Consider the following 117,070-nt stretch of genomic DNA (forward strand, 5'->3'; position numbering starts at 1 on the left):
GCCTCTTGGAAATATTGCTTTCATCAGATTTGTGGGTGTTTTTTAAAAAAAAGTTTTTTTCTGTGAACACTGACCAAGTTTTATGGAAATCTTCTGCTGACACAGATTTCCTCTGGTTTGTGCTCTTATTTACTTCCCAGTGTAATTATCAGTCTATATATCAAAGAAAATAAACTATAAAATATAAAGTATGAAAATGGTCCAAGTACCACATTTAGACATTTTTTCTATTAGTTTATTGCATACTGTTATGTGTAGGACAACTGCAGTGGCGTGTCTAGAACATTTTTGTTGGGGGGGCAGGTAGGGGCACAGATTTGGAGAAGGGTGGCAGATGTAATTGGCAGATAATGTTAAAAAAAAATTCTACCAACCGTTAACCATCATTCAATAACCCTGTAAACCTAATAACTGAATTAGCTTTTGACCCTTATTAGAATGAGATTTTAACCACTACGGTGCAAAGTTTTTAGATACTGCGTTGATGAAGTACAAGAGATACAATCAGTGCTTTGTCAGTGTTTACGCAGCATTGAAGGACAGCAATATTTGCATAGTAGTTTTACTGACATATAGTGCACATATGTTTTGGGCTAAAACATTTTTGGATATTAAAATACGAACATTTTTAACATACAGTTGGCAAATTAGCCAATGCAAAACTTTATCTGCCTATTAAAAAAGAAGATAATCTTCTTACAAACTGGTGTTTGATTTTGAAACAGGGAAAAAGTGGAGAAACAAATGAAAAGATTAACATTTGAATGAAACCTGAAAGCAAGTAAATACTTTCTATGCTGCCTTATGGTAAACTTTGGTAATATTGATGTATAAAGAACAACACTGGCTGATGACGAAATACAGTCAGCTGACACAGTGACACTGCCAGTATTAACCTGCAGGGTTGGACTGGGACAAAAAATTGGGCATTTTGACTACAGACCGGCCCACCAGGTATTAAAGCCATAAAGCCTTTGAATGAAAACAAACGCTGTTGTGACAGTGATGTACACGGTCTTGTTGGTATATGTATGATTTCTATAAATTTTACGTCAGATAAAAACTTTGTTCGCAAGATTCAGATAATTGTTTAATAAAAGCGAGATATTTTAAATGAGAATAAGTAAGAAAAGTATTTCTTTGTGCCCCCCTTTTCCTGTTAATGCCCTACCTGGCCCCCTGGCAAAACTTTGCTAGACCCGCCCCTGCACAGTTACCAGCTGTCAGCTACACAGAAACAGATCCTGGTGTTATTTGTCTCTCAGAAACAGCTCATAATTTCCCTTCAACTCATTCATGTCACCTAAAAGGTAAACCTGTTTCTCCATCACCTGTTCAGCTCTGATGATTCAGTAAGGACATCTCCTGGTTTCATCTTCATGTTTCCCTCTCACCAGATATACAAACCGACATCATGACCAGCAGCTTTACAGCTGTGGCTCCAGCAAACATCAGCTGATACTAGAAATTAATATTAAATAAATTCTAAGAACAGCTGATCAAGCTTAAAGGTGCTGCTGTTGTTTAGCGCGACATCCGCTGGTTTCCTCTTTCTGGTGCAAAGTGGGCGATAAATAAACAAGAGAGAAAAGCCGATCAGCTGATCATTGATCAGTTTCACGATTGAAGTAGCAACAGGAGAGAGAGGGGAGAGAATGAGAGGAGAAGAGGCAGCTGTGCAGCAAAGACAGAATAACTCCAGCTGTGTCTTTTTCATTCTAGCTTAAGTACGGGACAAACTGCATCTCTTCTCAGCTCAATACGAAACCTGTAATATTGTCTCTGAATGAGGGACCATTCCATTTTTAAGGAGCCGTTGGCAACTCTACTAACTAACCTTATGAACAAAATAAAGTTCAACATCAGTAACATCACAGCACCCACCCAGCTGTATAGAAACTCCGTCATGCTAGCTAGTACACAGTACGAGTTATTGTAACTGACGGTAAAAAGTCAGCACAACGAAAATAAACTCCACCTAAACTTGGTTTATATCTGACCCAGATAGACTGCAGGTCATAACTTCTTACCTGAAGTTCAGTTCACCTGACACTCGGACGGGCGGCCGCCTCGGGTCTCTCCTCCTCCTGCTGGCCTCTGTGGAAGCTCCGCCATAGCCACCACCAAACAACTGAGTTATTCTTACACATTGGCCAGCATATGGCCAATCCACCACCTTTCATTGTTCATGCCGTTACAAAAAAAAAAAAAGAAGTCATCAGCCGACCGGGCAAATGCCCGGTATGCTCGATGGCCAGTCCAGCAATGTTAAACTGTTAATCTTTCACCGAAAAAGGTGCTGTCTTCGTGCTTGGCTCTCCTTCCTTTGCTTACGTGATGCTCATAGCTCAGAAGCCGATGCTGCATTCACTTACACTCGGATTTCTGAGGTTCACTGTGAAGCTTCGTGGTGGCACCTGGGGTGGCCAGTCTGGTTGGGGGGGGGCCTGTGCCCCCCCAGGCCACCCCGCTGGACACGCCACAGGACAACTGTGGCTACACAAGCACAGAGGACTAGCAACAGCTTGTTTTTTATTAGATTCTGTCAAGGCTGACTGAACGGACTCAAGCACAGACTCTGCGATTAAATTAAACAGTCCTTTATTTACAACACCAGGTGAGCTATATACAAAGTGAGGGGAATGGTCAGGGGCTCCAGGGATCCACGGACAGGAAGGGGAATGGTGCTCCACACTTGCTTGCTGATCCACGTGCCACTTGTTCCAGTCTCTGCACACTCGCTCTGCTCTTGTGATCCAGTTCGCTCCACACTGCCAAACACTCATTCTCAGCAATCAGGGAAAAAGGGGTTACAGGACGGGTCCAGGAAATCTATGTAGAAATAAACGAAGGATGATCAGAACCAGGAAACCACTAGGAGAACCAGGAGGGATGATGAGAGCCGGGGTTACACCAACGTGTGTCTAAACAATGGTTCAGCGACGAGAAGCTTTGAGCCACTGCTTTTGCCAGGGAAGGCAGGATAATGAGCCACAGGTGCAGCCGGCCGGGCCCAGTGAGGCTAGGAAGTTCAGAATGAAGTACTTGGTCAAAAGTTACTTAATTTATTTAAAAACTGTCAATGTATAAACGCGATATAAGAAGTCCCATCAAAGAAATCCAATTTAAAACAGGTTAAAACTGTTAAAAGAGTTAATAACTTTGTTCAAGAATGCGGGCTCTGACTACAACCTGTTTAAAATTTAATCAATGATCTACTTGTTAATCCTGGGGAGTAATCCCTGTGGTTATGCCTGCAGTTGCCGGGAGGGGGAGCTCTGGCCACGGTGCCTCATGGCTGAGCATCTTTGATGATTTATCCCCTTTTTAGGACTTTTTAGGACACAAGAACAGCGTCCTCTGTCTGCTGGAAACTTTGGTATGCTTAAAATGAGTTATGGTAGATAAGTTTGAAAAATCTTCATGTTTGAAACTGATGAGACCAATGTGCTGTCAGAGTGAGAAGTCTCATAGCTTTGAAGCTGAGCTGAGTCTGAAAGGTATTCACCATTACACAAACTCCTCTGGTGAGATGGTTTTGATGCACTTTCAATCTATATGTTGCTCAACAGTTGCCTCAAGGCATTCTCCCTTATTTTTTTGGTCAGTCTCTAAGTTAAAGAATAAAGAATCTCATCTGACTTTCATGACACAGAATCAGGTTTTCACCAAAGTTGAAGTATTTTTTACAGTGTAAATTTGCATTATTTCATATCTTTGCATATGTATCCCAGCATATATATCACTATATAAATACTGTACAATCACAGAATTTAAAAAAAAAGATATTTATTTTACATGTCAGACCATCTTGTCTTATTCCATGTTTGTCTTTGTGAGAAATGATAGCCGTTGCATTTGTAGTAAACGGCAGGGTATACATACGTTTACAACAAAGGAACGTGTGTAACAATGTGGCTTGTTTTGAAGAAATAACATCACGCCTCAATATACACAAAATACAGAGTATTAAGAAACATGTAATGTAGCATCACATCCTATCAGCTACACAAATATACACAAATATTTGATAGACACCACTCCTAGCTGTCATTTAATAGGACTGTGCTATTTGGCTGTTCTTGCCCACATTGTGACACTCATGGCAGAAAGCATCATTGCAACTCGCTCAAGACTGGTGACCTGAGAACGAGTACAAATCGATAGCCACACACATTCCCTGAAAGACACTCAATACACATAAACAAACATACACACAGAAGAAGTCAGACTGAGTGTCAGAGGGAAACTGAAGAAACCGTTTGAGCAGAATCAGGTGGGGATTTGGGGATTATCGGGGATTGAACTCTTTTAGGAGGAATGGAAAACTCGAAATGTGTGACCCCTGCACACACTAGAAACTAGTAAACCGTACCTCGAGATTCAGCGTGATTGGCAGGAGTTCCCACGATATCTACAGAACAGTAATTGTTGAGGGGGAGTGTGTCTATGTTTGACTGACTGTGATATTAACGAACAGTGTGCTGGATGTAGTCATTATGAAACTCCAGTGTGACCTTAATCCACCATTGCTAAAGGCACTTTGAAGCTTTTAGACTAACATTTGGCCCTCTATGCTTACTCTGTTAAGGTTTCTCTCTCTCTCTCTTCCTGTCCATCTGTTGCCCACTTTTCAGTGGACAGTTTCATGGCCTGCTCAGCAATTCAGAGGCTTTAAACAACTGTATTGTAACTTTGAAAGCTAGATTTAGACACAAAATAAAAAAGAAAGTAAGGGGGAGCAAGAACACTTGAAAGTGTATGAGAGACGGAGTGAGACACATCATCCACATAATGCTTCATCACTATTGTGGAAAAAAAAGCTTCTGCAGCTTTCCAGGGTATTAAAATGACACAAAAAGACAAAAAAGGAAACAGATTAAGATAAAGGAAAATGCTTTAAACTTTTAAATGACATACCCGGATGTAGAAAAGTGAAATGGCAGAAAGATCAGCCATTCTGCAAATTAAAATCTCTTCAGGTGGGATTAAATTTTGAAGTGCCTTGTTCTGTTAATGCATTGCTGCCTGGACTGCCATGTAGGACAATGTTACTAATTCCACAAGCCTGCTTTGTCTTTCTCAGTAGAACTTGGAGAACTATGCAGCTTAATGCCAGTACAGTATATTTCATCTGTCTTCACAGAGGGACACCAAAATATCTGGAACTTTGCCCATAAACTTGGGGGTTCAACAGTATATAAACTACAATGGAAACCTAACGTATTTGTAACCTGGAGGACGCACCAGTGATTCACATGGGATATGGGGGAAAATTCCCTCTCATCAATCCAAAACCCCTCATCAACTCTTCCATGAGCGAAGGAAAGTAACATTCACACTGCTGTAGGATAGTGAGCCCAAACCCACCTCTGAGAAACTTGAATAACAAGGACTGCTGAGTGTTGTGGCCTTCGACATTACTGATCTTTGAAACACAGCTGCATCAAGCTGGTATAATAACGTTAGGTCTGAAAAGATCTGTGGACTAAAGTGTATTTTAGGTATTATACTAAAATTGTTGCTATCATTTGAAAAGAAACATTTTGTACGAAATCAAAACATCAGCAAGCAAAGTAGAAATATCTTCATTTTTCTCTTAGCCTAGCTGGTTATTTGCTGGTTTAAGTGTTTTGAGACAACAGTTGCCATTATTTGGCGCTATAAATAAAATTAAATTGAAATCTGATCCAAGTCCAAAAATTAATAACAAAGGCATTTTAACCAGTACCAGTTCCACAGGTGGGAGTGACTGGTGTGTGACGAGTCCCTGAACCCCTTCTGGTTCCCAGCTATAGTGTGGTCAGGCTTCCTCTTCAGCCTCTTTGCCAGTGGAGGCAGCTGATAGCCCCTCCAGGTGCATCTAGAGCAGGCTGAGCACCCTGCGTCAGGCCCTGCTCCATCTCAAGCCCTGCTCTGTCTTCGTTGCCTGGCCTCCTATCAAGCTGCCCACGGGTCTCCATCCCCATTGCCAGCTGCCTGCTATGTCACCCAAAGTGCTGCATTGCCTCAACTGGTCCCCAGTGGAGCATTGTTGGCCATTTCGTTGTCATTTAAAACTCACATTCAAAGGCGTCTAAGTTAAAACTAAAACTAAGTGACTTTTTTAGAAATCAATCCTGTTTCTCCTTCCAAGCGAGAAAACACTTGATTCATGCAACTTTTTTACCTTTATTGGATTAAGGTGACCTGCTTTTTATGAATGCACCTGCCCATCTTTGTATAGTCACAGACTTTCACAGCAAAAAAATTCTGGCACAACTTCACCTGCTTCCAAGGTGCATAGAGAGGATGAAAGAATTCACAAAGCAGGAACTCCAGCGACACTTGAGGGAAGATGAACAACTTTAATAATTGACCAACGCGTTTCGGCTTGTGGCCTTCATCAGGGTCATAGTAAAACATTCTAAAAAATTGCTTAAATACAAGACAGGAAACAGAAAAAAATTAAAATTAACCAGTCAAAACTTCATAGATAGGTCAGCTGACATATAATAAGTAGGTATTGGTTAATTGGCTAAGTCACGCCCAAGTAAATACCAGACTAGATCATTACTGATGAGGAGGGGGGGTTACATAACCCCCATATGTCTGAAAAACAACACATGCATGAAATGCATAAGAAGAATGTTATAAATATACACACAGGTTAAAAAAAAGAAGAAAGGGCAGTCTTTAATGGTAAAAGCACGTTTGAATTAGAAAACAAGATTACACCATCACATAGGAACACATTTGTTAAAAGATCCTTATTTATGTCTCTAAAATGTGAAATCTCTCAAATTTAGACTTAAAATGAGATGTCTAGAACGTTACTTCTTCTTTGGCTAAAATAAGATTAATTGATCTGTTATTGTATATTTTTCACACGTTTGTATGGGATATTGTATTTTTCTTAAATGTTATGTACTTATGTGGGACATGTATTTTGGACTTTTGTTGGAAATGAGATTTTTAATCTCAATGAGATTTTTACCTGGATAAATAAAGGACATGCGGCTTACCTCCAGGACTTTCTGTGCTTTGTTCTTTCTTTGGAGTCGTGGGCTCCTGATTCTTTTTCGATTCCTTCGCTTCCCTTTCTCTGTGTCTTAGTCATGTCTTTGCGTTTTGTCTGTCTTAACTGTTCCCATTTTTCTTCAGTTCCACTTCCCCTGTCTCTGTATGGCTATGTCCCATGTGTCCCACGTGTTACCCCTCAGTTTATACATTGTCTCTGTTTTCCTCAGTCCTGGCTCAGACTGTCTGTTCACCTACCCATGTCTCCATGTTCCTACTGTTCTAGTTTACCCAGTGTTGTCCCAGTTTACGTATTAGTTTCTCATTCAGTTTAGTTTTCTTATTTCTATACTGTTTGCCAATCAGCCAACAGCTGCCTTTTATTGAACTTCATTCATGTTGTAGGCATTTGGGTCGGTCCTCACTCTCCACTCCACCAACGCGTTCTCACTCCCTAAGCGTAATATTTTACGCTATGTGACAAATCGTCAACATTTTACGCTTTCGGGTACCCAACACGTTCCTACATGACGAGATCGGAAAAATGAGAAAACATGAGAACCGTTGGGACTCTATCTACACATGTTCGTTCATTTTCTTCAAATCGCTTTACAAAACACTATTTCATGCCATTTCTGTGCTGGTTAAGGTTAGGAATAGGGTTAGGGTTAGGGTTAGGGATAAGGTTAGGTTTAGGGCTGGAATACATGGCTGGAACGTATATTACCACGGAACCGTCATACCACTGGAATTCAGCCATAACCCGGGGTGTACCATCAGAACGCAGAAGGTCACCTTTGGCGTTCCTCACGAACGCCGCGGGACGTGACAAAACGTCGCCATGCTACGCCCCGGGAGTGAGAACGCTCTGACTCCACACAGTCTGCCGCCCGCAGATCGTGACAAGCTAAATGAGCTAAATGAGACCTCCTGGGATCTCCACCCTCTACAGGACCAACCTAAAAGAATCAAGCACCGGCAAGTGCTTGATCGGCAGAATCATCTGGCAAGTGCTTCCTCCTATTACAGGCTGGAGGTGAGGGTAGGCCATCATGTAGTCCCGCAGCCTTGCCGGTTCTCCTTTGATTCTCCAGAACTGGTAGTGTCTCCAGCCTACTCTGAAACACAGAAAAATAAGATAAGATAAGATAAGATAAGATAAGATAAGATAACCTTTATTAATCCCACACGTGGGAAATGCTTTCATATCTTCCACAGTTTGATCATTTTTTATTTTTTCATCCTGTGGACAACAATGTGCATGAATGCAGATTTATTGCTAAATAAATCAACTTTTGTAAGGTTAATTTATTGAATACATCCAGCTCCAGCCCCCTATGATCCTGAACTGGATAAGCAGTTAAGAAAAAGTGCATGCCCCAAACAGCATGAAGTGTACTTGTAAGATGGGGAAATATTGCTTGTTAATTACACTGTAGTTTCAAATAATATCCATTGAAATTCCACATAATTACACAAAAATTATACCCTCAGTTCCAAACCATGTTATAAAGCGTTACCTTTTTTTAAATAGCCATTTGTTTTTTGAATGTGTTTTCTTACAGGTGCAACGGGTGGTGATCCATTATGTTTTTCATTTTGTGCTCTTTGATTCTTATCTTTTTATCTTACACAGTACACTGTAGCAAACATCGCCCTCTTCCAACATTTTTCAGATGTATTACTGCCATCAATTTTAAAATATAACAATAAGAAAAATACATATATTGTTTTCTTGAATTGACGCATTTTCGCAATTCAAGCATTTGATATGTTGTACATGTTCTATTGTGAATAAAATATTGGCTTGTGAGATTTGAAATCATTTGCAATGTCTTAGGCAGCACCCCATGTTTATTGGAATTAGCTTTAGCCCTGCAACAGACTGGCGACCTGTCCAGGTTCCAGGTTCTACCCTGTCTCTTGGCCTGTGGCAGCTGGGATAGGCTCCAGCTCCCTCTGACCCTGATTAGGATGGATGGGTGGTTGTCATGGTCTAGGTGACAATCAGCAAGGCAGTATTTAAGACCAGCGTCGATATCCCCTCTTCGCCAGTCCATCTGCTAAGCTCTCGTTAGTAACAAGCTGCCTATGTCTCATGCTCTTGTTTCTATGTCATACTTACCCTGTTCTCCTTCATAAACTAAGCAACTTAGGACTCAGCAGCTCACTGTGCAGCTGGATACTGGACTTCCTGAGCAACAGACCCCAGAACGTAAGAATGGGAGAGCACACCTCCTCCACCCTCATTCTGAATGTGGGTGTCCCACAGGGGTGTGTCCTCAGTCCCTTCTTATACTCACTTTTCACCCATGACTGTTCACCAATCCACACCAGTAACACCATTATAAAATTTGCTGATGACACCACTGTCATAGGACTGATCGACAACAACAATGATTCAGCCTACAGAGAGGAGGTTCAGCATCTGAAGCAATGGTGTGACGACAACAACCTGCATCTGAACACAGCCAAGACCAAGGAGATGGTAATCGACTTCAGAAGAACAAAGCGATCCGAGCACTCTACCCTCTACATTGATGGGGAGGAGGTAGAAAGGGTAGAAAGCTTTAAGTTCCTCGGAGTCCACATCTCGGCCGACCTTACCTGGTCCACAAACATCTCCCACCAGGTAGGGAAAGCACAACAAAGGCTGTACTTCCTCAGGAAACTACGTCAGGCCCAATTACCCCAAAGACTGCTAGTAAAACTTCTACCGCTCCACCATTGAGAGCCTTCTGACTTACTGCTGCACACTCTGGTTCAACTGCTGCACTGCGGAGGACAAGAGGAAACTGCAGCGGGTGGTGAGGGCAGCAGAGCAGGCAATCGGCACCTCACTAACTCCCCTCAGAGACATCTAAACTGGCAGACTTCAGCAGAAAGCCAGCATCATCATCAAAGACCCCTCACACCCTGGACACTCACTTTCCCCCCCCTTCCCTCTGGTAAACTCTACAGGTCCATCAGGTCAAAGACAAACAGACTCAACAGAAGTTTTTACCCACAGGCTGTCAAACATGCCCTACCTCCACCCTGATTGGAGGATAACTGCACTGCCAACACTCATGGACATTACACCTTATTTATAAATCGTATTTCTGTTCATACTTCAATGCAACCAACACCCTTACCACTTTAAACTGTATTTATTATAACCTTATTCAGTATAGTTCCAAGGAACACGTTATTCATGTCACAATGAGGCCATTGTGACATGCTTCCTCTTGTCTCAGTCCTCTGTTGTTCCTCTGGTGTTAATTATATGTGGATTTGGGTCCTCCACATCAGCGGTCCCCAACCTTTTTTGCGCCACGGCCACAGTACCAGTCCATGGCCCAGGGGTTGGGGACCGCTGCTCCACATTACACTCGGTCTGCTCATCCCACAGACCTTGACAGGTTATCATATTCAGCCTAAGCCAGAGGTTCCCAAAGTGTGGGGCCCGCCCCCTAGGGGGGGCAAAGAGCCATTGCAGGGGGGGCACGGTATGAAAAGAAAAAGAAAAAAAAAGAAAGCTTGAACACTGCTAGCATCATGGACAGGTTTTTGACGGGGCTCCCACACAAACGCAAAGCAGGAGATGAAGCATCGCCAAATATGTTTCCAAACCAACTTCCTTCCAAGCCAAAGACTAGAAAATATGGTGAAGCATATCTTCCCTTTGGCTTCACCTGCACAAGTGCCGAGGTAGGTCTGCCCTGCAGAATTAGTTTTCCCCGCATCCGGAGCACGCGCTGGGCTCTCCAAATCACGGACAAACAGGATCCCACATTCTTGATTTTTAGTTCACAAACACTTCTTGTAATAACTAACTACTCCTGACATTTTGGACATGTTAGCTCTTTATGCAGTAAAGTTACAGCGGGATACAAATAATATCAGGCTGATCCTGCCGTAATTTGTTCCCCCGGTTCAAATCACGGACAAACAGTATCCCACAGCTGTTTTTGTTTTTGAACCCATTTTGCACAGAGAGACATTTTTTTTTAAATGTATAACAATGTTGAATATTATTACACAGGAAAAAAAAACAACTATATGTAAAATAATTACACCGTGACGCCTCTGCCTTTCTAAATGCAGGGACAGTAACTGCGTGTGTGTATGTAAGCGTGTAAAACCTGCAGAGTCAGATTAACAGTATTTTGTCTCTATCTGCCATTCTGCAATTCATCTCATGTAAACAATAACGTGGCGCACAGCGTGACGTGAAAAGAGGCACATACCTTTGACGTTGCGTGACGAACTCTGTAATCCTCGTCCACACGTAAACGCAAAAAAGGAGTTTTAAATAATCTCCGTTTTTGGTGAATCGCAACGCCGTTTACGTGTTGAGGAAAAGCCCAAACGCATAGAAACAGCTGAGTTTTCAAAAATACCCGTGTAATCAAATCAAATCAAATCAAATCAAATCACTTTTATTGTCACGTCACATGTGCAGGTACACTGGTACAGTACATGCGAGTGAAATTCTTGTGTGCGAGCTTCTCAAACAACAGAGTTGTGCAAAAATACAATAACGTAAAACAAGCAAAAATATAAGAATGGCTAAATCTGAAAGTAATAAATATATGTACAATATAATAGTATATGCATTACTGGATGTGTATACTATGTTTTTCTACGTGTGTGTGTGTGTGTGTGTGAGTGTGTATATACATATTTTACAAATTAAATAGAGTAAACAATAAAATAAGATATATAAAATATACAGAGGTTGGTATGTGCAAAACAGTGGCATTAATGTACAGTATGGAGTGCATAATGTTGAAGTTCAAGTAGTGAGGGTGAGGTGTCTATGACGTGTTCAGCAGTCTGATGGCCTGGTGGAAAAAGCTGTCTCTCAGTCTGCTGGTTCGGGACCGGATGCTGCAGAACCTCCTTCCTGATGGAAGTAGTCTGAAGAGTTTATGGCTGGGGTGACTGGAGTCCTTGATGATCCTCCCCGCTTTCCTCAGGCACCGCTTCCTGCAGATGTCTTGGAGGGAGGGAAGCTCACCTCCAATTATCCGTTCAGCACACCGCACTACTCTCTGGAGAGCTTTGCGGTTGTAAGCGGTGCTGTTGCCGTACCAGGTGGTGATGCATCCAGTGAGGATGCTCTCAATGGCACAGCGATAGAAGGTCCTGAGGATGCGGGGGCTCATGCCGAATCTTTTCAGTCTCCTGAGAAAGAAGAGGCGCTGCTGCGCCTTCTTCACTGTCTTGTTTATGTGTACTGACCACGTAAGATCCTCAGCCAGATGTACACCAAGGAAGCGGAAGCTGCTCACTCTCTCCACAGCGGCGCCGTTGATGGTGATGGGGGTGTGTACTTCCCTGCACCTCCGGAAGTCCACTATCAACTCCTTTGTCTTTGCGACGTTGAGGGTGAGATGGTTGTCTTGACACCAGTGGGTCAGGGCGCTGACCTCCTCCCTGTAGGCCGTCTCATCACCGTTGGTGATAAGACCCACCACTGTAGTGTCGTCCGCAAACTTCACAATGATGTTGGAGTTGCTCGTGGCCGTGCAGTCGTAGGTGTAGAGTGAGTACAGGAGAGGGCTCAGTACACACCCCTGTGGAGCACCAGTGTTCAGTGTGATGGGGGATGAGGTGGTGCTGCCCAGTCTGACCACTTGGCGTCTGTCAGACAGGAAGTTAAGGATCCAGCTGCAGAGGGTGCTGCTCAGTCCTAGATCCTGCAGTTTCCTGTCCAGCTTCGAGGGAACGATGGTATTGAATGCTGAGCTGTAATCTACAAACAGCATTCTCACATACCTGTCTCTCTTCTCCAGGTGTGACAGGGCAGTATGTAGTGTCAGGGCTATGGCATCATCAGTGGACCTGTTGTGGCGGTATGCGAACTGTAGAGGGTCCAGTGAGTCGGGTAGTGCAGAGCAGATGAAGTCCCTGACCAGCTTCTCGAAGCATTTGCTCACGATGGGGGTCAGGGCTACAGGTCGCCAGTCGTTCAATGAGGAGATGGTGGAGGATTTGGGTACAGGGACGATGGTGGCCATTTTGAAGCAGGCTGGGACTACAGTCAGAGAGAGGGAAAGGTTGAAGATGTGTGTAAACACTCCAGCCAGCTGAGCCGCGCATGACTTGAGGACGCGGCCGGGAATCCCGTCCGGACCAGTAGCTTTGCGTGTGTTCACCCTCCTGAAGCACTTCCGCACATCCTCCTCAGACACAGTGTGCGCGCTGACGTCATCCGCGGTGCGCACACTGTCCGGTCTCATGGTGTTCGCTGTGTCGAATCTAGCGTAGAATACGTTTAGATCCTCACACAGAGAGGCCGTGGTCTGCGGTGTGCTGCCTGATGTAGGTGTGGACGCAGCGTAAAAGAGTTAGTAGTTTATTTTATTACTACCTGTAATTTATTGCTGTTTACTTGTATTTGCTTAGTTGTTTACTAAATGTTTGAGGTGTGAAATAAACCGCAATGGAGCAAAATGGGGGGGGGGGGAACATTTTTCTTGTAAAACAAAGGGGGCCTGGCAAAAAAAGTTTGGGAACCACTGGCCTAAGCTAAGCTAAAGACAATGAAAAAACCCCACAAAGACTACCAGAGGTACAGAAAAACCAAGAGACCTTGAAAGGGTTAAGGACATTGTAATAATGTCACTGAGTGTACAATAGATTCAAGGGTGTGTGTGTGTGTGTGTGTGTGTGTGTGTGTGTGTGTTCATGAATGAGAAAATCTGTTCCACAGTAAATCTGTTATCCCCACAGATGGTTCCTGATGAGCTACAGACAACAGCCCAAAAAAAGCCAAGGACAGTACACCTCAATCTGAACTTCATGACACACACACACACACACACACACACACACACACACATTGTCTTTATTAGAATTATTAGAGCTGTAACACTGTTAAATGTGACAAATGTTTTACTTAAATTATTAGTTTTGTTAATTTTAAATACCTTACATCAAATTCATGTTCATTTTGACAATATTTGGACCGGAGAATTGTAGAAAATATGCACTCAACATCATCCTAGAAAAGATCAGAGTTACAGTGTTCCAAAAACTGTCCATCACCACTGACGGCACTGCTGTTGTACAACCTGGAGACAACCCTTGTTAAGCTGATGTTATTAGCAGTTTTCTATTGAAAGATTTCTCAATTCTTCTTGGGTGTCAGCCAGCTACTCTACTGCAAATCTACTACTTTAAAGTTAGTCCAGACTTCTGGTGTTTGTCCAGTCACCTGGTATCATGAAATTTTCCATTAAAGGCATGACAATTTATTTGTTTGAACATAGAAGAACAAAGTTTTTGCTTAAAGCATGGCATTTTGCACCCTGAACAATGCCCTAACCTCTACCTTCACCTTATCCTTAACCGTTTTTTAACACACAAAGATCTTGCATGCGTTGACATGACACAGAATGTGTTATGTCAATGATGTGTTATCTTGTTTTCACTACACTGGCTCCTTTACACAACTCATATCCAGAACCTTTGATTTCCTTTAAAAAGAATAGGATCATTTCCGAACTGGGCAAAACAGTAAATTCTACTGCAAACATGGCACTCTGGTTGTCACTCAATCTGTTCTTTAAGCGATGATGTATGAACCCTGCTTCCAGGTCCAAACTAATCTTCATTTATTAAGGCTGTTGTGTTTTTAATGTGTTTTAATGCTCAGCCCAGCCCATGCAGCAGTATATTAATGACTAACTTCGTATTGTGGATGGATTTTCTCAGTTGTTCTCCTGACTGAAGTTTGGTCCGTTTACAGCATCCTGCTATGCGATTGCATTTGTCCCTAACCATCGGGAACCCTCACGTTAACTTTTATCGAGTGGAAAAAAGTTAGCGTTCATCCTCCAGCTTCACTGTGTTTATGTAACCCAGTGTTAATTTAGTTATTTGATATTGTGTGATATTCATTATATATGTATGTATCTATATTGGGTGTTCTGTTATAAAATGTTGTGCAATGATTTTGAGTTTTTTTATTGCTATTGATTTGCAGCTGCTTTACGACAGTCGACTTGGGTAGTACACTCTAGCGGGAGGGGCTACGAGCTCACGTGGCTTGTAGCTGTGCCGGAGAGCAATCTCGGGTGAGCTACCAGGGAATATTTACATCTGCAGTAGCCTTAAAAGACTATTGGTCGTTCTCCTGCCAGTGGAGGAGGAGACTATTTTTCTTCCGGTTGCAGAAGAGGCCTCATTGTTGTGTTGACTCGCTGGTACTTAAGGGATTGGCAGCTGCCATCTTTCCTCCGGACCTCGAGTATTGTTTTCTCATTAACAAAGACTATACAAAGACATTTTCTTTATTGCCACATAGACCCTGATCACGGACTGAGGAGGTTGAAGTTTTACAACCCCAGGACTGAGAAAATACTGTCTCAGTAATATATTCACATATATTGATGCAATTTTTTTTTCTCTTTTCTTCTTCTCTTTGTTTACATTGCATTCCAAGGGACTGTAAGTTGTTCAGGTTGTAAACATTTGCACCTAGAGTTAGTTAAGTTTCTATTGATGTATCAGTGTCAAGCTGATGTCTAAGAGGATATGTCAGGAAGTGTTAAGGATGTATGCACTCCAGTCCATCAATTCTTTAAAGTATTGGACACCGATGGTAAACTGCCATCAGACCCTAAATAAATTGTCCTCTGTTGTTATCAACATTGTTCCGATCATTCTTTGGTGAGTGGACATATTGGTTACATTTATGTTATGTTAGCATACCTGTGTCGCTAGCCATCACGTAGCACATCATTATATAGCAGCTAGCCCAACTTCAGTAACCCTACAAACCTCACTGCTGTTTAGTTTTCTGTCTTCATTTATGTTGGAAGTGATAGCAGAGCTGTACGTTTGAATGTTTCAGAAATCTCTCAGTCAGAACATGCTATATCATGTTTAGCTGGAAGCTAGCGAGCTAACTTCCTGCTAACTTCTAACTCTGTTAAATTTAATAAATTCTGTTTTCATGGATGCCTGGATGTTAAACTTAATAGTTACACCTGGTAAAGCAGCAACACTGGTCATTTTATTAAAGATAAAAGAATTTACACAGTTTTAACTCTCAGTGATGCTGCAGTGTTCGCTTGACTTTGGGCCCAGAAACAGCTAATGACATCAGACTTAAAGACCAGTTAGGGCAGTAGACTTCCTGGCTAATAATAATACTACAGACCAATACAGCAAGAAAAAGAGTAGGACTCATTACAGAAAGAAAAGACCATAAATACCAATCCTTAAACAATTAACATTATATTACAAATCAAATATAATAACATTTGCAGTGGCCACTGCAAATAGGCAGATTGTGGATTTAAACCCAGGACCTTGTTGCTGTGAGGCAACAGCACCACGCTACTGAGCTGTCAAGCCAGGATTCACAAAAGTAGGAAAGTTATGTTTTCAAGGTTTGATGCAGAATTTTTGTCCTTGACATGTTAAACCACAGTAAATAGCGATAGCATACATGTGGTGTGTGTGTGTGGTTGTCTGCCTCTTATAACTCCAGTGATTTTCCTGCAGTTTGAAATCCTGTGTGATCTTGTGAATTTTGTAAATCCAGCAACTAACCACTCTTTCTAGATTGTATCATGTCATCTCAACAAGAACAAATAAAGTTGCTGAATTTCATACAGATCCTACATGATTTAATTATGTTCACCATAGAAACATGAAATTATTTTGTTCAAATTACAAGTTAGACTTTTGTAAATGTAACAACCACCTAACTTCTTTTTTGGAATGTACAGCTGTGAGTCAAAGCAGGCACATGAGTCATTTTAAGTCTTAACAGTATCCAAATTGAGTTATTTGAGTCATCATTGAGTATCATGAGCTGATTTGCTGCCATTGTTTGAGCCAAACATGCCACAATCTGAGGAAACGCACATTTAACAGCCGTTTCTTTCGACATGGTGAATGCTAAATGGACAGATTCTTATACTCTACCTGAGCACTCAGAGCACCTCATTCATCCATTCACGAGCACATATTCTAACATACACACGCATTCATAGTCCGATGTATGGATCAAGGAGTAACTTGGGGTTGGTATCATGCCCGAGGATATTTGGCATGCAGACTGGAGCAGCCAGGGATCGAACCACTGACCTCCGGATTTAGATAGGACCTGCTCCACCATTGTTGTTGTTATCATTACTATTGCTACACAGTTGTTTTAGACAAACAGCTACAAGATAAAGTTTGAACTCTTAATGATGGATATGTTGACTTGCAGTTGAACTTGGTGTTGGCCAAGTAATCCCATCCCACACCCACAGCAGTGAGAGAGAGAGCCAATGAACAAACAGGACAGAGGGTGAACATTTGCTGATTTTAAGGAACTCTAACCTTTTGGTTTGTTTCTTCTTCTCCACTTATTGTTTTGTTCAATTTATTTCAATCATGTAAATGATGGTTGAAATAAAAGAAGGTCATTTCAGAAAAAGAAAAAAGAAACCATGCAGAATGAGGATATTAATGTTGTCATTCATGCAGTTGTCATCTTTCAGCTTAGAATCACATGGACACAATGCCAAACCACTGTTTTCTGATTCAGTCAGATTACTTTGGTTAGGTGATGTATGACCATGGTCTCTGTATGATTCACTTTAACACAATTACCTGTTGGTGCCATTTACTTGGTGCTCAGAGGGGGGACCGAAAAAATGACCTGAATCCAGTGCACATGACGCTGCTTTGTACGAACACAGAGCACACTGAGGAAGGATGAGCAACAGGGTGTTGTTATAAAGACAGACAGGATGTGACCTGCAGGAAGAGGAAGTGGTCAAGGTGACTGGGGATAGAGGCTCATCCAGATGTTCTGAACTGATAGGAGAGCTTCATTATGATACAAATAAGCAGCCGCACAACTGCGAGTAACTGTACAAGTGTAAATACATCTAACAACAAATTAGACCAAATAGCTGAGGTGGGATTTGTACTGGCCGTTGAGCGTGTCAGAGATCATTTCACTATAGTGGAAGTCAATACTTCTGTCTAAGAATTACTATGGCATATTATTTAGTTCTGGTACTATGAATATTTTAAAAATATTTTAATTAGTTTAGTTGTAATGCAAATCCAATGCTTTTGGTCAACTGCTTATTTTTTGTTTTCTGCGCTCAAGGCTTACATTACTTTAAATACTTTTAGCAGTACTTTACTCCTGCTAATACTTTAATACTTAAAGCACCAAGCCTCACACTGAATTGGTATAACCTTGTGTCAAAAGAGAAAGTTGTATATGATAGTATAGCACAATTACAGGAAAAGATTAGAGTTGGTTATGAGAGGGGAACTTACATAAGGATGTTTCATAAGCTATGGATATAAAAAATCAAATGGACGTTCAGGTGCGTGGACGGTGTTGAGTCTTTGGTTGGATTTAGAATAATTCATATGTTGTCTCTGTGACCAGAAGAATATGCCACGTCAGAATACTTATCGTATTCATAAAAATATTATGACCATTTCCTGAATTCTTTGGCAAATAAATTTCTAGTATATCTGACTCCAGCTATAAAATGTTTACTGGCTCCTTTATTGTTTTGATGTTTTCTGCATTGTGTCTTAATTGTAACTTCTATATTACAAAGCTTAAAAACAGAGTTAGGAAAAGCATCCTTCAGATGCTGTTAGTGTGGTAACTTTGGCCACACGTCTGTCTCTCTGTGTCTGTCTGTCATGCTGCAAATGTCTATATGAGTACACATCATACAGCTAGTAATAATAATAACAAAAGTAGCATTATTATTATTATTATTGTTGTTATTACTACTATTGATAGTAAAAATCACACAGTTAAGGAAATGTTTGTTTACTTTTTTCTACTATGTAAACATGGTTACACAGCACAATCACGTTGCTTGGTGTTGAGTTTTAGGAGCTTAATAAAAAAAAAGGCATTATTCTGGAAATGCCCAGGCCCAAGGACTGGACTGAAAATGAGTTAAAAAGCACCGAACATCCAAGGAAGATGTTGGAAAACCTTTAGAGAGCCAGTAGAACTATTGTCCAAGACTGCTTTAAAAGAATACAAGAAAGTCTGGTTTAAGTCTAAGGGCTGTCTCAAAGCCTTTGCACAGTACTGTACACAGTCCAAAATAAGGCTGAATGATACGTTTCAAGTTTATCAGCATGGGAACCACCAATCCAGAGGCAACAACAAAGGCATGTCAACTAGGACAGCCCTACAAACTCCAGGGCAACAAGAAACTCAGGGTAGATTTTATCCACCCCAGGGCCCCTGAGAAGTTGCTTAACCACCTTAGTGACCTTGGCATGATGATGGACGAGTCATCCTCCTCATCCTCTACAGAGGACTTGTCCATGGGATTGAGGAGGTCCTCAAAATATTCCTCCTGACTATAGCACCCCACCCACACTGGATTGAACAGCAAGGGGATCCCTCCTCAGATGAAACAATGTAAGATGCTTTATATCCTGAATCTGAAGATACAGACAGAAAGTTAAAATTTGGGTTTCAGGTCAAACACAGTGAATACAGATCACCACTGTTCACCCATGTGTTTAAATAAAGGGAAGAGGGTTTCCGTTATATATATATATTTATATATATAAAATATATTTTTAAGTGCATCACTGGTATCATACTGGACTCCTGACTTGCTTGCTTTATTTCAGAGACAGAGATGATAAATATGAACACGTTTCTGTTTCTGTGTCTGACTTTATGGACCAACAACAAATATTTCTGTATTCAGTAATCAATGCAATTTATGAGTTTATAAACAGAACCAAACTGGACAAGGAGAAGAGCTGAGAAGGACCTGCTGCAACATCTCCATGACAGCTGACATTCACAGCTACATGGCTCACACAACACGATTACAATCATACGCACAGTTTGTCAGAACACCACAAAAAGGACAGGACAAGCTGTACTTTACCAGACAGTATAGTCAAAGGAGTTTGCAAAGAAAAGCGTCTGGACTTCTTTAAGTTGCTTGAAGACGTTTCACCTCTCATCCGAGAAGCTTCTTCAGTTCTAAGGTCAAATGGCCGAGAGTCCCAGATTTAAACCCAGTGGGAGTATCCCCCCAAAGAGGGACAAAGAACCCCCTGGTGATCCTCTAATCACATGAGCCAAGGTGTGAAAACGGGTGTGGGTCACAATCAGCCAGGGTTTCGGGTGAGCTCATTGTGAAACCTGGCCCCACCTTGTCATGTGATTTCCTGAGGTCAGATGGCCCAGGATGTGAGTGGGCGTTAAGGCGTCTGGGGAGGGAACTCAAAACTGGATTATAGATGGCAGACAGTTGGTGTCGTAAACCACCGCCTCTGTTCAAAGATGGTCGCTCACAGTGGACGTAAATGGCTTCTTACCAGACAGTATAGTTTTACCAGACAGCACTTTAACTTTTATAGGCTGGCATTGTGTGGTTTTAAATCCATTTTTCCATCGTATTCTGCCCATCATCGGGGGGCTAGAGCCGATCCCATCTACCATAGGGCGAGGCAGAGTACGCCGTAGCCAGCTCACCAGTCTGTTGCAGGACTAACACAGAGAGACAGACCATTCACACTTAGGGCAATTTAGAATCACCAATGAACCCAACCCTACTAACTGTCTTCGTCCCACAGTCCAAAGACATGCAGTACCCAGAGAGACACTAAGAGAACATGCAAACTTTACAGAGAAAGGCCCCGACCAGATGGTGGAGTCAAATTCAGGACCTAGTTGTTAGCACTGCGCTGCCGTGGGTATAAAAGCAAAAGTTAAACAATTAAAGCAGCCACGACTAAATTGACTCTAGCTAAGCCTGTCGGGTAAATAACAAAATTAAATGTGAAACAGTTAAACTGAAAAAGAACTCCAGTTTTAGACCTACAGTTTCACAGCTGAGCCACAGCGTCTCCAGTGCCTACATGAGCTGTGGCCTGAGCTGCCAGTCTGTTCCCGATTTCACAACCTCCTGTTCAGTCTTGACAATCACACTCTTTTCAGTCCACAGCACGAAGTCTTTAAGAATCCTGATTTAGTGACAAACAGAGTCAAAGATGAGTTCTTTACAACAGCCCCACTCTTGATGCCATTTCAATGTGAACTTTAATGATGAAAGAAAGACGAACTCAACAAACTGCAGCTTCTCCTTTATATAGTAACAAAAATGTGCATATATATACATATGTGTATATTGTCTTTGATAACTCGGTGGCCACATATTCATTGTTAATACAAATAACATGGTAGCTGCTAGCTGCTGCTGACAAACAGGTTGGGAGTGGGAGGGATACTTCCTGTTTCTCATGAAAACGTGAAAAAATGTGAACCCTTGGGAGGAAGAGAAGACCAGACATGTGGACACATTTCACATGTTTTTACTGGGGAAAGTTACTCCACACAGTTTACAAACAGTCATTAGATTATCGTAGACTAACTGTAAAGTTGATTCAGCTGACTAAAATATAGTCGAGTTAAACTAAAATAACGCCTAAATTATGACTAAAACAAAATGATCTTTAGTCAAAAGCTGAGGCTGAAACTAAATCAGAATTTGTCCAAATGAACACTGGCACCTATCGTCTCAATGATTACTCCATATCTGTTTAGCTGTTATCTGTATCCATTCGGGGCAAGCATAAAGCTTTCTTTGAGGTGTGTGTGTTGTTTTTCCAACTACTACTACTGGAATGAAGTATCAGTCCTGTGTGTGTGTGTGTGTGTGTTTGTGAACATGAACAGGGAACTTCTTCAGTGGCTGGTGTTAACTAAACCAAAGCATGAGCAGCAGGATGTCAGTGACTGATGCTCACAGACAAAAGTCTCAGCCCCACAGTTTCTGAAAGTCTCTTTGGTGCCCGAAGCAGGATTCACTTCCCCCACCTCCACACATCCATGAATTCATATCAGCTTTCATAACCTTCTGAATCCTTTTCTAGTTGTGCTCACCATCAAAACTCTTCCTTCTGTATTTTCTGTGCTTTCAACAGACCAGTAATACCAAAAACAGTCAAACCCCTAACATTCAACATAAAATCAGTCTTTATGTTTGTCAGCATCTGTCTGTCAACGGGCTTTTGAAATGTATGCAAGATGACATTAAACTCACTGTGACAGTCTCAGCTCTGAATGAAAAGACTTTTAATACAAGCTAATGAGCAGGCAGATTCACAATAAATCCAAATGCTAAATTGATAAACTGGAAAAGACGCTTCAGTCTTAATCAAATTATTATCTTCACCCTTTTCCAAAATCTAACAGTTGTGCCAGATCTTTTGCTGCACTGGTCCTACAGAGCCAGTTTTACTTACTAAGGAGGGTGAATACATCAGAAAATAGCAATCCATGCATACTAAAGGGTTCTTAAATCTCAGTTTAGTTTTTAAGAAGATTTACTGAGACTACACCATCATGCTGTGGAAAATGAAAATAACACCCAAACAAAAAGCTAATTTTCTTTCTTCTGTCGTCGCATCCTTGTTTAGTCAGAACTCCAGATTTTCATTTTTACTTGGCAGGGCGCTGTAAACAGCCAAAGGCAGTCAGTGACAGCGGTGTGAACGATGTTAGGGGGATCTAAGCTTGAGAGAATCAGTAAATTAGAGAAACAACAGGACTTTGGTGTAAAACGTTTGTGCCCTGTGAAAAGTCTCAAGAACGTGGAATGTGATCACTTTTTAAAGCTTTTTCCAGTGATATCTAAGTAAGAACATGGTTTGAAGATAAACATCATAAACTGTGTTTCTCAGGCCTGAAGTAGTTGTTTTAGTTTTCAGTTACTGTAACTGACTAATTTCTGGAAAAATTTTTGGACCAACGGATATGAAAGAGTTCCTTACTTCGTTCCTTATCAGTTTGCAACTCATAGACGTTTTTCACGTGCTGAAAGCACAACACTGTCGTGCCTCTTGATTTTGGTAGTGAAAAAAAAAAGTGGGGCTGAAAGATAAAAGCTGAAACTGAAAAAAACAAATCACTGGGATTTTTTGATACATTTTATTAATACTAGTTTTACTTTTATGTTTACATTTTTTCCCATTTACAGACTGGTCTGTCACAGGGCTTCTGTGGAACCGTCTGTAGAATTTGTATATTTTGCATCCCTCTCCTAGCATCATTCTATCCGTCTGTCTATTTTTCTCCTTATCTGGGGCCAAGTCACAAATAAGGAGAAAAGCCCAGACTTTATTCTCCCAAACTATCTCCTGAAATGTATTTGGAGGAACAAACTCCTCCTTGTGGGGCAGCAGCTTGTTGGCTACCACCTGATGAAGCCAACAAAAGCACTTCCGAGATTCTCAGAGTACAGATGAGATTCTGAGGACACCAGTTTGCCACCTAAATACAATATGCCTAGAAATTCTGGCCCTGAAAACTATGAACAGAATTTATTAATAAGCACAGCCCTGGCAGAGAACAACACCCACTAAGAAGCAGTCCGACTTCTTGCTGAGCAAAGCAGAGCAAATTCCCAAGCAGCCTCAAATGTTCCTTATATTCCTGGCGGGGCCAGGTACAGCACCGTGGAAAACGAGTGCCTGGCCATCCGGTGGGCGGATTTATTAATATATGCAGTATTGTCTGGTTTTTATACTTATTGAGCTACATGCTTATTATATAGGCTGTACAGTACATAAGATTAAAATTCACATTTTTTATGTCACTCAAATGTTTTATTATTTGAGTTAAAGCCAATAAGAACGTTACAGATAATGTTTACATGAAACATGTGTATACTTACTGCATCTGATGTATTTAACCAGGCAATTAACATTTCTTCTTCACAATCAGATTAATATAGATTATGCATTTCTCTTTAATTATTCTTCTGTAATTTTACCAATTTCGGTAATTACCACAGTCACACCTTTTAACTTAATACTTGTAGATGTGATATAATTATAAAAAACATTCATGCCATTTTCCCCATCCAACGTCTATAATTACACAAAATATCCATTAATGAATGAACAAACCCAATTACAGAAACTTATTTTACTGTCATTTTCGTGTCATTTTACACTCAGTGCATCAATTTTATGTATTTACAGCTTAAAACTAGAAGTTAACAGTTTTATCTTTTAAATAAAAATAGCTGTGAAATTATGTTAATCTTGCAACCATATTTTTTAGTATAAAAATAATACATTTTCCATAAAAATGTAAAAATCATGTTTATTCACAGGTACAGTTTTTTCGTGATTTTTTAATTACTTTTTATAATTTTATATTATTTAGGGAAATTCTGTACATTTATATGAGATATTCTGTTAAATTACAGATTTGGGGCCCAATAACATCTTTTAAACCAGCAGATGTATCGCAGCTGTATTTATTTTAGCTGTAATTCTCAGTTCTGCCGTACTTCGGGCTGTGGGTGTCGGCTGGGAGTTGCGGTCTTCTTATTAACACAGGTTTGTTGTAACAGTGCGGTAAACTGGGCCGTGAAATGACGGCTGGGTGAAATGGTTTTCTGCTGCTTGGTTAACTCATGTTCATGTGCACGTGAGCGTACGCACGCGGGCCTGTAATGACCAATCAGCAGATATTTTAAACCCTCGGTTTGCTGATCTGATGAGTAGAGCGAGACTCCACGCAGAGAGATGCTGCACACGCGTGGAACAGCACTCCGTTTCCGCCACAGTCACTGTGGCGTGTCCTTCTGAACGCTCCGCACGCAGCGGTAAGTGTCACCGGGTCTTTTTACAACAGGTTGAGACAACACGGACAGCTGTTTAGGTGTTCGTGTCTATTTGAACACTTTGAGTTTGGTGTTTTTTCCACAGCAGACTGAGCGTGGACCCTTTACAAGCTGGCAGAAGATGCGTGATTTAATTTGGGCTTTAGCCGCGAGCAGCAGGCACGCGCGCGCTCCGTTTGGCTGTTTGGTAACAGTGACGATAAATTATGAGCATAAACATCAGCAGCTGTTATTTCTTCTGTTTGAATAAACAGCTACAAAACGCGTTTGTTTTCATTTATTCTCCGCTTTATTCCTGTGGAATCTGTGTCGAAGCTAGACGACAGATTTAGCCCGTTTTTCAGATCTAATTAAAAAAACCATAAAAAAAAGTAATCTTGAATTGGCAGACTAATAGGATTAAACATGTGTGGGTCACTTCACAGGCTGCGACGGTTAATAACCAGCTCAATGGTAAAACCCGACAGGTACAGTGAAATAAAAGAAGATGCTTCTGACTTTGTTCTTTACGGTTCTGGAAGTTTGTTTAAGAATTGGTTTTCTGTTTTTTCATCTATCAGATATGTTATTATCTATGTTAATGTGTGCTGAACGTTATATTTTGTGACTGTGAACTTAGAAGTATAATATGTATATTATATATTATACTGTATATAATCTCTGAAAGACATTACAACATTAATGATGTAGCGTTAGTCTTTGTTTCGGTCATTGTGGTTTCTCAGGGCAGAAACTCCTACACAGACTGTAGCAGAGTCTCGATCACTACTTCCTCTAATAAAGTTTGGATCTAATTACAGTAGTTAGATTATCCCGCTCACTGAATACAATATTATTCCTTTGCTAATTTGCTGTAGACGTTTGTGTTGGATTTGGGCTGCGTGGTGGCAGCGCAGGTCATCTGCTAGTTGGAAGGTTGGTGGTTTGACCCCTGGCTGCTCCTGTTCCAAATACGGGGCAAGATACTAAGCCCAAGTTTGTCTCAGATTCATCCATCAGAGTATGAATGACGGTGGACGTTATATCAAAAGCACTTAGAAAAAGCACGTGCTTGTATAATTGGGTGAATGAGGCAAATTGTATAGATTAGAAAAGCACTATATAAGATCCAGTCCGTTAGCATTCACCGTTTGGACAGGAGACGGTGCTAAATGTTTTCTCAGACTGAACATGTTGGGCAGATATGTTGCCAGGTTCGGGTCACACAGTGGCAGCAGCAGCTCTCCTCTGGACGGGGCAGCTCAGATGGTGTTTGTATCATCTGGGCAGTTGTGGTAGCAGCAGTGTTCATTAGAAAGTGAATGAAATAAATATTTGAAAGTTTGCATTAAGATTTTGAGGGGAGTTTGTGTCATTAAACTTTTTACATTTTGTCTACATGTTTGTAATTAGATCACAGCCACTTGGTGGGTTGCCTTCTAGCTTTTGTTGAATGTAAAGTTTGCATAGTTGCACGCTCTAAACGAGCTCACCGCTTTATTAAACTGACAGGACGTTTGATGGGGAGTTTCACTCTGATGCACTTGGATGATGTAAGGTTTTGTTTAGTTCTCTTTCTCAGCCAGATTTTATGACCTTTTAAAAACAAAATTTACAGATTTGGAGAGTTATTTTTTTTTTAAATGTTATTTTCTATAGAATGAAAATGAAATAACAATTTACCCCTTGAATCTCAGCAGTGAAACAGTGAAAAGCTGTAACAGCACTGGAATTCAAAGGCCCTGCTGACAATTTAGACCTCTGGTTAAATTTGCACGCACTTATACTCCGCGGGAGTCCCACAGATTACCAGGGCTAATCCATCAGCGCTGTTACGTAGCCTGAGTGAGTCCACATAGTACATATTTCTCAGTGACAACCTAAGAGCATCCTAACCCAACAGCTGAACAACAACTCTCAAAGAGCTGGACCAAAATGGAGGCTGCCGCCTGCTGGGCAAGTTTGTTAGCCCGGGTGAAGTTTAGGAAATGCATTCAAAGGACGGAGCAGTAGGTTCTCTCCAGGTGTCAGTGTTTTAAGGACATTAGATCTTAATAATTAGGTAATACATTAAGTGTAAGGTCAGATGACTTTGGAGCAAGTATGATTCAGCCAAGGTCTCCTCCACAGTGTGATAGATATGTGGAAAAGCAGCAGCTTCTGACAGGCTTCAGAACAGAAGTTTAATGTAAATTACTTTCAGTAGTGATTTAAAAGTGAGCTGCTGTAAATGTGTTAAAACATTTTGGTACTGATAAAAAATGTGTTGTTATCAGGTACCAGTGGGAACTGATTATCAGAGCAGAAAGTGTTGAAAACACCAGAAACTGTGAATGATGTGTAACATGGCAGACTAATGTGCTAGAGATGGACCGATCCGATATTACGTATCGGTATCGGTCCGATACTGACCTAAATTACTGGATCGGATATCGGCGAGAAATAAAAAATATAATCCGATCCACTAAATATCAAACAAGCATCTCACAAAACTTGCGACACGGCGTAACTCGGCTCATAACCGTAGCACGTCGGAGCAGTGTGGTCACGTGATAGAGCGGCTGTGTGTGTTTGTAGCCTCGCTACCAAACCAGCATTTCATCTCCGAGGAAGTTATCCCAGAGAGAAGTAAAGCAAGTGTGTAAGTTCATCTCTGAATGTTTGTAAAGCGTTCCCATGTTAAGCTTAATAACCGATATATGGAGCGACTGCCTCTCTCTCTCTCCCTCTCCTGCTGCTACTTCAATCATGAAACTGATCAATGATCAGCTGATCGGCTTTTCTGTGGCGAGTCCGTCTCTCTTCTTTGTTTTTGGCCCACTTTGCACCAGAAAGAGGAAACCAGCGGCTGAACAACAGCAGCACGTTTAAGCTTGATAAGCTGTTGTTAGAATGTATTTAATATTACTTTCTACACCAGGATCCTTTTCTACGTAGCTATGTATAATGTATATACATATAATGTAAAATGTATAGAAGTCCATTACTGTATATAGTAACTATTAAGTCTAATATACCCTAGTAAGCTATAGTACTTTTTCCTTTGGGAAGGTACCATTTGTGAATTCTGCAATTCTGTAGAAGAAAGATGTTGAATCTATTTAATTATTCTTGAAAAATTATTTATTTCTGTGCATTTTTTTCACCCTGCATCAAATTAAAGTTGATTACGTCGATTAAGCATCATGAGGTGGAGGGTGGGGGGTGGTTCCCTATTTTTTTTTTTTTTGCTGGGGGTTTCAGAACCCTATTAGTTAGGTTGCTTAATATTTAAAATACCAGAATAGGGAGGATGGAGCAGGTTTAAGTTTATTAGATTGATCAGTGTTGCTGAACTATGAAATATTTTGGGTGCAGTGTATTTTTTACATACAGGTATAACAGAATAGCTTTAGTGGGTTTTTTAAAACTTGAGTATGAACTTACAAAATGCAGCAAGATATTAAAAAAAACAGTTTTATTGATAAAAAAACACGCACACTATATCGGATTCATATCGGTATCGGCAGATATCCAAATTTATGATATCGGTATCGGACATAAAAAAGTGGTATCGTGCCATCTCTATAATGTGCCCGTATTAATTCATCTCCATATTATTGTGTGAAGCTGCACTGGGTTGGCAGTGGTTGTGTGTGTGTGTCAAATTTCTGGTGGTGGTGGGTATTTCATGATCGAGTAGATCAAATGTCCTCTTAATCAGCCCTTTTCGATATAAAGTACATGTTTCTATGCTCACTTTTCAAGCTGATTCGCTGACTCAGCGTCTTCAGTGTATTCAGTGTGAATGTGTTTGTTGTACAAGACCTCGAGAACAGTTAGCTCCAGATAACTCTGGAACAGCAGCTTCTAACACTGCAGAGAGCATTCACATCAGAACTGTTTTACTCTGACAGGTTTTCAGCTGCATCTGTCTGGACAAGAGCTGGTAAACTGTTGTTTGAAGACAACATCAGCTTTCTCCTTGGCTTCCTTGATAGCTTTTCCAATTACAGCTCTCTGGGTGTAGTATGTTGTATTTGCAAATGCTGCTGCTCATCAAAGCCAGGTTAGAGAGAATAAAAAAGGATGCTGCTATCTGTCCTTTACAGATGTGAAAATAGCATTTGAATCAGGTACAGCTCCTAAGTGAAATTCTGTGTTGTACTGTCATTTTGTACAACCTCCTGAATTTAACAGCAGAATACCACAACCGCTGTGTAACTAGAAAAGCTTGTCCTCTTGACCTCTGGTTTGGCATCTTGGGCAGATGTGAGCAAGCGGTTCAGCCTACCTCTGTCATATCATGTCGTAATAATGTTAGCAACAGTTCACCGGGAATGGGTGAACCTTGAATAAACCTTCAATGATAAAAAAACAGGTTTCACGTCAGCTCTTTCTATGTTATAACCTTGCTCTTCTCTGCAGTTGGCACAAGCAAGAGTGGCTCATGGACTGGTTGGACCACATTCTTTCTACATTGCCTTGCAACATAGCGATCTGCAGCAGACACCCTGCCTCTGCTGGACCATAAATCCCACGTTGGTACCGGGCCGCGAGAGTTGAAATTTATGGTTTTCAGGGCTTTTATCGTTTACTCGGTTTCCCTGGGTCTTTTCCCGTGTTGCAGTTGTGTGTCTTATTTTGAAAGAAATATTTACGTGTTACCATAGCAACCAGAGAGCATTGAGGGGCAGAGAGGAGGATGTTACTCTCAATGTTGGCGTATTTCAAGAGGACGTTGCTAATGAAGTTACACAATCACACAGTGAATTCGTGTTTATTATTATATTTACAAAATACCACAGTTTTTGTTTTGGTCGTATCATTTTATTTTGTATTTATCCGCCACACCTTAAAGGCCAGTCCGTGAAAATACTGTCTGACATTAAACCGTCCGTGGAGCAACTAAGGTTGGGGACCGCTGGTTTATCTGATAACTGTAACTATAGCCCTAACTATATGCTTTAGCAAAAAGGAAAGTTTGAAGCCTAATCTTGAAAGTAGAGATAGTGTCTGTCTCCTGAATCCAAACTGGAAGCTGGTTCCACAGAAGAGGGGCCTGAAAACTGAAGGCTCTGCCTCCCATTCTACTTTTAAATACTCTAGGAACAACAAGTAAGCCTGCAGTGCAAGAGCGAAGTGCTCTATTAGGGTGATATGGTACTACAAGGTCATTAAGATAAGATGGGGCCTGATTATTCAGGAACACAAGAAGCTCAGGAAGTACCAAGGGGAGCTGGAGAAGATGTGAAGGGTGAAGGCAACAGTGGTCCCAGTCGGGGCAGTGACCCCAGTACTGGGCGAGTGGCTCCAGCAGATCCCAGGAACAATGTCTGAAATCTCTGTCCAGAAGAGTGCAGTCCTAGGAACAGCTAAGCTACTGCGCAGGATGAAGTCTCTGTAGCAGACACTTCTCCTCTTTCCAATAAGCCCTTTATCTTTCACTGTGTAAGTGAGAGAAGATTCAGGGTGTAGGGCCGTTCACGTGGCTTTGCTGGCTGTACTGCGACTTGTCCCTCCTTTTTAATTACACTCGAGTCAATATGGTTCACACTACAGCATCATACACACAGGCCCTTGAGGGCAGGTGGGTGAGGCTGCTGCAGTGGCCCCATTCACCCCTTCACTGCTTAGTACGAAGCAGTGCTGTATGTTTGTTTTGTGCTCTGTGCGTTTATTATCTTTTCTCCCCCATCCCTTTTTTCCTCCTGCCTGTCAGCTCAGACATAGTCATGCAACACATGTAATGTTATAGCTGAAATAACACAAATAGAAATGAATAAATAAACAGATAAAAGAAACACATGAAGAAGAGGAGCCTGCAAAGAATTTATAGACTCATCCTGGAGAAGCAAACAGTCATAATTCTGATTGCAAAAGCTTCCAGACAGGACAGAGAAGATCCTGTAATGTGCTGCAGGTGTTGCTGCTGTGTTACTGCAGGTCTTTTATTGTACTAGTAATATATGCTGCCAGTTATCATCTGTAGAAAGAATTAAGCAAAAATTGTTATTGGCGAGTAACAAAAAAAATTCCAGTTTTTGCTTCTCTAATTAAAAACCAAAGTGTTTATTTGAAGTCTGCTTTTAGCAGGATGTTGGCTGCTTGTTTCTGCAGTATGTGAGTAATAGCGGGCAGGAAGACTCCACTAGCTTCTCCTCTTGTAATCTGAATGCACTTACTTTATTATTTGTCTGCTTTAATAGCGCTCACTTTCTGCACTGGCATTTGTATATTTAAGCCCTGTGCAGTGATGTTTCTCCAGCACTAACCTGTCTGTTTCAAAGCTCCTCTGGATGAAAGAGGAAGCACATCAGAGTCTGGAAACGTTCCAGTGTAACTGTTACTTTGATCATCACACACAGTTAAGCTGCTATTCACTAACAGCCTAACTAACAGTTACTTTAATCACTTAGATGCAGGCTTCTTCATCATCTCTTGATTTGGAATATCCAGATTGAGATGAGATTATATGTGGAGCAACAAAAACATGGTCCCGTGGTGAGCTGTGAATTTATGACTTTTCTCTTTTAGTCAAGAAGCAATGAAGATATTAGAAGAAGAATAAAGTCATAGATGGTTGTTGGTTCGATGTTCGGCACATGCGCCGTACCTCTCGGTGACTGATACACTCTTACATACACTAGAATAGTTAGACAATGGGGAAATCCCTTTGAGCGGTAAAACCCGAGAGCTCCGGGTTTCTTCACTGTGTAATAATGGATCAGCAAGGCTGATGTCCAGTCAGAATCAATGAGTCTGTGTGTGTTCTCCACCAGGCTCACTTCAGGCTTATTCATAAAGCAGCAGCCTAATAGGACAAATGGAGGCTGCATTAGGCAGAGGACGTTAGAGAGAGGGCAACAATGACAGGAGATTTTAAAGTTAATGACTTAATGTGGAATTTGTTCACTTCAGCTGTGTCATCTCGAAGCATTTCAGTGTGCAGGAAAGGAAAACATTTTTACCTGACACGACTCTGCTGGCTTCCAAACACTGATTACTGTATCAACACTGAGTTATTACAATAGCTGATAACTAGTTTTGCTTGTCAGGGCTGCACTCTAGTGTCCAACACATGAACTGATGTGGTTACATTATCATTCAAATTAAGCTCTGCAAGGCCAACACACAATACAAGTGATTCATTGATTAGTCCCATGGTGATGGGTCCGATCGGTTCTGATTTTGATTTTCCGATCTTTTGTTTCAGCCTCTAAAAAGCAAACACTGACTCTTGTCTGTGTGAATACACACTGACATGGAGTGACCACGCTGCTGTCAACCAGTGAAATGTGTTAGAGATTATAAAAAAAGAGATTATTTTAGTTTGAACAGACAGCTCTCTGTGGGATGATACAAGCACGTTTCCTTTCAGTGGAGTAATTGCTGTGTAAGCGTTTCTTCTAGATCCTTCAACATGAGCGTGCACGGCTTTATCAAATCAGGGCAGTTTTTAAGTGTACAAAATACTACAGCCCTGTCAAATATGAAGTAAAATATACTATTATATTAAAACATATATGAGTGTGCAGATTGCTAACATAGATCCACATCAGTGTATTTGCTGTGCATACGGGCAGGTCTGTGTCTGCTGCAGACAAGAAAGACAGACAAATGAACTCATTATGTAACCAAAAACTTGGTCGTTCGAACAGGAGTTTCTTTTTGGACCATTCACTTTGTTTTCAAATATTTAGATCAAGTATCAAAACTACTCAGCTTTTGGGGAAAAAACATGGGATTAAAATATTTCACTGACACATTCATTTCAGGATGAATCAGTGGGATTCAGGAGGTCCTCAAAGAAATCCTTCCACCTCCTGACAACATCCTCAGGTGAAGTCAGCAGCGCTCCACCTGACTATACACAGTGTGGGTAGAGCACCACCTTCCCCTCTTAAGTTGCTTGGCAGTTTACCAGAATCCCTTCACTTCACGCTCTGCTGCTGATCACCCAGGTGCAAGTTAGATGTTATTGTAGTTTTGGTAGCTTCATCAGACATGATGAGATGATTTTGGCTGTACAAATAATGAACAGAGTTGGTGAAATAGGAAAACCTTGGTGAAGTCCCACACCTACCAACAATGAGTCTGACCAAGCTCCTATAATGGTTGTACAAGGAGCAGTGAGCTAAGTATCCCACACTCCCAAGGCAAACCGAATTCTGTCAAATTCAGTTAAATGGGCTGATTTTAGATTGATTCATTCCAGTTTCAGATAGTTAAAGTGTTGTGCAAAGGTCTTGAGCCACCTCTCATTTTAAAATCTTTTTATTGGAAAATGGGAAAGAGGTGTAGTGATATACGGAAATGTGGAAACACACATAGAAACACAGTACACAAGACAAATCAGAGTTTCTCCAGTTCCTATGAACTCAGCACAGCCTTAACTATGAAGAGGTCAGAGGTCCAAAGTAATATTACAATTAGAGTCCTCATTAATCATCCACTATATACATGTTTTCAATACAATGGCAGGAAGAAACAGAGCTTTAAATATGTATCTATGTAGCATTATTATCGTTTTAATCAGTCTGTCAGAGGTCAAATGTAAGGATAAGTTATAAGGCTTTCTGTCAATTTAGACCAATAATTACACCCTGAGCATCGCGTTTACAGACAGGAGTTATTTTCAGATGAAGCACTAATTTCACACTTCTTTGTGTTGTCACGGCACAGATCACCTGCTGGAAGTGAAAGTTTGGACAGACAAAAACAATGTGTGACTAAAAACTGTGTTTTTGCTACAACTAAGGCTTATGGGTGTACAGTCATTGAGCAGAGTACCATGTGACCTCAGCATTTTCACTGTGTAGTGAATGAGAGTGTGGTGCATGCTGGAATAACAGGAACTCTGCTTTCACGCCTATGTTTGAAAATGTTAGCTGTAGACAGCGTTTGTTTCTGTTATTTCTGCTCATTTAACAAAATCCTGCACTCCCACATCAGGCTGTAAAGTGCCAAGAAGTTAATGAGCTGCCCTCAGGATGAATGTTATGAAATGCAGAACTGACATTTTTTATTTATTTATTTTTTTACAGATCCTTTCCACTGTCAGTCAAAACTGGAAGGACTATGACAGATAGACCCATCTGCCAGTTCGGAGTGAGCCAGCTAGGAAGATAGAACATTCGTGACTTCTACATCTCCATCACAAAGATGAGGAATATTATCCTGGGCATTGTTTGTCTCTGTGTTTGCCTGACCCTTGATGATGCACTGGCTTTAAATGGGCGGAGGACACACACAGCAGATGGAGAGGGAATAGAAGCAGCCATCAGAGGAGAGAAGCTGCTGAAACGAGTGAGGCGAGGCTGGATGTGGAACCAGTTTTTCCTGCAGGAGGAGTATACAGGCTCTGACTACCAGTATATTGGCAAGGTAAGATCTGTGCTTCCATTAAGTTACACTCAGGATGACATATTCCCAAATTAAATGGAATTCTCTTAATTAGCAGAAAGCATAATGATTTACCACAGCTGATCACAGAGCAGCAATCAGGGATACTGTACCAACAGCTTTCATTTAAAATGTATTCACAGACTGACGATTATAGAGCTCAGGAATCTGTGCAAGGAATATTTCAAATCAGCGTTGTAAGTTTTAGTGAAGAGGAAATTAATTTTACATATGACAGCTCAGGTCTATTTCCCTAATTAAATCAATTATCATTTAAAAACTACATTTCGTGTTTGCTTGGGTTATCTTCTTCTAATAATAAAATGTGTTTGATATAAAACATGTAACTGTGACAAATATGGGTAAAAAAATAAGAAATCAGAAGCACTTTTATAGCACTTCATATAAAACTGTGCTGACAGTACAGTGTGCATGCACGTCTTTGTTTCCTGCCTAACAGCAGTGCTATCTCGTTCCCTCTCTCTCTGCTAACCTTCTCATTGCTGGACAGTAACGTCAAGCTTTTGTTTTCTTTGTCATAGTTGGACAAAACAGTTCACAGGAGAATATTACAGGTGTTGATATTTTCAGATAAACATGCACATTAAGTGTTTTTTGTTTAATTTTTTGTTAAAATCAGATCAGACTACAAACCTTGTATTTATCATATTTCTACTTACATTAGAAATGACATTTTCAACCTCTTTCCCTGTTTATGGGGCCATAAGGGCTTCAAAATGTATTATATTTTGACATTCAGATCAATCTGTTCACCTTGAAACATGAGTGATATTTTAAACCTTTACAGTACTTTATATGTTGACATGCAAAGTCAAAGTCAAAGTAAACTTTATTGACATCTCTGCTGTATCCACTGCAGCTTACAGAGAGATGAGACGATGAAATAATAAAAAGGAGAAAAAATAAACATATGCTTAAGTCTTAGGGGATCAACAGAAGTTACAATTAGAATTTACAACTTACAGTTTGGAGTGGTCTAAAGTGACCAGTGTAGCAGCTTGTAAACCCGGAGTAAAAAAAATTTGTCCATAGAGCAGCAGTGGTGTTGAAATATTAAACAAAGATAACACGAGTAAACACAAAATAATGTGTGAAAAAGTGATTACCCCCTAAGCCTGAAACTGGTTGGGCCACCCTTAGCAGCAACAACACCAGTCAAGCCTTTGTGATAACTGGCAAAGCGTCTTTTACTGTGGAGGAATTTTGGCCCACTGATCTTTGCAGAATTGTTGTAATTCGGGCACATTCAAGGGTTTTCAAGCACGAACCACCTTTTTAAGGTCGTGCCACAGCATCTCAATCGGATTCATGTCAGGACTTTGACTAGGCCACTCCAAAGTCTTTATTCTGTTTCTCTTCAGCCACTCAGAGGACTTGCATGTGTGTTTTAGATTATTGTCCTCCTGTAGATCCCAGTTGTGCTTCAGGTTGAGGTCATGAACAGATGGCTGTACATTCTCCTTCAGGGTGTTTTGGTGGACAGCAGAGTTCATGGTTTCATTTATCACAGCAAGTCTTCAGGTCCTGGGGCAGCACCAGACCACCACCACTACCAGCACCATATCATATCAGTATGATGTTCCTTTTCTGAAATGTTGTTTAAATTTTATGCCAGATGTAATGGGACACACACCTTCCAAAAAGTTCAACTTTTGTCTAATCAGTCCACAGAGTATTTTCCCAACAGTCTTGGGGATCTTCCAGATGTTTTCTGGCAAACCTGAGACGAGCCTTTATGTTCCTTTTGCTCAGCAGTGTCTTTTGTCTTTGAACTCTGTCATGTAGGCCAGTTTGCCCAGTCTCTTTCTTATGGTGGAGTCATGAACACCGACCTTAACTGAGGCAGTTCTTTGGATGTTGGTCTGGCGTCTTTTGTGAGCTCTTGGATGAACCGTTGCTGCACTTTGGGGGTAACTTTTGGGGTCTGCTGGCCACTCCTTGAAACTGTTCCATGTTTTTTGGATGATGGCTCTCACTGTGGTTCGAGTCCCACAGCTTTAGAAATGGCTTTATAACCTTTTCCAGACAGAGAGAGCTCAGTTACTTTGTTTCTAATTTGTTCCTGAGTTTTCTTGGACTGCAGCGGAATGTCTGAGGATGTGATTTGTTGACCGTTGTATCTTTTTGTTGACATACCACACTTGTAAGAGTCATAGTTATAAGGCCTGTTGCTCCTGACTCAGACAAGGAAAAACTCACATGAATGGACAAAATAGAAATACAAATTAATTTAAAGCTGTGAATATGTAAGTTTGATCTGTTCTACATACAATTTTTGTGAAGAAAACAAAAGAAATAAAAAAAAATCAATGTTTCTGCTTATATAAAAATTTATATAAAAAGTCTAAATCTTTACACTGTTTCACATTTTGTAAAACTTCCCAATGGGCTGGTTTTGAGTCTTCATCAGGCCGACTCTGGTCCCCAGGCCTAATGTTCGACACCATCTCTTCATTTAAAAGTAGCCTCGGTGAGGCTGTGCTTGGAAAATGCACCACAGCACTTTCACAGTTCACTTAGCGTGTACATAGCCAGTAGGGTTATATGGGGATTTGACATCTAACTGGCTGCTGTGTTTAACAGATACAACTCGTAGGCCTCTTAGTGAGGGTAACACACAATGCATGATGACAGTTGGAGCTTTGCTGTTTGATCAGTAGCTCGTAGCCTGCAGGTATTGTGGTGCTGTGTATGAAGCCTGCTGCTGTCTGACGGCACAAAACCAAAATACTTTGGAAATAAACAAGAGTTTGCCAAGACTGAGGTAAACGAGCGAGGACCAAGGCAGCGTCAGTAGACTTTTACTCCCTGCTGTGGCGCTGCCTTCACTGCAGGTGGCCTGCTGGGTGCTTTGGATATGGTTCAGATATAGATGAACAGGGAGGAGAGTAAAACAGCCAAAATATGGTTATGCAGAAATTAAGACTGTGTTTTGTATCTCTGATGTCAAAGAGTGCTGACATTTAACTATTTATTCATTTATTTTAATATGAAGTTACACAGCAGTGGATTTACCTACAGATGTACTCTGATGATGTTTTCATCATCCTGTAAAGCAGCAAACAGCACTTGGCTGCCTTCATCCTATCCTAATCCAGTTCCATGTCCGGAAGCCAAATCCCAATATTCCCCCACTATTCGGAACACCTGGCGCTTTGTGAGTGTTCCATTCATCCAGAGACATCCATGAACCCAAACACATCTATTGCATTCAACAGAGAAAGCAAGCTGGCTACAAGTTTTACTGGGCGCTGTTAGAAATAACAGTGGGCAGAAAATGTTTTGTGACATTTAATAAATATGGTAGCATCGTCACAGCGACGATGATTGTGAAGAAACATGAAAGACAGCAGCATCTTTCATGTCTGTGGGACACCACAGAGTCCATAACACGTACTCTGCTCTGGAAATGTGCTGTGCTGAAGGGTCTGTAGGCTTTATCGGCTTGTGAAAGTATGGAGGTGTTGCAGCCCTGCAGACTGACAGATGGAATCAGACTGAACACTGCTGGACAGAAAAGGTAGCAAGGATCAAAAGGAGAGAGGGAACGACTGGAGGACATACAGTGAGGAAAGAACAGAAGGAACTGAGGAGATGTATATTGTGTGATGTGAACAATTAAGGGCAGGAGGAGAGGTAGAACAAAAGAACCAAGGCAAGGAAACGAGAGAACAAAGGTGAGGGGCAGCACACAGAGCACAGGCAGAGAGCAAAGAAAAGTTAAGCTGCTGTAAGATGAGTTTCATTCACAGCAAAACAATGATGATGTCATCACATTTGTTAAATAATCAATTAGGCCTCTGACAAAAGCATTATAATCTGTTCACTTTTTTATAACAAATCAAATTAATTTTATTTATATAGCACTTTTAAAAACAACAACTATTGACCAAAGTACTGTACAATAAAATAATCAGATAAAATTTAAAAGGAAAGTAAAATAAAAGATAAGAAAATAATAAGAATAAAATAATGACAGACTCATACAGAGTTAAAAGCCAAAGAATAAAAATGGGTCTTTAAATGAGTTTTATCCAGTGTTGGAGAGGTCCTGATATGTAAAGGCCGTTTATTCCACAGTTTCAGAGCAGTTACAACAAAAGTCCGAACTGCTCTGTGTTTTAATCTAGACCTAGGGACAAACTAGATCTCGCCGGAGTATACCAATTTCAAAGATCAGAAAGATGTATAGGAGCTAGTCCATGCAATGTTTTGAAAACAAGTGTCAAGATCTTAAAATCAATTCAAAAACTTACTGGCAGCCAGTGTAGCGAGGCGAGTGTAGGGGATATGTGCTCTCGCTTCCACTTGCCAGTCAGAAGCTTTGCTGCAGCATTTTGAACCAGCTGTAGTCGGCCAATCGATGACGAAGTAACACCAGAGTAGAGGCTGTTGCAGAAGTCGAGGCGAGATGAAATAAAGGCATGGATCGCTTTCTCAAAGTCTCTGAAGCAGAGAAATGGCTTCACCAGCGGAGGTGAAAGAAGCTGATCTTGATCACATTATTTATCGAATGTTAAATTACTATCAAAAATCACACCGAAATTCCTCGCAAACGGTTTTTTATCATTTTCTATAAAATCATCTATCATCTATGAAAAGTGATACTGCAGTCTTTTAAATCTCCATGTTGACATTAGTCTCATCAATGTGTGTAAACCTGAGTCAAGTCAAGGGGATGTCCTGAAACGGGGAATATCCGATGAGTCTCAGCAGGACTTGAGAGTTACCATGCCTGTGTGCAGGTTAAGGCATCAAATGGGTTTCACTCAAACTCAAACAGCACATATCCAGTTCCATTCAGATTCATTCTTTTGTCATTGAAACCGCAGTTTAAATATGCTGATTTGATTTAAAAAAAAAAATCATTTTAAGTGAAATAAATCTGACCAATATTTTCAGACACAATCAAATGCAACAATGCAGATGGTTTACAGAACCAAATCCCCCCTTCCACCTTCCACTATCTGGCCAGCTGTCCAATTTAACCATAACATAGCAATGTATATAGTAATATATCAACAGCACAGTTGCTGTAAATTAAAAACATATTCTGCTGCAGGACTCGTACATATCATACTTAAAGAACAGCCTGTTAGATGATGGAGTTTTTCTACTTTCTACAAATCATCAAATGTGTGTGTGAACAGATCAACTCTAACCACACTGTCATCCACATCTGTGGGTGCTTCTCTGTATTAGCCCCTCACAGCAGCTAAGATGCAGCTAAGAACAAGAGTGTAAGAGACAGGACAGAGACATTGTGACCAGCATCTGGATAAAACTTCCTTCTCAAGGCTCTGAGACTGAAGTCTCCAGCACTCAGAAATGCACATTAAACATGCTTATTTATTCCCTGTGTTGTCAATATGATTTGTTTTCAGGTAATACTGTGAGAATGTGATCTGGACAGTTAGCACCAAGAGCAGCTGGAGCTAACATTATATCGGCCAGTGTTAGGCTTGAGTGTCCAGCTGATAAACAGTTTGTGAATACACTTGATGTGAGAATGTGTCAAAGTGTTGTATCCCTTTTGAGGAAGTTTCAGTAATGCCGGCAAACAGCAGCTAACACGGGCAGAAAGCTGGAAGTCTGGGACGTCAGCAGCTCATTTTTGTGACATTCACTGTCTCAGTCACTGTCATTGTTGGACTCCTTTCACAAACTTTTACAGCCTCCTTGAAAATGGCCTTTTCTTGCTTTGATGCTGCACTTGAAACTCTGGGTAATCAATTCAGTTTTATTCATACAGCGCCAAATCAAAACAACAGGCGCTCAACATTTATGTGCTGGCTTCCCAAATAAAGTAATAGTCACAGCGGCAACAGTCACAGTCATGCCTGTTTACTTTCACCATGACTCTATGGACTCTGCTTGTGATTCATTTTAATACTTCAAAAATGTGTGCTGTGAAAGGGACCCTCCAAATACAACAGGTACAACCTAATACTGCAGTATTCATGTATTCATTAGTTATAAGCAGTGTTGGGACTAACGCGTTATTAAGTAACGCGTTACAGTACGTTATTATTGTGGTAACGGTAACTAGTTATTATGCCAAAACCAGGAACGCGTTACTCGTTACTGGGATTTAGATAGACTCGTTACTCGTTACTTCGTGTGGTGGATATCGCGGAGCTTCCACAGATTCAATAACATTAGCAAGTGGTGGAGGCCAGCAGGTGGATGAAGGAAAAGGGAGGCAAGAGGAGAGACCCGAAGCGGCCGCCGGTCCGCGTGTCAGGTGAACTGAACTTCAGGTAAGAAGTTATGACCTGCAGTCTATCTGAGTCAGATATAAACCAAGTTTAGGTGGAGTTTATTTTTGTTATGCTGACATTTTCGTACTGCGTGCTAGCTAGCATGATGGAGTTTCTATACAGCTGGGTGGGTGCTATGTTACTGATGTTGAACTTTATTTTGTTCATACGTTAATTATTAGAGTTGCCAACCGTCCCGTAAAAAACAGAATCGTCTGGTATTCAGAGAAAATATTACGCGTTTCGTACTGAGGTGAAAAGGAACACAGTTTGTTCCGGACTTCAGCTACAATGAAAAAGACACAAAGCTGAAGCTGCACAGCTGCCTCTTCTCTCATTCTCTCCTGTTTCTACTTCAATCATGAAACTGATCAATGATCAGCTGATCGGCTTTTCTCTCTTGTTTATTTATCGCCCACTTTGCGCCAGAAAGAGGAAACCAGCGGATGTCGCGTTAAACAACAGCAGCACGTTTAAGCTTGATCAGCTGTTGTTAGAATTTATTTAATAATAATTTCTAGTATCAGCTGATGTTTGCTGGAGCCACAGCTGTAAAGCTGCTGGTCATGATGTCGGTTTGGTTATTTGGTGAGAGGGAAACATGCAGATGAAACCAGGAGATGTCCTTACTGAATCATCAGAGCTGAACAGGTGATGGAGAAACAGGTTTACCTGTTAGGTGACATGAATGAGTTGAAGGGAAGTTATGAACTGTTTCTGAGAGACAAATAACACCAGGATCCTTTTCTACGTAGCTGACAGCTGGTAACTGTGCAGGGGCGGGTCTAGCAAAGTGTTGCCAGGGGGCCAGGTAGGGCATTAACAGGGAAAGGGGGGCACAAGGAAATACTTTTCTTTATTATTCTCATCTAAAATGTCTCGCTTTTAAAAAAAATAATTATCTGAGTCTTACAACAAACAATTGATAGATTGATACATATATACCATCAGAACAGTGTACATCACTGTCACAACAGTGTTTATTTTCATTCAAAGGCTTTATGATTTTTCCTATAATGGTGGGCTGGTCTCTAGTTAAAATGCCCGGGACGATTGTTTTGTCCCAGTCCAGCCCTGTATGCAGCTCATCTGCAGTCTGGTGTTACCTACATCTTCCTATTCAGAAGGCAGAATTTCCAAGTTCTGAGTACAATCAAAAGCACCACGACTGCAGTTTTTGTGTTGGATGTAAAAAGCAGGCTAGAATCATGGCGGCGGTCAACGACGGTCCAGGCGTGGGATTTCTCTCATGGAAATGTGCACATTATTTTTTTCCTTTCTATTGGTAGGTGGCACAGTGCACTTGTGGCAAGTAAGCAAGCTAGAAGACTGGCAGTGTGGCTGGGTATCCAGTTACGGAAGCAACACATTAACAAGAGAATTCTGAGTAAAACCAAAGTTACTTTCCCTAGTAACTAGTTACTTTGAAAGTAACGAGTAACTTGAAGTAACTGAGTTACTTTTTTAGAGAAGTAACTAGTAATGTAACTAAGTTACTAATTTAAAGTAACTTACCCAACACTGGTTATAAGTGGAAAAACTTCAGGTGCTGAGACCAAATAGGAGAGAATCAACACATCATTAGCATTAACTCAGTTTTAATGAGTGATCGTGAAACAGCTCTCATGGCTCAGACTATGACTTTTTAAAAATGTAATCAAGAGATAATTAACAACTGATGACCGTTTTATACATTTTCAATATTGTTTCTTGTGCAATCAAAGCATCATCATCATCATCGTCATCGTCATCATCACATCCCAAAAGGCTGAATGTGTTTATCTGGACGTTGATCAGTGGTCATGACAATTTGATTATTAATGATCAATGAACTGACCTGACGGCCCATTGTTCATTCAGTGGGCTGGTTACATTCACTGTGCAAATGTACTGTTTAACACAGTCTGTAAAATGTATTGCAAAGATGTCTTAACAGTAGTTTTACTAATAATGTGTCAATTACATGATTTTAAAGTCCAGTAAATTGAACCACATTGCATTTTTTTAACTCTTCTTCCATGTTCTGAAAGGGGCACTCCAAAAAATGTCCCCACCTTTGGATAAAAAATAGTAATATCACTGCTGAACTCTGGTAGATTGCTGCAGTAATTTTAGGAGCAAAAACCCAAATTTACAGACAAGAGAGTCCAGAGACTCCAGGCATCACAGCTGATTCTTCTGTTACACATTAGTCGAACAGCTCCCCTCACAGAAGGTTAATGAGTTCCAAACTCCAGCCCAAATATCACTATCCGGTCCTCTGACGAGGAATCGTTCAGAGAAAGTATTTACAGGACACTTTTATAAAAACACCCATCTTTTTATTTTTAGGACATTAAAATGAGGGATTTTTGCTTTTCTCTTTGTTGCCATCACAAATCATTTACATTACACTGAAACTATCATCACCTCCTTCCTTCTAAGGACAAGCAACAACCTCATCTCTGCCTGTCTGTAAAACTTCCAGTCTAGGGACTGCCAGACTGCCTGCAAGAGCTCTGTGGCCAGATGGAAGCAGTGTACACAGCATGTGGTACAAGCGATCTGTGGGCCACACTTGCTCATGTCGTTGTTGGTCCATTAGTCAGCCACAAAGCAGTTGAAACATACAAAGAGCTCAAGTAAAACCAAGTGTTAAAAGTTATGAAAAGTGTCCAGTGCAACTGCTGTCTGTAGTCTTCATGCTGTATTCTTTAAACTTTGATGTTTTTGATGTTTTATTTCTATCTGTACATGATAACCAGGGTCACCCCCAAAATGTATGTTTTTACTCAGCCAAAGCACAAAGCAGTGCTGTACGATGATGCGCTTTAACTTGATGGATAAGTTATCATAGTGTTTCAAATTCAATTCAATTCAATTCAGTGTTATTTATACAGCGCCAAATCACAACAACAGTCGCCTCAAGAAGCTTTATATTGTAAGGTCGACCCTACAATAATACATACAGAGAAAAACCCAACAGTCATATGACCCCCTATGAGCAAGCACTTTGGCGACAGTGGGAAGGAAAACCTCCCTTTAAACAGGAAGAAACCTCCGGCAGAACCAGGCTCAGGGAGGGGCGGGGCCATCTGCTGTGACCGGCTAGGGTGAGAGAAGGAAGACAGGATAAAGACATGCTGTGGAAGAGAGACAGAGATTAATAACAAGTATGATTCAATGCAGAGAGGTCTATTAACACATACGCTGTGTCCAAATTCATGGGCTGCATGCTCCTGAGGCCGCATTTGTAGACCGATTACGTCACAGCAACGCGCCGAAGGCTGTCCAAATTTGTAGACTCCTCCGAATGCAGCCGACAAATGCGTCCTCCTTTTCCCCAAATTTGAAGGATGGGTCGGGTGTGTCCTTCGTGGCCCACCATATCCCAGAATTCATAGCGCGGCCCAGCCAAACTCCAGTTTCCGGCAATGGCGGCCGCTACTAAGTTTTAAAATTACTCTTATTAATCTTTCTGAGTCACAAAATAAACTTTTAACATATTTTCAGGCGAGAAAGTAGCTGTGTAAATTTCAAATATCTGCTTGGTTTATCAAGATATCGCATATTTGCAAAAGTGCTTCAACGTTTTCGGAGACGTCTGTTACCCACCAGCTCGATAGCTAGCCGAGAGCTCGAGGGTCACTGAAGCCGCTGAGAATGGCACAACTCCCGGCACATCATTTTCAGATCACCGCGGACTTTTGCTACTCAGGTTAAACGTAATATATAAGTCACTTAGACAACCTAAAATGTAATTGTTTGGCTTTTTTTTCAGTGTTTTATTTGTTCGTGAGTAAATCGGTTTGGCTGAGATTAAAGTTATTAGATTAGATTAGATAAAATAAAACTTTATTAATTCATCAGGTGGGTTCCTCCTTGGTTTTCACACAGCTGAATAAACGTCAAACAGAAAACTGATTAAACAGAAGTGTGAGCTGGTCGAGAGTTTACGCCAGTGTCCTGTTATATTTTAGATAGCAAGGAGCAGACGGCCGAGTTTATTAAACTCCACCAAGACAGCGGTGACGCTAATCAGAAGGCTAGACCGTCCCATTTCACAGCCGTTTACTTCCAGCCTACCCGACCTTCTGAGGACCTGGCCCACGTAGACCGCGAAGGCCGGGTCCTCAGGAGGATGCAGACCATGAATTTGGACACAGCTATAGTGAGTGAAGAAGAAACACCCAGTGCATCATGGGAATCCCCCAGCAGCCTACACCTATTGCAGCATAACTAAGGGAGGATTCAGGGTCACCTGGTCCAGCCCTAACTAAAAGGAAAGTTTGAAGCCTAATCTTGAAAGTAGAGATAGTGTCTGTCTCCTGAATCCAAACTGGAAGCTGGTTCCACAGAAGAGGGGCCTGAAAACTGAAGGCTCTGCCTCCCATTCTACTTTTAAATACTCTAGGAACAACAAGTAGGCCTGCAGAGCGAGAGCGAAGTGCTCTAATAGGGTGATATGGTACTACAAGGTCATTAAGATAAGATGGGGCCTGATTATTTAAGACCTTGTATGTGAGGAGCAGGATTTTGAATTCTGGATTTAACAGGAAGCCAATGAAGGGAAGCCAAAACAGGAGAAATCTGCTCTCTCTTTCTAGTCCCTGTCAGGACTCTTGCTGCAGCATTTTGGATTAACTGAAGGCTTTTCAGGGAGTTTTTAGGACATCCTGATAATAATGAATTACAGTAGTCCAGCCTGGAAGTAATAAATGCATGAACTAGTTTTTCAGCATCACTCTGAGACAGGATATTTCTAATTTTAGAGATGTTGCACAAATGGAAGAAAGCAGTCTTACATATTTGTTTAATATGTGCATTGAAGGACATGTCCTGGTCAAAAATGACTCCAAGGTTCCTCACAGTGTTACTGGAGGCCGAGGTAATGCCATCCAGAGTAAGAATCTGCTTAGATACCATATTTCTAAGATTTTCAGGGCCGAGTACAATAACCTCAGTTTGATCTGAATTAAGAAGCAGAAAGTTAGCGGCCATCCAGGTCTTTATGTCTTTAAGACATTCCTGCAGTTTAACTAATTGGTGTGTGTTACCTGGCTTCATGGACAGATAAAGCTGCGTGTCATCTGCATAGCAGTGAAAATTTATGCTATGTCTTCTAATGATGCTGCCTAAGGGAAGCATGTATAATGTAAATAGAATTGGTCCTAGCACTGAACCCTGTGGAACTCCATAATTGACCTCAGTGTGTGAAGAGGACTCTCCATTTACATGAACAAATTGGAGTCTATTAGATAGATATGATACAAACCACTGCAGTGCAGTACCTGTAATACCTACAGCATGTTCTAATCGCTCTAATAGGATATTATGGTCAACAGTATCGAACGCTGCACTGAGGTCTAGCAGGACAAGCACAGAGATGAGTCCACTGTCAGAGGCCATAAGAAGATCATTTGTAACCTTCACTAAAGCTGTTTCTGTGCTGTGATGAGCTCTGAAACCTGACTGAAACTCTTCAGATAAGCCATTCCTCTGCAGATGATCTGTTAGCTGTTTGACAACTACTCTTTCAAGGATGTTTGATATGAAAGGAAGGTTGGAGATTGGCCTATAATTAGCTAAGACAGCTGGGTCTAGAGATGGCTTTTTAAGTAAAGGTTTAACTACAGCCAGCTTGAAGGCCTGTGGTACATAGCCGATTATTAGAGATAGGTTGATCATATTTAAGATTGAAGCAGTAATTAATGGCAGGACTTCTTTGAGCAGTTTTGTAGGAATGGGGTCTAAAAGACACGTTGATGGTTTGGAGGAAGTAATTATTGAAGTTAACTCAGAAAGATCAATTGGAGAAAAAGAGTCTAACTTAACATCGATGGTACTAAAAGTAGCTGTAGATAATATTACATCTGTGGGATGATTATTGGTAATTTTTTCTCTAATGATAAAAATTTTATTTGTGAAGAAGTTCATGAAGTCATTACTAGTTAACATTAACGGGATGGTTGGCTCAAAAGAGCTCTGACTGTTTGTCAGCCTGGCTACAGTGCTGAAGAGAAACCTGGGGTTGTTCTTATTTTCTTCAATCAGTGACGAATAGTAAGATGTTCTGGCTTTGCGGAGGGCTTTCTTATAAAGCAGCAAACTATTTCTCCAGGCTAAATGATGATCCTCTAAATTTGTGACACGCCATTTCCTCTCCAGCTTACGAGTTATCTGCTTTAGGCTACGTGTTTGAGAATTATACCACGGAGTCAGGGACTTCTGATTTGAGGCCTTAGTTTTCACAGGAGCTACAGTATCCAGAGTCGTACGTAGTGAGGAGGTAAAATTATTAACAAGATAATCGACCTCTGTTGGAGTAGCGTTCAGGTAGCTGCTCTGCTCTATGTTGGTACAGGGCATTGAAGATGATAACAGTGGGTGGATTATATTCTTAAACTTAGTTACAGCACTTTCAGAAAGACATCTACTGTGATAAAGTCTACTCTCCACTGCTGTGTAATCAATTATTGTAAATGTAAATGTTATCAGGAAATGATCAGACAGCAGAGGGTTTTCAGGAAACACTGTTAAATGTTCAGTTTCTATGCCATATGTTAAAACAAGATCTAGAGTGTGATTAAAGTGGTGGGTGGGTTCTTTTACATTTTGAGAGAAGCCAATTGAGTCTAATAACAGATTAAATGCCATGTTGAGGCTGTCATTTTTAGCACCTACATGGATGTTAAAATCACCCACAATAATTATTTTATCTGAGCTGAGCACTAAATCAGATAAAAAGTCTGAGAAATCAGAGAGAAACTCTGTGTAAGGCCCAGGTGGACGATAGATGATAACAAGTAAGACTGGTTTCTGAGTTTTACAGCTGGGGTGGACGAGGCGAAGCATCAGGCTTTCAAATGAATTAAAAGTCTGTCTTGGTTTCCAACTGTGTCTTCTCAGTGGAGTGACAAGTATCATCAAGATATTTAAAGAGAGCCACACAGTACAAACCAAGCCTGACAGATTCCAAAGACTGGACAGAAAAGTAGTGAGAAATGACACTAAGCTGAGTCTTAGCTAAATCAGGAATTGTATTTTCCACGAGAATAATCACCTGAACCCTGCACAGGAATGGACTGGGAGGTTGAGTAACAAGAAAATTCCCAGTTCTGCAAAAAGCATTTAGTAAGCTAAGGACAACCTGGAGAAAATTTATGCATACTGGAAGTGCGTCGTTTGGTCAGATGAGATGAAACTAGAGCTTATTGGTCCTTCTTATGTTTGGAGAAAGAACCCAAAGAACACTGTCCCCACACTGAAACACCGTGATGGGAGTGCTGTGGGGATGCTTCAGTGTGTCTGGAACTGGGAATCTTGTCACAGTGGAAGGATTCATGCAGAAAGAATGACATGTGAAAACAAAGCAAATCACGTTGTCTTCCAACATGACAACAACACGAAACATACATTGCTCCAAAACTCCCTGCAGAAGACCAAGGTGAGCGTTAATGACAAAGCCCTGAAAGTCTGTGGGGTGAACTGTGGACCGAGGTGAATATCAGAAGACCAAAAGGTTCTCATACTTGGAGAGCCTTAAAGGAAATTCACCAGTGGGTGAATGCTTTAAGAAGTGACTTCTTACCACATACAGAATCACAATCCATCATTTAGCTCCGTTCCTCTTCACCATCTACACTGCAGACTTCTCCCACAACTCCATCCAGTGCTTCCTGCAGAAGTTCTCTGATGACTCTGCAATAGTCGGCCTCATCACTGATGGGGACGACAAGGAGTACAGAGGACTGACCCAAGGCTTTGTGTACTGGTGCCAGCAGAACTACCTCCATATGGCGTTATTTTTGTGCCACTATTCTGAGCGCACGTAAAAAAAATTTGAGTGCACGTAAAAAAAGTTTGCAGGTGCAAGTGTTGCATTGTGAGGAAATTTATTTTGAGCGAAGAAAAGCTAAATTTGAGTGAATGAAACTCATTGCTGCGTGCAAAAAATGGATTTCAGTGTTTGCTATTATCCACACGCACACAATAGCAGCACCTCTCGCTCAGTTTTTGCATTTGTGCTTGCTCGCAATGTGTTGCTCGCGCTCTCAACATTTCTGCCCGTGCGCGCTCAACTCTTTCTGTACACCATTATATGTGTGCCACAAAACCAGCCAATCACAGACTGGGATGCAAAAAAATCTGATTGGCTGTTTTGGTCTCCAATCAGCTCGAAATGACGAAATGCAATATCCCAGAATCCATTTCGTCCAAAACTCAAACGAGGCAGTGGCGGAGGAACACAGAGTGGCGGAGTTTGAAATGTTACTCTTTCTGGGTCACAAAATAAACTTTTCAGATATTTTCATGCGAGAATGTTGCTGTGTAAACTTCAAATGTCTGCTCGATTTATCGAGACATCACATATTTGCGTAAGTTCTCTAATGTTCTCGGAGATGCCTGTTACCCACCAGCTGACCGCATAGCTGGACTGGTGATTTTTCATTTTTATGTTTGTTTGTTTGTTTTTGTGACGGTATAAACAATGAAATGTGGTGGATTAGCCAATTGGTCATGATCAACTCTGGGCTGGACCAATTACAATACATCCGTATTGACGGGAAAAGGAACGCTATTCGTCCCGAACTTCAGCTAGAATGGAAAAAAGACACAAAGCTGGAGTTATTCTGTCTTTACGCTGCAGCTGCCTGTTCTTCTCTCATTCTCTCCCCTCCCTCTCCTGTTGCTACTTCAGTTATGAAACTGATCAATGATCAGCTGATCGTCTCTCTTGTTTGTTTATCACCCACTTTGCGCCAGAAAGAGGAAACCAGCGGATGTCGCGCTAAACAACAGCAGCACGTTTAAGCTTGATCAGCTGTTCTAAGAATTTATTTAATATTAATTTCTAGTATCAGCTGATGTTTGCTGGAGCCACAGCTGTAAAGCTGCTGGTCATGATATCGGTTTGGATATGTGGTGAGAGGGAAACATGAAGGTGATACAAATCATACATATATACCAACAAGACAGTGTACATCACTGTCACAACAGCGTTTGTTTCAGTTCAAAGGCTTTATGGTTTTTCCTATAATACCTGGTGGTGCAGTCGGGCGATTTTTTTGTCAGTTCAGCCTCATATATTAGGTTTAACCCGAGTGACCACCCGGTCAGCTGGTGGGTAACAGGCATCTCCGAAAACATTAGAGAACTTATGCAAATATGTGATGTCTCGATAAATCGAGCAGACATTTGAAGTTTACACAGCAACATTCTCGCATGAAAATATCTGAAAAGTTTATTTTGTGACCCAGTAAGAGTAATATTTCAAACTCCGCCACTCTGTGTTCCTCCGCCACTGCCTCGTTTGAGTTTTGGACGAAATGGATTCTGGGATATTGCATTTCGTCATTTCGAGCTGATTGGAGACCAAAACAGCCAATCAGATTTTTTTGCATCCCAGTCTGTGATTGGCTGGTTTTGTGGCACAAATATAACGGTGTACAGAAAGAGTTGAGCGCGCACGGGCAGAAATGTTGAGAGCGCGAGCAACACATTGCGAGCAAGCGCAAATGCAAAAACTGAGCGAGAGGTGCTGCTATTGTGTGTGTGTGTGTGTGTGTGGATAATAGCAAACACTGAAATCCATTTTTTGCACGCAGCAATGAGTTTCGTTCATTCAAATTTAGCTTTTCTTCGCTCAAAATAAATTTCTCCTCAAAATGCAACACTTGCACCTGCAAACTTTTTTTTACATGCGCTCAGAATAGTGGCACAAAAATAACGCCATACCTCCAGATCAACGCCAGTAAAACCAAGGAGCTGGTGGTAGACTTCCGCAGGCACAAGCATCCTCCACTGCAACCACTGAACATCCAAGGTATGGACATCGAGGCTGTGGACAGCTACAGGTACCTTGGTGTTCATCTGAACAACAAACTGGACTGGACTCATAACTCAGACGCCCTCTACAGGAAAGGGCAGAGCAGGCTGTACCTGCTGCGGAGACTCAGGTCGTTTGGAGTGGAGGGCCCACTCCTGAAGACCTTCTATGACTCTGTGGTGGCCTCAGCCATCTTTTACGGCAGTGGTTCCCAAACTTTTTTTGCCAGGCCCCCCTTTGTTTTACAAGAAAAATGTTCGCGCCCCCCACCAAACGGAGATTATTTAAACTCCTTTTTTGCGTTTACGTGTGGACGAGGATTACAGAGTTCGTCACGCAACGTCAAAGGTATGTGCCTCTTTTCACGTCACGCTGTGCGCCACGTTATTGTTTACATGAGATGGATTGCAGAATGGCGGATAGAGACAAAATACTGTTAATCTGACTATCTGCAGGTTTTACACGCAGTTACTGTCCCTCCATTTAGAAAGGCAGAGGCGTCACGGTGTAATTATTTTACATATAGTTGTTTTTTTTTCCTGTGTAATAATATTCAACATTGCTGTCAGTACATTTTTCAAAAAATGTCTCTCTGTGCAAAATGGGTTCAAAAACAAAAACAGCTGTGGGATACTGTTTGTCCGTGATTTGAACCGGGGGAACAAATTACGGCAGGATCAGCCTGATATTATTTGTATCCCGCTGTAACTTTACTGCATAAAGTTACACCCCCCCTAGGGGGCGGCCCCACACTTTGGGAACCTCTGGTTTACGGTGTGGTCTGCTGGGGAGGCAGCATCTCTGCTGGAGACAGGAAGAGACTGAACAGGCTGATCAGAAGGGCCAGCTCTGTTCTAGGATGCCCTCTGGACCCAGTGGAGGTGGTGAGTGACAGGAGAATGGCGGCTAAGCTGTCATCACTGTTGGACAACATCTCCCACCCCATGCATGAGACTGTGAAGGCACTGAGCAGCTCCTTCAGTGGGAGACTGCGGCACCCACGGTGTGGGACGGAGAGACTCTGCAGGTCTTTCCTCCCCACTGCTGTCAGACTCCACAATAAAGACTTTTGCAACTGATCAAACACACATCCATGCAATAAGACTAAGTGCAATACTCTTTATCTGACAAAGTTGTATCTTTACTCAGTTGTGTATAGCATTTGTATTCTATTTTTATCCTTTTGTATATATTATTTTATTTTATTCTATTCTATTCTGTACAGTTGTGTATAGTATCTTATTCTCATTGTATTCCAGTGTTCTCTAATTTTTGCTATATAACTTTGCACTGTCCACTTTCTGCTGTGACAAAACTAATTTCCCACGTGTGGGACTAATAAAGGTTATCTTATCTTATCTTAGCAGGTGGTTAAACCTCACATAAATCTCCCCCCTGTCTGTATGATCACAGCTGCCTCTCTCTAACACACACCCCCACAGTCATATGCTCTTAATCAAAGGCTTCACCCAAACACATGGCCTGAAGCAGTAAAGCAGGAATGGAGGGATGAAATGTAGACAGCGAGCCACTTCAGGTCAAGAGAAACCAATAAAGATGAGAGGCAAGAGAGAGAGAGAGAGGAAGGAAGGAAAGGAGAGATGGGTTATTGCTGTTGGTAAGAGTGCAAAGGTACTCCTTCAGGCACAACACACACTTATTTTCAGCTGACTGTGTGCCTTCAGAAGATTCTTGTTTTGCTTCTCAGTGTGGAGCTCACTCTCAGTCTTTCTGCTTTTGCTCTTTGTTTGCTTTATGCAAACCTGTCCCCATTACCTCCTGGCCTGTAAATATTCTTACTCCATCATCTACAGAAATTATTTTTTTATAGACAGGATTATGAAAGAGACAATGTCGAAAAGCTTCTATTATGAAAAATTAAGCAATAAAAGATTGTAAAAAGCTTTTTACCTTTTATACATTTCCCACCATCTTTGCTTTTGGAGAACTCTCTCTTGTCTCTTACAGTCTCTCCAGTCTCAATGCTGGTCACATGGTGTGGGCTGTTTTCTCACTCTCTGATAGGGTGCTCTATCTAAACTGCTCACAGGTGATGCTGGCTCTGCAAACAGCTTGACATCCCACCTCAACCCCTGCTTACCTTCTTTTTAGCTTCCTACCTGTGCCCATAGGTAGAAAGCTGAAGTCAGGATCTTTTGTCCAGCTGTTACTAAATGTATTAAATGATCTTAATAGAGAGAAAAATCATTCAAAACAAAATGTGCTTTCATTATTTTCATTGTTTTATAGCTTGGGAATGAAACCTCACCTCAGTGTCCTGAAGTGGAAAGAGTTGGCTGTATGAAGAACTAGTATCTATGTCTGGTATGTTAAATAACTAAAACATCAGCTGACGACTTCTTCACTTGGGTATCTCCACCTGCAGCTCCAGTCAGACCAGGACCATGGCGATGGCTCAGTAAAGTACGTTCTTTCTGGTGAGGGGGCTGGCACCATCTTTGTCATTGATGAGAATAACGGCGATCTGCACGCCACGCGCCGCCTTGATCGAGAGGAGAAGGCCTTTTACATCCTCAAAGCCACAGTGGTCAACAAGTGGACGGGTCAAAAACTGGAGCCAGAGACCGAGTTCATCATCAAACTCCACGACATCAATGACAATGAACCAAAGTTCAGCAAAGAGGTGTATACTGCCAGTGTTCCTGAGAGGTCTGATATTGGTAAGGACCTCTCTCACTGCACTTTGCTGCTTTGTGTTTTGGTAATATTAGTCAGTAACAGTCATGGTAATGCAACTCTTTCAGGTACATCGGTCACCCAGGTGACAGCTACAGATGCTGATGACAGAATGTATGGGAACAGTGCCAAACTGGTCTACAGCATCAGTCAAGGACACCCATACTTCTCTGTGGAGCCAAACACTGGTATGTTTGACAGACATCGAGTACTTCAGGGGTGTCCAACTCCAGGCCTCGAGGGCCGGTGTCCTGCAGGTTTTAGATCTCACCCTGGGTCAAAACACCTGAATCAAATGATGAGTTCATTACCAGGCCTCTGGAGAACTTCAGGACATGTTGAGGTCATTTAGCCGTTTGAATCAGCTGTTGGATCAAGGACACATCTAAAAGCTGCAGGACACTGGCCCTCGAGGCCTGGAGCTGGACACCTGTGGAGGACTTGATGATACCGATCGTTAGGGATGGGTACCGGTATCCGGTGCCATGATGGCACCGGTTCTGACATAAACGGTAGTAACCAGACCAAAAAGCAGCGCACATTTCGGTGCTTTTTTTTCGGTGCTTTTTTTTGCGGTGCTTTTTTTTTCCTGAGCCAATTCTAGCCAATCATTTTACATTTCCGAGGATAGTAGGCGGGGCCAGGTACGTACGTTCTTTTAGAGCAGAGCTACAGATTAAAAATGCCCAAGGCGAAGCGATCAAAAGTCTGGCTGTACTTCACAGCAAAAGATGCAAACTCAGCAGCCTGCAACAAGTGCTTTAAGCTGATACTGTGATACTGTCAAAGGAGGTAACACCTCAAATCTGATGAAACACCTGGCGACGCATAGCGGGCTTTTTTAAAGCCGAGAAATGCGCCGTGTTTGATAGCTTGCTGCGAGACCTCACACCGTGCACATCTACTGCGGGTGTGGTGCCTGTTATCGGACCCGGAGTTAGCAACATCCCCCAAAAACCCGAAGAGTAGAGTCCTGGCCCCTAGCCCTGTCAGCGTAGCAGAAATGATGAGGATGATGATGGCAGCAGCAGCCGTTCTCCTCTGCGTGAGTAGCTTCATGTTGTTCGTGTGTAATTAACGTTGAGTACGCTAACCACATTATTACATTAATGCATGTAAGGTGAACTAGCAAACACCGTGGTAGTTACATGCGGCTGTCTTCTTGTTTGATGGCAGATACTCCCTTCACCCTGGCCAAAAAGGCTAAAATGACCAAAGAAAAAGTGGAAAACAGTTAAACATGAGAGGTTTTTGGACAAAGTTTGTGTTTTTTCCATTGTTTAAGCACTGCTTCCAGCCAAGAGTGAGACCATATATGCCCTATAGCTGCAGAAAAGGCTAACATTGTTATCCTTTTACAAAAAAACAGCTGAACATGAGAGGTTTTTGGACAAAGTTTGTGTTCTCCATTCTTTAAGCACCGGTTCGAGCACCGTTTAAGCACTGGCACCGTTTCAAAAGTACCGGTTTGGCACCGGTATCGGATAAAACCTAAACGATACCCATCCCTACCAATCGTGACAAAAGCATAACTTTTTGTAAAACGTGTCTTTATAAAACAAATTATCACAGTATATAGTCAGATTCTCAAAACCTTTTGCTGCCTCGTCATGAATCGGAATGATGACTGTATTTCAAGAATTGACTCAAACTGGAAAAGTCGTTGCTGCCTTCACCTTTTTATAGAGCTGATCAATATGGTCCACATCTGCCTCCACTCACTGGACCTGCTGCTGCCTCAGCCTGCAGCCTCCTTCACCTCCTCATCTCACTCCTTACGCCTGAAACCCATTAACATTAGCTGCTCTCAGCAATCAGCCTAGTTTCATCATACAGTCCTCACCTATGAGACTCGAAACTTAAAGAAGTCCAGTCGCTCCCTGGACTAACATGACCTGGATGACTGAGGACCTACACAGACGTGGAAGGATCATTATCGGTTACCTGTAGCTCCCCTCGTCTCCAGATTGGTGTGAACTACTCGTACAAAGTTAGAACTAAAAGTGCGTAAATGGGTCATTTAAATGGAAAGTAGTAGGAGGAAGTTTGAATTGTCCGTGTGTTCCTTTAAGATAGTCTTTAATGCTAAACTAGGCTAAATGTAGCACATGAAACTGATCTCACGCCTGTGACACGTGAGGGACACATCCCAAAATGTCACACTGCTGACGGTGTGTAACCAAAGCCGTGGACTAATTTCACTGGATTTCACTCTTACATGCACATTTTACTGATGTTCTTGCACGGCACTGTAAAGTTCATGTAAATATCTTTGGTCTGATAGAGCTTCACTAAAATATATTGTTATAGATACAATGAATTGCAAAATATATACCTATTGTGCAATGTTACTGAGAGGAAAGGCAGATCAGATCAACCTGCTAGTTCTTAAAAGGCTCAGAATGAAATATTTGCAGTGACAGGCACAATAAATGGTCTGATTCTTATATAGCGCTTTTTTACTCTCCCGGAGTACTCAAAGTGCTCTATACAACACACCACGTTCACCCAGTCACACAAGCACTACCTCTATACTGAGTACTTTCTAACTACACTCACACATTCACACTCCGATGGATGCATCGGAGAGCAACTTGGGGTTAGTATCTTGCCCAAGGACACTTGGCATGCAGACTGGAGGAGCCTGGGATCGAACCTCCAACCTTCCGATCAGTAGGTGACCTGCTCTACCTCCTGAGCTACAGCCACACAATATTATGTGAGCATGCAGTTAAAGACCTTCTGCAAGTAATTCAGATCATTAGAAGCATTTGTGGTGTATTTCACAATGGGATCAGTAACTTTTGCCTGTCTGTAAGTAAGAACTGATAAATGTGAGAAAGCTGATAAATTTGTGGGGTCTTTACTTTTCAAAGGTATAAAGTGCCAGGAGGCGACTGTTGTGATTCAGTGAGATATAAATAGACTGTGTGAGTCCTGTCATACTTCTATTTAGTCCTGACTGTCAGATGTGGACTGGCCATTAAGACATTTGGGGGTTTGTCTTCTGGGCCTTTTTCACGAGCTCTGACATTATACAACTTTCATACAGACATGCCACATGTTGTCTTAGCTGTGGACACACAAGCTGTGTAAACTGTAGGAAATGAGCTGCCATCACAATTAAAATGAGTGAGTGGGTGGGGGTGTGCGGGTCATGTCCAAATACTGATACTTTATATCCTCATAAATTCAACATAATGGTTGTTCTTTATTACCTAAAATCAGTCTTAATTTACACAAAGTGTAATGTGGGCAATGAAAATATGCGAAATATGAAAAAGTCACTAATGAGCAACATGTTTACAGAAGAATCATTAGAATCATTTTAGTAGAATTATTGGAGCATCAAAACCCACACAACAGGTACACAGATTAATATTTATGGACAGCCTTACATTTCAGGAACAATGACTTCTTACATTACTTATTTAGACCCCAATAACAAATAATTTCTGTAAAGTGTTCAGATATAAATGAATGAAATAAACATTTAAATCTGATCTAAGCTGATCAATTTTCTTCTTTGGGTTCCTCATCGTTATTTTCCATATCATAATATAAACATGTGCTAACACTCAACAACAGGCACAGGAATAAAAAGTGTTTAGGTGATCCAAACATGGAGAGTTGCAGATAACACAAACAATCCAAATGAACACATTGTGTGTTCTGTTAAATTAATAGTACAGCGATCATAGTCTGGATGTGGTGCAGCTGTGGTCGTTGTTTTCTTCTTTTTCTAGGATATTCTTCACAGTGTGAATTAAAAGGTTGTCAGGGAGCTTATGATGAGCTTTTTTGCTGCAGCTTCATATCATAATTTTAAACAATACATCTTTTTTTAAATAAAAAAAAAGAACTACCATTGAAAGCTTACTGCAACTTCCCTTTGCACATTTTTGTGCCTCCCACATAAAGAAAATTAAAGCAGTTATATATACACATATGTTTTTTACATATATATGTTTTTATCCTTTCCATTTAAAGATGAAGAAAGTGCATTCCTCATTCAGTACACTCTGGAACACTGCAGTACCAGTTTAGCTATAATGAGAACGTTGCATCCTTACAGCGTGACATATTAACATAATAAAACTTTAACCAAAGAAGAAGACTCATTTCAGCATTAGTCTAATAAGGTAGTGTTCACAGCTTTAACTTTACAACTTTAACCATCAAACACACTCACTGTACTAGTACAACACTGAGAGACAAACCCTGACAAAAAATCAAAAGATCATGTTTCAAAGTGCCACAGATTAATTTAAAAAACTTTGTCACTAACACATCACCTTAGTGCCAGTTTAAAGTCTTTAAGCTGACCATTTTGTGGGTCCCCATCTTAGCTTTTTGTAGGCAGATGTGAAAAATGTGATGGATATGACTATAAAACCGAGGAATACTGCACACACTGTTATGGTCCCACACTCAAACGTACCCTAATGCACGTGCACATGTGGGTGCAACCACAGTAGTCCCCTGCTGGTCATTAGAAAGAACTGAAGTCTAAAGACCTAAGAGCTAGTGTCAACTTTAAGACTGTTTCTTTTGAGGCTATATGTCTCACTTTTTCCTCACATATAGAACTGGAGACATTTACCTTAAACTTTGCGCATTTCGAGTAAATAACTTCCTGTTTCGACCCGTGTACACTGAAACAGAACCGTGTCCATAATGTTTCTGTAAATCTAGATGCCAGCTTAAAAGATTTAAAGGTGGGTTTAGAGACAGATAATAAGTGCTGTAATATGATTGATTTTGGCTCTAAAACTAATTATGTATTGACTTTAAAAAAAGTGTCAGGTTTCGCTGTGTGGCAGGCAGGGTGGGACCCAAACACACAAATGTAAACTTAAATATAGCTTTATTACTGAACTTAAGGAGTCAATATGCATAAGACAAAATAGCTTAGGTGAGACTCAAAACTGTTAACTCACAGACTAGACTAACAAGTGACCACAGAACACAGGACACAATGCACACGGGAAGACTGAGACAATAAATACACAGGAGAGTGAAGCGGAGACAGCTGTGAACACAGCAGGGTCTAATCAGGAGCAACAAGACAGAGGAAGCAAAACTGAACATAATGCACACAGGACAAGGAAGTATCAAAATAAAACAGGAAATAAACACTGAAATCAAGACTGAGACACACAAACTTCATACCACTAAATAGGGACAATGCTGGGAAGACAGAGAGGTAAATAAAGACGGAGACAGGATTGACTTCCACAGGAGACGTTTCTAAATGGACTGATTCTTACCACTTTTCATACTCTCCCGGAGTACACAAGCACTTCCTTATATGCTTTAAATGCTACCATTCACACTCCGATGGATGCAACTTGGGGTTATTATACTGCCCAAGGATATTTGGCATGCAGACTATGGAGAGCCAGGGATCAAACTACCAACCTTCCAATCAGTAGATGACGTGCTCTACCTCCCCAACTATGGAAAAGTCTGTGTGGAAGCAGGTAAGTATATCCCAAAAAGTTGATTCTGTTCATCTGGACATTTTCAGTGGGAGAAACGTTTTGTCACTCATCCAGGTGACTTCTTCAGTCTCAGCTGACTGCAGGTTTCCAACCTTATAAACAGGACATTTGCACAATGACTGAAACCAGCCCACTGAATGACGCTACGTCCAGTTGAACAGCATCAACTTTGTGGGATAAACAGAAGCCTGTGGAGAACAGGGAACATAGACCTATAATACAAAATCAGTCAAAAAATGAGAAACTCCCCCGAAAATATCCTAAAAACTCAGATCATGACAAAAGGAAAATTGGTGTGCCACAGATGGTTGGTTTGTTTCTCCTCCACCCAGAACAGGAATAAAACTAAAGCCATATTACATCTGAAGACGTGCATATTAATTCACAACAGCAACACGTCAGCATGATGATGAAGGTGCAGCAAAGTAAGAACAAAATGACTGAACATGAATTTAGATTACAGCCTATTTTGTTTTTTGTTCAGGTGTGATCCGGACAGCCCTGGGTCCTGGTGACATGGACCGCGAGCAGAGGGAGCACTACCAGGTGGTGATTGAAGCCAAGGACATGGGCGGACAGAGAGGAGGCCTGACCGGGAGCACTGTGGTTAAAATCACTCTCACTGATGTCAACGACAACCCTCCCCGCTTCACTCAGAGTAAGACAGCAGCACAGACGAAGCACAGAGTATATATGAGGAATGGGAGTCCCCAGCAGCCTACACCTCGTGGAGGATTCAGGGTCACCTGATCCGGCCCTAACTATATGTTTTAGGATGCATTCAGGTTTTTCCTTAATGTTGTCAGCTGTCTGTATCTCGTTTAAAGCCTTTCAAGAATCCTGTAAATCCCTTTATCAGATCTTAATTCTTGCACAGGGTTTGGTACTCTATCTGAAATGTTTTTGTCCTGCACAATTGAGAGAATTATTCTGCAGCCATAATTCTCCTGAAAAACATTCATATCAATTGACAAACTGAATTGAGGTCTGGTGACCTCAGTCACCAGAGTGAGTCCCACCAATGTGATGGAGCTGACTGTTAGTGTTGTTTTCCAGGTATATACCAGTTCAGAGTTCCTGAATCATCCAAGTCCGGCTCTATCGTTGGGAGAATTCAAGCCACCGATAAAGACATTGGAAAGAACAGTGAGATGGACTTCACAATCATCAGCGGTGACGGGATGGAAATGTTTGACATCTCCACTGACAAAGAAACACAAGAGGGACTCATCACTGTCAGAAAGGTGAGAGGAACTAAACAGTAAACATTAAAAGCTGGACTTGAAGCGTTAGGGGTAAAATGATGTTATAATAAAGACCAATAGAGAACGCTCGCTGTGTACTGAAAAGGTAAAGCATGAGTCAAACTGTATTTTTGTAAACAATGTGATATCCATAGCTTTGGCCACTTTTAAATAATACTGGCTTCTTATTTTATATTGATATTTTTCTCACATCATTGGTTCGATTGAAATTAATTGATCAGAGCTCACACTTAGCACTGTATCCTGCTAACTTAGTCTGTTTTACACATTCTGTTAAATATACAAAGCCCATGCTTGACAGATGAACGTAACTACATTATCCTCTTTAGCCTGACAACCCCAAGCTGCAGCCTTTGCAGCAGGAATGCAGCTCTTCATGCTGCCGTGTTGTCTAAATGTGTGTGTTCCTCACAGAGTGTGTGTATCAACATTGATACTTACAAATTCTGTTTTAGTGACAAACCTCTGACCCACTATCACCACAGCAGGGACATGCTGCTGTTGCAGATATATTTGACCATGCCACGCTTGTATACACTGTATCTCTTGGCTGGTATGTTTATGTATCTTTCACGCTGTCGTCTCGTTTATCTGTCTACATATATTTGTTGGCCTCAGTAGACATTGATCATTGCCAACTAATGTTCAGGCTGGTTTTATGTTTCCAAAGACATCATTGCTGAAAGCACTGGCTCTCTCTTTGCCTTTGCAGCCTTTGGATTATGAGAAGAAACCATCATACACGATAGAGCTCCAGGTCCAGAACACCCAGGAATATGTTCGCTTCATGTCTTCAGGCCCAAAAGACATGGCTACGGTTCGGTTGGCCGTGGATGATGTGGATGAGCCGCCTGTGTTTGAAAAAGCCAGCTACCTGTATGAGGTGAAAGAAGATGTTGCGGTGGGCACAGTAGTGGGCTCAGTCAGCGCCATGGACCCCGACAGAGCTCGCAGCATTGTCAAGTAAGGCAAATGTCTTTTTCTACTCCAACCACAGGAGCTAAAAAAAAGGAAATGATATAATGTCAGTTTTAAAATGATTAACGGTTGAAACAGTAACACATGTCACAGCTGGCATTTTTTTACTTACCAAACAAACAAGTACAGGAAAAAAACTGGATCTAATCTAATTAGGAAAAGATGACTCAGTTAATATTTATTTCTAAATATAATGTGTCCAACTTTAGAGAACACAAAGGTTAATTAGGATTAATCTTTGCACGTTTTGTTTCTATGGCAACCAGTATTTGTTATTCATTGTCAGACATTCACAGGCTGCCATTGAAACATTTGTGTAAGTAATACAGCATATAAACAGCATGCTCTGGCTACTGGTATAGTAGCATATTATCACTGCTGTGGGAAGCAAAATAAGCTTTTGCAGCAGTTGGGGCACAGACTAATGCAATGTTTATTGTACCTTTAATAGCTTTAAGACTTTGGATTTTAACATATCTGCACAGTGTGACACTTTTACCTGGTTCCCTCCATAAGAGATTGATCCATTATGCTCCCTACCGCGCTGCACGGATAAAGAGGAGGCTATAGTTCATCCCACTGCCTGACTCAACTTAACGTTTTCTCACCTTCTCTCTGTCTCACTTGTTAGTTACTCCATCGACCGTCGCACTGACAGGGGCCACCTCTTCAACGTATATCCAATGAATGGATCTGTGTTCCTGCTCAAAAGCCTGGACAGAGAGACGACTGCCTGGCATAATATTTCAATTGTTGCCACAGAGCTGAGTAAGTCCAGTAGGGTCTGGGACTCTCTGCACTGCTCATGTGATATATTGATAAAGAGTAAAGCTGTTAGAGGTCAGGGAGTACAGCACAGTCTTGCATGGGGGGAGTTCAATAACAAGAATTAGACCCCTGAGTATAGTGCTCTGAATGGAAGGTTTGCACATTTACAAATAAATGAACATGTTGCTCTCATTTTAATGGAGAGAGACATAATATCTACCAAAGAGCCATAAAAACATATTACGCATTACAAAACACTAAGAGATGAATTGCATGTCATTGGGTGAAATAAATATTCGATGCCCAAACAAAGTATGACTTAGTACCTGGTGGAGAAACCGCTGCTGAAAAGCACAGCGGTAAGATATTTTATGTAGTTGGCCTGCACACACACCAGGAGGGTTTTTGGCTCACTCCACTTTACAGAAACTCACTAAATGCTTTATGTTGCTTGGCTGCAGCTTAGCAACACAGATTTTCCATAAGACTGAGGTTTGGAGACTGGCCAGGCCGCTCCATAACCTTAATGTTAGCCACTCATTTGTCTTGGTTCTATATTTTGAGCCATTGTCATGCTGGAAGACCCATCCATGACCTGTCTTCAGCACTGTGGCTGAGGGAAGGTGGTTCTCATTGCTGATTTTATGGTACACTGAAAAAAAGGGATTGGCCAGCTCTTGGATTTATGTAAGCATCTTGCGTGTATTTAACACAAGTGCCTCATGCTTTAAAGTTAAGTGTAACTATATAGTGTAGAAACTACATAATATGCAGAGAGGCTAGATTAAATTGTTCATATCATGTTCGAGTGAAGTAAGTCAATGATATAGCAATGTTAAATCCCGCGACACTGCACGGGATTTCAGTCTCGCACACTTTGGATCGTGGTTTGAGGAAGGCATCCATCTCAGTCAAGTCGAGCAGCCGCCTCTACTTCTTTTGGTATACTGAAAAAAGTAAATTGGGTGGTTGTTACATTAAAAATGTCTAACTTGTAATTTGAACACAAATATTTCATGTTTCTGTCTTGAATGTAATTAAATCATGTAGGATCTGTGCAAAATTCAACAACCTTATTTGTAGGGTTAGACCTGACCTGATACAATCTAGAAAGAGTGGTTAGTTTCTGGACTCATGAAATGAACAAGATCACATGAGATTTCAAACTGCAGGAGTTATAAGAGGCAGACAACTACACACACACCACATGTATGCTATTGCTATTTATTGTGGTTTAACCTGTCAAGGATGAAAACGTACAGAAAATTCTGCATCAAGCCTTGAAATCATAACTTTCCCCCTTTTGATAAGCCTGGATCGGTGGCATGGTGGTTAGTGCTGTTGCCTCACAGTAAGAAGGTTCTGGGTTCAAAATCACAATCTGGTGTGAATGGCTGTTTGTCTCTATGTGATTGGTGAGCTGTCTAGGGTGTACCCTGCCTTGTAACCTATCATTTCAGGGTTATGCCCCAGCCCCCCTGCAACCAGGATAAAGATAGGAGGATGGTAGTTGTTGTAGATCCATTCAATTTTTATGGTAACCAGACTCTAGACTTTGTTGAACATTACATAATATGAAGAGAACATGTAGTATTTAAGTGACCAAGTAGTATTGGGCTAAAAGTTATTGAATAGTGTTGGAATAAAATGACAAAATTGCGAAGGATTAAAATATTCCAAGAGCTCAACTTACTTCATCTAAACATGTTTCAATCACGTTTTCTGAACACAAAATGCACAGGTTTACTGAATATGAATAAGTTGTGTTGACTCATTTGTTGTTAACTCATTAGTCTAAGTTTCTGCCAAAACAAAACATTTGTGTGCAACCAATGTCCAAGTAAATCCAATATGGCCTTTTTTTCAGTGTACATGGGACCGTCCGTTGGTCCCTCAATCCTGTGTCAAGAGCAACACCTTGGGTCATGCTCAGTATTTCTATTCCTACAAATATGGCGGGTTGAGTTGATACCAAAGAATAGGAATAAACAACACTTATTCCTAAACCTTCTCTCAATCATTTAGATGTTCAATGGCAAGTTTAAGACTAAAAACGTTGATTATCTTTATTGAAGCTATGTGAGGGTCTGAGTATTTAAAGGTTGTTCTTTTATTCAAGATGGCTTCAATGTCAAAATGTAGCTTTTTTATTGGTCCCCCCAAATATTTTTAAAAACACTGGGTCTCTTTTCTATTCCAACTGTAAGAAAGTTTTACAATCAACAGCCGAACTTTTGCATTCAGCGTCAAGCAACTGTCAACAATTCTGGCCATTTTAAAAGAAATCTCTTTTTGTATCCAAAGGTTTCTCCTTTTTGGAACTCAAAGAAGTGCATTGCCCTTGCCCGAACCAGTCCATTTACCAGTTCCCATGCCTGTATATGTGACATCTTGAACAGGGGCATCAGTGTAACTTTGTGCTGAACATTGGGGGGGTCAAGATCTGTCTAAATAAATAAATAAATCTGGGTAAATTTCCAGATGTTTAAACATGCAACTATTTTGCTGGTAATAACTGAAACGAGTAAAGAAAATCAACAGCCTTTTTATGCAAGATAATTCATAATTTTATTGGGGAGGTTATATTGGTTGGGTCTGATTATTTGGGGGGTAATAACCCCCCCAAACCCCCTGGAAATTACGCCCCTGAACAGGGGGACCTTGCAGGTACTGCACAATTTAACGTAGTGTGTTACCAATGGTGTTCTTAGTGACTGCGGTCCAACTGCATTCTGAGTGTGATTTTTTTTTTTTAAGTGTATTCTTTCTGAAGACATAATAAGTATATAAATATTGCCCACCTGCCCCATTCAGTGTCTGTTATAGATGCTGTTACAGTCTTACAGTGTCTCATTACTTCTAATCATGGGAGGACTTTTAAAATCCTCCTCATATGTTGATAAAATTTTCACCTTTCATTAAATCTAAGGCTACGTCCACACTAGCCCGGATAAATTTGAAAACGGCGTTTTCGTCTGAAAACGCTCCGCGTCCACACTATTGTTTTCAGTCGTTTTCACAGAGTTGTGCCTCCACATTGAAATGGCCGAAAACGCTTACGTTCCAGTACTGCGCATGTGTGAAACGCAAGACTATTCGACCTGCCTCATTTCTGTCTGCCGTTTATTTACTTTCCGGCTCTTTGAAACGTTGCGGCAAAATGTCGAAGAAAAGCACCGAGTTTTTCAAATGGACTAACAATGAGGTGGAGTTGTTGCTGCGAGTAACACAAAAGTACAAAGTTGCAAAAGCGAGTGAGAATTAAAGAATTTGAAGAAAAGCTGTCTGGAGCACGTACAGACTGATATTAATCTTTAATAGGGCTGTCAAAGCTGAGAGCAAACAAAACAACTGCTGTGTAATGGCCTCCGCTGTCTCAGTTTAATTGGTCACATGACTGCATCATATGACTAACATGCGTCATCATTTTCGAAAAGGCTCCGGGTTCGCTGTCCACACTGCGACGTGAAAATGGCGTTTTCAAATGTATCCGCTTTGGAGAGCGTTTTCAAGACGCTGCGTTTTCCTTGGCTGAAAACGCCGTCTCCGTGTGGACGGGAGGCCAAAATGGAGAGAAAACGATGCGTTTTCAAACAAAGACGTATTACAAAGACGTATTAGTGTGAACATGGCCTGAATAACCTCAGCTTACACAGGATGTCTCAGGCACACGTGTGAAATCTGATTGGTTTCCTGCTGTGAGCTGACACATGTTGCCAAAGCTGCATGACCAACTATTCCCAGTTTGAATGTTGATAGTTCAGAGGTTACAGAACCAGTTTGGGATCAGTAACCTGTAAAAAAGGAAAATGGAAAAATAAACAGCAGATGACTGACAGTTCTATCACCCCTCAGCTAGTGTTAGGGTGCCTTTAAGCAAGGCACCATTTGAATTCAATTAGATTTTATCTACATAAGGAGAGAGGGGAGGAATACAGCCTGAGATTAAAGCCAGTGTATAAGTAGTGTATTAAGACATGGTGAGCGAAGAAAAGTGAACGAAAAAGAAAACTCTCAGTGCATGATGGGAAGCCCCCAGCAGCCTCGGCCTACTGCAACATAACTAAACGATGATTTCAGGTGACCTGATCCAACCATGGACAATCTGTTTTACTCCGGGTTTACAAGCTGCTACACTGGTCACTTTAAACCACCCAAAACTGTAAATTCTAATTGTAACTTTTAAGCGTGTATTTATTTATTTTCTTCTCCTTTTTATATCTATCTATTCATTTTTTTCCCACTGATATAACGAGAGCCTCGTCTCTCTATATGCTGCACTGGATATAGCAGAGATGACAATAAAGTTTACTTTGACTTTGACTGTAAGGTTTGTGAAGCTTCAGTGGAAGATGTTACAAACAGAAGGTTGTGAAGGTACTACAAAAGTTTCAAAACCCCAAAGTGACAGATGTTTTTGTGCTTTCTGTGCCTCCAGATAATCCCCGTCAGAGCAGCAGCGTCAGTGTCTACATCCGTCTGCTGGACATCAATGACAATGCTCCCATGTTTGCCACGGTCTATGAAACCTTTGTCTGCGAGAAAACCAAGGTCGGCCAGGTACGCACATACTTCATGTGTTAGCTCACCGTGTGCTCTGGTGGCATCTTACTGACTTCAAAACCTGATCAGACCAGAGCCGTCCCAGAGCTGTCCTTCAACCAATCAAAGACTTGTTCTACACTCTGCACCACTAACACTACTTCAAATCAAAAACAAATAGTGTTGGTTAAAAGTAGAGATGGACCGATCCGATATTACGTATCGGTCCGATACTGACCTGAATTACTGGATCAGATATCGGAGAGAAATAAAAAATGTAATCCGATACATTAAATATAAAAAAATCACCTCACACAACTTGCCACACGGCGTAACTCGGCTCATAACCGTAGCACGTCGGAGCAGTGTGCATCACGTGATAGAGCGGCTGTGTGTGTTTGTAGCCTCGCTACCAAACCAGCATTTCATCTCCGAGGAAGTTATCCCAGAGAGAAGTAAAGCAAGTGTGTAAGTTCATCTCTGAATGTTTGTAAAGCGTTCCCACGTTAAGCTTAACAACCGATATATGGAGCGACTGCCTCTCTCTCCCTCTGCTGCTGCTACTTCAATCATGAAACTGATCAATGATCAGCTGATCGGCTTTTCTGTGGCGAGTCCGTCTCTCTTCTTTGTTTTTGGCCCACTTTGCACCAGAAAGAGGAAACCAGCGGCGGAACAACAGCAGCACGTTTAAGCTTGATAAGCTGTTGTTAGAATGTATTTAATATTACTTTCTACACCAGGATCCTTTTCTACGTAGCTGACGGCTGGTAACTGTGCAGGGGCAGATCTAGCAAAGTGTAGCCAGGGGGGCCGATAGGGCATGAACAGGGAAAAGGGGGCACAAAGACATACTTTTCTTTCTTATTCTCATTTAAAATGTCTAGCTTTTAATAAATAATTATCTGAATCTTACACCCAAAGTTTTAATCTGATGTAAAATGTATAGAAGTCCATTACTGTATATAGTAACTGTTAAGTCTAATATACCCTAGTAAGCTATAGTACTTTTTCCTTTGGGAAGGTACCATCTGTGCAGTCTGCAATTCTGTTGAAGAAAGATGTTGAATCTATTTAATTATTCTTGAAAAATAATTTATTTCTGTGCATTTTTTTTCACCCTGCATCAAATTAAAGTTGATTACATCGATTAAGCATCATGAGGTGGAGGGTGGGGGGTGGTTCCCTATTTTTTTTTTGCTGGGAGTTTGCAACCCTATTAGTTAGGTTGCTTAATATTTCTGCTAAGTACTCTTTAAAATACCAGAATAGGGAGGATGGAGCAGGTTTAAGTTTATTAGGCTACGTTCACACTGCAGGTCTTAATGCTCAATTCCGATTTTTTGATCAAATCTGATTTTTTTGTCTGCTTGTTCACACTACACATAAAATGCGACATCAAACGCGCTCTAGTGTGAACGCTCAAAGCGGCCCGCATGCGCTAAAGAAGACCTCACACACAACGCGCTCTGTTTAGACCCAGACCAAACAGTATTGTTTGACTGATGGCCCTTAATATAAAGACTTCGGACTTTATGTTTCCAAATTTTTTGCTTTAAGTTATTTTGTTATTTACATAATAATGCAAATAACCTAATAATGATCCTTATTGCTGTTTTAGAGGGGCGGTGCTTCTAAGGATAGTTGCAGATTTCTGTCAGAATCTGCAGAAAATACAGTAAAAATAAAATGTTCACATTTCTCCAACGTTGTCTTCCCAACAGTTTCACCGGATGGCAAGAAATCGTTCGCGATGTCCTATCGGGCGCTTCTCCGGCGCTGATAATTGGCGTCTGTCTTGTGTCAGTGACGTAAAAGACGGATTTAATGCGACATGACCGTTCAAACAGCAGTCGCTTTCTAAAACATCAGATATGTATCGGATTCAGGACCACATACGAAAGTGACCCAGATCGGATTTGAAAATATCGGATTTGTGCCGTTCACACTGTCATACCAAGATCGGATACGGGTCGCATAGGGGCGAAAAAATCGGATTTGATGCGCTTTCGCCTGCAGTGTGAACGTAGCCTTAGATTGATCAGTGTTGCTGAACTATGAAATATTTTGGGCGCAGTGTATTTTTTACATACAGGTATAACAGAATAGCTTTAGTGTTGTTGTTTATTTAAACTTGAGTATGAACTTATACAAAATGCATCAAGATATTAAAAAAACAGTTTTATTGATTAAAAAACACACTATATCGGATTCATATCGGTATCGGCCGATATCCAAATTTATGATATCGGTATCGGACATAAAAAAGTGGTATCGTGCCATCTCTAGTTAAAAGTACAGCTGCTGCCTGATCTTTAGCACAGACCTACTTTGACTTCAAAGTATGCAGAGTATGAAATACTACTTGATCCCTGCCTTGTTGCTTGTGCTGAGTGGTGAAACGTTTAACTTCTCAGATCCCAGCTAGTTGAATCTAAATGAAGAGGTTGGTCATTTCAGCACTCAGGCAGTTGTAGACATAGATCACAGGTGTCCAACTCCAGGCCTCGAGGGCCGGTGTCCTGCAGGTTTTAGATGTGTCCTTGATCCAACACAGCTGATTCAAATGGCTAAATGACCTCCTCAACATGTCCTGAAGTTCTCCAGAGGCCTGGTAACGAACTCATCATGTGATTCAGGTGTGTCGACCCAGGGTGAGATCTAAAACCTGCAGGACACCGGCCCTCGAAGCCTGAAGTTGGACACCCCTGACTTAAACTGTATAGATGAGGACATAATTATGAAACTTAAAATCTCTGTCAAAATTTTCCTGTGTGCGTTTTAAACAGAGCGAGGGATTGTTTCTTTAAAGAGCACAAATTATTTCTATTTGCACACTAAAACAGAATTATTTTTTTTTAAATTAGCCATCTGACCTTTTTGTTGAGTTGCAGCACCAACTGCTGCTGTGCAATGATGTGGTTTGATGTTTAAAATCACATTAAAATTGATGGTTATCTTCCAGATTACACACAGTATAAGACTTTAGCAAGGCTATCGTTTGAGAAGCATCATAGCAAAAACAAAACAAATCAGTTGAAACTTGTGAAAAAGACTTGTTGATGTTCACACAACAGGAGAGCCACACAGTACAGAACAAGCCTATCAGAGGTGGGATGCGAAGGATTTCAAACACTCTGGAAACAAGAGGGATGCGTCTAAAGACTAAGTGCTAAGACATTAGTGAGTGGGACAGGTATGCAGGAGCAGAACACCATGCCCACAGTGAAATGCTGTGGAGGGGTATAGTGCTGTGGGGACGCTTCAGTGTGTCTGGAATCGTGAATCTCATCAAGGTGAAAGGAAACATAAGAAAGAAGGACCTGTGACAATACTGAGAGGAAACTCCAAGGAATCAGCAGCAAAACTGGGTCGCTTTAATAAAATGCCCTGAAACATGTGAATATTGAACCCACTGAAAACCTGTGAAACAAACGGAAGACCACAGTCCATGGCAGCAGACCGTCACATGTGGAGCAGCGTCAGAGATTCACCATAGAGGAATGCGCTGGGACTGTTCAGGAGACGTGAGACAGCACAAAGGACTGTCAGGGGGGTTAGTAACTTTGAGTCTGGTGAAATAATGCAAGTGTTAGAGGGACTCACAAGACCCACGATGCAATATTATCAAAATACTTCACAAGGATACGATATTCCTGCGTTTAAAAAAATATATTTTGCAGTATAATGAGTATTGCAATAACATGCGATATGTATGTTTTTATCACTTTTTAAACTGCAGATTATGTTTCTGTGTGAATGCGATATCACCAAGAAAAACAGTCACCATACTCTGCTGTACAGCATAGTGAGCATCCAAAATGAAATGAAAATGACAACTTACAACTCTGCCTAATTTTTATATAAAACAGATGTTGCTGTAATGATGGCGACATTGGTTAGTGAAGGTGTGATGTAATCTGACTGTGAAACCAAGGAATGGCTACGAACCTGAAACTAGTGATTGAGTGACTGGTTTCATCAGGAAATCTTCACTAAAGCCATGAATCAAAGGGTGGTTTTCCAAACAGTCCCCCCTGCTCTCCAGAACAGAAGTTTAAGGCACTTCTTTATCTTTGGGACTCAGAAACTGCCTCAGTCTTTTGTACACAGTCTGTGGTTGTATTTGAACAAAGACAGAGACAGGTAGCTGTCTTGGCTCATGTTCACTGCTAGTAGTGAAGCTTGGTTGTCTTGGCTTGTGAGTGATTGTTGTCAGTGTGTGCACACAGAGAATGGGTCTTTTGATTTAACCTCTGCTGGTGATGTGTGTTTTTACTCAGCCATCTGACTATTTTACACTGTTTTCATTGTTAATAACAGACCAGGAAACAAACGTAGAAGAGAAGCTCAGACACTGACAACAAGTCAGTTATTTCATTACAACCTGCTGTAAACACAGGTCATTTTCAGAGACATTCTCTGATTAACATGACTGCAGAGGAGATGTAGAAAAGCTGCTAATTATTACCTCAAGTGACCCAGCAGGGTCTCAGAGGTGAAACAGGATGAGCCGCACTGAAAGATTTGAAATAAACGCAATAATCCCATACAAGCACTAAAATAGGCTCTGGCTCCATAGTTGTTTCCTATTGTAGCGCTGATATTTGGCTTGTGTTGAAGGGAATGATTGGGGCGTAATGTTTAAGCACTTTTCATTTGTCAGTGTTCTGTCAGTCCTCATAACAATCACTGCATGCACACTGTGTGCTTGTAGCTACTGAGTAAGCTTCTTTAAAGGTCCTTGAATGTGAGCACAAAAAATAAATGCTGGTTATGGAATAAAATCTAAATCACAAAAGTTTCTACTCTGAAAACAAGTGAAAGAAAAATACACATCAGATCATGAGAGGTTTTAATAACTGACTGGGTTGAAAAAAGAAACCAGTAGAAAAATCACAGACACACTTCCTGTCACATGATGTTTCACATGTTTTCTGTTTAAATGATGAACATTTCAGTCATTTTCATTTTGACCTCTCAGTACAACTGAGATCATCTGGAGAGACAGTTGGCTTGTTTACAGTCTGCCTCATCATCAGACTGTTTCCTGATGTGTTGGTCAGCAATGTTCAGTGATATCAGATGGTCTCAGCTGCAAGTGACATGATAGGCCCAGTTCATGCTGCCAGTTAAAGTGAGGGAGCGGATCCTTAGTGTGTCCTTGGATGGTAACAGAAATGTGATGAGTGTTTACGCTGTCCAGATTTATCAGCTGTTTATGAAAAATAACAAATTCTGGAGTCGGTCCTGTAAGCTGCTGATAAAAACATAACTATGAGTGCAATACACAGATATGTGCTGAAATGCTGCTTGATCCTCATAACAGGCATGTTGTATGACACTAGCTCAGTGTGGACCGGCCTCCCAAACCTCTCAGAGGTTGTGCTGCCCAGAGCAGGTGGCACTGTACTTATGTGCAGTGATGTGCTTTTATGAGTAAATTGCAGGACATGAAAAGTTCCAGAAGGGCTAGACTGAGCTCATAATCCCCTTTTAGCATAGAACAGAAGAGCACTGTGATTGCATGAAGTCAGCTTTTATTATGACAGCAACACTTGAACTGGGTTTGATCAGTAAACATGCATAATTATAATGTTGGCATGTTACACAGCCATGTATAGTAATAACTTGTTTGGAAGCACCGGTGCCCCCAACCACTGGACTAACTTTAGCATTTAGTATAGACTTATTATGTTTTCTCAATAAAAAATGAATTTGAATGTTTTATGCAGTACTAGATGTAACTGTACTACTACACTCGATATGATTTATCACACAGTGTGTGTATCAAATGTATTAGTGATTAAAGTGTGGCATAAGGCGTGTGCACATTTCTGCAGCTGAGAAACTGACTTAAGCTGATGTGCCATATTGGACATCTAACATCACACAAGAGTTAACAGGGTCACAAATCTGTATGTGCCCACATCCACACACACATCCACACACACATTAAATATAGCACAACAAATCTAGATCCAAGTCTCCCACAAAGTTGATTCTGTTCATCTGGATGTTTTCAGCGAGAGAAATGTTTTGTAACTCGTTGAAGTGACTTCAGTCTCAGCTGACTGCAGGTTTCCAACCTTATAAACGGGACATTTGTATAATGACTGAAACTTGCACCACTGAGGAACAATGGGCTGGGAGGTCATTTTTACCCACTGTGGCAAAGACTGCCTAAAGCTAGTACGTGAGTACAAGTAAACAGCTTGACTGGCTACAGGAACCACCTGAGATTTAGCCTCAGATGCAGAAAATGCAGGATTTACTCCTACAAGTCTGCAAATGAGCTCATCAGTCAAGAGCCTCCGAGCAACTAAAATCTTTCAGATTTTGCTGCCACTGGTTTTCTTACAACTACGTGATTCTGCCATACTTTCGTCCTTTAATCCCTCTGCCTATTCATCTCTCCATCAATGTTAATCATTGATTTTTGTTGCACACAGATCCTCCAGTGCTTCCCCCAGACCCTTTGTGTGCTGTATTTGTTGCACTTGTGCACGTTTGCAGTACAGCCACTAATCTGTATTAAAGCCTTTAATCTCTCAGCTAGTATTTCTCATTTAATAAAATAAGACTAGTTAAAGAAAAATACACACATAAATACACAAATCTCTCAGCTCACTCCTCAGGACCTGCCTGACCTGCAGAGGGTCAGGCAGGTCCTGAGGTAAGAACAAGATCCAGGCTATCAAGACCTACGCCCTGCCCATGATCAGGTACCCTGCTGGGATAATAAGCTGGCCAAAGGAGGAGATAGAAGCCACTGACATCAAGACCAGGAAGCTCCTGACCATGCATGGAGGGTTTCACCCCAAGTCCAGCACCCTGAGGCTGTACGCTAAGTGGAAGGAAGGAGGCTGGGGACTGGTGAGTGTCAGCACCACAGTCCAGGATGAGACAACAAACATCCACGAATACATCACGATGTATTTGCTGCACGGTATGTACCACCGGCAGATAGAGGAGGTGGCTGATATCCAGAAATCCTACCAGTGGCTGGACAAAGCTGGACTGAAAGACAGCACAGAGGCACTAATCATGGCAGCACAAGAACAAGCTCTGAGTACAAGATCCATAGAGGCTGGGGTCTATCACACCAGGCAAGACCCCAGGTGCAGGCTGTGTAAAGATGCCCCAGAGACAATCCAGCACATAACAGCAGGGTGCAAGATGCTAGCAGGCAAGGCATACATGGAACGCCATAACCAAGTGGCCGGCATAGTGTACAGGAACATCTGTGCCGAGTATAACCTGGAAGTCCCAAGGTCAAAATGGGAGACGCCCCCAAGGGTGGTGGAGAATGACCGAGCTAAGATCCTGTGGGACTTCCAGATACAGACGGACAAAATGGTGGTGGCTAACCAACCGGACATAGTGGTGGTAGACAAGCAGAAGAAGACGGCTGTAGTGATCGATGTAGCGGTTCCCAATGACAGCAACATCAGGAAGAAGGAACACGAGAAGCTGGAGAAATACCAAGGGCTCAGAGAAGAGCTCGAGAGGATGTGGAGGGTGAAGGTAACGGTGGTCCCCGTGGTAATCGGAGCACTAGGTGCGGTGACTCCCAAGCTAGGCGAGTGGCTCCAGCAGATCCCGGGAACAACATCGGAGATCTCTGTCCAGAAGAGCGCAGTCCTGGGAACAGCTAAGATACTGCGCAGGACCCTCAAGCTCCCAGGCCTCTGGTAGAGGACCCGAGCTTGAAGGATAAACCGCCCGTAGGGGCGAGTGGGGAATTTTTAAAAATGTATTTATATATATTGGTCTTGTTTTGTTTGGTCCATACAAGCCACTGATACAATAGCACTTAGTTTAAATAGCAGGCAGTTCACACACTCATTAAAGGTTATTTGACAGAATTATTATGACATGGAATTGCCCAGCATTTTTATCCCACATTATAAGACCACATGATTCTAAGCTTGTAACAGTTACAAGCTTAGAATCATTTATAGAAACAAATTATTTATCTGCCCCGCTAGAACATTGTATATCTGGAAGTTTAAGACAATATAGACCCTTCCATTCAGTGAGGTCTCCTTTTCACACAGAAGTAACAGAACTCTGTATTTCACTATTAGTATATTAACATTATATATGTTCATTCAGTATGTTAAACCCACAGCACACATTATACTCATAGTTTTTGAATTGGTTTCCACCTGAAATTCATTGAAATTACATGAAGCTCTGTCGGCTTCTGTTGCCTTAAACTGATTCTCCACCCAAAATCTATCTTCAACCCTGCAGACTTGAAAGGTAGCTGTGGAAAGTTTGTATCACACTGCTACACAGTGAACAGCAGCTGTTGTCAGATTGATTTCAGCTACAATGGATGCCAACAGTGGCGACTGTACACTGTTAGATAAAACATATCAAAACAACAAGGAAACGTCTCAGATTACTGCTGTAGAATAATCTACTTCTCTTCTGTTAAACTCAGTGTGATCCTACATTCGTTGTTTTCCTAACATAAAGTTAAATACTCAATTTTTGTGTCCTGCTGTTACATTTTCAAAGCAGGAAGCAGATATGTAGTTACATTTGAATAGAAATTGGTGAGTAAAGACATTAGAATACTAAATAGAAAACAGCTCGTGTGTGGTTGCATCACCACTTCCAAAGAAAGAAAGGTTCATTAGTGCTGCTGTTAAAGTGTAAAGCAGCAGCAAAAGTCTTAATGGAGGTATCAAATATTTGTTTTATTTGTTGTGTGAGATTTGGTAAGCTAACTGCTGTTTCCTGTTCTTTTTCAATGTGCTGTTTAATCGACTGCTGACAGAGATATTGATGGCTTTTGTAGCACAGGCAGCAATGATCCTGATAATATCCAAGCTGCTCACTTTGGCAGCTTTGCAGACTCCACCATGATGCTCATGTTGATCAATGTTGATGTCTCTGGCAGCGGATCCAGATAGTGAGTGCTGTTGATGCTGATGAGCCGTCATCAGGACACAAGTTTTCCTTTAGTCTGGCTCCAAAGGGGACCCACCACAGAAATTTCAGCATCAGAGACAATGGAGGTAGGTGATCTGACACAATTATTCAAACTTGATTCTTAGGTATTATTTACTTAAATTGCATGAAACAAAAACTAAACCAAAATATTTTACTAATGTAGGAAAAAATGCATAAAAACTATTTAAATGAATATAATGATATTTTTAGCTCTAACTCATTACTGATGAAGTAACAAGTGAGCCAGTTACCCACTGCTCTTCATAAAGAAACCAGCCTGCTGATACCACAAACACACAGGCTAAAACAAACAGCATATTTCATTTTCTTATAACAGTCAAAACTGAAAGACATACAGTGTAAGGCTCCTTGTGTTAGCCGCTCAGTCTACACAAAGGACCAAATCATATTTGTTCTGATTACTGTTGAATCCACATTGCAATTATGTGAGTGCACCAAAGAGCTTTACTTGACATACCCACATCTGCCTCGGCTGGGTGAGCATCTATCAGTGCAGAACAGGTTGACTGATGTTACTTGTAGATATTCGTCATTGCATGAACATATCCACCACCAGGGGAGCCAACTCAGATAATGTACGTACATCTGAGGAAGCAGAGGTCTATACTCACTTCATCATAACTTACTGAATTTTAAACCAGTGTTTAACTGGTTTGACTTAAAACCCTTTACTCTAAACCATAATTCAGTCAGGCAGCTCATACTTGAATTGATTTGAGGACCAGTGAGGTAGAAAACTGGCCATTGGTAAGTTGTTCGAGTTGGATAGTGTAATTAAGAATAAATAAATAATAAAAATTATCAAAAGTTATGAGAGTGCAAAACTGAGGTGCAAGACAAACCAAATGTGACCGTGCCAAAGTAAAGGTTATCGAAATGAATGACCAATAAATGCAGCATGCAGTAAAGTTCAGGCTTTACTGCACGTCGGAAAAAACGCTGTTGTATCATGTGACATATGTAGAGGCAGCACTCAAATGCTGGCCTCCCAGTGAGTACAGGGCTTGTATTTACAGTGAATAAAGGTGACAAGCACTCTAAAAAGCTCTGAGCATAGTATGGTCCAGTCTCTTCGTAGCTCAATCCAAACGATGTCACCACTTGCTGTCTCGTGGAATCAGAAACCTGCACACAGGGACAAACAGGTGAATACACCTCACAGAAATCCAAATAATGACAAGAGTTTGAGAGGAGCTCGACTAACTGTGGTTAGAACAACAATCCAGTAAAGACTGATTCTGTGCTGCTTCCTGATAAAACGGCCCACCAAGCTCATCATCACTGGTGCATGATTACCATCAGGTGTGTTTGCATCAGAAACTCCTCCAGTCCCGACCATATGTGTGAAGCACTGTATTCACACAAGGCATGAACTGATCGGGACCAGCTTTAACTGGGAGACATGAAAAACATGAATGTTTATGTTAGTAGGCAGTTTTAAGTGAACAGAGACAGAGTCAGTCATGGAAGCATTTTCCATGGGCCTGATAAAGCTGGGAGGTAGTTTTTTAGACTCTGTCCGAAGAAGAATGTCTTTGGTCGAGAGCCACACCTCTTGGCCAACCCGGTAGGGTGGGAGCACCCCCCCCCCCGGTGGTGATCAGCCAACTGTTTATTTTGTTACTTGGTTTGGAGCGGGGCAGCACTCGTGGCTTTCCAAAGATGGCAGAAACTCCGAAGGTGGGACCAACTGCTTACCCTCTGTGGATGGTAGGAGAGGAGGTTGGTAGCTGAGTGAGGTTTCGAAGGGGGAGAGGCCAGTGGCTGCTGAGGTCAGCAAGTTGTGGGCATGTTCGACCCACGCCAACTGGGAGAGCTCCAGGTTTGGGGCAGGGGATGATGGTCGCAGCCTTCAGGCAGGTGGGGAGTGTAGCCTCTTTCAGTGACCTACTCACTCAGTGAACACTACTGCCAGTTCATGTGCACAAGTCTTTAGGGCACGCCCTGGGATCCCATCCCCACCAGCTGTCTTCTTGATGTTGATGTTAAGCAGGTTCCACTTAACCCATTAAACCAATGGCGGCACCAGTGGGAGTGTGAGCGATAACTGATGGGTTGTTCAGTTTGCATTTTATATTTTCTTGTGGCAGCAGTAATCCCTCCGCTCTGCATCTTTTCTACAATGACATATTCTTTTTGAATGTCATCATGTGGTCAGAGAATTTTTAAAAAGTATTAAACATTTTTTAAAAAACAATAAAGATTTATCTTATCTTAAAACAGTTCATCAGAGATATTAAATTGTCAAACTTTTTGCACTATGATTATTACATGCAGCAAGTCATTTACTTTCACCATCTGTCCCTACTTTATAGCTCTGTTGTTGTAAAAGAGATTTTTGTCCATGCTTTGTTTTAACAGTGAGGGAGAACGTGTTAGTAATGCCTTGTTGCACCCACACTTCTCCTTGCAACCTGGTATTAGTGTTTTTCAGCCTTCTACTGTGAGAGCACAGTGTCACACTGCAGGTGTGCCATGCTATTCCTTCTCTAACTTAGATAACACTGCTGGCATCCTGACTGGCCAAGCCACCTATAGCCGCCTTCACAAGAGCGTCTACCTGGTTCCTGTGGTGATCACCGATGATGGCTACCCCATGCAGAGCAGCACTGGCACACTTACTGTGAGGGTTTGTACCTGTGACCATGAAGGCAACATGGAGCTGTGTAACCCCGAAGCTCTGAGTAGCTCGCCTGGCCTCAGCACAGGAGCCCTCATTGCCATCCTCCTCTGTGTCATCATACTCCTCTGTAAGTATGACTGGATATGCAAACAAATGTATATCCTGTATTTATATATCATAGTTGTACCATATAATACCATCTTGGTCGTTCCCCAGAGTGGAGGGCTAAGGAATTTTCAGTGACTTTGTTTACAGGAACACTCGGTGATTTCATCAAATCAGAACATTGAGATTGAGCAGTGGCAAACAAAAACCACTTTCAGTTTAGGTGCAGATACAATTCACTTTCCCGGAGACACCATTTACTGTCCTTAAAAGAAAACTCGTAATGATCAGAAGTTGTTGCTGTAAAGTTAATGTAGTTCCAAGACAGACCGCAAGAGGGCACTATCTGTGTCTAGATGTGAGCTACAGTGTAGATGAAGAAACGGATATACAGGTATGAGAGCTAGAACGTGCTGGTATACAGTTGTTCTTCCTGCTAGCTAAGAATAAATAATAAAGGCATGTAGCAGACCATAAAATGACTCATTCTTCATAATTAAGGGGACAAAACAAAACTGTGTTTGTTGCTGTAGCTCAGGAGACACAGCAGGTCAAGTTTGGCGGTTTGATGCTTGGCTGCTCCAATCTATGTGCCAAAATATCCTTGGGCAAAATACTAACTCCAGCCTCATGAACTCCCATCAGAGTTTGAATGTTAGATGAAAAGCACTTACAGAGAAAAACATAGAAGTATCTGTATGAATGTGGGCGAAGTGAGAAGAAGCAAGTTATATTAAAAAGTGCTTTGAGTGCCCAGAGTAGAAAAGCGTTAGAAATGGTAAATGGACTGGTTCTTAGTCCATTTAAATAATAGTAATAATAATAAATAATAACAGTAAATTGAAATCTAGGGGCCATTTTAAGTACAACAGAATTTAAAACTGATCTGTGTCAGTCGGTTTTTGTTTTGACCATTTTGTCTGTTTGCAACATCTAGGCTCAGTATAAAAATATTTTACCTTAAAAAATGTTTCTTTTAACCTCCTAAGACCCGAACTCTTCCACAGCATGCAATTTTAATTTCTCTTTGATATTTGGTCACATTGGGACCCGATGAATGTAAAAACAAAGAATTACCAGATTTTTTTTATTTTTACCTTATTTTTGTTTTTAAGAAAAATCAGAGCCACATATGAGGATATTCATTTAAAATTTTGATAGAACAGTAGCAGTATAATGTCCTCGTAAGTGGATATCAGGCCCTTGTAAAGCAAAATTCAGTATTTTGGTCTAAATAACCCAAAATGTGATGTCCACATATGTGGACGCCAGGTCCTAGGAGGTTAAAAATCGCCACCACTACAAGTGCATATAAAGTCATGATTAGGGCTGAGAATCGAGAAGTTCAATTCTTTGGAATTGTTAGTCGGCTTGCCTGTCGATCTCACTATTGGTTCCATTTGCACTTGTGCTACAATCAGCTGATTTCAGTTCATGTGTAGGGTGAGGAAAACAGTGCTGCATGGCGTGGATATGGACATTGTCGTTTTGTGCAATAAAAATAAAAGTGCTAACTGCTCCCAACAACCACATTATGTAACTTTGGCTCTTTGCAAGCACCTGCACAGATAGCATGCTAATGCTAAGCTAACCAAGAATCCAGAGTGATGATAAAGCTAAAAGGAATGATTCACAGGTCAGTTTAAAGTGACAAAAATGAAACAAAATAAACAAACTCCTCTGAAAACAGACAGCTACAACAATTAAAGCAGCCGGTGTTCATTGAAAAACTTTCAAAGACTTCAGAAAGCCTGGGGAACTGCTACTAACCACCACCTTCAAAATAACTAGTCTTGCTCCTTGGAAGCTAAATTTTGCACAACCACACATCCTGAAACCAGCTTGTATGTTTCTTGATATTCGTTGAGCTGCTTGAAACAAATTGTGATTGTTGAGTAGAAATCTCCACAGCTGAAAGGAATGCCAGGCTGCAGCAGACTAAGAAATAAAAAAGAAGCAAAAATCACGTAACTTGATAGAATTATGTATAAAAGTGCCAATGACCTTTATTGACTTAAATGGTCCCAGAACAGTGTTTCACATTGTTCTAGCCCATTTTAACTCTGTGTGAATGATGACAGGTATATCCTGTTTAAATGCTCACTTCCTCAAAGTTATTTAAATCACACCCACCAGCTTTAGGACTGTGAGAGGCAACAGGGTGCCTACCACATAACAGAGTCTGATTTTACCAGTAGATAAAGGGCTTCATGTGTTCCCAGATCTCAGTAACTATTGTGAACATGTTCAAAGAAACACAAAGTGACCAAAAATGAGGTCATTCAATTAAGCAGCAGTGGTCCTTATATCTGTTATCCATGGTGGCTGGTTGTTTAAATTCATGCTCCACTGGGACACATTCATAATCTAATCCTGCATCGTTGTTCTGTTTTCTACAGTGGTTGTGGTTCTAGTCACTGCATTAAAACACCAAAGGAAGCAGGAACCTCTTATTATCTCCAAAGAAGATGTCAGGGACAACGTGGTTAGCTACAATGATGAGGGTGGTGGTGAGGAGGACACCCAAGCGTTTGATATTGGCGCCCTGCGACACCCAGCTGCTGCAGCTGCCTTGGATGAGGGTGCTAAACAGAGGCGTGACATCATCCCTACTGATACCCTGCTGTATCCAACAGTTCACCACCCTGCCCCAGCTCCCTCCACCCTGCTTATGCCCCCAATAAGCATGGCTGCACGTGATAATGGGGACGTATGCGAGTTCATCAACCAGAGAGTGATGGAGAATGACTGCAACCCCACAGCGCCACCGTACGACTCACTGGCCACGTATGCCTATGAGGGAGCGGGGTCAGTGGCCGAGTCGCTCAGTTCACTGGGCTCAGCTTCATCCGAGGCTGAACAGGACTACAACTACCTGAGTGACTGGGGGCCCCGGTTCAGGAAACTAGCTGAACTGTACGGGGCTGAGGACAGTGACTTCTAGCAGTTACACCGTCCATGTCAAAGATGAGTTCAGGTGACATTTAGACCATTGCAGATCTGAGGACAGCAACATCCAAGCTATTAAACTGAGAGAGTTGCCTCTTAAAATTGCTTTAAGAAAATGTGAGAACTTGAGCACACATAGACTTCATATGAGAAACCAACAGATGTGCTGGTAGGTGCGAATTCCTATAAAGCAATATTCGAGATCACCAGCTAACCTTTGGTCTGTCCTCACTGCACAACCGTCCAGAAACGGAGTTTACCAAGTGATTTTAAAAGGGGATAAAAGTCTTTAATCTCTATTTTTGATCTTATGTAGAAATGTTAATCAACTAAGACAACGGTGAAGCCCAAATATCTTCAGCTCTAATCATAGGAAACTTTTCAAAGACCTGTGGCAGGCTGAAATGAGGTTTGAGTTCTTTTGCTTTCATTCTTTCTTTCAGCTAAGTGCCCTTCTGCTGCCCTGCAAACAGAACAGTGGACGCCTGTTGGCTGGCTGAGACTGGAGGGGCTGAATTACTCGTACATGATTGTTTGTCTTTTTTGCTTTCTTGTTCCAGAGGAGCTGGTCTGAAGAACCCTCTCTCGAAGGGACAGAGTAAAAAAAGGACACATTATGTGACTAAATGCACTGATTTCTATCTTTTTACAAAGGCTTAACTTTTATGTGCTACACAGACAAAGACATATCTTCACACCTGTATCCTGTATTTTTAACCTCTTGGTTTGGTATTTGGTGGCAGAACTGTGGTTGAACTTATTATACTGGAACTGTAATAAGTTCTATGCATCTTTAATTTCAGTCTTTTCCTATTACAAAATACAAGTTTATATAACACAAAAAGTTGTCGAGTAATGTTTTCTTTGACAGTATGCTTTATAGTTTCCATCATGTACATGCCTTCACAGCAGGGGTGTCACTCTTCATGCCACGGTGGAGAGAATGATTTAAATCAAACAAAGCTGCATTCACCATGTTTTACATGTAATGTTAAACATCAAATCTCCAGAAAAATAATCATGAACTGTGGCTACAGACGGGCGCATTCAGCAGTCCTGTACATCTCTCTCAGGAGCTGGTGAAGACTCGGACACTCTTAACATCAAGACTCAGTGGAACATAAACCCTGCATTACCAGCTGTATGCTAACACATCCACCATACCAAGAACACTGTAAATAAGATGCCTTGTCCAGTGTGTAGGATACAGAGGGATCTGTTGTCAGAAATGTGAGTACAGTATCCAAAAATACATTTGCATCAGTATAATCTCAAAATATTGATACAAATAATATCATTGTTTTTGCTAGAAATAGAGAATATAGACAACGACCTCTTAAATACTCTAGAAGTCTGCTTGTGTGATGATCTAGAATGAATGATGCCATAACCCAGAGCTCTTCAACTTTTTTTCCTGGAGACTTTCATCAAGTTTCAATATTCACTGGTGATCACAGCAACAGCAGCCGCTCCTCTGCAGCCTGTATTTTGATTTGAGCCACAAAGCAGGCAGTGGTAGACAATCTATAACAGCAGCCTCCTGCAAGCTTCACCTTTAACCACCTCAACCAGATGGAAGTGTCCGCTGTAGCCTAACATCTAGTTACCATTTGAAAGCATGCACCAGACGGAAGTGTGTCTTGATGTAAATTCTTAACCAACCCATTAGCATGCATAAGCAGAATGCTATTGATTTTGAGCAAAAATCACTTCCTTATAAGAGTAATGAAAGTACGTGAGTCATTTCGATGTGAACACAGAATTTAAATTGGGGACTTCTATTTAGAATCAGAGGTAAATAACAAATTAAGCTCCATTTAGCTTCATTGAGAACCATGCTGGGAGCTCCAGCTTGTGCACCCCTGACTGAGCTGAAGCCAGTTTCTGTAAAGTGGAAGAGCCAGGAACTCCAGACTCCAACTTTTCTTTACATAGGCCAAAACAGCAGGGAAACAGCCTTAAAGTAACATCAAGCAATTCAAAGTAAGCATTTAGCTTGTCACCAAAGTGGCAACATAAATGAGACAGCACAAATGAATGCAATCATTTCACTTTACAGGGTTTGTTAAAGTTAGACTTGTATTCAAATCAGTGGTAACAAACTGTTGTGGTTAAAACGTGAAAAGCAGCCCAGCTTCACACTCAGCACAGCCTAGCATAGCCCTCATGTGTCTTTTGGTGACTGGTTACATTGTTTTCAGTTTCATATGTGTTGTCGTCTCCTCTGTAGTTCATAGTTTGATTATGATCCAAATGTTTTTGCCCAACCACTTGCTGGTTTTTGTGGATGAGAAAAAGGAAACCAGTTTGCCTCCTTCACTGGTTTATCTGCTTGCTTCCTTTAGCTTTTGTTTTTAAATGCTGTAATTAAGTAAAACTGGGACAGTGAATTTGTCATTAGCTTTAGTGTCACACTAATTAATGGAGCTGAAGGTGAAATCACAACCGCTAACCTCAGTGATATATTTCATGATTTTATATCAGGAGGTTTGTATTGTGTGTCTCACTAAAAGCATCAGTTTGTTCCAGCTGTGTTTTGTGACCCTGCTCTGCTCTGAAGGCTTAAAACAAAAATGTCCTCTTGTTTTTTTCCTTGTCTTGTAAGTTTTTCCTTTGGCTCCGTATATTTACAGGACATGAGAAGGTAAAAACCTCAAACGCCACCCAGCTTCACTGTCTGAAAGTCACTGTGGGCAGTCTACTGTCTATATACAATGATGTATTACTGCTTTTTTAATTTGATGAAAATAAACTTTTGTATTGAAGCTTTGGTTTCTGTCTTACACTCCAGTATGATGCATGATTACTACAGTCGTTTTACTAAACAGGAAAGTCCTGCTGCAGACATTTCTTCCAACATCTGAAAAGAAGGACAGCCGCTGTAAGCAGAGAGTCACACTTCAGTGTTTGGACAACTGTGAAATTTCTGTATTGGGATTATGAATAAAAGTGGCTGTAACTCCTGAACAGTTTGTGCAATACTTTTGTTACACTTCTTAAATTTAAGCAGAAAGTCTGCACTTTATATATCCTTTAAAATCCCCTGAGGTTATCATCAACTTATGGACCCACTCTGCAATGTTTATAAAAAGTCATTCTAATGAGCATTTATATCAGGAAAGTCATTAGACTCAGATGTAGCGATGGGAGATTTGATACAGTTTAATGCTGCACAGAGCGCTGTTTCAGGAAGGATGTTCAACACAGTGAGTTTATTTTAAACTCTGAGCTGATTAACTCTGAGGACAGCTGGGCTCTGTACACCCAGGTTATCTGTTAGCTGTTTCCACAGGAAAAAGAGGAATGGAAACTTTAGGATGTTTCTGGAACTTTTAATGAACTTTTTCTTGTTGCTTCTACAGGCAGCTAAAAGGTTCTTGCAACCTGAAGTGTAAAACCCAAACATCCCATAAACGCACAACACAATCACTTTACCCTCCTTGACGGGGAAACATGAATGCCACATACCACCTAAACAAATCTGGCATTTCTAAAAACATATTGAAAAAAGCAGTTACCTTCTTTAAACAGCTGAGTATAACAGAGAGCTTGTGCTACGTCTTTGATCTTTTCAGTTCTGCAGTGGAATTCACAGAAACAAGAGTAAGGTGGGAACCTGTGGCCAGATTTGGAGAAAGTGGAGTAGTTTGCTCTGCCAGCCCCTAATGGTTGTACCAACACTGACCTCAGAGGCTGCTGACAGCATTACCCAGTCCCCAGGGCCACTCACACTGGCCTTTATGTAAAATATACACCGTCTGTGAAGACCCCTCCACCTCTCCATCAATGCAGGACAGATGGGTGCCTGCAAACCTACCTGCCATCCCACAACAAAAGACACTGGACCAGGCAGCCACTGTGAGCCACTGTTAAAGTTTTTACACAGTCTCTGGCATGAAGATCACAGCTCACTTTCTGCTCACTTTGTGACTGGGCTCCCACATCTGGGCACAGGAGGTCCCCATCAGCAGCTCAGCTGGGGTCAGACCTGTGGCTGTATGATGTCTAATCTGATACTCAAAGGAAAACAGTAAAGTTTCTGTTCTAGTAGAAATGTTCCTCCACCTTTTTTCACAATGTCTCCACTGCACCATTCTGCCATTGGAGGCAGGTAGAATGTGCTACATTGCATTTTTCTCCATAAACTCTTGGAATACCTCGCCTCATGAACATGGGAACATTGTCAGTGACGCCTGTGTTGGGAAATCCATCCATCCATTTTCTTCTGCTTATCCAGGGCCGGGTTGTGGGGGCAGCAGCCCAAGCAGAGAAGCCCAGACCTCCCTCTCCCCGGCCTCCTCCTCCAGCTTATCCGGGGGAACACCAAGGCGTTCCCAGGCCAGCCGAGAGATATAATCTCTCCAGCGTGCCCTGGGTCTGCCCCGGGGCCTCCTCCTGGTGGGACATGCCCGGAAAACCTTGCCCAGGAGGCATCCTTGTCAGATGTCCAAACCATCCCAACTGGCTCCTTTCAATGTGGAGGAGCAGAGGCTCTACTCTGAGCCCCTCCCAAATGGCTGAACTTCTCACCCCATCTCTAAGGGAGAGGCCAGCCACCCTTCGGAGGAAGCCCATTTCCGCCGCTTGTGTCTGCCATCTCGTTCTTTCGGTCACTACTCGCAGCTCGTGACCATAGGTGAGGGTAGGGGCGTAGATCTACCGGTAAATTGAGAGCTTCGCTTTTACACTCAGCTCTCTCTTCACCACAACAGACCCACAACAGTGTACGCATTGCTGCGGCCGCTGCACCAATCCATCTGTCAATCTCCCGCTCCTTTCTCCCATCAAACCTGCGTGAGGGAGTGGACGCTGGCGCGTTTGGCTGCCGCTGCTGTCTCTGCATACTGTCTATACTTACTGCTTACTGCTTGGTATAGCTACTGTTGAGACAACGCCGGTCTCTGTGATTCTTTTGATCCTGGTAGAGATCACGCTGAGATGTTTCCATGTTTTACACAATCCTTTTATTACCCATTATTCTTACAGATGCATCTGGAGATCAGCACACTGCATTCCTATGCAGTCCTATGCTAAAGGCTGATCTAACGAACTCCACACAACAGTTACAGTTATAACCTCTGGTCTCCTCCCCCCTACAGTAAACACCCCCACAATGGAAATACACTAGTACAGTGGCCAAGGGTGCTGACACCCTGACCCCCATCTCCTTTTATGGTAGTGTCCGTTTGCCCTTTGTCTGCTCCTCACCCTCAGTAACTCTTGCTACTGTCCTGGGGGTGGGGGTTGATTGTCCTCCTGCCCTGTACCTCAGTTCTTTGTTCCCATAACAGGCCTTTTTTCTATTTTGTATTCTTACACTCATTAACCGCAATATTATAATGTTGCAAGCAATCACAAACTATATTCTCTTTAACTTTGATGTACATTAAGGAATCTATTCTCAACAATCCCCCTTTTGATCTCTCAAATGAGAGATCACATCACACCTCTCCTTCATCCTAGGGAATAGGGCTTTGGAGTTGACGTCACTGGAGGTGGGCCACGCCCCCTTTCCGCCATGACAGTAGGCTAGACACAGGATACAGCTTCAGCTATGGTTCGTACGTGTTGTGTTATCAGTTGCAACGTTAGATCACACGATCGTGAAGGCAAGAAGCTGGATAATGGGCTCTCTTTTCATCGTTTTTCAACCTGGAGGCAACGTGAGGGATCCCATGTATCCGATATTACTAAACAAAGACGTCAGGCTTGCATTGCAGCGGTGAGACGAGCGGATCGAGTTCTGTGCAATCCCCAGCTTTTTGTTGGTTTGGTCTCTGCATCTTCTTTCCGGTGAGTTCTAAATTAATTCATATCACTATTAAAATGCTTTTAGTGTTATTTTCAATGTGCTGAGGTCATAGATAATGAGATAAAACATGCTAATGTGTGATGCTGCAGAACCACGTCATGTCATCAAGTCGACTGAGTAGCTTATGATTTAGCATTATTGCAGGCAAACCAGAGTATGAAATGGATGTAACAAATCCAGACTGGGCACCAACACTGCTCATGGGCCTCTAAAAACATACTAAATTGCTCTCATTGTACACTAATCCGCACATAACTTCCAGATGAATCACACACCTGTCATGTGCACTAATTTTATCTTACAGGCTTTTATGCAGCTGCAGAGTCTGAAGGTGTGCCCCGTGCAGAAGTAATCGATGAAGATCTGACAGAAGAACAACAACAAAATTACAATGTCATAGCTGTGGACAGCAGTTGTGTTGGACAAGTGGAGGTTGAGGTACCACCTGTAAATGTGGACAGTGGTGATCGGACAGACAGCATCACAGAAGCTAAAGGGCAGACGAAGCATTGTGTGTGCAATGAACAGGGCAGAGCAGAGATAAACACAACACTGCTTGATAAGATTGTTAAGGTTTGCTGTGTTTTGGTGAATATGTGCCCCAGTGTGGTTGTCAAACCAGCGCCAAATGAAACTTGCTCTTGTTGAGTATTCATAAAGCTGTTGTGTTGCATGTGTAGTTCATTGTAAATAATTGTACTTTGTGTGAAGTAATTTCAATAAAACAGAAAAGAATAGTATACATGTTTTTTTTTTTATTCTTGATCTTATCACATGTACTTAGCAAGTACATAAAAATGAAATGCAAACTATTTACATGGCAACACACAGCTGGCATCAATCTTGAACCACAAAATGAAACATTACAGGCTATTTAGAGCAGCACATTGTTTGGAGAAGTATTTCCCAACAAGTTCAGGAAGACACACTTTAAGAAAGAAGTCTTGTGCTTGCTTTAAACGTGGTTCCCAGAAATCCACATCAGGGAAGATGCGTGTGACAGGTCTCTCTGTGTCCACACAACGAGGTCACAGTGCAGTTTCATTCAGTCGTTGTGAGTGCAGTACCTGAAACACACAAAAACCACTTTTGATAAAAGGTCTGTAATGAACCAAGGCTAATATAGATGGTTTGGCTGTACGTGCAAATCAAAAACTGTAACAAGGAAGTTGTTTAGAAAGTTATCATGTTCAAACCGACTTACCTTTGTCTTAACGACAACGTACAGTTGTCGCAGCGTGGAGGCATAAAGATGGACAAATCTTGCACCCAGCCGTTCGTGAATTGGATGTGGGCCTCCAGGGATTTATAATTCTTAAACTGGTTTGCTGTGTATGCGCTGACTCCACAGACAAGGTATGCAAAGATCGGGATAGGACAAAGGCGGTAAGATAAAATTAGTGCACATGACAGGTGTGTGATTCATCTGGAAGTTATGTGTGCATTAGTGTACAATGAGAGCAATTTAGTATGTTTTTAGAGGCCCATGAGCAGTGTTGGTGCCCAGTCTGGATTTGTTACATCCATTTCATACTCTGGTTTGCCTGCAATAATGCTAAATCATAAGCTACTCAGTCGACATGATGACATGACGTGGTTCTGCAGCATCACACATTAGCATGTTTTATCTCATTATCTATGACCTCAGCACATTGAAAATAACACTAAAAGCATTTTAATAGTGATATGAATTAATTTAGAACTCACCGGAAAGAAGATGCGGAGACCAAACCAACAAAAAGCTGGGGATTGCACAGAACTCGATCCGCTCGTCTCACCGCTGCAATGCAAGCCTGACGTCTTTGTTTAGTAATATCGGATACATGGGATCCCTCACGTTGCCTCCAGGTTGAAAAACGATGAAAAGAGAGCCCATTATCCAGCTTCTTGCCTTCACGATCGTGTGATCTAACGTTGCAACTGATAACACAACACGTACGAACCATAGCTGAAGCTGTATCCTGTGTCTAGCCTACTGTCATGGCGGAAAGGGGCGTGGCCCACCTCCAGTGACATCACGCTCCAAAGCCCTATAACTGGTTTGCTAAACCTGACCAGACTCTCCTGGTGTGAATGCTTTCCTCACTTCCTGAGATAAAATCTGTTTAACTGCTTGAAAAGGGTGGTGTGAAGTAGACAGCCTTCATCATCTATTCCCTCAGTCTTTTTTTTCCAGCGTGTGGTGAGTCTCTGCGTTCTTCCGCCTCTTCTTTCTTCAGTCTCAGGGGTAGACTACCCTGAGACCTTGCCACAGACCAGGGGATTATTTTGCCCCTGTGGTTGAGGTCTGGGTGTTCTCTGACTCGTCTGAGTCAGGGCTTGATTCCCCCTTTGGTGCTCAAGTTTCTCCTTGTTCCTTCACTGACCTTTCTGGCTCCTCAGCTACTGCACACTGGCTCCAGTGGTACCCGGCTTCGCCTTTGCCCTTCAGTTGAACAGCGTGCGATGTCCTGTCCACCTCGGCTCCAACCACTGTCTTTTGATCACTTTCAGACGTACACACCAGGCTTCTGACAGCAAGCTTCCTGCAGCAAGCTGTGCTCTCTCTCCAACCCATGTGCTTGTTCAATAGCTCTGGTTCTGATCCCTGGGGGCAAGACTGGTCGTCCATCTGGTCCTCTTGAAGCCTTCTCTCCAGGTCTCAGTCTGCATCTAATGAATGACCTCCTTTCATCAGTTTGGTCACTGCATCTGTAAGTAAAAATTAAAACTACCCCAGCAAACCCCTTTTGCCACATAGTCCTTGCCATGTGTCAATTTTAAAAACAATTAGAGATGCACAATAAAGTTGCCCATTCTCTCTTAAAAATTCCAGGGCTTCTCCCATGGAGTAGCTCTGCTCCAGGCCTGTAAACCTGTGTTTAAAAAATTGGCTTTTGCATTGTAAACAATACAAGGTCATATTAACACACTGCTTGTAATTAGACAGACAAACTGGCAACAAAAAGATCTGCACTGCCTACAAGCTCATGCAAAACTAAGATGTCGCTTTTATCCTCCTGTTCCTGTAAAAAAGAAACATCCACCCTTTTGTCGCTGTGTGGGTGGAGGTGCAATCTTGCATATTGGTGTCAAGTCAGTCAAGTTTTTGTCAGTCCAGTCAGTCCCCGTGTTTACTGCTGATAGCAGAACCTCTTGTGTCGCATTAAGTTTCTACTGCCAGCAATATGACGATGTTTCAAAAAGAACAAAAAAAAGAATTTTAGAATGGATTCCCTCGCTGAATCCTTTTAGGCAGGGACTCATTATCTGATTGCATCCCAAATAATTGACTTTCTCCAGAGCCAATTGTAATGTGGAGAAGCTCAGTTTGCGATCATTTTCCAGCAAAAATTTTGTATAGCGCTTTCAGATCCAATCGTGCAGGCCTGCTTGAAAGAGAGAAAATTGCCAAACAAAACTTCCAGTGCACTGTTCAAAAATAAAATACCAGAATAACCACATATATAAAATCGTAGTCTTAGGACTTGTCCCAGAATATTCCTTCTCTAAAAATTTAAACACACCAAATCTAATTGGCAGGTTCAACTTGGTAACAAAAGAAAAATGCATCAGCCAATTAAATCCCCAAACTTTTCCTATTCATGCTATTTGTACTTATGCATGTCATTTTATTTACCTTCCCCCTTTTTTCTGAAACAAAACTTCTTTTGCTCCACCTTTTTGTTTCAGAAACACCACAATAAAAATGTAAAAATTTCTATCATAATCAGGCACAGATAAATCCTGGTGGTACCGGTAATACCACCGGTACCGCAATATTATAATGTTGCAAGCAATCACAAACTATATTCTCTTTAACTTTGATGTACATTAAGGAATCTATTCTCAACACTACAAAAGTTTGTTTGTTTTTATTCTCTGAACCTACTGTCAGCCAGGTAAAGTGCTTCCCTGCCTTACCTGTTTGGCTGGCGTGCTTTGGACACATTTACTGTCAGCTGTTAGCATCAGCTGTTAGCTCCAGCTGTCAGCATCAGCTGCTAGCCGCTGCGCTGTCTTCGGATAGCCGGTTTTCGGACTGTATCACATCATGACTACTGCTAAGGTGCTGCTCTTCCGGGCTCTTCTTGCTGGGTTTGTTCTGCAGTCCATACTCCGGGCCGTCTCCTCCACGCTGAGGTACTCGACATCAGAGCTACTCTTTCTGCGCTTCCAGCACCTCTCGACCTTTCCGCCGGCTTCACTGCTACACCCTGGCATCGCCTGGCACCCGCGTTGAAAGTATGTCCACCGCGGATCCAGACGGAATTACAGGATCGACAGCAGGAACCCGATACCATCCCTGTGGTCATCTCACCGCCGCTCCGCTAGGAAGCCTGGTGGACAGACTGCTGACCGTAGTGTGCTTGCTAGCCCTGCCCGGTCAGCTTGCAAAGCTTGCGGCGACTATCCCGTTTCCGTCGGATTGCTTAATATCCAATCCCTCTCCAGCAAGGGACCTCTTGTTTATGATCTTCTTAATGATCATAACCTGGACTTTCTATGTCTGACGGAGACCTGGCAGCGTCCAAATGATTTCGCCGATCTCAATCTGACCACTCCGCCTGGATTTGTTTACACCTGCCAGCCCCGTGTGTCGGGACGTGGGGGTGGCCTTGCGATCCTGTACAACAGCAAGTATAAGGTATCCTCTCTTTCTGCTCCTGCCTACTCCTCGTTTGAATCCATGCTGATTCAAATTAATGGAACAACTCCCACAGTATTTAGTTGCTGTTTACCATCCACCTAAAATCAACTCTGACTTTTTAACTGATTTTTCTAACTTTCTTGCTGAAATCCTACTCTTATCTCCAAATATACTACTGCTGGGCGATTTTAACATCCACATGGACAACACATCAAATTCAGCCACAAGAGATTTTATATCTTGTCTGGACAATTTTGGCTTACACTAATATATGGACGTTCCCACACACTCCAAAGGACATATTTTGGATCTTGTTTGCTGTATTCGTGTCATCCTGAAGAACTGTGCTGTATTGGACATGCCTTTTTCAGACCATAAATTAGTTTTATTCAGTGTTAGTCTCCCACTATACAAAAATAAACAAAACCGCTCAATTACTTTTAGAAATATTAGGGGCATTGATCTATCAGCTTCTTTCCCATTAATAATTTACCTACCATTGATGCCTCTGCTTCCATAGACGACCTGGTATCTCACTATAACAATGAACTTATCAACCTCTTAGATACCTTGGCTCCCCAAAAAACTTGAACTGTTTCTTTCTCTCGCTCTGTGCCATGGTATTTATCTGAACTTCGCCAACTTAAAGCTACTGGACGCCGCCTGGAACGTCTCTCCAGGAAAACAGGACTTACTATTCATAAGGGCATGTATCCCTCCAATCTAAATAATTTCAGGCCAATTTCAAATCTCCCTTTCTTAGCAAAAATTCTGGAAAAGATAGTGGCTGCACAGGTTCATCGTCATCTCACTGGAAATAACTTGTACGAACAGTTTCAGTCCGGCTTCCATTCATGTCACAGTACAGAAACAGCTCTAGTAAAAATCACCAGTGATCTTCTGCTTGCAGCTGACTCAGGACTTATCTCCATCCTCATTCTCCTTGACTTTACAGCAGCTTTTGATACTATCTCCCACCACATCCTCCTTCACAGATTAGCATCTATTGCCATCAATGGTACAGTACTCACCTGTTTCTCTCTGACCGCTCACAGTTTGTTCAATTACTCCCTCACAGATCAGCATCTACTCCAGGTAATTCTGGTGTACCCCAAGGCTCTGTCCTGGGTCCTTTACTTTTTATCATCTATCTCCTACCCCTAGGTAATATTTTTAGGAAGCATAACATCCAGTTTCACTGCTACGCAGATGACACCCAGCTCTACCTATCCTCCAAACCCACAGCTACTCTCCCACCCACATCCATTTCTGACTGTTTAAGTGAAATCAAGGTCTGGTTTACGCACAACTTTCTTAAACTTAACCCTAGAACACTATCGCCGGGTGATTTACATCCGGGAAAATACATTTACATGATTTCTCTCTCCTGCAGCTGTTTGCGTGTCGAGGAGCCTGTGCCTTCACCAGGGAAGTCTCAAATTTCCCAGGAATGGGTGGACCAAAGACCAGCTTTCCAGAGTCATTATTTTGTTTTAGGAGGATTTTTTTTCATTTTGTTAGACATGGCACAGTTGAAAGTAAAAGGAGACCACTCTAATTTGTCATGTGTTGTCATATTTTGATATATTTGATTACTTTTTATTGGTTATATTATTTCGGGTAAAAATCACCCGGCATTAGTGATTGTGTTACTATTTATAGCGATAGTGTTCTAGGGTTAATGGCAATAAAACAGAATTCATTTTAATAGGCACCAGATCAAAACTGACTACAGTTCCAACCAGTCCTTCATTATCCATTGATAACTCTGTTGTCACATCCTCCCCTCAGGTTAAGAGTCTTGGTGTCATCCTCGATAGCACTCTGTCCTTCACAGCACATATAAATAATATCACTCGGTCTTCCTACTCTCATCTCCGTAATATTAACCGTCTTCGTCCCTCACTCACACCACACAGCACTGCCATACTTGTCAATGCTCTTGTCACATCTCGTCTGGATTACTGTAACTCTCTTCTCTATGGTCTACCTCATAAATCCCTCCATAAACTGCAGTTGGTTCAAAATACAGCTGCTCGTATTATTTCCAGAACTAGATCCACTGAACATATAACACCTGTTCTTAAACAGCTCCATTGGCTCCCAATTCACCTCCGTGTCAATTTCAAGATCCTGCTTCTCACTTTCATAGCGCTTCATAACCTCACTCCTCCATATCTATCCGATCTTCTCCATACATACTCACCCCTTCGTACACTCCGCTCTTCTTCAGCTTCTGAAATTTTAAATGTTTTTTATGGTATTGTTTATGTGCTACTGTAAGGTGACCTTGAGGGTCTGAAAGGCGCCTATAAATAAAATGTATTATTATTATTATAAATGCGGCCTCAGGAGGATGCAGCCCATGAATTTGGACATGACCATAGTTTTTTTTCCCCGAGCGCAGAGCTGCTGGAGCTTGTTTCCCTACAGAGCACTTTATAGGCGAACCAGCTTTATCAGCGGCAGATGTCCAATCACCGGCACACAGCTTTGAAACCTCACCTGAGTTTTAGCTCTCAGTGGTTAAACACTGGACTTAATTCCAGTATGTCGGGTCACGTTTACTTCGCTGTTTTGTTTACAACTGAGCAAATCGGTTTGGCTGAGGTTAAAGTTATGTTTCATAACTGGATTTTTTAACAGTGAATTTTGAGATTAAACTGACTTTTAAAATGTTTTTATACAAAGAGGAAAGAGAAGGCGCATTTCCACCGAGAGGAGCAGAGTTTGCAGCATGTTCATCATGAAGACTGCAACCTGTACAGAAATATTACATCATCAGTTTTTTAATAGTTATTCAACTGTATTCTAAGCACCAGCTGTCTGTTAGAATTTTTAGAGTTTACTTAACTAAAAATAAACGAGGTTAACATATAATTTGTGTGATTTTTTTTTCTTCGGTTTTTTGTTTCGGTCATGTTATGTTTAACTGTCAAAGGCTTGTTAGAAACTATGTAACACATCACGCAGACTTCTGGATGTTAGAAGAAAACTAATACTAATACTGAGACTAAAGGCAGGAAGGTGTCCTTTAAAACTAAAAAAGTTAATAGGACCCCCCTACTTATAGTTTATGATATAGCACGTGTATTTCAGTAATAGCCTACTTATCTCAGTGTAGTGGTGAACAGTCACACAGCTCAGTGGGCGTTATCTGTGATACTCCTTAACTATAATTTATCCCAGTTAAATTCAGTTAACCATTCAGACAGTTCTTTTGCAACGACAAACATAAACACTCATGTCGCCGGTAGGTTTCCGCAGTGCCAGCTGTTTAAATTACAGCTGCTATGCAGTAACCATGGTCAGGCACGTGCAGAGGGGGGCGGAAGGGGCTTGAGCACCCGCCCCTTTCCTGATGGATGCCCAAAGTGCCCTTTTGTTGAGGCAAATATTTTTTTTAAATTTTAATTTATTTTTTTTTTAAATGTGTGTGTGCGTGTGGAGTCCCGTCTGTGCTCCTCAACAATAATATTTAACTATTAATCACATTTTTGCTAAATAAAAGGATCTGGCTTGCATCAGTCACATGATCACCATTAACCAATGATCGCCTTTGACTGCAGAACGCGCTGGTTACGAGCCGGGAACGAGCTCATAAAGAGCACGCGCATTTTTTGCGGTCCGGAGCTGTAGGAGAAACACAAATTAACTCAGAGACACAGACTGATGCGACAAAACCAGTAAGTAGCTGTACAGCGCACACTGTAGTCTACAGCACACAGCAGTATTAGCTTATCACGTACACGTTGGTAAGCTGTCTTGTGGCAACTGACGAACTGAAACAAATGAGCGTGCTGTGTGTGCAACAGCGCGACAAACATTACCTGTCCTTTTATTAACTGCACAAGTAGTGCTGGTCATAGCTGCTGGCTCACTGGGTAAGGCTGTCATGGGTCTGTAGCTCTGTCACCGTGTTAGGGAACATATTTAGTTTTAAAGTAAGTTACAGGGCTTTTCCTGCCTTTCTGGGGGGATTATATTTCACTTAAAATGATCTAATATGCATGTCCACATAATAATGGATTCTTATAATTATAATATTTAAAAAACACGCTGTATTTTAAAGAACATACATTAAGAAACAGATTATATTAGATTTATATTTTAAATAAGACAAAATGCTGATTTTACAGCAGCAAAATTATTGTATCTCTACAGTTTAAAAATGTAATAAGCTTTCTGCCTGCACAGAGTGGATAGTGAAACAAATGGAATCATCATAAATACATTATTATAAATTTATTACTTTTTTCCCCTCATTGCTTTATTATTGTAGCTCTAGTAATAAATAATAAGGGAAGGATTCTGGATCAGCACCATGATGGAAACTTGTGCCCACAGTATATACAGTATTCTGAAGAAGGTCTAAAATGTCACTGTGTGTGCGTGCATGTGTGTGTTTTATTCATATGGATTTTTTAAATTATTACTCATAACATTGTCCAGACATGGCTGGTAAGGACATGAGGAGGAAACAGTAGGAGCTGTGTGAGGCTACTAAAGGCAGTGGATCCCTCAGCAGCCGGATTACAAAGAGCACAGGTAACATTAACACATGTACCAGAGGTTGGAGAGGTATTCCAGTATAAAAATAATAATAAGCACAACTGGAATGTTTCGCTTCTATAACATTTTTCTGTCATCATTTTATTATAGATTAAGTGTAAGAGTTGTTAGGTGTGGATAATTAAATAATAGTTTAATGCAATAGCAAGTTGTGCCTTGTTCTCAGATGGACAGCAAGTGGAGAGTGATGGATGAGATGAGGGGATGGAAGGAGGAAGAGAGGCAAAGAGTGATTCACAGGCAGGGTCTAGTTTATTTCTCAGTTTTTTGTTGCCTTATGGTTCCAAGCGCTGTCACCAATCTTTGCATTTTGTTATTATCTCATGACACTTGTTTAATCAGCTACCATCTCTCCTGTGGACTTTTTAATGTCTACAGTCTCAGATCAACACAGCCCTGCCCTCCAGCACTATCAGCAGCAGGAGCAGCAGCAACCCCTCAACAGCAACATTGTACCCATCAGGTAAAACATAGGCTACGTTTGCTTTGCCTCACAACAGTGATACAGTATGATGCGATCCCATATTAGATTCTTGATGAATGTGTGTTGTTGTTATTCAGCCTGGTTCAATGTGCCCCTTTTTAGCTTTGAGCACCCGCCCCTGTAAACGTCTCTGCACGGCCCTGACCATGGTAACCACGGACTCTAAGCGGCTGGATCAACGCAGGTTAGACAACAATTTTACATATATGATCTTAAAACAGGACACAGCCACTATACGTCCTGGCCTCATATCATATGTGTACGTAGACTGAGTCTAAGTTTGACGTTTGTTTTTTTATATCTAATCTTCGCTCTCAAACATTTAAACAGCAGCGAGTCTGCAGCTGAGGGAATACAAACTCAAATTGTCGGAACAGGTTTGATTGTTTCTTGCGTGTATTAATTTGGTGATTTATTAAATGTATAAATGTTATTCTAATCTGCTGCTGAGTGTCTTTCGCTGATGAAAATGCAGATAACACAGATCACGAACACCTGTTCAACCAATCACTTTCATTCCACTTTGATCTGCGACAAACTGACGCGTTCATCTCTGTAACAGTGTTGCGTTAGACTGCTATATTTTTGTGTTCTTTATATTGTAGATTTTCACGTCTCTGGAATAGTTGGCAGTAATAAGGATGATTTTCTGTAAAATCATATTGATATGACCTGTGAATTATTCATAGATGACCGTTAGATTAGTTTGATGCTGCCGACATTTTCAGCTGTGAAACTCTGGGTTAACTCAGAGAGCTGAAGATATCGTGGATATGCTGACCTCGCTCCGTGGTGTACAGGGCCGTTTACCTTCATGATTAATATTCACAATAAAAATATTAGCCGAACATCATGAAGTCTGTATGTGTTTCATAGTGACGAACAACCTTTGTACAGTTAAAGCCAGCAGTTACTACATGACGGAAAAACCACCAACGTTATTTCTTTTATGCGTTTATACACAGGTCACGCCAGGGGCGGATCTAAAGAAATTTTCTTAGGGTGGCATGAGGGTGGCAAAGAAATCAAATGGGGTGGCAAAATCAAAGCATTTTTTTTTCAAACACATATGCAGGTGGTTACATATGGTTAAAATGATTCAAATGCAGTAAGTATACACGTTTTTTATATAAATATAATCTATAACTTAATTATTGTCTGTAGACCACATAATTGCACACTTTACTTACATAAAACATCTGAGTTTTTAGTTTATGTACTGTATAGCCTGTATAATAAATAATCATGTAGCCCAATAAAATCCAGAAAGCTACACAACATGGGGCGGTTCATTTACAAACACAGGTCTAACTTAAGTTTCACTGTTTTTTGTTAGTAAACAATCACATTGTTACAGCTTAAATTGCACAAAATGTCAGAAATCTGCACTGTCATGAACACAAATTTAAACCTAATTTTTCATCATTTGTTGGATTAACCCTCTGAGGTCTGAAATACAAGCGGCCATTTTTGACTCCTTTGGAGTTTACGTTTGTATTTCACCCTCAAATTGTTTCATTTTATTTTTTTCCCCTTGCCTTGTTTGGTGTCATTCTTTTCAGCTCAACTGAATTTAGTTGTTTTTGTCACTGACATACTGCATTAGTATTACTGATCTAAAATCACACAAAGAACTTCAAATCCTAGTAGTATTTTTTACTGTAAAAAAAAAAACCAGACATGTTGAGTCAATTTTTATAACTTGAAATGCAAATATAAAATGTACATTTTATAAACATATACAACTATTTATCTAAAAATGCAGCCAATTATGGGCAGAAATCTGTGCCATCAGAAACTGAATTTGAATAAGTTAAATTTGAATTTGAATTGCTCAGATTGAATCTGAATTGTAACTTGAATAAATGCTTTTGAAAACTGAATTTGAATTAGTCTAATTTGAAATTGAATTTATGGTTTGAAAATGATCATCACTAAATTGAAATTGAATTTTATATATTGAAAATCAATTCATTTGCTTTGAAACTGCATTTTATCCTTTAAAAATTCAGCTCTCCAATAATTTCAGTTTCACTCTCACCATTCAGTTTCAGTTCCAAAATTCTGTTTTTTGGAACTTACATCCGGTTCTGGTTCAAGAGTAAACGAGCGCAGATTAATAGAACTACGTTTTACTAGCGGACCGAAAGTGTTACTGACGGGAATCTACAGCGTCTTGAGCTGAATTAAGACTTCAGAAGTCATTCGTCATGTCGAATGACCAGCGGATAAACTCTCAGGTTGGTAATAAATGTATTACATGTATAAGAACAAGCGTCATGTTAACAATTGATAGCCGTACAGTAACTTTTATGCTTATTGTAGCTGTTAGCTAAAAACGCTAATTTAGCCTAGTTTGCCCTGGATTCAGCTTTGACAAACAAATATGATCGACCGTTTCTAGTAGAATTCCAAAGTTGTCATCTTGTACCCTGTCAGAGCCCTGTATGCTTGCAGAGACCCCTACAGTAGGGAAACATGCAAAACAGTGTCCAAACCTTTGTATTTGAGCTTTATTTATGTCTTACACAGCATCCCAATTAGGGCTGCACGATTAATCGTTAGAAAATCGCGATCTCGATTCATACTTATGTGCGATCTCATTTCCAAATGACAACGATTTTAAAAAAAAAAAAGAAAAGAGAAAAAAAAAGACGACGACGATTGTACCGCATTTTGATCCGGGACGTAATGTGCATGAAAACAAGCGCTCACTCTTCCTGCTCAACAAATGACAAGGGCGGAGCCTTATGCCACGTGATACAGAAGCTGTGCCGTGATGCTCAAATTGGCAGGAAAAAAACAATGGAGAACACGTCAGGGATGACGAGAAAGTGACAGGAGAAAATCCGTCCCGGTCAACCACCCAAACATCAATAACGGGAACCTTATACAGCGCTTCCCTATACACGTCGAACTCCCGCAGGCACAAAGAAATTACGGAGGCTATTACTTATCACCTGACCAAAGATATATCATCACTGTGCAAAACGAGGGATTTAGGAAAATGATCAACACCCTAGACCAGGGGTAGGCAACCTTTCTGATAGCGAGTGCCATCTAAAATTTCCTCAGAGGTCAGTGTGCCATATGATTGCATTAGCAATAAATTTAATAACGCTCTATATTAACAGTTACACACTATATAGAACCACTTTATAGAATTAGATTTGTTCACAGATGTTGGCAGCTATCAGCGAACAGTTATCAGCTATTTCGAAACAAAAAAAAGACACTTTTTATCAATAACAAGAACTCCATGACAGCAAATGAACTGTACAACAGAAAATACAAATGCTATTTATGGTCTCCTCACAACAATGATAAGTAAAATAAACTGGGCCAATATGGCATGTTTGTTAATACAGAGATACACATGTTAATGTGATCTCTGGTCTCGCACTCAGAGACACAGGTCTCCGAGCGGCTAAGCGAGGACGCTCTTCATGTGAGAGAAAATCTGCTCACACAGATATGTAGACCCACATACTGTCAATAATGCCTCTGCAGTGTTCTGAAGACAGTTAAACTTGTCAGGTAGTGATGTCCAGCAGGTGAAAATGCAGCTCCATGAACACGCACAGCTGTGGATTCCAGCTGCTTCGATGTTGCATTAACTGGCATTAACTCAGCCAGTTAATGCGAGACAAATCTAGCTGCTCATTAAAGATTTCTGGTTTGATCAGAAAATAAAACATTGGTCCATACACCTGAAAGTCCCAAAAACGCATTGGGAATTCTGTCTCGAGTCTACGGATGTATCCGTGTATCTCCGTGGTGCTGATGCTGTGCTGAGCGGAAAGCTCCTGAAGCTTTTGAAGTGTCGGAATGTGGAAAGCTAACAACGTCCCCCCTCAAACAAGAGAGACGGACTTGCGCCAGAAAAGCCGATCAGCTGATCATTGATCAGTTTAATGATTGAAGTAGCAACAGGAGAGGGAGAGAATGAGAGAAGAAGAGGCAGCTGTGCAGCGTAACGACAGATTAACTCCAGCTTTGTGTCTTTTTCCATTGTAGCTGAAGTCCGGGACAAACTGCGTTCCTTTTAAGCTCAATACGAAACGCGTAATATTTTCTCTGAATACGAGACGATTCCGTCTTTTTACGGACGGTTGGCAACTCTACTAACTAACCTTATGAATAAAATAAAGTTCGCTACTACAATGCTGATGAAAACTCCGTCATGCTAGCTAGCACGCAGTACGAGTTATTGTAACTGACTGTAAAAAGTCAGCACAACGAAAATAAACTCCACCTAAACTTGGTTTATATCTGACCCAGATAGACTGCAGGTCATAACTTCTTACCTGAAGTTCAGTTCACCTGACACTCGGACCGGTGCTGCCTCGGGTCTCTGCTCCTCCTGCCTCCCCTTTCCCTCATCCACCTGCTGGCCTCCACCACTTGCTAATGTTACTGAATCAGTGGAAGCTACGCCATAGCCACCACCAAACAACTGAGTTATTTTTACACACCGGCCAGCATCTGGCCAATCCACCACCTCTCATTGTTTATACCGCTACAAAAAAAAAAAAAATCATCGGCCCACCGAGCGTGCCATCAGTTAACCCTTCGCGTGCCAGCTGTGGCATGCGTGCCCAGGGTTGCCGACCCCTGCCCTAGACAAACAGTACACAGTGCCGTCCCGCAACTATTTTTCTATTGTTCCACTACCTGCTCGGAATTTCAAGCAGTACAACATTTTGCGGCAACCACAAAATGTGAGGCATTTATTGTTTTTATGTTTATTTATTGTTTTTATGTTCAGTTTCAACTGTTACGAAGTTGATGTGCAGTTAATAAGTGCAATAAATATTTATACTGGAAAAGAAAATCGTGAGAGAATCGTGATCTCAATTCTAAGCAAAAAAATCGTGATTCTCATTTTATGCAAAATCGTGCAGCCCTAATCCCAACTCTTTAGCTAACTTAATAACTTTAGCTAAAGTGAATAGTTAGTCTAATTCATTAGTGCAGCATTACTGGATCACCTCCGTTTGAAGTGATATGATATGATATACAACTATCACTGAAACAGCAAACTTTGTAAATAAACAACACTTCTCATTCTCTAAACGTTTGGCCACAGCTGTAGATTACACTATAAGATAAGATAAGATAAGATAAGATAAGATGGCCTTTATTAGTCCCACAGGTGGGAAATTTGTTTTGTTACAGCAAAAGTGCAAAGTTATGTAGCAGAAATTAGAAAACACTGGAATACAATAAAATAAAATAAAATAAAATACCATATACAATAGAATAAAATAGAAATACAAATACTATATACAACTGAGTAGGAAAATACAAAAACACAACATTGTCAGAAGAAGAATTGCACATATAGCAGTCTTATTGCACATGTGTGGGTTTGTGTGTTTGATCAGCTGCAAAAGTCTTTATTGTGGAGTCTGACAGCAGTGGGGAGGAAAGACCTGCGAAATCTCTCCGTCCCACACCGTGGGTGCCACAGTCTCCCACTGAAGGAGCTGCTCAGTGCCTTCACAGTCTCATGCATGGGGTGGGAGATGTTGTCCATCAGGGATGACAGCTTAGCCGCCATTCTCCTGTCACTCACCACCTCCACTGGGTCCAGAGGGCCTCCCAGAACAGAGCTGGCTATCAGTGCTTGTTCACTCTTGACAAGAATTACATTTCTAAATTCTCTTTGTGCATTTACAGGTAAACAATATCTAATATTTTATCTAAATGACTGCTTTGTCTTTGAAAAGGTGAAGAGCCTGAGGCCGGTGACAGTCCAGTTCTACTCCAAGTACATCCTTACGGTGGCTCACAGGACAAGGCTACATTCCTGTCCTGCCAGAAGAGAAACTTCAGAGTCTTCATGCAGTTCAACCACACCTGTCATATTCCGTATGACAGGGGTCTCAAACTCCAGTCCTCGAGGGCCGGTGTCATGCAACTTTTCCATGTGTCCCTGGTGCAACACACCTGAATACAATTAGTAGGTCATTAGCAAGAGTATAGAACTTGACTGCATGCTGAGGTGGCAACCCCTAACCCTACCTACTCAAGTAAATTTAAGTAAATATATGTATTTGGAAACATATACTTCTAAAATACTTTTATTGCACCATGTTCATTCACTCATGAGCTGCTGTAACGTGAATCAAATGGCTGAATTGCCAACTCAGCATGCATTCAAGTTCTATACTCTTGCTAATGACCTACTAGGTGTGTTGCAACAGAGACACATGGAAAAGTTGCAGGACAGCGGCCCTCGAGGACTGGAGTTTGAGACCCCTGCCGTATGGTCTTCATGCAGTTTTCTACCCCACAGTTACAGCATGTCTGACTGCCTGTTCAGCATATGCAAAAATATATGATGAGTTTAAGCATGTGATGACAAAGGCCTTCCATTATGGTGTTTGTCATCACATGTCACAGACATCTGGATGATCATTTGGAATAAACAAAAAACTAAAATCTTGTTACTTCATCTTTTATCTTTATTATTATTATTGTTCTTATTTTACATTTTTCATTGTTAGGCATTAGGTTTATTTACAGTAGTCCTTTCCAACTTCTTTCCCTCTTCCATGTTACTGTGTCAGCATCTATTTGGGGTTGGGAGTGGAACAGAAAGTAAGGAAATCCAAAGTGCCATTAAAACCAGGAGAGGTTCTTATATTTCAGAAGAAGGGATTAATTCAAAAGAAATGACCTCAATGCCATATTTTATTTAGGAACCCTAGAGAGCACTTTGCAAAATAACACATTCTTATAATTTCACCCTCAGATGAGCCAAGCTACGACTGTCAGGGAAGGTGATGTAGGTACAGCGCATGTGAGAGTGGTTAAGTTGATGTCTCTTGTCTAGATGAAGGCACAGGAGGGATCAATGGCAAGGCGTAGAGATTCAGTATCTTCAGTCTTCAGTGGACACTCCATTTCTGGCACAAAACACCTGTAAAAGATGGTCGATTTAGGAGGTGACCCGACACCTTCAGCCTGTCAAACATAGCAATGGAGCAGTATGTTTAAAAATAAACCTAATTAAGCATGCACTCAGTACCCTAAGAAATATTATGGTAGTTAAACACAGTGATAGTCACATATATCACTTCAAACGGAGGTGATCCAGTAACGCTCCACTAATGAATTAGACTAACTATTCACTTTAGCTAAAGTTATTAAGTTAGCTAAAGAGTTGGGATGCTGTGTAAGACATAAATAAAGCTAAAATACAAAGGTTTGGACACTGTTTTGCATGTTTCCCTACTGTAGGGGTCTCTGCAAGCATACAGGGCTCTGACAGGGTACAAGATGACAACTTTGGAATTCTACTAGAAACAGTCGATCATATTTGTTTGTCAAAGCTGAATCCGGGGCAAACTTAGCGTTTTTAGCTAACAGCTACAATAAGCATAAAAGTTACTGTACGACTATCAATTGTTAACATGACGCTTGTTCTTATACATGTAATACATTTATTACCAACCTGAGAGTTTATCCGCTGGTCATTCGACATGACGAATGACTTCTGAAGTCTTAATTCAGCTCAAGACGCTGTAGATTCCCGTCAGTAACACTTTCGGTCCGCTAGTAAAACGTAGTTCTATTAATCTGCGCTCGTTTACTCTTGAACCGGAACCGGATGCAAGTCCCAAAAAACTGAATTGTAGAACTGAAACTGAATGGTGAGAGTGAAACTGAAATTATTCGAGAGCTGAATTTTTAAAGGATAAAATGCAGTTTCAAAGCAAATGAATTCATTTTCAATATATAAAATTCAATTTCAATTTAGTGATGATCATTTTCAAACCATAAATTCAATTTCAAATTAGACTAATTCAAATTCAGTTTTCAAAAGCATTTATTCAAGTTACAATTCAGATTCAATCTGAGTAATTCAAATTCAAATTTAACTTATTCAAATTCAGTTTCTGATGGCACAGATTTCTGCCCATAGCCAATACACCTGCCGTTTTTTTTTTTATTTTGCACAACCATTTAAAAATATTACTAAAACCAGGGCTCGCAAAATTTCAAAATCTCTGGTAGCCCTTCGGGCAGGCCCTCTTCAGTTTTTGGTAGCCCAAAATAAATTTAAGTAGCCCGAATAAAAAAGAGAGCAATTTTTTAATGTTTTGTTTCCGTTACAATATTATACATTAAAGTATAATATTGTAAAGGAAACAAAAATTAATCAGAAAATTGTTAAATACAAATCACAACTGTATAAAAATTACAATCATCAACTCAAATACTTGTTTCTAATTGAACAGAAATTTCTATGAACTTGTAAGAACTGTGTAGAACATGAATCAGTCTGTGTCAGATCCTGAATCTGAAATTTCCACTGAAGTCAAGGGTAAGAGGTAAGTGGAACCAAGATCGAGGCCATTTGCTTTTTGAAGTTTGCAAAGACTGCTAAATTTGGCCAATGGTGGTTCACTCTTTGCAACATAGGACGCTTTTGAATGATTTTTCAGGACTTCTGCTTGTGCTTGTTTTATTTTTAGTATGTTTTTTGCAATTGCTGTTTGTTCTGGGAAAGATATTGCAGACTGGGCAATAATGCATTTCTTGCATTTCTCATGGGTTCTGATGGGGTCTTTCTTAAAATTACTGGTCCCAGTTACAAAGGCGCTTGGCGACTCAAATGAAATGAAACTCACGACACACCCGGCAGAACATCATGTTATTTAGCTCGTCATATTCCAGCCACAGAAATTCTTTTGTCCATGAAACCAAAAAAGCTGAGCTTTCTTTTTGCCTCATAGTCTGATTTGTCATAACTTTTCCGTTTTGTGGTCGGCTTTTATTTGGCTGCCCCTTCTTCACCCTGACCTGTCTTATTTGGCTCAGCAGAACTAAAATACCGGCGTAAATCCTGCTGCTTTTACACACGTACTTACATAACGGTCAGCGATTCTCTGCACAATCAACCTCTCACATGTTTAAGCTTGCTGTGGGAGATTTCACTTGTCACGTTTGAATAGTAAGCTAATGAGTGATAAGACGATGTCAGAGGAATTGGTGCGCAATTAATCTTCACTCACCAATCAGTGCTGCCGCTCTCTACACACCGTTCGCGCGATGGCAAAGTGAACGGATCGCAAAAAGCGCAAATTCAAACGCGATTTCGATATGTCACATATTGACAGTGGCTCATCGATGCCAATAACATAATTACTCAGCTACATTTGCGAAAGAAAATGCAAAAGCATTGACACATATTTTTCCTTCCTATGATAGCCCGACGGGCAGGGCTGAGATAGATTTTGGTAGCCTGACTGGAAAAATCGCTAGCCCCGGGACGTCGGGCTAGCGATTTTGCGAGCCCTGGAAAGGAAAATGACAGAACAATCAGGTGTCACAATAAGATGCCTCACAAATGATGTGTGCCAGTAAAAAAAGTTTGTCCACCAAAAGACAGAACAGCACAGGGACAAACCTGCAGGCCTGACAACAGGTGTATCACTCCGCTGGTTTTCTACTTAGTGACAGTGTTTACACTGCAAATGTGCCTTTGTGTACGGTGGCCCTGAAGTGCAAACCATAAAAACAAATCACAAAACGCACAACAAATTGAAAAGCGCAAAAACAAATTGAAAAGCGCAAAAACAAATTCACTAAACGCAAAAACAAATTGAAAAGCGCAAAAACAAAAACCAAACCGGAAGAGGTAGGTACCAATGCTGCAACAACAGGCATCACTGATTGGATGATGGATCCGGTAGCCTTTTGAACCGGAAGTTGTTCTGCTCGGAAGTTTGGTGACTGCTCTACCAACTTTTTTCCACAACTTGGACAAAACATGTTGGCTGTATCCCAATTCAGGGTCTGCAGCCTTAAAGGCTGCATTTTAAGGCCGATTACGTCACAGCGGCGCGCCGAAGGCTGTCCCAATTCAAAGGCTGCTCGAAACGCGGCCCTCAAATTCGGCCTTCATTTCCCTGAATTTTAAGGCTGTGGCGATGTAGACTTCGTGGCCCAACATATCCCACAATTTATAGCGCAGCAGTCACTGTGGATAATTTTGCCGCAGACGGCAGAAGCGTAGCGGCCGAAGAGTAAACTGTTAAACGTAAGTACTGAATATGATGTCACTTTTTTAGGTGCAAATGTTTAATAATGAGGAACATTAAAACACTACTGTTGGCCACATGTCGGCAAAGTTATTTGCCATTAGTGATGTTTGTACTTTCAGTGGTAACTTTGTTTTAAAGCATTTAAAATATAATAATACAATAGTCGACCTTAATCTTACAGAGTGTGATGATTTTATGGATAATTAAAGTCAGTCATATATCCACAAACACAACAAGCTGAAAGTCAGTGATGCTGCTCGGTTTGCAGTCCTGAATATGACGGCACAAGCAGGATTCACTGCACTGTTAATGTTAGCTATGTTATATTGCTGCCTCTGTTCGGTGGTGTCGAGCCAAACGGACTTTAACGTGTGTTTGAACGAGCTGACGGTTCACTCGTTAAGCTGAAAGAAAGATGCTTTAATCACAGGAGTCACACATGTGTCCACTGGACCATCTGGAACTCTTCTTGTTTAGCACTCGTAATAACACAAACACTAAATCCTCCTTCTCTTGTGCTGTTTTGTAGCAGTGTGTACACCTGAGACTGTCACCTGTCTGTCTGTCCTGCACTCTCTCTCTGTTTCTTTCTCTCTGATTGTGGAATAAAAGTATGAACATGTATTTATAAGTTACACTTGTGTTTGAATCCTGCAGCTTATCACACATTTGATTTCCATGTGTGACAACTGCAAGTGTCCAGAGTGAGGACAGACTGAGGGACCCACTGCTGCACATCATCTGTGAGGCTTTGCACCCCTGATGATCCACCAGGACAAACTCAGCAGTGTGTGAGGAAGAGGAGGAGGAAGAGCCAGCAGCAGCTGACAGATGGAGAGAATAGACAGACTGTTCCCTGTTTGTGAAGGACTGCTAGGAAAGTTTAACATCACTAATTGTCTGTCCTGAATCAGTCTTATTAGGTAATGTTCAAATAATGTTATCATCCCAGTGTTTTCAGTGTGGGAGAAAGTACTCAGGGCCTTCAAGTTACACACTATGAAAGGCAGCAACAAGTTTAATATTCAGAAACCTAAAGTATGTATCAGCAGCAGAATGGAGCTAAAAATACATGTTTGTTTCAGTTCTATGAAGCTTTGAGTATTTTGGATTAGTAGCACTGCTGTGTTTGTTGCATCATATTGCTGTAATTGTTTATATGCTTTATATATTCTGAGGTAAGTTGATCTATAGTGTTACATCATATTCTATAAGGATGTTATGTGTTTGTAGACTTTCTGCCCAGTTTGACCCATTTAGCAGAAGTCAGCCTGTTTAAGGCTCTGATATCTATTCTGTATGACTTAAAGCAGTTATGACATGGTCTGATTTTCTCACCCAATAAAGGAATATTTCATATATCAGTCTGATCTTCATTCTATCAGAAACAGTTATCACAGCTCGTACATTTTCTTTTTACACATATATGTAAGCATTGAGCCAAATGTAATAATGCCAGCATATTACACGGACAATATTTGTCTCTTATATATAATACATCTACATATACACTGTCAGAGATACTTGTCTTTGAGTGAAGATTTAAGGTGATAGGAAATATAAATAACTGCTACTTGAATCTTTACTGAAGCTCAGTATTTGACACAGAGTTCACTCACATGTGCTGTACCAGTGTACCTGCACATGTGATGTGACAATAGAAGTGATTTGATTTGAGAGTTCAAACTCACTGCTGTAATAACTTGTGATTAATATAATAACTATGATATTGGCCATATCATATTTACACTGACTTTAGTCTCATGAACAACATTAGCTAATTGTTATTTACTAGCTAATCTTAAATGACTGTTCAGTACAGATATGAAGGCCAGTGTTGGGATTTAGAGATTCTTTTATTGCTGCCATATAATCTGCCTTATGATAAATGCATTAATAACATGTTCTACAGTATTATTTTATCAGTAATATTGTTTACAGGGTTCATATTGCATTGAATATGTTTGTCATCACATTCATTTTATTCACAGGTTGAGTTTATTTTATACACAATGCATAACTGTGCTTGTTTAGAGTTGATGTTCTATCCAAGAGGGTTTTACATGTTGAGGGAAGATGAGAACATAGCAGGTTAATTGCATGCATGCTTACAATACACATAAATCTAGTAGCAGGCCTGAGCGAAGGCCCAAGTGTCTTCTGCTTCTTATTTGAGACCTGCGCCAATTCAGTCTACTTAGTGATTGAGGACGAGGGTCCATTATTAGCCCTTAGAGGCCCTGAAGCTTGAAGTTATTACCTTAAAAGGAAGGTGTTATCAAAAAGAGAAGTTATATGTCTGTTTATAGTTATTAAGATGTACAAGATGTACCCTTGTCTGTAAACAATGACTGGACATAATGTATTTTTGACCTGTATTGACGTGTATGTGGGGGTGTGATCCTCTATGCTATAAAACCAGAACTCAGTGTATTTTTGTCAGAGCAAATAAGCCATAAGCTGACGGTTGTTCTCCGTTGTCAATAAACTCATCGTTTGATTGCACTTTTCTGGGCCTCCGTCGTTTGTTGTCTGGTCTACAGTTGATCGATCTCGCTTCACCAGCAATCATGTTTTACAGTCCTGTGGTCTCGGCCTCAGATACTTATTAAATCACACAAAGCTCGTGTAGAAACAAACACACGAACAAAATATGTTCTCCTTCATTTCCGTCAAAGCTGTATGAAACGTTTCCAGCGGTTGGTGTTATGGTTGCTAGGCAACCTGGGCAGCGCGACGGAGGCTAGACCGTCCCATTTCACAAGCCTCGCACTTCCGGCCTTAGCGTTTTTAAGTACGCAGCCCTTGAGGATCGTTGAGGCTGCGTACTTTAAGGCTGCAGACCCTGAATTGGGACACAGCCGTTGGCTGTGTCCCAATTCAGGGTCTGCACGCTTGAAGTACGCACACTACGCGTACTACGTACGGTGCGTACTACAAGTACGGGAAGTGCGGAAGTGAGAGGCTTGTGAAATGGGACGGTCTAGCCTTCGTCGTGCTGTTCAGGTTGCCTAGCAACCATGATACTAACCGCGAGAAACGTTTCATACAGCTTTGTGTGACAGAAATGAAGGAGAAAAAAATGTTTTGTTGTTCATTCATTTTTGTCATGACATCACTTTGATTAGTTGAGACCACAGGACTGTAAAACATGATAGTTGGGTTTCATTTCTGTACTGAACAGTCATTTCAAGATTAGTTAGTAAATAATAATTAGCTAATGTTGTTCATGAGACTAAAGTCATCTCACTGTGGTAATGTTAATATAATATGGACAATATTATATGTATTGTCAGATATATACAGTGACTTGCAAAAGTATTCGGCCCCCTTGAACTTTTCCACATTTTGTCACATTACAGCCACAAACATGAATCAATTTTATTGGAATTCCAGGTGAAAGACCAATACAAAGTGGTGTACATGTGAGAAGTGGAACGAAAATCATACATGATTCCAAACATTTTTTACAAATAAATAACTGCAAAGTGGGGTGTGCGTAATTATTCAGCCCCCTGAGTCAATACTTTGTAGAACCACCTTTTGCTGCAATTACAGCTTCCAGTCTTTTAGGGTATGTCTCTACCAGCTTTGCACATCTACAGACTGAAATCCTTGCCCATTCTTCTTTGCAAAACAGCTCCAGCTCAGTCAGATTAGATGGACAACGTTTGTGAACAGCAGTTTTCAGATCTTGCCACAGATTCTGGATTGGATTTAGATCTGGACTTTGACTGGGCCATTCTAACACATGGATATGTTTTGTTTTAAACCATTCCATTGTTGCCCTGGCTTTATGTTTAGGGTCATTGTCCTGCTGGAAGGTGAACCTCTGCCCCAGTCTCAAGTCTTTTGCAGACTCCAAGAGGTTTTCTTCCAAGATTGCCCTGTATTTGGCTCCATCCATCTTCCCATCAACTCTGACCAGCTTCCCTGTCCCTGCTGAAGAGAAGCACCCCCAGAGCATGATGCTGCCACCACCATATCTGACAGTGGGGATGGTGTGTTCAGAGTGATGTGCAGTGTTAGTTTTCCGCCACACATAGCGTTTTGCATTTTGGTCTCATCTGACCAGAGCACCTTCTTCCACATGTTTGCTGTGTCCCCCACATGGCTTGTGGCAAACTGCAAACGGGACTTCTTATGGTTTTCTGTTAACAATGGCTTTCTTCTTGCCACTCTTCCATAAAGGCCAACTTTGTGCAGTGCACGACTAATAGTTGTCCTATGGACAGATTCCCCCACCTGAGCTGTAGATCTCTGCAGTGTATATCCGGGTCGTAGGGACCCACTCATACAGCTGGAAACCGTGACGTAAGAAACTGTCTGAAATGATTTAAGTGCCAGCCGGCTGCAGGCTGTGTGTGAGAGAGAGGCTGTAAAAGTCTCTTTTTCCGTTCTTTTTGCTGGGGAAAAGTGCGCAGTCAAAATTTGGGTGCGGTCACTTCCCCTTTTAATTTTAACAAAGGATAGATACATTGATTAAATGAGGGGTAGATAAAAAGGCATGCTCATTGTGCCGTTGTTTCGTATAGGTGCTTGGAAATAGACAGTGAGAGGCCCACGGGGATCCCATTAAGGCTGCTGAAGCATTTTCCTGTTTTGTGAGCGTGCCTTTGGTGATTTTGAAATACAGTATCACTGGACAGGGTGATTCTAATATAAGAGTTATTTTAATCCAACCAGAAACAGAGTAAGAAATAAAACTGTGAGCCTCCTCCTGAGTGGAGAGAATTTGCAGAATTTTTGAGTATCTCTTGTTAAAGAAAAGGGAAAAGAGATTCTGTGTACGGCAGACCGTGAAGCTTCTAGATTAGATCAGAGAGAACTAATGTGGCCGAAGGTTGGATCTGATATGAGGCGAACAGAGGACCGGTCTAAAAAGATTAAGAGGTACGCACAAACCTGTTCAATAAGCAAATTTGTGCAAATTGACTGAATTCTAAATTATCTGTTCGCTGAGTAGATGATCTTAACTACTAAATTGGCGCAGTAGGGGTAAAACTGAATTCTCGAGAATAAAGTAAAACGTTGAAGTAATGAATGAGTAACTTGGAAGTAATGAGAAGCTTTGAAGCAAGGATAATGAAACTTTGAGAAACAGACAGTACTGAGTTAAAAGGTTATATGGTATTTCATGGTAAAAAAGAAAAAGAGACCAATGCATGTTTAAGAATAGAGAAGAATATAAGAGTTATTGGTCAGCTTATGGTTTAATAAGTGTCAAACTCACGGGATTGGAGAATCCTGTACTTCTTTGAGACTTCAAAGAGGAGCTCCGGCGTGGGCATACGTCAGGTGGTGTTGCCGAGAGTTGTGGGCTCGGTGAATAGCTAATGATCAAGAGGATCATTTTGGGAGACGCTCATTTGCAAGTAAAAGGATTAAGTTCGGACGAGGAAGTCCGACAGAAACACCTGGTGCTGTCAGGATGTTTAAGTGACACAGAAGTTCAGAAAATCGAGTCAGAAATGGTTTTGTGGCTCTTGGTAAACTGATTTTGAAGGAAAATCAGTGTTTATTGTGCTGAATTAACAGATCCGGTGTGGTCTGAGGAAAAGAAATAAATCGGTTAATGGCTGATATATTTATATGAATTTTGGTGGATCTGCTGAGGTCCAGAAAATAATCAATGCGGACTGTGTTTGTTCAAACGTTGATAAATGATCCAGGAAGAATTGCCCTGGGTCTGTGTCTGTGTGTGTGTGTTGTTCAGTGACAACATGCGCAGTTTAAATTGGGCGCTGTTCCTTCCTCTTTTTGGTTTCAAAACACAAAGGCTGTTGGATGAAGAATTACTGTGTGAGGAACGGCTTCACTTTTGATTAGGGAAATAATATGCTTACTTTTGGGTTTATGAAGATCTCGTAACAATCTGGGGGAGATGCCGGGGTAAAAAGAGTGAGCTCGGACGAAGGGGTCCGAGAAAAGAACACCATGAGTTGAGCAAGGTGTTTTAACTGACTCAGGATTTCAGAGAATCGAGTCAGCTGTGATCTCGAGTTTTAATGGTAAGTTGATTTTAAAGGAAAATCAATGTTTACCATGTTGAAGTAATTCTGATGATATTACTAGATGTGTTGTGATACAAGTAAAGAATAAGTTGTGTAAATGTGGACACACGATTGTGTTGAGATGTATGGATCGGCTGCGGTCCACCTGATAAGTGAATACTGGGTAAACTGAGACAATAAACTGTTTTTAAATCTTCACTGGCTGCAGTGAGATACGTGTGCTGAAGATTACTGGACCCGGTGAGGTCCATATGATGAAGTTCTTGGGCAGATAAATGACAGAAACAGTTTCTGAATTTTGAGGAGAATTCTGAAGCACTGAGGTTGAATTTTCTCTGTGCTTGGTGCGCTGTGTGGACTTATATCAGAGTTATAAGTCCAAAGGTTATGACCTGGAGGTCATTCATGGTGTTTAAAGAAGAACAGGAATTAGAAAAGGATATTTAATGTCATATTTTGTGTAAATTGAGGAAAACTCACCACATGTGTTCACCTTTTTTCATTTAAAGGGACACAGACATTAATACACACACACAGTACTTGGGTGTGAGTTACTTCCTCTCTTAATTTTAAACTGCAACACGTGTTCATTGAACTAGAATTTCAGCAGTGGATGAGACAGGATTTAGGTTAGGGCTAGTTAAAGATAAAGATGACCTTTATTAGTCCCACAGGTGGGAAATTTGTTTTGTTAAAGCAAAAGTGCAAAGTTATGCAGCAGAAATTAGAAAACACTGGAATGCAATAAAATAAAGTAGAATAGAATAAAATAGAATACCAATACTATATACAGCTGAGTAAGAAAATACAAAATACAACTTTGTCAAAGAAAGAATTGCACATATAGCTGTCTTATTGGACGTATGAGGGTTCTGGTAAAGTACTAGTTCTGGTAAAAGTAAAAGATTATGCTCAAAGTTTTATGCCCTGGAGGCCAAGAGTCGTGTGTAGAGAAGAGCATGACTTAGAAACGGACATTTAAGGTCACATTTTGTCTAAGATGGGGAGAAGTGTCCCATATGTGTTTATTTCTCTTCTTTTTAAGAGGACAGACGCACTGAGTGTTGTCTACTTGCTCTTTCTGATTCTAAGCAAGCATGTTTGATAAAATACTCTTAGGAAAGCGTATTTTGAGTGCTTCTAAGTGTGGGAATGTTGTGAGTACTTGATTTGAATGATTCTGTGTGATTTGTACAAAATAATAAATAAGTAATAATAACTCATAGGCGAGTGCGTGAATAGAGGAGGCCTGAGAGAGTGTGTGTGCGTCAAACAGGAAGTCTGATTATAGCTGGGGAGAGACGTTGCAGCATGAAAACAGAGCAATTAGAGACTGAATGTCTTAAGAAAAAGTAATAAAATATATTAATTACATGTTTTAGAAAAAGAAAGACTGAGAAAATAAATACATGAACTGACAATTACATTAATGAATAGAAAACACACGTACACAAGTTGTTACAGGTGAAATGTTGAGAATAATCAGAAGTGAGATAGCTTAATATACTGATGAAATGAAGAAAGCAGCTTACACTCCTTTGATTTCCAGAGTCAGTGTGTCCCCTCCCCTCATAGCACCCGTGCCCACTTGGCCCCCATATCAGGCGAAGCATGGAAGGCTGGACAGCCCATGACGGGTAAGATCCCACCTCGAAACCCTGGGACAACCTAAGGCAAGGCGCAGTCACGATTGCTTGAACCTAGGTCCCTAAGTGAGCTGGACTCACTGGAGGAGACGGGACTACAAGGGTAAAGCCGCTGGGGCAGAGGGGGAAACGTCATTAACAATGACGAGTGATGAGCCGAAGAGGGGAGACACTCACTGTCTTTCAGGGTGAATTGTTCCCTGAACCTGAAAATCAAGCTCTAACTTCTGGCTGAGGACAAGGAATGTTGTTATTTAAGGAGGGAGATCAAATTTGGGAAAGAGAAAAACTGACTGTTTAAGTGGAACTTTGTGAGGGAGTCTGAAAAACCACGAAAAGAAACATATACACAATCACACACACAAATAGAAAATGCGTTAACCTTAGAATACAAAAGAGCTCATGAGATCAGATAGCAGGTTTAGCATAGGAGTCTGTTTATCATGTTGTCCAACTCGCTTAGTGTGTAGTAAGTTTTCAGAAGAGAAAATTTAGAATTTAGTGTTGATGGTGTGCAAGTTGTGTGGTGTTTAACGAGATTTTCTGTGTATTGAGCAGGTGAGGTGATGTTAGTTGACCTGAGAGTGTCAGGACCCTGAAGAACCTGTGGCAAAATGTTCTGTGTTTAAGATTGTTGAGGTTGTTGTTGTAGTGATGGGTTACTTCTATCGGTTAGATTTGTGTTGTTTTCTTATTTTAATAGAGGGAGTTTTATCAAACATGCACATGTCTAAGGGGGTCCATCATTTTTGTAATAGTGCACTTAGAAAAAACCTGTCAGGTGATTTTGTTTTGTGTTTGGATGAGCCAATAATCAGCTCTCTTTTTCTCATTTTTGTTCTAAGCAGGCCTGCAAAAGAGTGGATAACAGCGCTGAAAATTCTCGGTGACCTTCTCCAGATTACAATGGCCAGAGGAGAAGGCTAAGTCTCTGTCTAAAAGGATTGCCGCGAGCCAATCCAGTCTAAAAGCAGAAAGAACTATTTTCCTAAAAACAAAATAAAACAAATGAATGAGCGCATGTTGCTGAGAGTGAAGACTCTGATTATTTGCGAGATAGTCTCCACTGTCAGCAAGACCTGATGTTAATGCATGTGAGTGAATGTGTGTAAATGGATGGTGACTGGACGGACGAGGCAGACCATAGGTTGGACCGACTGGACACTGAGATAAAGACTGGACTAAGGTTAGACACATGACTGATAACTGTTCTGTTTTAAGTTTCTTTTATAACACAGGTTGGATCATAAGTGGGGAAAAACTGAGTATGAAATGTGAAGTTCTGGTTAACACACAGGTTTTTGTTTCTACGAAGTTCCAAGGATGCAGGCTGTGGATGGAGCCAAGAAAAGATTTGACATAATGATTAATTTGATTTCATTCCTTAACACAGGTTTGAAGGGCCGGAGCATGAATATTTAATATGATATGACTAACCTTTTTCTTTTAATCTCCTAAGCTCGAGTGAAGGATTTTGAGTTTGTAACACATAAGATGTGTCACAAAAGAAGGAGTTACAGGATTTAAGGTTTAATTTGAAATGGGTTTTAGGATCGTTTTATGACGTTTGGGGTTTTTGATAATTTAGATATAGAAATTGTTTTGTGGTTCTTTTTGATCTGTTTCTATGCTTAGATGGTGATGGTTTATATCTTACCCTGGGCGTGTTTAATAAAACTAAAAGTGTTGCTCACACACGAAGGGCATGGAGATTAAGTAAAGTTAATATAGAGGACAGAGCCCCGAACATGATATGGTGAAACAACTTTGAATGATTAAAGGAACCTTAGATGAACACAGTAGATTAGTGAGGTGTAGCAGAGAGAGGCTTTTTGTTTTCTATCCTTTACAGGAGAAGATTTCAGGACCACAGCGACCATAGGGGGGCGAGAATCCTGGAAGCCCCAGACCGAACGGAACCAACCAGAGAAAGGAGAAAAACAGAGCACAAAGACACCTAGTTGTTTATATTACAAAGAAGATCAAAAGCTTGTTAGACACAGGTTATAATGGAAGCATAAAAGGGATGAGAGGAACTTTACATAACATAGAAATCCTGCAACAATTCGTAAATTGCCCAAACACAGTGTTCAGACCGGATATGCGCTACCCGTTAAAGGGGGCGAAGAAATCAGGCCTAAGTTTGAAAAATGAAATGGGTTAACTCGATAGAGGAGGTTTCCAAAGGTTGAGAAATAATGTAGGACCTTTTACCAGGAGAAAGCTAATTGTATCTTTTACACTTTACAGTGTGCACTGAGGGAAGTCAGGAATAGTTTAAATTAGGATTGAAAAAAATTAAACTAGGTGAAAAAAGGGGGTGTAGCAAGTAGATTTAGGGCAGCTCACAGCCTGGCGTAAACGCAAGGTGCCGTCACACAGCTTAAGTTATTTGTTTGATTTATTTTAAACATTGAAAACATACAACCCGTTGAGGAGACAGATAGGGTTGGGAATTGAAAGGTTTTGTTTGTTTAGCATAATTTCTTTTGTTATATTTTAGCTTTAACAGGGAACATGCCTCTCTGGAGCTTCTCTCCTGATGCTACCCTGCCAAAGACCCTTATCCATAGAGACAGCTCCCAAACAGACAGCAACAAACCAAATCTAGCAATAAAACAACTTAAACATCAATAGTAACAAAGCAAGAACAATACAGAATCCACATCTGAACCGAAGATTAAAACAGTGAAATGTGGATTATTAAATATTAGGTCTCTCTCTTCAAAGCCTCTGTTAGCTCACGCCAAGCGGTCGCAGCAGATGGTTGCCCGTACCTGAGCGTGGTTCTGTCGGAGGTTTCTTCCTGTTAAAAGGGAGTTTTTCCTTCCCACTGTTGCCAAAGTGCTTGCTCAATAGGGGGTCACAAGATTGTTGGGTTTTCTCTGTATCTATGAAGCGCCTTGAGGCAACTTTTGTTGTGATTTGGCGCTATATAAATAAAATTCAATTGGATTGTATTGAAGTAAACTTAAATGTGATAAATTAGGAATTAGTTCATTTCTCGAGTGAGAAATGAAAAAGGGGACTGGTGTTAGGAATAAAGAAATATTTTTAATGTGTACTCTAATAATGAAGGCTTGTAGAGCAAGGCGACCTTTGACTTACAAACAAGAGCTCAGCCAGACTGAAAAACAGGAAGTTTTAGTGCACAAGGCATATTAATAGATATAGACACAAAAAAGAGGAACTCCCCATACAAACAATGTTCAAGACTGTGTGACGTGTAAAGTACCGAAATAATACCATATAAGTCACAGCTGATGATTCTAATGTTAGAGAGCTCTTGCAACTGGCGTCTGAGCTGTGCAGAGGTCTCTCACCCCGGAAGATGAT

At 41.1% G+C, this 117,070-nt stretch overlaps 1 protein-coding gene and 2 long non-coding RNA genes across 3 annotated transcripts; 2 read left to right on the forward strand and 1 right to left on the reverse strand.

Annotated features, from left to right (window-relative positions):
• The first annotated feature begins 24,331 nt into the window (after positions 1-24,331).
• On the forward strand, positions 24,332-83,283 carry LOC100701150 (cadherin-6). Its single transcript, XM_005464510.4, has 12 exons — positions 24,332-24,629; positions 33,653-33,992; positions 52,486-52,780; positions 52,865-52,984; positions 58,785-58,958; positions 59,357-59,544; positions 60,278-60,528; positions 61,175-61,311; positions 65,750-65,871; positions 74,768-74,885; positions 77,340-77,591; positions 79,969-83,283. The coding sequence occupies exons 2-12, from the start codon at positions 33,771-33,773 to the stop codon at positions 80,511-80,513; spliced, it is 2,424 nt and encodes an 807-aa protein (XP_005464567.1). The 5' UTR covers positions 24,332-24,629; positions 33,653-33,770; the 3' UTR covers positions 80,514-83,283.
• Positions 83,284-87,334: 4,051 nt separating this feature from the next.
• Positions 87,335-88,087, reverse strand: LOC112842958 (uncharacterized). Its single transcript, XR_003215048.1, has 3 exons — positions 88,038-88,087; positions 87,535-87,669; positions 87,335-87,397 (listed from the first exon to the last, which is right to left on the reverse strand). It is a non-coding gene; the product is annotated as an uncharacterized LOC112842958 (long non-coding RNA).
• Positions 88,088-95,976: 7,889 nt separating this feature from the next.
• Positions 95,977-101,790, forward strand: LOC112842939 (uncharacterized). Its single transcript, XR_003214998.1, has 3 exons — positions 95,977-95,995; positions 96,119-96,200; positions 101,749-101,790. It is a non-coding gene; the product is annotated as an uncharacterized LOC112842939 (long non-coding RNA).
• The last annotated feature ends 15,280 nt before the right edge of the window (positions 101,791-117,070 follow it).

The sequence above is a fragment of the Oreochromis niloticus genome, linkage group LG18 (genome assembly GCF_001858045.2).
Source record: "Oreochromis niloticus isolate F11D_XX linkage group LG18, O_niloticus_UMD_NMBU, whole genome shotgun sequence".
NCBI classification, from domain to species: Eukaryota; Metazoa; Chordata; class Actinopteri; order Cichliformes; family Cichlidae; genus Oreochromis; species Oreochromis niloticus.

Bases quoted from the DNA above. Each gene is read 5' to 3' on its own strand.
- LOC100701150 (XM_005464510.4), top strand. From the start codon at position 33,771: ATGAGGAATATTATCCTGGGCATTGTTTGTCTCTGTGTTTGCCTGACC. The intron at 61,312-65,749 runs GTAAGTCCAGTA...CTGTGCCTCCAG, and splicing joins AATTGTTGCCACAGAGCTGA to ATAATCCCCGTCAGAGCAGC. The intron at 74,886-77,339 runs GTAGGTGATCTG...TCTCTAACTTAG, and splicing joins CAGCATCAGAGACAATGGAG to ATAACACTGCTGGCATCCTG.